General features: G+C 44.4%; 1 protein-coding gene and 3 long non-coding RNA genes across 7 annotated transcripts; 1 reads left to right on the top strand and 3 right to left on the bottom strand.

The window, feature by feature from the left end:
* Positions 1 to 12,658: 12,658 nt before the first annotated feature.
* Positions 12,659 to 21,692, bottom strand: LOC310678186. The gene is made up of 3 exons (XR_014511680.1): positions 21,557 to 21,692; positions 17,794 to 17,854; positions 12,659 to 13,725 (listed from the first exon to the last, which is right to left on the bottom strand). It is a non-coding gene; the product is annotated as an uncharacterized lncRNA (long non-coding RNA).
* A 2,044-nt stretch (positions 21,693 to 23,736) lies between these two features.
* LOC310678188 lies at positions 23,737 to 41,661 on the bottom strand. Its single transcript, XR_014511682.1, has 3 exons — positions 41,103 to 41,661; positions 38,178 to 38,260; positions 23,737 to 23,847 (listed from the first exon to the last, which is right to left on the bottom strand). It is a non-coding gene; the product is annotated as an uncharacterized lncRNA (long non-coding RNA).
* SEMA4G (semaphorin 4G) lies at positions 28,814 to 131,184 on the top strand. 4 transcript variants are annotated; one of them, XM_083441533.1, is made up of 18 exons: positions 29,315 to 29,599; positions 30,422 to 30,510; positions 42,411 to 42,518; positions 42,755 to 42,817; positions 77,284 to 77,530; positions 105,942 to 106,090; positions 107,231 to 107,293; positions 107,424 to 107,522; positions 113,628 to 113,721; positions 114,360 to 114,473; positions 114,803 to 114,969; positions 118,893 to 119,062; positions 123,049 to 123,193; positions 123,982 to 124,204; positions 125,135 to 125,250; positions 127,579 to 127,733; positions 129,326 to 129,387; positions 130,033 to 131,184. In XM_083441533.1, the coding sequence occupies exons 5-18, from the start codon at positions 77,410 to 77,412 to the stop codon at positions 130,884 to 130,886; spliced, it is 2,532 nt and encodes an 843-aa protein (XP_083297659.1). In that variant the 5' UTR covers positions 29,315 to 29,599; positions 30,422 to 30,510; positions 42,411 to 42,518; positions 42,755 to 42,817; positions 77,284 to 77,409; the 3' UTR covers positions 130,887 to 131,184. The 4 variants fall into 4 exon arrangements, with proteins under 4 accessions (XP_083297658.1, XP_083297660.1, XP_083297659.1 ...); XM_083441532.1 differs by lacking the exons at positions 29,315 to 29,599; positions 30,422 to 30,510 and adding an exon at positions 28,814 to 29,021; XM_083441531.1 differs by lacking the exon at positions 30,422 to 30,510 and having other exon boundaries at positions 29,524 to 29,599.
* Positions 98,534 to 100,746, bottom strand: LOC310677603. The gene is made up of 2 exons (XR_014511326.1): positions 100,478 to 100,746; positions 98,534 to 99,308 (listed from the first exon to the last, which is right to left on the bottom strand). It is a non-coding gene; the product is annotated as an uncharacterized lncRNA (long non-coding RNA).
* Positions 131,185 to 132,710: the final 1,526 nt, after the last annotated feature.

Below are 132,710 nucleotides of genomic sequence, written 5' to 3'. Positions count from 1 at the left end.
CCCCCATCTCCTTGGGTGGGGGGGGGGTAGGAAGACTGCATACTTCCCATAGCAGCCTCTTAATTACCTTGTATGTGTCAGAGAGATGTTATTGTCGCTCATCTTCCAATGCGCCACCTGGTGGCCCCTCGAGAACACTGTCCAACCATCTCGTCCTCTGTCGTCCCCTTCTCCTTGTGCCCTCATTCTTTCCCAGCATCAGGGGATTTTTGCAGGGAGTCTTCTCTTCTCATGAGGTGGCCTCAGCCTCAGGATCTGTCCTTCCAGTGAGCACTTAGGGCTGATTTCCTTAAGAATGGATACGTTTGATCTTCTTGCAGTCCATGGGACTCTCAAGAGTCTCCTCCAGCACCATAATTCAAAAGCATCAATTCTTCGGCGATCAGCCTTCTTTATGGTCCAGCTCTCACTTCCATACATCACTACTGGGAAAACCATGGCTTTAACTATACGGACCTTTGTCGGCAAGGTGATGTCTCTGCTTTTTAAGATGCTGTCTAGGTTTGCCATTGCCTTTCTCCCAAGGAGCAGGCGTCTTTTAATTTTGTGACTGCTGTCACCATCTTCAGTGATCATGGAGCCCAAGAAAGTAAAATCTCTCACTGCCTCCATTTCTTCCCCTTCTATTTGCCAGGAGGTGATGGGCCCCTTCATGGATCACTGCCTTGCTGTGGCAAAGGGGCTTGAATAACTCAGAGAAGCTATGAGCTATGCCGTGCAGGGCCACCCAAGATGGACAGGTCATAGTGGAGAGTTTTGACCAAACGTGATCCACCTGGAGCAGGAACCGACAAGCCACTCCAGTATCCCTGCCAAGAAAACTCCATGGACAAAGGCAACAGGATGGGTGTTAGGGCAACATTAATCAAACCCTTTGCCCCAAGTATGTTAACATCTAGATTTAGACAGGTGAGACCTTGGTGGAGGCAGGAGTCAACAGCTACTAGCTACGAAGGCCATTTCCCACATCTGCTGTCAGAGGCAGTATGCCTCTGAATACCAGTTGCCGGGAATCTCAAGTGGGCAGAGTGCTGTTGGACTCGTGTCCTGCTTGTGTGTTTCCCATAGGCATCTGACTGGCCACTGTGAGAACAGGATGCTGGACTAGACGGGTCTTTGGCCTGAGCCAGCAGGCTCTTTGTAAAGGCAAAAGTGAACAGATACAGTTAAGCTTTGTTTAGGCAAGCTGAAGACTTCACGGAAAAGTGACTTTGCAGAGAAATTGTCTGTTGCCTCCAGTATCGGAGGTGGTAGGCCTCTGAATATTTGCTGGCGGCAGAAGTGGGGAGTGTGCTGTTGCACTCTTGCAGACTTCCCATAGGCATCTGGTTGGCTGCTGTGAACAAGATGCTAGAACAGGTGTTCTTATGAAGGAAAGAGTTTGTTCAGTGAGGAAATGGCAGGCACAGGGAGGATGGGTCTAAGACAGGTGCCGCAGATCTTTGAGTAGATGAGCGGCCAAGTGGGCTCATTCTCGGAGCGGGTCCGTTCAACCTTCACAAAGCTTCAAGGAAAACATGGACAAATGTTTCACGAAATAATCTGTAGTTATTGGTGTTTGGCACAGAGCGAAGGGTAGTTATGCACACTTTAGCTGCAGTGGAATAGTGGTGGACTCCTCATGTTGTAAATGTTGCACAACTCCGATTTTTAAATAAATTCCATGAAAAGTGAGTGCTTTTTACTTCTTTGCAGTCTTTTGTCAGAGTTCCAATACTGTATGTCCTATATACCAGACATTATGGCCTATTACCTATAAAATATTGCCAAATCACTGGAGTAGGACTTCCTTGGAGAGGGAGGTTCACACTCAGAAGTCTCCTGGCTGTTTGTAGAAGCTGCTGCTGGTATTGCCCCTCTACCACTGGTGCTCTAATGGAGAGGGCAAAAGTAGGGAGGCTGTGGATCTGCTGGATCCAAAACTCCCTGCCCCAGTATGGCCCTGAGGCAGGGAGCCAGTGCAAGACCAGTGAGATATGATGGTTCTGCTGTCAGACAGTCTCCCACCCCTGCCATCATTGGATTGCTTGATCTGGCTCTTCATTTGTATGGTTCTTGGGTATCTACCAAGATTTTATACAGTGAGAGAGGTCCATGCACAAGAAACTCCAGTTGACCTTGTTCTACAAAGCATAGAAATGTCATTAGTTGGCTTCTCAGCCAACCCCCCCCCCCCCCGAATTAGTCTTTGCTTGAAAAACATGTTAATCAACATTGTATTTTCCTGCCCCCCACTTCCCTGCTGGATTTGAAGATGAAATGTGGTAATTATTAGAGTTCCAGCAGCTCAGCAAAGACTGCTGCTATTCAGAATTGCAGAGGCAGTTAAGCCTCATCAAGGCAATTAGTGATGCCAGACAGAGAATGATTAATGGGATTAAAAGTAGTATCAGATTTTCTATAAATAACTCTCCTTTCCATTATCCTGTATGCTGATGAGTCGCTCCATTGTTTAAACTTGGTGGCAGAGCTTTCTCTAATTGTGAGAGATTACTCTAGCAAAGAAATGATGCCAAGAGATTGTATTTGTAAAGGTGACAAGCTTGCAAGGGCGGAACCTCACTGAGCAGATCTACCTCTGGCTGATGGCAATCCTGGGAAAGGAATACGATGGCCAAATACTGATTCGCTAAGCTTTGCACAGACCTCTTTCTGGCTGTGGTGTGAAAGTTGGAGAATGCGTAGCCACACACATGATTCATCTGTGGGGAATATGAAGACAAATGGCTTCATCTAATGCTGAAGGCAAAATGGCTATGAGACCCCTTTGGAGAAGCAACAACTCAGTTCTAGAGTTCAAGCAGTTTCGGGCACCATGCTTTGTGGGTGCTGACTCACAAGACCTGTCACCCTTGAAAAGTATTTCCTATGTGCCTTGTAACTTGTCTTTTATGAAGCAGTAATCTTCATGAAGCAGCAGGTGGTGCTGTTGCTCATGATCTCAAATTTGCTTCCCTCCTATAAGGAAGAATCAAGGTTGAATTGAAAACTATTTAGTTTTCTTTCATTTTATGCAGAAGAAAGAGCATTTAGGCAGGGTAAGGAGGTTTGTCATCTCTATCCCTGGTGTGCTCAGTATTTGAAACAAGGCATCTTGTTATCTGAAACGAGAGCCCGTTGTGGTTGTAAATGGGAACAAACTGGAGGATGCTGTCCAGAGTATGTTCCTGCTAGTAATACTTAGCCACACAGAAGTTACGGATAATATGATATAGATGAAAGGCAGGGCAGGCAGTGCATTATTTGCTTCATCCAGTTTATATACTGCTTGATTGTAAACACAAAAAACAAAGTGGTTTACAAAAAATGAAACAATGACATTACCAATAAAGGTAAAGGTACCCCTGCCTGTATGGGCCAGTCTTGCCAGACTCTAGGGTTGTGCGCTCATCTCACTCTATAGGCCGGGAGCCAGCGCTGTCCAAAGATACTTCCGGATCACGTGGCCAGCGTGACAACGCTGCTCTGGCGAGCCAGCGCAGCACACGGAACGCCGTTTACCTTCCCACTGGTAAGCGGTCCCTATTTATCTACTTGCACCCGGGGGTGCTTTCAAACTGCTAGGTTGGCAGACGCTGGGACCGAACGACAGGAGCGCACCCCGCCGCGGGGATTCGAACCGCCGACCTTTCGATCGGCAAGTCCTAGGTGCTGAGGCTTTAACCCACAGCGCCACCCGCGTCACTGCAACATTACCAATAAAAACAGTTTAATTTTCTTAAAAAAAAGAATGAGTATCGACAATAAGTTGAAGACCTCATTAAAATGCATATCAGAATTCTACATATCTGAGTAGGCTTGCTTAAAAATGTTGTTAGCAAGTGCTGAAAAGAGTATAGCGAATACGCCTGTCTGATAGAATGCAGTCGGAAGGCACATCATGAGGAAATGGGTGGCGTTGCCAGCGCAAATGGTGGAGCAGGCACCAGGTCAGTGATAGAGCATGTGCTCTGTATGGAAAAGGTTCCAGGAGGTTCGGTCCTTGGCACTGCCAATTGAAAGGATCAGTTAGCCAGTAACAGGGAAAGGCCTTTACCTGTGACTGTTGCAAGTTGCAACAGACAATTCTACCCTAAATGGGCAAATAGTCTAACCTGGTACAGATCAGCTTCCTATGATGACGAGGCCCTATATTTTAACAGCTGTGAAACAAGCTGATTTTCAGCAGAACTAGGGAAATGTGCACCTGCTATCATTCCCTCTTTGATTATGATGATGATGATTTGTATACCGCCCTATACCCACAGGAATAGCTCATGGTCGTCTTATTACTGGGTGAGTAGGAAAACAAAGACCAAAGTACTGCCTGTGTACCACCATCCTAACTTCCCAATCACTTCCATTTCCTGTGTTGTCTATATACCTATGTGAGCTTTTTGTTTACATGTGACATTTATAGACACATACATGCACACCTGCGGTAGGCAACAGGCAGTGAGATATTAAATGTTATAAATCTAAACTGTACCACCGCATCATATACTCGTGCAATGCTGAATGCATTTTAGATCTGTTTCATTATTCCAAACCCTCTGAACATCCATTAATCTAAACCTTCATCACCAGAGGAAGCCTATCCCTTGGCAAGCTCTTGGTAGCCAATACTTCTTGAAAGCATCAAACTGAAACGGTGTGTTTTGCTTTCCGAAGTACCTTCTCCTAACCTTTATTGGAGGTTTGCAAAACCTGCTCAGAGCCCACACCTCTGCTTTTAGAAATAATTTGCTTTTTAACAGCATTGAACAGCATATTTAAATGGCTTTCTGTGAAGACGGAAGCTATTGTCTCCCCATGTCAGCCAGCCGGTGCTCTTCGAAATCTATAAAAAAAGAAGTACCCAATAGCTGAGTGAGGTTCTGACTCCACTCTGCATAGCTGCTAATTATCTCATTACAGGGTGAGTAGATAATGCAGTTGGAGCCAAGAGCAATTTGGCCTCTCAAGCAGCTCTCGTGAACAAGAAAGGCTCGCTGTAGTAGACCAAGACTGCTTTTACACAGGAGGCTAACGCTGGCCGGACTTCTGATTCCTGCTGTGAATGTATAACACATGAGCTGGGCCATTCCTTTTTCATTCAGAATTCTCTCCTGCCTTCTCTATGTATTGACCACCCTTCACCAAAAGGCCACAGGGCAATTTACAATGTGATAAAAATGTAAATAAACACAGAGCACAATTAACTTGAACACCAGTTATGGGCAGCAACCTACAGGCCTTTCAGCTGACACCATATTTAATGATGGGCCTAGGCAGGTAAAGATGCTGCTGCAAAGGAACAGTCAGGAGATTAAACGGCACTCATAAAGCATCAGTGCCTTCAAAAGGTTGTGGATGAAGAGTTTACTATTTAAAGCTCAAGTGTTGGTAGAAGGAACTGGGAATCTCATAATCTTGCTCTGTTTAATAAGTTGCAAGCATTTGAGCTTCCCTTCCATTGTGGTAGTCAGTAACATTAACAGAATCCTATTTTCTTGAACCTATTAATGTGTTTTGATCTACTCCTTGGTGAATGAATCCCATCCCAGCTAAATCAGCGAGTGCTGTCCTGCGAAAAAGAACCCGGCTAGCCTTTCCATTGGCTTGGATTGGAAAAGAGTTGATTTATCCCAGAGAAAACATGAGTGAGTGTGCCTGATTAAGAGCTTTTGCCTGCACGTTCTCTGAAATGGATTGTTTTTGAGCAGATTGTAAGGAAACTTTGATAAGCCAGTTGAGCTGAAATGTGTTGAGCTCATTTAATAATAAACAATTATATTTTCCAGCGTATTTGAGATGCATCTCTCTCTCTCTTTTGTTTACTGCTTCATTTGAAAACAAGGGCTGTGGCTCTGTCATTTCACTTTACATTCAGGTGCAGAGGATGTTTTTGTTAAAAGGACTCCTTTGTATGCTTTTTTTTATCGATTTTCTTTATTCAGTATTTTTTATGTAACCATCTGGCAAATTATTAACAATAATCAACAAAATTGCTCCAAGAAAAAATAGCTTCGGATCATAATGTTCCGCAAGAAAATATAGCTTAGCATAAAACTACAAAACTCCTCTAAACCCCCCATCCCCCACTGCTGCAAAACCAACTTCGCTTTGCTTTCATTCGGACTCTTTCAATATTTTCCTATATTGTGGCCACCAGGAAATAAATCACAATGGGGTCAGTGTGGAGCCTGTTCCCAAGTAAGTGGGTATAGGATGGCAGTCCTAGGCACTATATAGGAGGGACAAAAAGGAAAGGCAGTCCAGGTGGTTGAGTGCTGTCTTTGCTTGGGAGAAACAGGCCTTATCACTCTGACCTTATTACAGTCTCGGTATGCCCAACTTCTACATTGTTACTCCACAAAACTGGAAGCAAGCACCTACATTTTGCCTTCAACACAAGGACGGGATGAACCAAAGTGTCTGAATGCTTTGACTGAAAAAGATTTAAAGGATTCCTGTATTGCTAATAATATTTTTTTTATTATTTACACCCCGCCCATCTGGCTGGGCTTCCCCAGCCACTCTGGGCGGCTTCCAACAAAACATTAAAATACAGTAATGCATCAAACATTAAAAGCTTCCCTAAACAGGGCTTCCTTCAGATGTCTTCTAAAAGTCTGGTAGTTGTTGTTCTCTTTGACATCTGGTGGGAGGGCATTCCATAGGGCATATATATATATATATATATGCTTTCGTAGATTTTCACGGGTACAGGAATGCAGGTTTTGGTGTCCTCGGGTGTCTTCCCGTGTAAAAGTTGGGGTGTCTAGGCGACGTTAAGGCACACTAGCCTGGGAACCTCCTCTCTGCCCAGAACATTGGAGGCTATACACCACACCTCCTCAACAGTATTTATAGGAACTCAAACACTGAGATCCTGCTCTGTTCCAGTAACAAGAAGCCGAAAGCACCAGCCTGAAGATGACGAGTGAGACCTCGTCGAAACGTCGCCTAGACACCCCAACTTTTACACGGGAAGACACCCGAGGACACCAAAACCTGCATATATATATATATATATATATCCATAGGGCATATATATATATATATGCGCCTTTCATTTCCTTCACATTCTTCCTTCACATTCCTATCCTGGGATTTGCTTTCTGGATCAAGCTCCTAGATTAGGGGTCAGCAACCTTTTTCAGCCGTGGGCTGGTCCACCGTCCCTCAGACCATGTGATGGGCCAGGCTATATTGGCGGGGGGGGGGGGGGGATGAACGAATTCCTATGCCCCACAAATAACCCAGAGATGCATTTTAAATAAAAGGACACATTCTACTCATGTTAAAACATACTGATTCCCAGACTGTCTGCGGGCCGGATTTAGAAGGCTGTTGGGCCGCATCCTGCCCACGGGCCTTAGGTTGCCTACCCCTGTCCTAGATAAAAGTTCATGAGCGGGACATGATGTCTCCAGAAGAGCTCCCCTTGGCTTCCTTCCCTTCACACCTGTGTTAGATATAGCAATACAAGTGCCTGCAGTGAAATGAACACATGCAGCTCCTGCGAACCGGGGGGAAAATGTCTCGGTATTTTTGCAAAAGCATATATTTAATAAGCAAGCCACACTAAGCAATGGTGCCAATTCCCCCGATAATACTTTTTGAATTATTCTTAAAAAGGATTAAGTTAATGGAGGGCAGGTTACCTTTTCTAACATGGAGATGTTATTGACTGGAAAACGTTTGAACCAAATTCCCCTTCTCCTTTTCCCAGATACTGCCCAGATAACTATTTTAACAATCCTTATCTTGGTGTAGTGGAGACATCTGTAGAACAGTTGATCCCCAGCCAGGTATTAAGCAGAGAGACACACAAACACCAAGCGGAAAGCAACCTCAACAGGGAGAAGGCCACTTTACATTGACTTACATGGAAGCCACCTGCCTTAAACAATCCGAAGCCAAAATCCGCCCCATCCAGATTTCTATGTCAAAGATGCCTCCCTAAAACAGTTGCCATCAAAATTAGTGCTGGCTGAGTAAGTCTGAATTCTCCAGCTCTACAATTTTGTGATTCTTGTACCTTGTAAAGAAACCTTTGGCTCTGCTATATCTATGAGAATTCTTGCACACCTGGAAACAATCCTTTTGGGGGGAATCCAGCTTTGTCTGCTGAGCAGAAGTTATGCTGAGAACCCTCCTATTGTCTCCAATCTGTACCCAGCAGCTGTTGCCTAGTAATAAATGTTCATGGCCCTTTGACTACCAGTGCGGAGTGGACCAGAGTGCAGACGCAGGGTAAGTTTGGTTCAGTTAAAATTTCAATATGAAATCACCAAATTTGCGCTTCCCCAAACAAGATGTGATGCAGCCAGCCATCAAAATGCACACTGTTCTGAGTTCTGCAGTGCTATTCTTCAACCAGAAAATGTATACAGAAATGTGTGTACTAGAGGAAGCAAGCATAAACATGCATTTATTTGCAGAAAGAATAACAAATGCATTATATGAGGGGGAACTGATTGCAAAAAAATGGATTGTTTTGAGTTTGTGGGGAAGGGGGGGTCCCTTCCCATTCTTGGGATCCTGTATCTGAGGGTAAAATGCATAAGAGGAAGCTGGTGAAACGTGTTCCTTTTCGAAGACAATGGCTTTGGCAAGCTAGTTAAGTACCATGATTTAGTATACCCAAAGAAGTTGCTCTGTGCCATTGAACAACTGGGTAGACAGTTTCCCCACCCCAGTCTTTGAGGAGAACAATAGTGACAGTTGTTGAGTGTATGAACTGAAAACTGGATGCTGGAAGCTGCAGACAGATACATGTGTTGTTCTATGCAACTGAAAACCTGAAGGGGAGATAAGGTCTCTGGGAGTGTAAATGCTGTGAGTCCCCACATCCTATGCTCAGGTTGTATACAGTGGTACCTCAGGTTACATACGCTTCAGGTTACAGACTCCGCTAACCCAGAAATAGTGCTTCAGGTTAAGAACTTTGCTTCAGGATGAGAACAGAAATCGTGCTCCGGCGGCGCGGAGTGGTGCTTCAGGTTAAGAACAGTTTCAAGTTAAGTATGGACCTCTGGAACAAATTAAGTACTTAACCTGAGGTACCACTGTATATGCATAAATAAAACCATATATCTGAAAGGCACCACAGTCTCTGCTGACTTTCATTCTGAAGAAGCTGGACATCAGTTGCAAACTGATATAGAAATGTGGCAAACAATTTAATATAGAAAATTAAACTAAAATTGGCAGATGCCTCCATCCCTAGACCAGAGCCAGTGTTTCCACTGTGTGGCTGTTAAGTCCTTTAACACAGCCTTGAAAGTAGAGATCTGCTTAATCCCTTTTATGGTTGTTTCTCTATGTAGATGGTTCCTTCATGCAACCTGTTACGGGCAAATAAGATTTGGTTTCAACTGAAGTTACAATTAAAGTTTCTCTCCCCCCCGTCCTTTCCATGTGTCTAATATAACTTTCCCAATATCTCTTTTTCACTTTTAAGGAGCTGCGGAAGGCTGCTGACTGGATTGAAACAAATGCAATGGGTTAGGGGCTTAATTCTTCCCCCTGCTCTGTTTTCACCAATCAAAATTGCCCCCATGACACATCTAGCTTGGACCCAGAGAACACGAAGCATTTGTAGAGTTTGAAGGTGGACTGATAAAGCAGGAGAGTGGGGAGGATTTTTCGGTATATATTATTGCATAAATCTCTGCCCTAGTTTGGGGGTGGTGAGACTCACCCTTGCTGTGTTGGATTGTTACCAGCTGGGAGAAAATCAAATGCTTTCAGTCTCCAGCTCTCACACAAGCAGGTGAGAACATCTGGAGGAGTGATCCTAACAGTGTACATATTTTACATAATAAAATAAGTAAAATCTCAGTCTGGACATGTCTAGCTCTTCTTCTGCAACAACATTTGCAACCCAAAAAGAGCAATCCATTTCTTGATTAGAAAAAGAAAGGAAGGAGTTAGGGCAATCAGTCAACAAGAGAAAGAAGAGCAGGTGTTAATCGCAACAGGTTATGCTTGAGGTGTCTTTTTCTTTCTGCTAAAATAATTAACACCTATATATAGTTCTGAGTATGTCTTCTCATTTGTGATCTTGAAATGCAGAGAATAGCTACTTTTCAACCTGTAAGATGGGGAGGCTTTGCCCCCTGAAAGCCACCTTTGTGGGCGGGTCAGGGAATGGTCAAGGCTTTCCTACATGTGGTAGGCAGGACCAAGTTCTGTAGAGGGCAGATAAACCTTCACGCATTACACACCACATTCACACGATTTGACACCCTTAACAGTAACCCTACACACAAAACCCTTGCTTTGTTCCCCCAGCCCTCTGCCAATTCCGGGCAGGTCAGCTGAGAGGATAGTTCCACCCCTATAGGACTAGTTTCAGCATTCTCAAGAGCACAGATTTTTAACCTCAGCAAGGCTGTAACCCCTTCTACATTCTCAGCCTCCATCAAGTTACTACCAAAAGGCCTTCTCAAACTTTCACATGCTTTAGATCTCTGCTGGGGTTCTCTCACCAAAGAGTACTTGCTCCAAACTTGGATCGTGGCATCGTGGCATTCTCCTTTTTATATACCTGTTTTTTCCTTGAACCAACCTTTTCTACAACGGTACTGCCTAAGACACAGGGCTTGCTCCAGGTTTGAATGTACTCTTAGGGCACTCAGGCACTTGGTCTGGGAACTGGGTGTCATTTGGATTTCCCAGAATGCTTTAGAATAACACAACATTGGCTGCAGCAGAGGGAGGAAGAGAAGAGATGCTGGACCATCACCTGCTCAGCTGAGAAGCCAGGCTCCTTCCTCCATCAATTGTCACTAGGCAGCAGTCATTCCTTCAGGATATAGCAGCTGGGAAGAGAGGGGATGCAAGGTCCTCCCACAGTGGAGAAACCAGCAGCATTTGGCACCTTCATTCGTTCAACTGTTTCCATCCCAGCTGGTCATTAGAAGAGCTTGCAACTAAGAGCTGGCATGGTGACAACAGGCCTACTTGGAAATGTCCAATTTAACTCAGCAGGATTTAGTTCTGAGTAAAAATGAATGGAATCATGCGGCATGTCTTATTTTCCAATGATTTAAATTGAGAATAAGGTATGCTACTAAAAGGGAAGCATACTGTGGTTTGTGTTCTTCTTTATACAAACAATATTAGGAATAGTAGAAACAGGAAATAGATGTACAGTAAATAAAGCACCATCTTTTGATGGCTGCATTTGGAACTGCTCCTTGCTCTGTGCACCAAGATCTGTAATTAGGGCCTACATTATTACTGAATTGGGAAGCAATGGTGCTGTCAGGGCTAATCTTTGAGCCAGGAGTCCAGGCACCTATGCAGCAGAACAACACAGAGTATGTAATCTGCAGCCAGGATCACTGCCATTCTAACACAGAGAAATCCCCTAATGCTGGCAACAAATATGGCACTTTCCAAATATGGAAAATTCTGACTTTTGCACATACACCAAACCATCAAGTCTTACCTATGGGCATTTGTAGGAACACAGGAAGCTGTTGTATACTGGTACACACCCAGCCTTTCTTTGAGATGCTGGTGATTGAAACGTGGACCTTCTGCATACAAAGCAGATGTCCTACCATTGAGCTGTGGCCCTTCCTTACGATGATTTGTACTCCTGTTGTGGTCATATGCAATCCGTTTTCAGTAATTTGTGCCTGCAAAGGTTTTGAGGCAACCATGCTGCTTCATTTCCAGTCAGTGTATATCCTGTAGCTTCCTGTTGAAATCCTGTAACTTTTCATGCCACATATGTTCTGGTTTCTTTTTTCTTTTCTTTTCTTTATGCCCTGCCTTTGTTATGCTATAGCCACTCTAGACAGCAGTAATATGGCAGATGGAGGAAGCATCACAGAGCAACTAATAAAGCAGAATAAACTCACAACTAATGCACTATTATAATGTCAAGAGCATGTTGCAGAATACACCTGTCTGGATGGTCCTGAAAGGTTCACCTATACTGTACATTCAGCTATACTGTACAAATGCTCTAGTCTCCGAATCTTTTGACATTTCAGCAAATACTGTATTTGGCATGTAAGTAAGGATCACTAGCAGATTTCAGTGAGGTGCTAGGTGGTGTTGTTGTTTAGTCGTTCAGTTGTGTCCGACTCTTCGTGACCCCATGGACCAGAGCACGCCAGGCACTTCTGTCTTCCACTGCCACCCGCAGTTTGGTCAGATTCATGTTTGTAGCTTCGAGAACACTGTCTAACCATCTCGTCCTCTGTCGTCCCCTTCTCCTTGTGCCCTCCATCTTTCCCAACATCCGGGTCTTTTCCAGTGAGTCTTCTCTTCTCATGAGGTGGCCAAAGTATTGGAGCCTCAGCTTCACGATCTGTCCTTCCAGTGAGCACTCAGGGCTGATATCCTTAAGAATGGATGCGTTTGATCTTCTTGCAGTCCATGGGACTCTCAAGAGTCTCCTCCAGCACCATAATTCAATAATTCCCTTCATGGATCACTGCCTTGCCGTGGCGAAGGGGCTTGAGGAACTCAGAGAAGCTATGAACTATGCCGAGCAGGGCACCCAAGATGAACAGGTCATAGTGGAGAGTTTTGACCAAACGTGATCCACCTGGAGCAGGAATCGGCAAGCCACTCCAGTATCCCTGCCAAGAAAACTCCATGAACAAAGGTGGTGTAGGCTCCTGTTTTATTTGCTGTTGGACATAAGGCTTGTTAAAACATTGGATAGGCTGTGCTGCTGAGTCTCTCATTAGAGCACTTCTTCTGTAGCAACTGCCTTGCCATCATGGAGCAAGGGTAAAAATTGCTGTGTGAAAAACTGCGACACCTGCCTGCTCCCTGCACCCAGAATCCATTCCACCACTGAAATTATACTGCTGATCTGATTGCAAAACTTATTCCTTGAACACTTGCTTATCTAGCATAGGGCCGTTTTTGTTTCAAACACGGCGCCTGCCCTGCCAAGGCAGCTGATGTTTCAAACGTACGTATTTTCTTTTGCCTCAAGCATATCATGTGGTCACCAGGTCACTTCAAAATCTCTCTAGCTAGGCTAAGGTTGCAGGGGGAGTTTGCTGCCGCAGTAATTGCTAAGAGGGAGCCTTCCTCCTCATTAAATTAATAAGCTTGGTTGGGAAGCAGGCGAAAGCTCCCCCAACGCTGCAGGATGTGGAACGCTTTGGCGACTGAAGCAAAATGCACACCTTACTGAGGAGTGGAAGTGCAGAGGTGTGGGCTACATCAGAGGGAAACACATTCCCTGCTTCCCCTGGGGCTTTTGCAGTGTGGAAGGTCTTGGACAGCAAAACAGGCTGTTCCCAATTACCATCCAGACCTCTAATGAGGCCAGGAGCATCTGAGCCAAACACAAGCCTGCTGCAGTGCAGGAGGAAATGGACCAAAATAACCCACGTGGCTGGCGTGAGCAAAGCTGTGTCAGGCAGTTTTGCACAGTGGAGTTTGACCCAGAGACGGAGCCAGAATGCTGAATCCAGGGGGAACAGCAAGAGAAGCTTCCAAGGCAATTGACTCAGAGATCCTATTGTCCAAAGGTTTGTCAATTCAGAAGTGCTCTCCCGTATTCAGGACTCTTCTTGGCCTTGTTTTCACTGTGATTTATAAGCCCACATTTATCTACTAATCACTGAAATGCAGCCACCTCTGAGATGGCGAAAGAGCTCCCTTTGCTTTGAGCAGCTTACGGAAAGGGCATTAGTATTGCATTTCAGTTCTTTGCTGACTTAGTACAATCTCTTTTTGTGTCAAGCTCCAATCACATGTCACGGACAGGCAGGCCTAGGAGAGAGCAGCAGAAATGCACCTTAAACATTAAGGGAATTCATTCAGCCTGAAAAGATGGCACCACATAGATTTCCTATTTCATGATGACATTTACTATGGCTGTGTCCACCACAGGGCACTAATGGATATGTGGATCGCTGTTTCCATGAGTAGCTTTGCCTGTGAGCATTTTCAATTTTAGGCCTCTCACATCTGTCTTGGTGAACACATAGGCAATTTGGGGAGATGGTACACAGTGTGGGAAACATCAAGCAAACACCCCTCAAATTTGTAACCATATACTAATGCCTCTTAGTGGCTATGCACAACCCAAATGTTGGTGGCGCTCAGTAGCATCACTTGTATTTTGACTGTACTCAAAGGAGCTTGAGATTGGTTTGCCCTCTTGCGTGGGGTAAACTTGCAATCCAGCCAAATGAAAAAAAGACTGATTATTTGAGTTGGAGGTACTTATCCTTGTGTTGTGCCATGGGCCCTCTTTGGCTGGAGGTGGATCTTACTCACAGTCCTCCATTGTCTGCTGAGACAGACGGATGCCAACCAGCTCATCCTTGCCTCAGGTCTGGGAGCAGCCTAACAAGCAGAAGGCCTTTTGGCTGAGATCAAGTATGAGATGGTAAGAAATGGAGCCATATGTTTACTTTGCGCAACTTTAGGTCTCAGAGGCAGTGACACCAGAATCTGTGGGAATATAAGGGGTTCTGTTTTGTTCTGGATATGCCAGTTGTAGTGCCCATCTCACCACAAATGCCCTGTGATGGAGACCAGTCATGCCAACATTGTTCATTAGTCTGCCACACCACCTTCCTTATTCCCCTGATTCTGGCCAAGAAAGGAGGCCAGAGCTATGAGCCAGTTCTCTACCTGGGTGAGGTGGCCTGCTATTAACACACTCCTGCCTCCACAGGACCAGAGAAAATTGTGTTCCTTGTGCTTCTCCTTAGGCGCAAGTCCACATGGAGCCAGTGAGCTGAGGCACACATTTTCTTGTTACCAATACAGTCACAGCCTCAAAGCCAAATTACAGATAGATTTTATTAAGAATAAGACTAGGAGAGGAGAGGAGAGGAGAGGAGAGCGGAACAATACTTTAAAATAAACGAGACATTAAAGAACTGGCTAACCTATAAAGACTATTGGTTGTAGTCCCAACTGCACAGATTGGATCCTCTGCTGGAGATTTAGCAAACAGCATCCTTGGATAAACAAAGGATTATGGGCATAATATTTCATCTTTATGGGTGTGCACCCAGGTGGCCCTGGCTGACAGGCTGCTTGGCCCAGCCAATGGGCTGAGTTGCTTATAACAAATAAAGCACTCTTCACGCCATTTGGGAGCCAGAACAATGGGTGGCCGGGGTGTTAAATAACAAGGAGACTGACTGATCTGCTCCTGATAGATTATATCAAAGGACTGCTCAGATTGTACACACAGAAGTGGTGAGAGTTATGTGACTTGGGCTGTGTACACATCACCAGCAAGGTCATTCTTTTTCTCAATGTGGACTGGAGCTCGCCTTTCGAAAAACACATTGAAACAGGGTTTCCTAAGAAATGACAGAATATATATAGTGAAGATATGGATTGTGGCTAATGCCATGTGTACACTGCTTCCCAAACCAGCTGTGGGAGCACACTGGATGTGGAATAAGTGGGAGTGGGTTCACAGCCCTGGTTGCTTAGAAGGAAAGGAGGGAGGACTAGAGAGAATGAGACTTACCGTGAACAAGTTGCACTTCTTTTTGTTTGAGCGTTGGCTTTGTTATGGAAAATGGTGGCTTTTCCTAATCTCTGGCACTGCATGGCACAGCTGGTGCTTTTATGGCTACCATTTTTTTTTAATCTGTTCACTCTGATCTTGGCTAAATGCTGTGTGGCTCTGCCTTTGATGGTTTTTTGTTTTTGTTTCCTTAAGTGAAGTGGGTGGAAGGAACAGGATATTTTGGCTCAGAAATGCTTAACTTTACCTCTTGAGAAATAAAGGGAGGGAGATATAGTTAATCAAACTGGAGGTTCAGCTGTGGAAAAGAATTCTCCCACCTCTGAAAAGTTAATTTATTGGAGACAGTATATTGTGTAAGGTAGGCTTTTGCTGACGTATGGTAAGAAAACAGGAGGAGGCTAAGAAAATGAAATGAGGTTCCTGGCTCTATCTATTGGTCACTATGTTTGGCTGGAGAAAGGAATCTCCCTTCTTTCCCTGTTAGAGTGGTGTATCTTTTGAGGCTGACGCTGTGTTGTATTCTCTCTCTCTCTCTCTCTCTCTCTCTCTCTCTCTCTCTCTCTCTCTCTCCACACACACTCCTGTGACATGTGACACAATTTGCCTGTTCTGTCTGGATCTGCTTTACTAAATGTGTCCAACACAAGGCATGGGCAGAAATTTGCATAAAATTAGCATGTACTTATTTATATGTATAGATGCCTCTGGGCAAATTAAGAAGGTGGGTGGATGGGTTCTCACCAGCACTGCAGTTTGGGAAAAGGAGCAGGAGATCAGGCCCTGGTGCAAAAGATCGGGGGCTCAGCTCAGGCCCCCTAGGCTACCTGCTAACCATCTCCATACCTGGTATCCTATTTATTTTCTCTAGAGATGCCAGAAAGCGAAGTTGGAGATTTCTGTATGCAAAGCATGCGCTCTGTCACTGAGCTATGGCCCTTCTATTACTGAGATAATGAATAATGATTTGAAAAGATAATGAAAAGCAAGAACCACAGAATGACAAGATGCTGATTTGGCAATTGGCAGACTAGGCAAGACTGTCAGGGCCCATCAGGATTCAGACCTCAGCCCCAACAAAGCCTTCTCTATTGAGGAAGGGAGAGCAGGACCCTATGGGAAACCTGCATACTCAGTACCTCCTGACTCACAAGCAGAGGCTGCATTCCCAGAGAGAGGCTCCAATACTGTGATCCCACTGTTCCTTGTTGCGACATCCATCCCATCTCTGAACACTCCCACCCACCATCTGGGACTACAGGAATGTCGGCAGTGCTCAGGCCTGTCGATACAGAGCTTGAGGTCTCCCATCTCTCAGGCCAACATGGCAGAAGAGGCAAGCCCTATGCATGCTCTGGATCTCAGCTTTGAGAAGCTCTAGGCAAAGGAGGAACTGTTAGGTCTTTTATAGACATTTAAAAAACAGTTCCTAGCTACTAAGTGCTGATATCATAGCTCCTTGGTCTCTGAGTTTAGCTCCTTGGTCTCTGAGTTCCAGAGCATACCCTCCAACATTTGTCTGATGGAAATAGGGATGTCCTATTCTATTATTATTATTATTATTATTAGCCTGCCCATCTGACTGGAAAGTGGGACATTCCGGGATCAAATCAGAAATTAGGACATTTTCTGGAAGACACAAGAACTACCCACTCTGGAAGAATGGCAGATGAAAGTAATCGACTATATGGAACTGGCTGAAATGACTGGCAGAATCAGAGACCAGGGAGAAGAGACGGTGAAAGAAGATTGGAAGAAGTTCAAAGATTATTTACAGAAATATTATAAGATTAATGAATGTTAGAAGACATCAGATTGAATGTAACAAGGTTATTAATTAAAAATTTTAAAGATTAAAAGACCCAACATTTTAAGATGTAAGAATTGAATAAGCTAAATTAGGATATTCAAATTAAGATAAAAATTTATTTAAGACAGAGGGAAGGGATTTGCTGTCTGATGGTATGACTTGGAATACAGGGAAGGGAGGCTTGGGGAAGTCGGAGAAACAAGTTAATGCAAGGAACAGTATGAAGATAAAACTGTTTTTATTCTTGTCATTTTTATTCTTTTTTCCCCCTTCCTTTTTCTTTTTGTAATTGTGTATTTTTGTTGTTCTGTTTGTTGTTTATTGTATGCTTTTTTATTTTTTCCTATGTTAAACTTAATAAAAACATTTATAAAAAAAAAAACAGAAATTAGGACATTTTCTGTAAATCTGGAACTGTCTCTGGAAAATAGGAACACTTGGAGGGTCTGCCAGCTCCTTGCTTGGCTCAAAAGGGGACAAGGGCTGATTCTCATGCATCCCTTTTAGCACGACAGAACAGAGGCTAACATACCTGACAAAACAGTTGTTTGATCCTAGTTTGCTGCACAGTTCTGTCACACCTCTGCTGGCTCCTGTGTGGATCAGACTCTCATTAACAACATTAGACAAATATCAGGCAGGAAAGGCAGATTAAGAAGTAGGCGAATACACGTTTCAACAATTTACATTCCAGAGACAAACCACAGCAGAAGGTAGAACCCTGGCAGGCTTTCTAGCAAGCTGGGGGAGACAGCATTAACAAAAACGTGATACAATTTAGGATGGTGAAGGAAATGGAAGGAAATGATGTGCCATGTGAGCTGGGCCTTTTCAAGTGCCCAAGGCAATCTCTCAAAAGAAGATTAAGTTCACACAGGATTTCAGGGATTTCTGGAGACTATATTGGAACATTATAGCTTTCATACGGAGGCTGCCGAAAAATCTTCCCTGTAGCAGCACTGTCCACACCGCAGTGCTTTTTAAAACTTAGTACATTTTGCATCTGTTTTAGTATGATGTTTATTTGTATTCATTTGTGAAATGTCTATTTCATCCTTCCTCCCAAAGGAGCCCAGTGCAGCAAACACAACAACAATAAAACAATACAAATAAAAACATGTTAAAAATAATATTGATATAAAACATCTACAAACGTATTAAAATGATCTAAGAACCATCACATACTCTCACAGTGAATCTTTTAAACATTGCTGGAAATGGCATATTTCAGCCATCAGATGCCTGGGTAAAACAGAAATGGTTTTACTTCAAGGACTGCCTCTCCCCCTATAAACCGACCTGGACTCTGCAATCATCATCTGAGGCCCTTCTTCATGTGTCTCCTTCACAAGAGGTTTGGAGGGTGGCAGTATGAGAATGGGCCTTTTCTGTAGTGGCTCCCCGTGATAGATAGATAAGTAAAATAAATTGCTCCTAAATGGAGAGCCACCACTGGGAAGACCCTGTGCAATATGTGCCATGTATCCACATCAGTGCAGTCTGTCATCAGGGATGTGTGTCATGCTGCCTTAAAGATTATGGGCTTATGCAGATGGGGTAAATGGCTTTCAAAATATTATACCTGCCATGTGGAATAGAGTTGTGAGAAAATACTTTTCAGTGGTTCATTGTGTGTTAAGTCTTCCACATGGTTACTAGGAACTGGCTGACCAGGATGCATTTTTTGCGTAGTGCTCTCTTGAATTGGGAGTGTTGGGGTTTCTTTACCTTTTGCAGGGTGATACATTCCAAACAGTTAAGTTCACAATATTTCATTTTGAAACACCAAATTCCACTCCTTGGCAGCATACGAAAGAACACGCAGAACAGAGATAGGCCAGACCCTTGGAGCCATTCCAGAACAAAGTTCTCTCCTCCACTTGTTCTACAGTACAGCTGAAAAGCAGGTGGGTGGGTAACTGTACTACAGTTGCGTGAGGCAAGAGGTGACTTAGAGAAATAATGAATGAGCCTAGCTAAGTGTTTCCTACAAAAGGAGTCTGCTGAACTTAATTGCTGCCAATGCAGAGAGAGGAGGGAGAGAGCTCCTCCTCTGATTCTAAATAAGAGGATGTTGTAAGTCTGATATCACAGGGCAAACGTGGGTCATCCCTCTGGGGCAGGTACTGTTGACAAGCCGAGGGATTTGGGACCAAGCTGCTGTTGCATTGTTCCAAACTCGGGAGGCAGCCAGGATGAAAGGCTTTCTGGGTATTGTCTTCAAGCAGTGAAGTGGGTCTGAACAAATAAAGTTCTGATCCTTTCCCATGCATCTACCTTTGCATCACACCTGGAAAGCAATTACTGAGCAATGGGAGGAGAAAGAGAGGTGGGGAAAAAATAAGATATGAGTTTAGAAGGCTCATTTGGAGCACTTTGGACAAGCTGGATCCCTCCTGATGTAATCTGCTGGACCTGAGGAAGATAGGGACCAGGCAGTGGTGTAGCTGGATTTGTGTAAAGCTTTCTGTATCCTTGGATGAGATTGAATCAAACATTTGAGACTGTCTTTGGGGGAAGGGTCATGGCTCAGCATGTGCTTTGCATTCAAAAGATCTCAGGTTCAGTCTGTAGCATCTCCAGATGTAGCATCTGTAGCTGTAGCATCTCTGGGAGACAGGAGTGTAGACTTCAATTCCTTCATCCACATCACTTATAAAGATGTTGAATAACATGGGTCTTTTAGGATGGTCACTTTAAGATCATCAAATGTGCACACATGGACCTAGGATAAACTGTTACTGTCTTTTTTACAGCTCTGCATACCGTCTTTTAGGCCCAGCTGAGGCATTGCCATCTGTTGCTCCAAAGAAAGTGTGTGACCTTCCTGCTAGGATCTTAATACAGTGGTACCTTGGAACTCGAATGGCTCCATTCTCGAAGGTTTCGGCTCCCGAATGCCGAAAACCCGGAAGTAAGCGCTCCAGTTTTTGAACGTTCCTCGGAACACGAATGTCTGATGTGACTTCCACTGTGCAAAAACCTAGCTGTTGGCCAATTGGAAGCCACACCTCAGAACTCGAACGTTTCAGAAGTCGAACAGTCTTCCGGAACGGATTATATTCAAGTTCCAAGGTACAGCTGAATTGGCTTCCCCTCTTTGACCATGAGGGCTCACAGGCTCATAGGGACGTGCACACCTCCCCCCTTTTGTGCCATTCCTTTTGCCATCTCCCATTTCCTTTCAGTCTTGGAAATAGCTGTGCTCAGAGCTGTGCATGCACCAGTCTTAATGCTGCCCATAGTTAGAGATTAACAAGAGCCGATTCTTTTCTAGCAAGAATCATAATATGCCGTGTTGTTCTTGTGATAGGGCTGCCTGATTACTGTGGATGGAACCATCAGTTTGAGTTTTTCCTCTTTCGGTGGCGCCTGATCACAGCTGAAATCTGACAAAAGAATGTTAATGGTCCAGGGTGGCTGAATGTCTTTTTACAGGAGCTAATTGTAAGAAGATGGTTTACTTTACTGAGACAGAGAGATCTCTGGAATGTTTGAAACACAAGAGTTGTCAGAGTTTGGAGAAGATGTGTGTTTGATGTATGTTTGTCAAGGAATCCAAGAAGCAGATTGGGGGCAAAGCAGTGACAGGAGCAGGGAGCAGAGAGCTGTGGGATGAAAGCTTCCTTGTGGGTGCAGAATCTCTCCGGTGATCTGATATTGGTTACCAGATCCGCTGCCTTGGAGAAATGCACGTGTTTCCCATGCTCACTGAGTGTATATGAAATGTCACAAGTTTCCAGTGCTTTCTGTCCCCAAAGAAGAAGCATCTTAACTTGGTGGTGGTGGGTGTTATGTACTGAAGTTCTCACCCTGGGCCAGCAGGGGGATACTGTAGATAGTTATGCAAATGAAGGATCGAAAAGTGACGTTCAGTGATTTGATAGTTTTGTATGCAAATGAAGGATTGAAAAGTGACGTTCAGTGATTGGATAGTTTTAGAACGTTGCAACAGTTACAATTGTTCTGTAGCTCTATATAAGCAGGCTGACTGAGCTCCTCAGTTTAGTTCTGTTCCAGCTTACAAAATAAAGAGCTGCTTTGGAGAAATCGCTGTGTCGTCTGCTATGTCAACCCACAACTCAACAGTGGGGAAGTAACAATATGGTATGTTACTCTTGCCTGTGCTCACAGATATTCATCTAAATGTGTTCTATAAAACCAGTGTGCATGTATGTATGGCATGCTTACCAGTTATATACACTCACAAAAGGCTCACTCCACTAGCCAACTGCACCTGTCCACCAATCTTCCTCTTAGGCAACCCCACCTTCACACCTGATCCACCTGCTCACCTTTCCCTTCACAGATTGCCCCAAGCCTCACCCCTTTTCAAGGAGGGGAGGTTCTTCAGCGTTCTGAAGTGGCTCACCCCCTCCATTAATCCTCACTGCAGCTGCACTTATTGGAGCAGGGAGGCACTTCAGAGAGCGGTTTGCCAAACCACTCTCTGAAACGCCTCCCCTCCTCGGTTAATTAACTTGCCTGGGCTGCCATCCTGTTGTCACAGTGGAGTTGGCATGGTCACTTACTGATGGCCGTGTGAACAGCAGCCTGATGGCAGCCTTACATTTATATGTGTATAGGAAGACGTACACAGAGACACTCTATTTGTACACCGAACACTTTTAAACAGCAACCTAATCTCCTTCTCCCAAAGAAGAGTTTACATTCAAAATGTTGCCCTGGAGTGTAAAAAGAGGAGCTGGCTAACTGTTTTAAATGGTTTAATAAAATTGAAGCTGCAATCTTATGTGCCCTTACTTGAGAGCAAGTCACAATGAACTCACTGATCTTACTTCTGACGTGTATGGGAATGTTTAGGAGTGTCTGAACAAGTTTATTTGTTTTCTATTAAATTTTATTTGTCATGTGGCACAATCTGTCTGGATTCCTTCATGTGAAATAGTGGCTCAGTTTGCGTGACTCATTGAACCATAGTTGAAAACAAGCACTGCTTTAATGTGAACGTGCAGCATGCGGGTGCAATTTCCACTCCTGCAGGGAAGTAAAGCCAGAGTCTGACTTGTCACTATAGCCAAACTCAGAGACCTGGTTTGTTTCCCTCAGCCCACAATCTACTCAAGCTATAACTAGTGGCTCTTTCATATTGTTACAAGACCAAACCTTGGCTACTGCACATGGTTTTGGAGAAAAACTAACCATGAGCTTGGGTTCAGATGTCACAACAAACCAGGATGGGGTCACCTCCAGAATGTCAGCATGCTGTGGGAAGGATTCAAGTACATATCACAACTTTAGGTTTGTGTAATTAAAGTGGATTAAAGTGCTTTGTCACCCAAGCCCAACAAATCCACTTAAAGACAGCAACAACAAACCTTTTGTGGCTTAGGAAGGCATATAAATACCAAACAAGCAAATCAGGATTAATGCTTACTGTCATACAAAACAAATCAGAATGAATGTACAATAAAGGCCAGATATAATCTAACCTCTGCATAAGCAAATCTGCATGAATGCTTAATAAATAGGTTCTCTGGCAGCAGCAGCAGCAGCAGCAGGAGTCAGGAAGGAGCAAAGGAAGATTCCGCCCCCCAGGAAATTGTGTGTTCACATTAAATAATAAACTATGGATTTTTAGCTGTGGTTAATGTGATGGGTAAACTGGGCCACTGATTGTTCTTTGGCCCACTCTCTTTCACATATCACATTGTGAATCATTAGAAGGACCAGGGCATAATACCAGCTTGCAGCAAAGAGGATGCTGAAGTGCCTTGCAGTCACAGTGGTGCAGCTACAATTAGCCCAGACTCAATTCAATGCCATCTCATAGAGTGGAGATTGTTCTGCATGTGTGAATGTTTGATTTGTGGAGGCCCAAAGGGCATTGTGGGGTGTGAACCCACAATTCTGCATTTGCTATTTGGATAAAATAACTGTGGATTTTGAAGGAGGTAATCCTCCAGTCATGGAGATATATGACATGGGATATACTCAAGATTTTTCTGGGGTTCATAGACACATACCTGTAAACGTTAGCGCTTTTAAATGTTTTCTGATTAAGCTGTGTTTGGATCTTCTGTGCAAACAAGGAACTGGAGAATCGGAAACTAGTAACCCAAGGAAGCACTGTGCAGCAGTTGGGGAAGTGATATGAGACTGTGACACGGGGGCTGACTGTGCTGTGATTTTGGTCTGTCAAGTCCAGTGGACTTGATTTTGTTACTGTCAGTCAAAGGTTAAGAAGAGCACGTGGTGCATATTCCTTTGACAATCTTGACAAACAGCCTTTGACAAGCCGAGCTGTTGTGTTTACCCGCCTTGCATTTATCTAATTGCCTTTGAATCTAGTTATACTGGCCTTTCTTTGTCATTAAGGTCTTGTTTACAAGTCTTGGGTGACAATGATTTTTTTAGAGGCTTGGTTTGGAATAGCAACTCTGAATAGGCAGCCTTGTCTTACATGTGCTGTGTTCACTGACGCCATTGTCTTAGAATCTAATACTTACATCCTGAAGCAAATCCAGCGTATCAGGCTGAAGTAGTCACACCAGTATCCCCCCTCTGGGCGATAGGTTCTCTTTTCCTTCCTTTGTATGGTGCACGGGTGCTAGCTGCTGTAAGGCTAATAACAGATAATAAGATAAGGCTATCAATGGCTACTAGGCACAATGACTTTGTTCCACTGCCACTGTTCAGTAAGCCTCTGAATATTAGTTGCTGGGAATCACAAATGGGGAGAGTACTCAGGTCCTGTTTGTGGACTTCCTACAGATATCTGGTTGGCCACTGTGAGACAGCATGCCTGACTGATCCAGCAGGGCTTTCCTTAATGTTCTTATGAGTTAAGCCAGCCCTTAACTGTTAAGGACTCAAATCAATTTAGACTTCAACAAACATGAGGTTGAAATGGAAGAAGAAGAGTTTGGATTTGATATCCCACTTTATCACTACCCTAAGGAGTCTCAAAGCAGCTAACAATTTCCTTTCCCTTCCTCCTCCACAACAAACACTCTGTGAGGTGAGTGAGGCTGAGAGACTTCAGAGAAGTGTGACTAGCCCAAGGTCACCCAGCAACTACATGTGGAGGAGCGGAGACGCGAACCCAGTTCACCAGATTACAAGACTACCGCTCTTAACCACACCACACCACACTGGTTCTTGACTGGACTGAGAGTAGCTCAGATTAGTTATGACATCAGTCTTTCCTTTCACAACTGAGTGGTGCCCCATGTAAAAAGTTTTGTTTTAAATTTGGTTCCTATAAATGTTAGTTGGAAAGTTAATTTTGAGAGGGAATCTTTCTTGAGTTATGCCACCTGGGCAGGATAGGACCAATGTTAAAAACTCTCTCACACACTTGGAGCACAACGTGACATTGGTTGTGGGGGAGGAAATAGTGGAAAAAACTATAGGTGCAGTAGTGGTAACCTTGTATTTGGGGTGAAACTATCACTGGCAGAACACCAGCAGCGCAAAATTTGAAGAATGGAAGGGAAATGTGAAAAATCCTACGCCCACTCCTGTCTCTTGCAATGGGATAACCTTCTGTTTACAATCAAGATGATGAAAGTTTTCACGTTCCATTGAAATTAATGGGAGTAGTCCCAGCCTTAACAACACCTTTCTTCACTTCCACAGCTACAAGGATTTTGATTAACCCTGCACTTTATCATAGCATCCTCATGCAAGGCATTCAGCTGGTGTAATGCCAGGAAAATATGCAATGGGAAATCCACATGATTCTATTAGAGAAAGTCTGTTCTTCTGAAATGAAGATTCCGTCTTCTGTGACTCTCTCATAAGTTGTTCCTGGAGGTAGATTCTGGGCCAATCATTAATGTTGCATAGATATAGCCCTGTCTCAACATGCCACCAGAAGAGGTACTTCTGGGAAATCCCAAAATTGATTGCAGTATGCTATTTGAGGAATTTCCAGGTTAGAAGAACTGTGGTGAACTCTACTATTTGGTTTTTAAAGGATGAGTAGGATTGGGTTTCCCACATTGTGTTTCCAAAGTTTGAGAATTCCATTAAGTTATCATATATAACTAAGACAGTGAGCTATGAATCAATGAGTCTTTGTTTGTGTCTTGTCTCTACTGTTAACTCACTAGGTGCCCTTAGTCAGGGTAATCAACATGGTTCCCTCCAGATGTTGATGGACTCCAATTCTCATCAGCTCCAGCTAGTATGTCCAATGTTAAGGGATGATAGAGCTGTAGTCCAGCAACATCTGGAAGACCACAGACTTTCCACCTGTGCCTTAGGCGTATCACTCTCTCTTTATCAACTTGTTTTTCTCTCCACAACCAGTATCCTCTTCAATATGGGGGATAATAATACTGATTTAATATAAAGGTTGAAAGAATTGCAACTAGATAATGCATGCACAGTGTTTTGAATGCTTGAATGCAATATACCAGTGTTAAGTATTATTATTAATGGCATCGAGTTTAATAGTACAGATATGATCTAGTTAAATCCTGAAAAATGAATCTCCAAGTAAAAAACATCTAACTTGTCCAATGGTCCAGTAATCAGTCTTCCACAAGTAATTCCTTGATGTACCAAAGACAACAAATAACCTTGGTCTTACTATAATGTATAGATAACTGATCTTTCCTGCAATAATTTCCCAAAGCTGTCAGATAGTGTCTTGTCAAAATTGCCTGGGCAAATGAAAGTTGAATTCATGTCATCCCTAAGGAATATATCTTGTAAGTATATAGAAACAAACAGTTACTATTCAGAGAGAACATTGTTGCAGCTCAGTCTTAGAGAACATGCTTTGGGGGGCAGAAATTTTTTCCAAAATGGTACATTTTTCACAAGACATTTTCTGCATCGTAGGTTCATTAGTACCAACAAATGGCTGCAAACTGCAATTACCATATTAGTCAAGCTTTGAAGTTTCAATATTTTTAGCTGTTACTAAATTGATAGAGCATTGGATCCCACCCCTTGCAAACATCCTCCCCCCGATGCACAATATGTTCTTCATGCAGAGGGTCTAAGGCTCAATCCCAAGCTACTCCAGGCAGGGCTGGGAAAGACTTCTGCCTGAAACCTTAGAGATGGTGCCAGTGTCAACAGTGCTGTGCTGGATGCACCAATGGCTTGATACAATACGATAGCTTTATTGTCATTGTCCCATACAGAACAATGAAATTGAAAATCTACATAAGACATTCAAAAACCCCTAAAAACTCTGAAACCCCATTTTAAAATACAATATACTATAGAGACTCCTTATGCTGCGTTTAGAACCAGAATTGCATTTGCGTAGACGTAGAAACTGTTTCTCAGGTGGCTAGTCCAGGTCTTTATACACCTATACCTTCTTCCAGAAGGCAGAAGCTGAATGAGATCATACTTGAGCAAGTATGGCAGCTCCCTATGTTTCTGTGTAGTTCAGAAGTTGTTATTATTATCATTATTGTAATTCAATCTTTATTGGTGTAAAATCAACATAGACACACAAGGAAAATTTAGAAAAAGAAAAAAAGGAAGGAAACAGAACGTAAAAACCACAGTACATCTCTTACAAATAAAAAATAAAATAGAACAGTACATCACGAATATACAATTTTAAAAAATATTTTTGTGTTGTTCAGAGTTTTATGGGAATGCCATCTTCCCCAGGCAAGGGAAATTATTTTATTCTGTGAACCGCCCTGAAACCTCCGGGTATAGGTCGGTATATAAATTTAATAAAATAAATACTGTACTCTTCTGTGTATAAGACTAGGTTTTTTAACCAGAAAATTAGGTTTAAAATTGGGGCTCGTCTTATACACGGGTAGTGCTGAGGGGTGTTTTCTTAATTTGGAGTCCCCAAAAATAGGGGGTATCTTATACATGGGGGGGGTCTTAGACACAGTAAAATACGGTAAATAAAAATTAAGGATTTAAATACCTCTTTATCTATTACAGGTAGTGCATTTCTAATCATGTCAGCTCAGAAGGAAGTTGTATTGAATTCAATAGGTCTTACCCTCAGGTAATTGGGCTTTGGATTACAACTTGAATCCTTTATAATGTCCTGGTTATCAGTGGCACTAGCTGAAGAGTTTAAAGCTTAGAAACCATTTTCTCAGGCCAAATTAGAAGTGTTTGCCACAAGTCAATTCTTGTTATCACAGTTGTGATCAACTAGCTTCCAAGATGCTTAAGCGTCATTTCATCTAGCTGAGTGCTTGACTTCTTCACAAAATTGTTTCTGAAAATGGCAATTCTTAATTTTTGCTACCATCTTATATCCTTACTTCCTAGCTCTCAAATTGTTCAGCACAGTCTCTGAGTTAGATCATTTAAGCCCCCTAGCTGATTGTTCCATTGCTTTTTCGAGCTCATTCTATTAAAATCAATACAAATTGTTTGGCACCTTTTCCAAATCCCCCAAGAGCAGTGTGATTAAGTTTTGATGTTGGTGCTCACCTGCTTCTATCACTCATTCTGGATCATACCACATTGATTTTGGGGTGGGTGTAACATACAGTAATTGTTAATAATAGTAAAAATAAACATTTATAATAATAAAGCTGCTTTTATTAACATTTTTTTGAAGTGGGAAGAGAGGGAAGAGATGGATCAGAATTGCCCACATATAAAAAATCAGAGAAAGCTCTCCTGGAATGGTTCAAAATGTGGTTGTATAAGAGGTGCACATTTATTTTTGGATTTTCTGAGCACTAGGTAATTTTGGGTTTACAGAGGGGGAAAGTGTGAGGTAGAAGTTGTATACAGTGAAGAACTGTGGGACACAGGGGAATTAATTGGCACACAAGGGGTAGACAATCCACAATTAACTGAGGTGTGAACAGGTCCTAAGTGGACCCATAGGATCATCCTGTTTGAGGGTTAAGTAGTTGAGGGAGAGAATGGAAGGACATGTTTCTGTTCAGATTTATAACCTGGAAGAGAGACTCCTCAGTGGGGTCATATGGAGTCTATATCTAGGCATATCCTCTAGCCTCCAGGGGCAAAGTCGACAAATTCCTCTCTCATGCAAAGATGCTCTGCAAAGACGTGGGTGGATGGAAATTGCCCTTCTATCATCGCTTCATCATCTTAACACAAAATGCGTTAAAATATGCTAAGTGGAGGAACTAATCTGCTTTAAGTGGTTTTAGATCTGCAACTCTGAATCATTGGCTGGATTAGATAATATACTGGTAAATTGTTCACACTAAACATGCCTCTTGGAAGCTTCTCCTGAAGCCTCTCTAGGACCTGTTATGGGGTCACAAATCCTTTTCTCTTGGGATCCTGGATACCCAGGGTTGGCATTACTGCCCGCTCCCCAACCTGGACAGGAGGCGGGTGTGTTTCTCTTTTTTTTTCTTTTTTTCTTGGGGGTTTTGGATTATGTGCACTCTGCACGTGCCCAGAGGGCTGCCGCCTTATTTTTGTTCTCAATTACATCACACCTTTCCGGGCCGAATCTTGGCCCTCAAGACCGGTTCCGGTGTTCTTTTTAAAATTCCAATTATTTTTGAACCCAGCCCCTGCCCCCAACCCGGCAAGCCCCCTCCTTTCCCCTGGCCTGGCTGGCTGAGGGTTTCAGGGTAAGCCGCGCTGGCCGTGCTGAGGGAGCCCGCTAGATGGCGGCGCAGAGAGCCTCGCGCGGGTTTCCTCGCTCGCTTCCCAGCTGCGGCTTCTCGCCTCGGTGGCGGCGGCCGCTCATTCGGCACCGGCTCGGACCGCGAGCGGGAAGGCGAATCCGGGCCGGGGGTGTCTGGCGGGCGTGCGAGCGAGCGAGCCGTGTGGAACCCGCGGGCAGCGGCCGGAGCGCAGGTGAGAGACGGAGGGGGGCGGCTGCGCGTGGAGGGGGAGACGAGGCCGTGTGGTGTGTGTATATACGTGTGTGACAGAGTGCGCGTGAGAATGGGCGTCTAATTGGGGGGCATTCTGGGGTAGGAGGCGGTGGACAAAGAGGGCTCCTCGGAATATGCGGCTGCGGGAGGCTTGGAGGGCTACGGTCGTCTGAAGGCTGAGGGAAGGCGCGTTGCTGCCTGCAAGCCCAGGAGGGGTGTGTGTGCGTGTGAGAGAGAGAGAGCTTGGGTTTACGGCGAGGCGGAATATAATGTGGGGGGGGGGGGGCTCTGCGCTGGTCACGTATCTGGACCAGGCTTTGGGGTACGTGGGGGGGCGTTCTGAGGAGTTAGGATATGGCGGGCAATTGGGGTATCGTGAGAGAAAAGGGGCTGGGGCATTCTGGAGGTCAGGGCATGGGGGGAGAGGATAGGGACGTGGAGGGGAGCAGGCTCAGGTGTGGGGAGCGGGCGAGAGGATCTGGGCCAGCCTGGAGCGGTGGGAGCTGCTGCTGGAGAGATGGTAGCTGCGAGGTGTGCCTCGAGGGCAATCTGCAAGAGGTGGGCTCCGTGCTGCGGGCTTGCAACCTCTGCTGGGGCTTTAGGGAGGCGGGATTGTTTAGTTGTGGAAGCATCTGGTAAGGAAATCGGGAGCGGGGGGGGCAGTTGTAGAATACGGAGGCTGGGCTAGAGGGGTAAGGTAAGTGGCCCACCGTGGTGGAGCAATCCGTGGGGCAGGATGTGGGATGCTGGCTTTAGCGCCCACCCAGGGGCTCATCTAGGTCAGGCACTGGAAATGGTGCAGGGTAGGCTGAAGAAGTCTTGGGGTCTGCAGCCATACTCTTCTAGACTCTGGGACTTAATGGACTTACACTTCTCCTCACCTTAAGATGTGATTGATATCCTTGTGGCAAGTCAACCCTGCTGCATTTCTGGCCCTCCTGCTCATCTGCTGAGTGGGGCACCAAACAGCTCCCTCAAAGTCCTGCCCTGAGAGCGCAACTCTTTGTGTGTGTGGAGATGGGGGGGCAAGAACAACATTATACAATCTCTGGGGCAATGATTTTGTGTAGTAGGGGTGGGATTTAAAGGCACAACTATGGAATAGTGGACAGGAATACTAGACTGAGAAGGCTATTCTGGAGTGGAGCGGGTTGCTGAGTTTCCTGACTACAGTACTGGATATATGGGAGGAGTGGGCTGAGGAAGAGGCCAATTAAGCCTCGATTAAGGGCTGGGGAATATGTGGTGTGAAGTGGAGTGTGCATAGCAATGGGCAGAGGGATCAGATGACCCAAATGTCAAATATAAGGAGCAGCGTGGGGTGTCTGTTGTGAAGTTGTCTTACAAAATCAATGATGTCCCTAATGGTGTTCTGTGCAGCTGTCACCCTGTGGAATAAGTCACAGTCTTGTGCCCCATTGAAATACAAGGGATCTGGAAGCCTGATCAACTTGTTCAGGTGATAGAAGGTATGTCAGCCAAAGGGACTGTGTGTCAATAAATGGGATGTGTACATATGGCTATGAGGGACACTTGATAAATGTAATTTCCCCTATAAAGCTGAACATGTGTAAAAAATCATGTGTGTAATTTAAGTGGGAAGCTGCAGTGGATTCCCAGTGAAAGCAAACTAGTGTGTAATTGTCACATTTCTCTTTCCGCCACACTGGTGTAATGTAATAAGGAAAAACACTGAACTGGCTCTCGGGTACCTTAAGAGTGGAGCAAGTTGTTTTGTATGTGCAAAATATCTTATGAAGACTCTGATATTGAAGTCACCAGCTTCTCAGTTAGTGACATGGCCCTAAACGTTTCCAATGAAGTTCACAGATCAAATTGTCCTTCTCACTAGCTCAGTTGGTCGAGCATGAGACTCAATTTCAAGGTTGTGGGTTTGAGCCACACATTGGCAAAAGATTCCTGCATTGCAGGGAGTTGGTCACTTCCAACTCTACAATTCTATGATTTCTATGAAACCTTCTTCAGCACCATCTTAGGCATGTCTGCTCAGTAGTGAGTTCTATTAAATTCAATGGGACTTACTCCCAGGTTAAATGTATTTAAGGTGGATCAAGTTTTATTTTGAATGACAGCTAGCAGTCTGTGTCTTTCTCTGTATTTGTAGCCTTTGACCTGCTGGGTTCCAGGAGGTTTTTGTCAGTTCAAATGGCTTGGTGAGCTAGACTTAGCCAGTCCTTTAGTTCTATCAATTGGGTCTTCAAAGTCATTTTTTGTCTTAGCTCAGAAGGTTCTGTATGTCATTGCTGCTTTTGAGGAGGGGGTAGTGAACTAGACATTCAGAGTGCTGCAGTCCTTTCATCAACACCAGCATAAAACTTGCAAAGTAGCCGAGGAGGAAGGAAAAGTGTAGATTTGTCTGAAAGATTGAGAGATAATAATACTTAATGAAGCTACTCTATTATGGCCAACAGTATGAAGGGCTGCTACATGTGTGCTGATTCCCTTCTTCCTCAACCTGTTCCTATTTTTAATGTAAGGTCTCTAGAACTGATGTATTAAATTAGGATTTGAACTTTATGCTGATTTCTTTCTCTTTTTTTACCCAAATGCATTGTTAAATAGATCCTACATTTTGCCAAGTTCACTGCAGGTTCTGGCCTGTGTAGATTTTTAAAAATGCCGTACAGTATATCTCTTTTCTTTTTAATTTCTTTAGTCTGGGGAGGGGTGAAAGTACCCCTTTTCGTTGCAGAATCTGTTTGTCTTAACAGCTTGCAAAATGCACAGCGAGTCCCTTGTGCTGCACTATTTAATTTTTATATTATTTCTTCTTACAAATCCACCTGAATGTTCCCTTTTGGAAATGTAATGGGTTCTAGTAGTAGTGTGATTTATTTAGTGGCTTTTGGCTGGCTGGCTGTAGTAAGAAGAAACCACCAGAAGCACTCAAAATAATTGATGCCCATCTACTCTGGGCTATGGAAGTGAAAAGCTATGTTACTCACAGGGCTTTCTTTGGGAACCAGGCACTGCAAGTCTGTCTTAGCATCTCAGCAAGTAAGACTTCTGGCAGCTGCAGGAATGGCTTTAATGCAGTCTTTAAAATCCTGCTTCTAAGAGATCTGCCTGAAAATGGACAGTTCTGTGTGATGACTGATGAATTTATAGTAGCAAGGCATGGTTTCGCTTTGTCCTGTTGGGATAAAAGGTGCCATTTTGAAAAGGTGACTTCAGATTGATAGTTGCAAAGAATAAAAGATTGACAATCCTGGCACTGCAGTACCTGCTTTGCAATTGGAGCCATGCCACATCCTTTGACATGGGAATCCTTGCAACAACTGTGGAAAGAAGGATTGGAGGACCTCAGGCCCAGGGGCCAAATGCAGCCCTCCAGGTTTCTCTATTAGGCCCCTGGGACTCCTCCCAGTCCCCAGAACTCTTCTGAACTACCCCACCCTTTGCAACCTCCTTGTGGGTTTTTGCCTGGCTAGAAGGTGTAATGAACTGATTATGCTTTTTGCTAATGGAGGTTAGAGAGAGAAGTGAGTGTGAAGAAATTAGCTTACTATACAAAGGTAAAACTGCTCTGTCAACCTCTAACTCAGGCACCACCCATCTCTGGTACATGGCCCCCAAAAGGCCAGCCAGAAGGGACTGTGGCCCTAAGACTGAAAAAGGGGCCACATCCAAGCTGTAAAGTAAGCCTGTGTTGTTTCCCTCTATTACTGAAATGGAGATGCTGAAACTGAGAGACAAAGGCTTACTTCCTGGGGAATGAGTGGCTATTTGAACCAGTGGACTACCAGCCATGCCCCTAACACATCTGTAACAACAGATTTGGAAGAGCCATCTTGCCCATTTGGGGAAATGCTAATCATAGAATTATAGAGTTGGAAGGGACCCCAAGAGTAATCTAGTCCAACTCCCTGCATTACATAAATCTCAGTTAAAGCATCCATGACAGATGGCCACCCAACCTCTGCTTAGAAACCTCCATTGAAGGAGGAGAGTCCACAAGCTCCTGAGGGAGACTGTTCCACTGTCAAACGGCTGTTACCTTCAGAAAGTTCTTCCCAGTGTTTACTCAGAATCTCCTTTCCTGTAACTTGAAGATAATGGTTTGGGTCCTATCCTCCAGAGCAGGAGAAAACAAGCTTCTTCCATGTGACAGCCCTTTAGATATTTGAAGATGGCTATCATATCTCCTCTCAAGTGTCCTCTTTTCCAGGGTAAACATACCCAACTCCCTCAACCTAAATAATATCCTCTTATTATTTGGCTACTGATACTGGGATAAAAGCACTGCACAGTTTGCTCCCTCTAAGATCACTGACCAACCTTTTCACCCAAACAACAGAATAAGAGAGAAGCTATAGGAGAACCAAAGAATGGATAATTTTCATTGGTAAAATAGTAGCTGGGTGGGAGTGAGGGAATAATTTTCACGGGTAAATTGGACTGGTGGGGGGGGGCAACAGCTGCTTTCCTAAAATACATGGTCCCAGCTGAGATGGGGCTCCCCCCATGGCTGCTTTTGGCTAAAATACAGATAGGTGAACCAAAGATGGATCTCTTTTATCTTGTCTAGTTTGGCCCTGAGGCTCTATTTATAACTGCACAGTACTTTATTGTTTACCCAGTCACACTAAGTTCAATGACACTTATAAGTGTACATGGTATTGCAGTCTGAAAAGCCCTGTGTCAGACTAGAAGGTTTCTTTCTGAAGAAGGTCAGTAGCACCTAAAGGATTTCGACACATAATAGAGGTTTACCCAACCTGTGTTTAGAAACCTCTAATGAGATGGATAAATCAGTCTGCATCCAATTTGTGCAATTGTCCACCAATTATTTTGTTTCTTTATTATATTTAACCTAAATCTATCTTCCTGTAATTTAAGCCCATTAATTCTGGTTACCTGCAGTTGCTGTGGAGACCAACTGGTTTTCAAGGTGTTTAAAGCACCTATTTTTATCTTAAACTGCTGTTCTATTGCTTTGCCCTTCCTCTCACACCCCTTCATCTTTTTGTCATCCCCTCTTTCTCCAGCCTAAATATGCTGAGTTCTTGTGACTGCTCACCCCTTTTCCTTTCTACCACCTCTCTCTTAAGTCCACATGCAATTAAGTTCCACTGGCACTATGGCGTGTCTTTCCAGACAAAATTGGTTTATATAGCACAATAAATGCATAATTATTGTAAATGTGCAACTGATATTCATCGGTTCTGCTGGTTTCCTTGTCTTTCAAGGTACTGTCTTTGTTGTGGATTGAGTGAATATTGGAGAAAATGGCAAATACTGTATCAGTATTTAGATACGGGGGAAATGCAATTCATTCCCTGCTAATTATGTTATAAACTTGCCCAGTGGCATTAGGCAAGATGCTTTTTCAAACCCCTAATGTATCTGGATTATGCTATGTGTGTGTGTGGTAATATTGAGCAACCTGCTTCCTCTTTAACCAGGCCTTTGGCTGATTGACACCTGATGCCCTTTTAAAATGTGTTGTGGAAGGGAGGAGTATTGCTTAGGCTTTGTTTTTGTTTTTATTATGTATTTTCTGTTTTTCATATTGTGACTTTATGTTATTGAACTGCCCTAAGATCTACGGGTATAGGGGCAGTATACAAATTTAATAAATAAACAAACATAAATAAATACAGGGTTGTATGGAATATTCCAAGCTAGTACAGTGTTACCTTGGTTCCCAAACTTAATCTGTTCCAGAAATCTGTTCCAAAACCAAAGTGTTCTAAAACCAAGGCATGCTTTCTTATAGAAAGTAATGCAAAATGGATTAATCTGTTCCAGACTTTTAAAAACAACCCCTAAAACAGCAATTTTGCAAGGTTTTTTTGTTTTCTTAACCCTATCCAAATTACCGTAGGTTCTTTGAGCTTTAGCTGCAAGCCCCTGACACTAGTAATACAGTCATGTCCCGGGTTGAAGTAGCTTCACGTTGAGCATTTTCGGGTTGCGCTCTGCGGTGACCCAGAAGTAACAGAGCCTGTTACTTCCGGGTTTCGCCGCTTGTGCATGCACTCAAAATGATGCCACGTGCATGTGCGGAAGCGGCGAATCATGACCCGCGCACTCACAGAAGCACAGGCGTGGGTTGCGTTCACTTCAGGATGTGAACGGGGTTCTGGAACGGATCCCGTTCGCATCCAGAGGTACCACTGTATGGTACCAGGTGTATCTCACATTTAAACTGTATTCCTATGTACACACTCTTTCTTACCTATGTGTAAGTCCCATTGAATTTAGTGGAACATATTTCTGAGTGCATATGTGTGGAACTGTGCTGCTGGTTGCTAACCATGAACAAATCAAAATCAAAATGGTGAATCAGTGGAGGGAATGATTTTTGAAGTGGTTGCTCTGCAGAAATCCGAAATGTGCACATGTAGGGGAAGTGGTTTCAGTAGAAGTGTGGGGAGGGAATTGTGGAAAAAAAGATATACACATTTTAAGAATAAGGGTTTTGATTACTTTTCTACTTTGCAGTAAACAGAAATGTAGGTGGTCCTGAGATAGGTTGGGTGTATGTTGCTCTCCCCAATGGTACCCCTTGTAAAAATGCCTTAGTCAGCTCTTGAGAGCATATAACTGCAAAACTGGGTACTGTGTAAACTTGCAGCTTTGGCTTAATGGGATTATTGGTAGTGTGAGCCAAATGGAACAGAGCTTGATTTCCAAGTGTAGATTCTGTTTGCTTGGTTGCTTTTTTGTGTTTTTTGTATAAGTAAAATTAATGAGAGAGTGCATTAATCAGGGAGAGAATGATAGGGTCTCTTCTGCACTCCTCGTCTGAAAACTTCAATATGTACCGTACATTGAAAATGTCCCCAGTGTTAAGCTGAAATGAACAGAGACCTTAGCTCACAGATAGTTCAGATTTTAACATTACTGAAAATAGAGGGGTAATGTATTATTCCCCTTCCCATTTGGGGATGCAGAATCCTTCATGCCAGCCTTCTCCGACATGGCTCTGATGGCTGGGACTGATGGGCATTTTATTCCAAAAAATTAGGATACCAGGATGAGGAAAGATGCTCTTACATTCTCTATGAATATGGCCTTGGATCAAGTTTAGATGCTTCACATCCATTCTTACTGACTGGGTATGGAATTGTAGGTGTTTGTATCTGCTTTGAACCAAATGGTTATTGGAATCTGGCTTTTATAAGCATATGAAGCTAGCCTTGATGGAACAATGCTACCTTTGAAGCTTTAGGCGCTGCTTTAGTCTTGGGGGGAGATAATAGGAATAAGTGACCTGACTTTAAAAGAGACAGTGACAGTTAAAACCTACGGCACTGTATTGCATGCTGCTACAGTCAAGTTATTGCATAAGACTTCTCAAGCGTAGTTCTTTTTCTGAAATGTCGCTGGGAACTTCAAAGTAATCTTACTGCTTCAAGATTTTGTGTGGAGTGCTGCAGTCACAAAGGCTGTATGGCTCAAACACTGTACAGAGTGTCATGTGCTGCCATACTTGGAAGGCAGAGAGGGCTGTCTTTATACTGCAGGGCATTGACCCAACTCCTGCGTGGAGAACCTTAGCCACTTCTGCCACAAAGAGTTCTGCATTGTCAAATATAGCCCTGCAAACTCTGATTGCAAGAGAGGCTTTCAAGCATCCGTTTTTCTCCTTCTGGAATGCGTTGGCATCAAAGTGCTCAGGTTGGCCTTGAGTGGAAAAGTATGCTCCCAGCAGGAAGGGCTGGGTGCTGATTGCCTTAGAACTAGAGCTGTCAACTAATTAAATACTTTTTCATTGATTAATTGTACAACTAAATTAACATACCATAGAAGGATCAATATAATTGTATTTGTGCATTATTAAAGAAACTATGATAATGTACATTTTAATAAACAAAAACTGCCAATTATAGTTCAAAGAGGCCATCTCTAATACATCATTTTTCATTCTCTGACTGTAAACAGTAACTCAACAGATCAAAAATTAACTTCCAGAAATAAAGTGTTCCCATAATTGTAGCTTCTATTGATTAAAATTTGCCCTGTATCTTAAAATGGATCTATACCAAGTAATCAACTAAAATGTCAGTTGATCTACTAAGCAAACCAATGTTAAAGCCTGGAGTCATACTTTGAACTGATCCACACAATTGTTTGGAAGGGAGAGAGATGTATATACAGTACAGCCAGCAGAAAATATACCTGGCTTGCGAGCCATAATTTGATTTCCTGCACTTTTGGCTTAGCATCCATACATGCTGCCTGAACACCTGACAGAGTGCTATCCGCTTGCCTACATCTAACACAGCTATCCTGATCTTTTAGTTAGGCAGTAGAATCATGGCTACATGTACAGCAAGCAGGAGCCCATATGGTTGAGCAAGATGTGCCATTAGGCATGTGTATTCTGCAAAAGTGTACACAGTAGCACAAATCTCAATGAGTGGTATGTTCATTTGGCTGCCACCTTCCAAAATGCCAAGTCCTCGGGGCTAACTTGCTTCACTGTGTTCTTGTATAGTACCTGATTGTACTGAATCTAACAGCTAGAGCTGCTGCTGCAAGCTGCAAGCTTAAAACATTGCACAAAGGATTGATTAAGGTCCAAATAGTCTCTGCTTCTTCAGGATCACTTTTGTTAAACCTGTTCCCTCTTTTTTTGGATTGAAGACTTAAGATTTTCTAATTTATCCAGTACTCTGCAAGTGTTAATCTATATTGGAAAGTGATTGGAGTTTGTAGTTCAAACCTATTACATGGTATATACGGTGATGGAAATAATTGACAAATGCATGCCATTGTAGGGCTTTAACCTTTATTCGATTTAATTGGATAGGTTAACTGATCAAACATTTTAATCAATTGGAAACATGCCTTTGGTTGATTGGGCAGCAGACTCTTTTTAAAAAAAAAAAAATCTTTTAAGGCAAGTATTTATAAAAACTGCAGGGCACTATTGCCATCTTAAAGGGTTATTCCCCACTTTCTCTCATATAGAACACCTTTTCTAAGATAATGCCTGCAGCTGCAAAGAAAGTGTGCTTGTGTTGTAGATTTAATCGATTAATTAATTGCAACTAGTGCAGCTCAGGGTTTACAATTTTCTAAATTTGGTGACAGCTCTACTAAATTGTATCTAAACAAACAGGAATAAGTTGTTGAGCTTTGGACAAACATAGTAACGATATACCTGTTATGTACGAAGGCATTGTAGGTTGTACGTATGCAATGCAGGCCTAGGCCTTCAGGCCTCCTGTAGCTCAGGAGCTTCATCTGCATAACAAAAGACAGAGAGGATTAAAAAACCCTCCAATGACATTGTTTGTAGCTGGCAGGCTGCCAGTCCCTGCTGAGATTGGGCCAGTGTTGTGATTCGCTAATTGCAGTGTTAAAGTGACCTATCACAGGTGGTGTGTGTGTTTTGCCTGGGCCGGCTTAAGGTTTATATACTGGACCAAGTGTCCATGTTTGTCATTCTTCTTCTTCATCTACTTGATGTTCCAATAAATCCTTTTTGAGCTGAATCTCGGTTTTGGGTCATGCCTGAACCCGCCTACACTTCAATACCTATTGAACTGTGTTATATTTTTGTTTATTATTAATTACTTGCCCTTCATCTTAAAGTCCCAGGGCGGGTTACAACAATTAAAACAATATTAAAAACAGTTTTAAACAACTTAGGGAGCACCCCTAAGCTGCAAACCTGCTCCTTTCAGGGAAGTGCAACCTTGACCAGCGCAGGCCATCTTCCCACCTCACAGATTTGGAGAATTACGCCTCAGTTTATTGGCCCACATCCAGCCCATCATTGCATCCAAGCATTGGTCTTAACACCTCAGCTGCCTCTCCTGATTCTGTTGGAATAGAGAGAAAGAGCTGGGTGTCATCCTTGGATGTTCACGGCACTTCACTCCAGATCTCCTGATGTCAGGAATCAGACCATCAGTCTGTTTAGCCCAGTACTGTTGACCAGATGTGGTAGCAGCTGTCCAGGGTCTCAGGTAGAGATCTTCCCCAACCACATAACCTGTGATGGTGATACTCATCTGTACAGCTTAGGTACTACTTTTCTGAACTGTGGATTCTCTCAGTAGAGAAACACCTCACCCCCATCTCCTTAGCCAAACTTTTAGAGTTACACTTTTATGGGAAATGCAGGGTCAATTCACAGTTCACCACCATCACAAGCCCACATGTTAAAAGTCGAAAGAATATTGGAGGGGTGGTGAGCTGATCTTCTAGCTCAGAAGTAGGGGACCAGTGCCCCCCCCCCCCAGTCCTGACAATTGGCCATTTTGGCTGATGAGAGCTGGAGTCCAAAAGCGTCTAGAGGGCCACAGATTCCTCACTACTGCTCTAGCTAGTCAGTTGACCCCATTCAGATCCACAGTTTAGCAGCTGTCAAGCACCATTAGGTCTGTTGCAAACACACAGTCAGAAAGAGGTCTAGAGAAACTCTGCCCGAAGTATTCGTTTGTGTTTTTTATTTAGCTAGTTATATCTTTACCTAGTTGAAAGGAGGAATCTAGATAGGTGAAGTACAGTGGCACCCCAGGTTACAGACGCTTCAGGTTACAGATTCCGCTAACCCAGAAATAGTACCTGGGGTTAAGAACTTTGCTTCAGGATGAGAACAAAAATTGTGCAGTGGCAGCGTGGCAGCAGCGGGAGGCCCCATTAGCTAAAGTGGAATCTCGGGTTAAGAACAGTTTCAGGTTAAGAACGGACCTCCAGAACAAATTAAGTTCTTAACCCGATGTACTACTGTAATTAATGTACAGGATGACATCTCTGTATCCAAGTGTAGCACGTTTTAAGGGGTCCACAATCTGGCTCCCTTAGGTGCTGCAAGCTTCTGCTTTTCCAAACTTTTATTACTTTTTAAAATGAGGGGGTTTGGGACCTTTTTTTGTTGCTGTGAGGGAGTTGCCTGATTTTCTAAATTTTTTGGTCTGGTTTTCATTTGTTATGGGGTAGGGTGGGGAAACGGGTTCTGAGCAGTGCCCAATTTTCTTTTCTGTAATGGGTATTTCATGGTGCCCACATCAGTTCCTTAGATTTCCAAATGTGCCTGCAGGCCCACAATTGTTGATTCCACAAAATACAAATCACTCAAGATGCAAATCACAGTATTTGTGTTCTGGAATTGCAAACAACTGATTATGAAAACTGAATATCTATTGTAATTGGGCGTGACTCCATCTGAAGTCGGACTGTAAATGAGATCCTGATTACGCTATTACACTCTCTCTTATGTTGTTTGCTCACTGTCTTTCATGCGTTTCGGTTTCTGAGACTTCAGTGCCAACAGCAGTGTTGGTCTCTCTGCAGCCCTCTCTGAAAAAGAGAAGCTTTTATGTGCAAGTCTCCCCACCTCCCAGCGTCCTATCAATGTCCAATTCTCTGAGTGGTTGATCTGACAGCAGTGACTTCAGCTAGTGGTACAGATTACTGGTAGTCCTTTGAACCACAATGTTGTCGTGTTAGGGTTTCCAATGGTTAAAGGGTAACCTCTTGATAAATAGAAGAGAAAACATAATATATACATCTTTCTGGGTGAGTTTTCACAAAATGAAATAGTGTTTGATATTCTCTGAACTTTGGACCTGAATGAAGTCCACTGTCTAGCTTAAATGAAGTCCACGGTCTAGCTCTTACTGCAACTCTGTTTGTCATGTGATAACTGCAGTCATCACATGGTTATTTGCTTGCGTGTAATGGTGTATTTACCGTTTTATCACCTCTGCACCATACATAACAGTGGCTATATCCTTCTTGATCCCGTGATTAATGGATCCATTCCACTCATTCTCTCAGACTTTGGTATCTGCTGGTCCAAATTAAGCCCTGACATGAATACTAAAGCCAACCGTTTGGGGAAGAAAAAAAGATTGCCACGGTACTTCAGGTCAGGGGAAGCTAACATGATGCCTTCCAGATGTTGTTGGATTCCCAGTACCCATTAACCTCAGCCAGTATGACCAGTGATCAGGAATTATGGAAGGTGTAGTCCAACAAGTATGTAACCAAGCATGTAGATAGGGCCAGGGCCAGTCTGAGTGTGTGGTTGCAAAGCCTCTGTGTGGAGGATTTGCGTAGTGGTCCATCACTCTACCTGATGTTGCAAATTACAGATCAGCAAGCAGCGGTTCCATGTGGTAGCAACCTTTTTGGTGAAGGACCTTCCCAACTGACTTAAAACACCTGTGTACCCCACCCCCTGCCCTGATTGGCTGCCCATTGGATCCTCCGGAGCAGGAAGGTGCATAAAGTGCTTCCTGTTCCCTCTGAGGTCTTCCTGTGATCTGGAGTGCTCCTTTATTCTGTTGTTTCCTCTGACCCTGACTCACTCATTGGTTCTGACCACTGACTCATCTCATAGCTCCTGAGTCATCTCAGGGTTGGGCCGTGAACAGCAACAGGCTGACACATGTTCATGTACCAATGGATAGTTGGAAGGGATGAGTGACATTAGTTCTCTGCTTACAGGTGCCATGCCTTACTTGGACTAAATTGGGGGCATTAGTATGTAGCTGATCTTAAAAAGAGGATTTTCCATCCAGGAGTGTGCGGTCCTTAAACTAACTGAAGAGTGTATTGTTAATCTTTTCCTCCCTCCCTGCAGGTCTGAGCTTTTAAGCAGACAGAAATTCAACATGTGAAGTATTTCTCATTATGACCCTAATACACTGGGAAGAGCTTCACCTTTTAAATTTCAGTTTTGTAGGCTGCTGTTCAAAGCCTCAGTCATGGTGGAGGGGAGGTGGCAACCCTGTTTTGCACACTTCATTGTGGCGAGCCCACGTTCTTATTTAATTATGTCACGATTTCCGGTGCTTACCAACTTTCTGACAGCTTCCTGCTTGTGTGTTAGACTGAGTGGAGATACAGCATTTAGAGTTAAGGGGGAATTGGGAAAACACCCTGAATAAATGTTGAAGAAGCACCTGAGTTTCACTGGTCAATGTTCTGCACCAGGAAGCAACAGGTCTTGGTGTTGCTTATAGGATTCCCTCTCACTCTCCTCCTTGCCAGAATTTTTTGCTGTTTTTTTTCATATGAACCTTCACAAGTGCTGCAGGCTGCTGATTTTCTCCATATTCAGCGTTCCTGTGAATTAAGAATTGCTGGAGGGTGGAGTGGGGCTTTTTTCAGTGGAAGAAACCCAGTTGCAGAATGCTCTCCATGAGAGGCCCATTAAACATAATGTTGTCAGGTTTTGACTTGCCTTCAGGAAAAAAAAACCCTTCATCAGTTTACACAGGCATTTCTAGGCTATTAGTGGTTGGGCCTCTTTTTGTTTTATCCTTGTTTCGTATTCCTAAATGGTTTTATTTTTAAAAAAGAGAGAAATCATGTTGCCATGTAAAGTATACACAAACAGAACTCCAGAGTCGTCTCAGATCATTATTTCTTTTAATAGGAAATACATATAACAATCTGAAACACAAATTGGTAACAACAAAGAAAAACATCAGAGCAACAAGGAGTGTAATACAAGCCTGAGCCTGGACTGGAAAAGGAGTGAAAGGTAAATATTTTCAGTACATTTTTAAAGAGATTCTCTATTTAAGATGGGGTGAGGAACTTCAGGTCTTGTGGTCCAGAAGTGAATGAGACCCTCTGGCTGAAAAAGGGTTTTCATCCCTAAATTAGAGGATGTTGTCTGATGATTATAAAAATAAGGTTCTGTGCTTTGGTTTAATAGGTCTTAAAAGAACCTCTTCTCTTTGATAGTTGCACTAATAATCTGGTTTCCTTATACAGGAACAATTTAGAAGCATTGAAAAATTTGCATCTGTCCATTGAGAAGTCTGCTCTGGTTTGTTGGTAAGTTTTTATGCCTCTACCAAACTGTTCTCCAACAGATCTCCAAACTGTTTGTTACTGTTTCCCCCCCAAATCTCCAATGTTCATTTTACCCACTTACGGTTATGTTATGAAACATTGACTTTTGCAGATAAGAAACTCCCAGATTTGTAATGTCATTTTAAAATCATATTCTCAATCCAGATCAGTGCACTTGTTTTAAAGAATTTTCTGTACTTCATATTGTTATTCATGAATTTGTTTATTTACTGTTTTACTAGTGGATATGATCCAGTCCAAAATAGTTCTGTAATAATAATAGTTATGTAATAGTTCTGCTGCTCAGAGTGCTTCAACTGAATCTGTTAGCTGCTTTGATTTCCATTTTGTTGGGAAAAGTTCTGCCTGTAATGTTAGATTCACAATTTAGGCTTTTTTTATAGTTAGGTATGTTAAAACAGATTGTAATTGAAATTTGGAGGTAAAGGAGTCCTTGAAATGCTCAGTGGTTCGAGATAATGATGAGATCCTTTGCAGAAACAGCCTGTTATCCAAAAGAGCATTGGTATGCATCTTGGTGTAAAGTATTTTATAAGTATTTGGTGTGAGAAAAAAACCTGATGGCAAAGTATCTTTATTGAGTAGGAGAACAAGTATCCTTGATGTCAACTTTATATAATTGGCTCTTGGTACCTTATATAAACATTAATTATAAATCTGAAATTAAGTAAGTTTTTTTTTAAAAAAAACTATTTGTTTTCAATTTTAGATGCTCTAATGACTTCTGAATGTTGCTATTATAGTCAAGCTCATGCTGAGATGTAAGACTTATTTTGCTTCACCTCACTAACGCAGTGCCAAAGGTTGACCTACTTTCTGATGACTGTGTCATTGTGCCCTTGCAGGTTCCACTTCCTAAGTCTCAATAATGTATATTATTAAACAAGCCTCTGCCTTGCTGGTATCCTTTTATCTCCCATACCTTGTCATTATGTTCTAGGCTGGAGCATACCCATCAGCTATGCCCCTGGAACTCTTGGGATTTTGTGTAGAATCTGGCACAGAACTTGGGTTTCTTGATACTGACTTTTATGCATTTTAAATAAAAATGGTTTTCTAGTTCTCATGGTTAAAAGCAACTAAGCCCACAAAGTGTTCGGGTAGTGTCAAAAGGCAGCCTAGGAAATCGACCAGAGGACTGATTCTTCCAGGCTTGAATCTGTGACCTATACTGCCAAGCTCCCTTACACACCTATGGATCTTAGCACCTGTATGTCATCCTTATGCTACATTATCACAGTCTCCCCTGCCTCTCTGGGATAATGTGACAATAAATAGGATAATCCTATGTCTACTTCACTGAGCTCCTTGAAGGAAGGGAGGGATGCCTATATGATGAAAAAAATCATAACGTCCTTATGGCTAAATGAGCCTTGAAGCCTAATGCATTTCTAGCTTGATATTTGTTAGAAGTCAAATCACTGGGGCTTCCTTCCAAGTAAATGTGTGTTTTTGATTTAGAATCACATATGTAATTCAGCAGTCAGGGCTGTCATGCCAGCTTATTTGCTGGTGGATATAAAGGGTTCAGATATTGGAATACAGTATTCAGGGAAAGCTGTCTGTGGCCAAGAGACAGCAAGTGCTGTTGTGCGGTCCTTTGTAAGGAGCTACAATTGCATATGTTGGATGCATAGAAGTCTGCCCAAAGAAAACTTTGGACAGTTTATACTCATACTTCCACTCTGACTCAGAGATCATTGATACATGGAAATGTCAACTATCAGACTCTGTGATACTTCCCTGGTACAAAAGGCAGTGCTAATGGTTCCCAGTGCTACTATGCTGCCTCTTGGCAAGCATACAGATTAACCTTCCATGTGACACCATTGAGCAGGAGTAAGAGGTTATGAAAGTACAGAAATGTTAGTCTTTGGGAACCCAAATTCAGTGGCCCTTTTCTTTCAGTTAACATTATGCAGGGTTTTAATTTTGTTGTAATTTTAAATGGGGTTTTGATTGTGATTATTGTAATTAGGGTTGTTAACTGGTCTGGGCTCCCATGGTGGGCTATGGGGAAGAACGGAATGGAAATGTATGGGAATAAATAACTATTTTTGGGATGCTTTGAAGCAAGGCTACTGCATCATGATGTTCTTTGGGTGGGACTGAGTAAGGTCAATTATAATGGAAGTGTCCTTCCTGGGCTTAATAACACTTGGGGAAAGGGAGCATCAGGATCATGACTGGAGGGTTAAAAACTCTTCTTGTGAATCTGAGTCCTGATCTTGATTTTCCCCCATTCTCCTGCTGCAGCTTTTATTGGAATGAAAAAAACTAGTTAAAGGCAAATCATACATTTAACGTTTCAGCTAGTTTCAGTCTTGTCTTCTGGCTGTCCACATATGCAGGGTATTATGCAGTAAAAAAAGAGAGCTGAATTCATTAATCAGGATAAAATATGCAAATTAAGAAATGTGCACAAAATACAGAGTATCTGCAAGAAAGGGCAAACAAGGGAAGCAGGCCATTAATATCTTGCTGTCTGACAGCTAGAAATTCTACTTAGCCCCACTCTAGCTTTGGAAATTTCACCCCACAGTGCCTAGCCATAAGGACTAGAAACTTGTTTTGTGTTTTTAAATGAAAGCTGGAACTCTTTGGTGTTGGGTGATTCTGTGCCTTCTGCTTTGTGGGTGGGTGTGCATCAGTGATCTCCCAAGGCGGGTTTTGCGTTGACTTTATTCGATTCCAGTTTCCTTAATATTTCTGTTGTTTCTGCTTTCCTTATGAACTTTTTCTCATTCTGTATGTTTCATGGTTAAACTTTCCCTCTGGCAACATTTGATAGAGAATTGTCCTTTTTTTGCCATGGTTGGCAGTTCTTCCCTTTAAAATAAATATCTAACCTAGATGTCCTTCCACTTTTGCATACTGGGGTTGGTATGCAAAATCACTTTTGGCCTTCTTTCAATAGGAGTTTTGTATAGCAATTCCAGATTCCAACTTAACAACAGCACTATCTGGAAACCTGGACTTGGCATGGTACAAATCAGGACCTGCTATCCTGCTCCAGTGCTTGGACTTTTCAGTGTGCATATGCTTAATCTAAGCTGTCCATAAGAGGGGAAAAAACTGTTGCAGATTAAATTTGTGTCTAAAACACAGCTGTGTGAGGCTGGCCTTAACTTATTCTGGCATACTTCTGTTGCTTATACTATTTGAGAATGGAAAATTTGTTAGTGTGTAATCAAGCCCCCCGAACCTTATCATGTCAATAGTTAATACTGGTGTTGGTATGCTTTTTGGCCATGGCAAGCGTTCCCCCCCCCACCCCATTTCTGATTTTGCTTAATGGTCTTTGCCTAACAACTGCTCCCAGCTACTGAAATTCGTGTTGCATCCCACTTGTCTTGGTGGAACTAAAGGAAACCATTCTGCTTCCCGCGAATGGCCAGAGAAAGTTATAGTAGCCTGAAGGGTTGTAGCTGATAGACATTAAGCAGCTCCCAGAACTGTTGTTGTTTTGGGGCACCGGTACTGCTTTGCTTTGCTTGTTACTGTGTTTTTCTCCCTTTGCTCAACTGGTACGCTCGGCAATAAAGCCTTGCCTCAGTACTCACAAGAGATCTGACAGTGTAAAAAGCAAATCCCGTCAGATGCTTGAAACAGTAAAAGCATTTGGCATTGCTTTGTCTCTAGCCTGCACTGCATTATTTGGTTTGTTTTTGAGCATTGATACGCTGCTTTTCCAACAAGTGTTTAAAGTGGCTTGCAAAAAGAAAGGAGAATAAAACATGAGTAGTATAATATGATACAACTAAGTAAGAACATTGAGAGTTTAATTAGCAAATAGCCTCTACCAGGAAAACATGGTCTCTTGACACAGCAGTTGACAGCATCCAGACTCTGCCTGTCTTGGAAGAGCTTGATGTCCCTGCTTCCCTTGACGAGCTGAAAAACTCCATCAAGTCTCAAACGTGTGGTAAAGACTCAGGACAGGGCAGAATCCCAACAGAAGTGCTGAAAGCCGGCTTCACTTCCTCCCTCATGATGCACATCCATGGTATTTACCTGCAGTGTTGGGAAGAAGGATCTGTGCCACAAGACATGCATCTCTCTGCTGAGTACTGTGGGGAAAGCCTTTGCCCAAGTAGTTCTCAACAGATTTATGCTCACTTGCTGACAGGGTCTATCTCAAGTCACAATTTGGCTTTAGAGCTTGGAGGTCAGTCGACATGATTTTCTCACTGAGCCAGCTGCAGGAGAAATGCTGAGAGCAGAGACACCCATTGCACATCCTTTTCATTGACCTTGTTCAACAAAAAAGGACTCTTCACACAGCTCAACAAGATGATCAGGTCTTTACAGGAGAACATGCATGTCACTGTCCAGTATAATGGTTCATCCTTGGACACCTTCCCTATGAAGAGTGGAATGAAACAGGACTGTGTTCTCACCCCAACTCTCTTTGGCATATTATTCTTCCTGTTGCTCTCCTATGCCTTCAGCTTCCATTCAAGGAGCAATGGTGTCTGTTCAACCTGGCACATCTCTGTGCCAAGACAAAAGTGTGGCGTGTTCTTATCTGAGAGACATTGATTGCACTTGGTGTAGCCTTGACAACGCACTCTGTGGGAGCTCTACAGAGATGCATCAACCATTTTGCCCAAGCCTCCATGGAGTTCGGCCTCACCATCAGCCTGACAAAGACCGGCAACCTGAATCAGGATGTTGCCAGCACTCCATGCATCAGCATTGGTGACCACACATGACATGAAGGCTGGCAACATTAACCCTGCCGTATGGGAATCCCTTGCGGACGATTGTAGGGCCTGGAGACAGACAGTCAAGTTGTGCATCCACAGCAGTGATCAGAGGAGGAATGACTGTCAGGAGCAGCGCAGAGAGAAGTCTGACTTCACTCCCAAAGATATACTCTTCCATTGTCTCCTGAGACAGATGGATGCTTACAACTCATGGTTTACAGCTTGAGGTGGGATATCTGGAGTGAAGTTGTACACTATGCCTATAATACCAAGCCTTTGGGACATGAGCTGGGATAGCTCAGTTGGCAGAGCATGAGACTCTTAATCTTCAGGTTGTGGGTTTGAGCCCCACATTGGATGAAATATTCCTACATTGCAGGGGGTTGGACTAGATGATCCTTGTGGTCCCTTACGACTCTGCAATTGTATGATTCTATGATTCTGCGGGTGGCGCTGTGGGTTAAAGCCTCAGCGCCTAGGACTTGCCGATCGAAAGGTCGGCGGTTCGAATCCCCGCGGCGGGGTGCGCTCCCGTTGTTCGGTCCCAGCGCCTGCCAACCTAGCAGTTCGAAAGCACTCTCGGGTGCAAGTAGATAAATAGGGACCGCTTACTAGCGGGAAGGTAAATGGCGTTTCCGTGTGCGGCTCTGGCTCGCCAGAGCAGCGATGTCACGCTGGCCACGTGACCCGGAAGTGTCTTCGGACAGCGCTGGCCCCCGGCCTCTTTGAGTGAGATGGGCGCACAACCCTAGAGTCTGTCAAGACTGGCCCGTACGGGCAGGGGTACCTTTACCTTTACCTTATGATTCTGCTTTGGGTCTTGACTTATTTTGCTTATGTGCCTGCTGGGATCGTTGTTGAATTCCAGAAGTCAGGCAGGTGTTTTGTGCAGGCTGCTGCTTTTGGGCTGAGTATGTTGGCCATTGAGATTATTTTCATCCATCCATTTTCATCCATCTTCCACCAATATCTGAATATAATAAATATAGTTGGCCAGCATAGATCTTGATTTTCTGCTTTTCATGGATTCCCAAAGATGAGGCAGGATAGTAGGTGAGGAAAATAAATTTGGAGCAGTTTTGGAAGATCTCAGAAATATAATTTTGTGCATATGTGTGTTTGCAGATTTGCATGTGTAATAAAACTGGAGTATGAAAAGACTAAAGTTGGCTAAATTGCTATGTGAACCTTATCCTTTTTCCTGCCCCTTAAATCTTACCAGGGAGCAACCCATATGTAACCTGCAGAGCAAATCCAATTTCCTGTGACTCTGATACTTATTGGGGGTGGGGTGGACAGTGGCTGTAAACGTCACTGCACCCTGGGCGATATTTTATAATCATAAGCTCAGCTTTTCCCTTGACTGAACTTTGATGGATGACTTATTCTAATCTTTTACGTAGTCAGATAATCTCCCCTCCACTCCCCTCTGCTGGCATTAAAATGAAAGATTTCTAAGGAGTAAGGACTGGTCTGCCAATCCAATCCAATCCTAGGATGAGTTAACTTCCCAAGATTGCAACAGTTCTGGGTAAAAATTTAACCAGACCTTTATAGCCAATTGCTTGATTGTCCAGACCAAAAGCTACGCACTGATCCCAAACAAATGAGAACCTTGGAAACTGCTGTAATTACAGCTTTACAAAAACACAGATTCTACCATCTGCCTTCTCGTAGACCCTAGATGAGGAAAAGGTAAGCGCAAGGGCTAGGGTGTCCACTGCTGATCTTGCCTGTGTTTCTCTTGGATACCTCTCACAGAAAAGGAGGTTGTTGACTCTGCCCTGCTGCGATGGTTAAATTTTAGTCAACGTTTGTGTTTGCTTTGCGATAAGGGAGGGCCTGCTCTGAGGTTTTTTCTCTACAGGCAAGAGCAGGCTGGGTGTTCTGTCTACAGCCAATCACTTTTTAGAGGAGTAAACACGAAAGGTAACAGAGTTCACTGCTTATTTGCTTTTTAGAAACCCAATGCTGCTTTTGCTTCATTTGTAACCAATAAGGTGGCATGATTTCCAACTATAGAATGTCTGGGTTGAAGTGCATTCTTTCATCATCCTAGTTTCTTTTTCATGTATGAAGCTAAGTTTTGCCCAACCTGTCTCAAGGCTCTTTAACATGAACATTAGGAACCTGTTTGTTATCAGATTTCTTCTTACTCAGGTTATATGCAGAGTTTGGAGTATAAATGCGGACAAATGAAGGAAAGGCATAATAGCAGCAGATTATGCTTTCTTAACATGGAAGAGAAAAGGGGTTAGTTTGTGAGTTTTGAGGAAAACAAATGGGAGTCACCCTAGAGTTCTTAAATTATTGGCATAGGAACTCAACAGAAGCTTGTTACAGCCATGCTGTCTGAGCTGCAGCAACCAGCTCAAACCTCCTCACATGGGAGCTGCTCTGTGGCTAACCCTGGCAGGACAGCTTACTCTAGCATTAACCCCTTCGTGCATGCTGGTTATATGATGTTGGTTATCCCATATGTATATTTGTGTATTAAAAAAACTAATGAAACACAAATATTTATTTGCCAGAGGGGTATAACACAACAGAAGATTTAAGCACACAGATAGGTGCAGACTGCTACTTGTCTCTGTTGACAGTACTGAGCTAGATGGGTCCAGTGATCTGATTCGGTATAAGGCTGCTTCACATGCTTAACCTAGTGGCAGTGAATGCCATAGTTTGTAAATACCTATTCTTTAATTGGTTAAACTATGCATATAGTTAAAGAATGGGTATTTACAAATGAGACCAGATTTAAGGCGTATTTCCCCCCCTTCACAGATGCATTTTATAATTAACCCCTGCCTCCCAAGTTATATAGGGCACATTCTGACTGATAATACTTTGTGTGATCATAATAGAAAATAGCCCAAGGAGGTGAGGTGATGGTTCACTTTATAGCTTATGATCTGTCAGTCTTTGTATCTCAACTCCTGGTGTGTTTACACAAATCCTTGCACCTTATTAAAGAGATACACAACTTGCACAAATGGTTTTGCATTGCCTTTGCTGGAAATCGCCTCCTCTTTCCACTTTCTTATCTGAAAGTGAAAAATAATATGCACCAAATTAGTACCATATGCAGCTAGCTGTTTTGTTGTTATTTAACAGGACCTTCACCCTCACTACTCCACTATCCTGTTATTTCACTGTCTCACTTCTGGTTTTGGTTGAAATTGCTGTTGATCAGTAGATTGCCACAAGTCCACAATTTTGGAAGCAGAAAGCAGGAGTATTTTAAACACTGTGGGATTAAACTGACACGGAATGCAGCAAGTGATGGTGTGAACACAGCCTTAATTTTTGGATGTTCTGTTCCTTTATATCTTTTATCACCATGAAACTTTCATGCTGAACCTTACTGCTCTCTCTTGTTCTGGGCAAGGTATGAGACAATGGAATCAAGTGAGCAGCACATATGGATGCCAGATGCTTGCAGCTTTTTCTAATAACTGGATTTCACAGTGTCAGATGATGAATGAGATAGATGTATAGAGTAGGAATGGGGAACCTGTGGCCCTCCAGATGTTGCTAGACTACAGCTCACATCGTCACTCTCATATTGGCTATGCTGGCTGGGGCCGCTGAAGTTTTAGTCCAACAGTGCAGTGGTACGTCAGATTACGAACCGTCCTACTTATGAACGCTTCGGGTTATGAACTCTGCAAACACAGAAGTAGGTGCCATGGGTTGCGAACTTTGCCCTGGGATACGAACATAATCCGCTTCCGGGGCTGCGGGAGGCCTATGTAGGGAATGCGTGCTTTGGGTTAAAAATGGACTTCTGGAACGAATTAAGTTCGTAACCCGAGGTACCACTGTATATTGGAGGGTCACAAGGGAAGGGCGGTAGTTCAGTGGTAGATTATCTGCTTTGCATTTAAAAGGTCCCACATTCAATCCTTGTCATCTGTAGGTAGGGCTGAAACTCTACGAAGCTGCTGCCAGCCATTGGCCTTCAAGTGGTGGGTTGGGTCCCTTAGTGGGCTACAGCTTGACCTATGGAGAGTTGTGGTAGCAACATTAATATATGATGCAAAATTGTGCATCTTGTGGGGCCCCAAATGCAGGTTTGAGTTAAAGGGGGTGTCCCCAGTCCGATAAGCTGAAGGACTATTGATGTGAAAAAATACTGAGCTAGATGGAGCAATGGCCTGACTGAATAATAACGATGTTCTCCACCTCTGGCAGAGACGTTTTGATTAAGTGCTCTGCAGAATCACAGTTCTGACAAATAGCAACCCAGGTAACATTTGAATTTGGAATCCCTGTTCTATGAGAGCGGGTGGGTTCATATAATACCTATACCAAGTACAAAAAGCTAGCTTGACTGTTCCAAAATGGAGTTTGGGAACTTTTAATACGGATGTGACATCCCTATTTTAGAAATCATGGTGTTGACAGGTCAGGATCCTCACATGTCACATCAAGTCAGAAAGAATAATTACATAGTTTTTCAGGTTCTCTCTGCTCTTCCATGACATTTGCACTAAAAATGATGAGCCCAGGAGGAAGCTTCAGGTGACGCTGTTGGATCTGCTTAATGTGCCGTTGGCTCAGAAATGCAAAGAGGATTTCTTGCTAAAACAAGTGCTTGGCTGACTCATCCAGGTCATCATCTCTATATGAAATATTTAAATTGCAGGCAGGAGCCATGTGGGTTACGAGTTCACTTTTGTTGCCTTTTTTTTGCAGTTGTGTGCTTGAGAAGGGACTGTTATTGTCTCTTGTAGGAGATTGTTCTGCCAATAAACATGTTCATCTTGTTTCTTGCATCGTAAATGGTTGAACAAAGGCTGGTTCATGTTGAGCTGTACATGTAAGAACTCAGAAGGTGGTTACTGTCTTGCTTTAAGAATTGCCTTTTGTTTCCTCACAAAAGTCTTTCATTTTTCACTCTGCACACATTGGCATGATTTGCAGAAACCAGACAAAATTTGGATCAGTGCGGCTGTGTGGGCTCCCAGAGAGGAACTCATAGCAACTTTGCTTCATCCTGGTCTACATTGACCTAAGCCCAAGGTTTGACTTAGTGTGTCATCTGAATTGGGGCTCAAAGCTAAACTGTCTTCTCACCATGAGCTGTAACCAAAACAAACCTTGGTTACAGTGTGTGTTCAGTGAGGAGAGAGCTTAACCACAAGTCCTTGGTTCAGACAACATACCTAGTCAAAACGTGGCTTAGTGTGGCACAGAAGCAAAAAGGACCAGAAAGCACAAAGCAGTAATGAGCTCCTCTTATGGAGCCTGCATACCCACACAGTTTCAGTAAGCTAAAGTTTGACTTAGCATGTTGAGTGAACCTGGCCATTGTGAGACCAAACCTTGCTGAGGATCCACTGTATACTATCACCCAGCTTGGATAGGTTGTTGTTTAATCATCTGGAGTGCCCAGATGTACTATGCACAGTGAACAATGACTGTAGGTTTTGCTTGAAGGTTGGATCTTGCTTTGACCATAGGCATACACAGGGAGAGGTGGGGAAATGGCCGCCTTGAGCCAGACGGTATTCTGCATTTTGTCCCTGGGCAAAGAGCTAAAGTTGAAGGAGACGGAAGTCCTGATGTTTTAAGAATATTTGTACTAGTATATTATAGTAGCATTTCTATATTATGTTCAGGGCATGCGGGGTGTTAGGAGGGAGGGGTTTTACCTCTGGTGGGGGACACATTGTGCTGCTTCTGGGGTAGTTTGTCCACCTTCGACCCCCATCCTGCACTCAGCAGGAACCTGTGGCTCTTAGAAGCTGTGATTCCTAGAAATGACAGCGGCCACACCATGTAAGAGAAGGAAACTCTGATCCTAAACCTTCACTACCTTGTGGGATATCTTTGGGAGAATAAAAGGCCAAGGAGTAAATCAGAGTGGAGTACCTAAGACAGTTGGATGGATGGCATCTTGTATGCCTCCTTCTGGCAACTCCTGCAGCCAAGCTGGTGCCAAACTTATTGCTCTGCTTATCTTTGGACCACATATGTGAGGCCAGGAGGTGGGTCTTATTGTCTGGGCAGCCCAGGACATCCATACACACTACCCAAGCTTGTGTCTCGGGGAGGTCACTGCTAACACCCTCAGAGGTGCACCCCATTGTCTCTCGAGACAAACAGATGCCAACAATATAGTACATTCTGAGCACTGAAAGCACTTCACATATCTCAGCAATGTGGGAAATTATTATTTCTGCAGGGTAGAGCAGCCTTTGCCAACTTGGTGTCCTCCATTGGACCGCCATTCCCTTGGGAAGCTGTAATCCAAAACACCTGGAGGTCACCAGGTTGGTGAAGACTGGTGTGGGCGGACGCTGGCACCAAGCGTACACCTGAGACACCGAGTGCATGCCAAGAGGAGATTTGGCCTGTGGACTTTTCAGCTGGCATTCTTAGCCACCATAGCACATATCCAAAATGTTGTGTATCAGATGATTTTTACCGAGTTGGATCTGCTGCACAGTTACTTGTTTGCCCTTAGACTACAGAGGAGTACTTTGGGATGGTCTCACGAAACATACATGAATATGATGGACTCCTGTAGTGCACTCTTGCCCATAGAGTGAGTGACCACCAGTACAAAACTAAATTGTGAGACAAGGCACCTGACCATTATGAAAGGCATGACATCTTTAGCAATATAGTAATGCCTGACTAAAATCCAGTGGAAAGGACGTTCATTACGGGACATTTCATTATTTCAGAACTCCTCCACCCTCCTAGGTTCCTTTTCTAAAACCTTTCAGCATCTTGTTTCTGTGTTCCTTTTCATAGTAGAAGAAATATTTGCCACTGGGTAGGCTGTTTGCAGCAAGCCTGTCTGAACAAGGCGTAGGTGTTTGGTTTACACATTGTTGTTTTTGTTTGTTGAAGGTAGCAACCCCCCAGAGTAAGCGAGAACCACGTTTAGTTTGCTAAATCGTGATCTCCTGTTCAGAATCTCTTTTCTCATTAGTTGCTTGAAATTAACCAACAGTTCTTCTGATGGCAATGGAGTTAAGCAACATGGAGGAGATAATATTTTTTTGGATCAAAGCCAAACCAAGCACATGGAAATGAGGCAACAGCATTATGTTCCAGTAAGTGGCATTTAATACCTGCTATACCAGCATAAGGGCTGTTCTGTTTAAAATCGGATGTTGGTGAGTGTGGTTGGACCTGCCTTGAATCAATATTTTCCTGTTTTGATCCATGCTAAAGGTTCTGTGTTTCAGTGAGCCTGCAACTGGGAATGGTTGACTAATGACATATTAGCCATGTGAGCCCTGAAAAGCACTGTGGTCTTGGATGGCAACCCTGCTCAAAGGCCCTGTTGGACAAGATCATACTCCTTCATCTTCAGTCCAGGGACCTTTAAAATTCTCAATATCAATATGTTCAGGCTGATTTATCTGCTGTATGTAACCCACTAGGCTTGCTGCTTCATGGTTCCAGTCTGCTGTTCCTGGTTATAGTTTGTGCGCTGGATATCACTTCCTCTCTGGTCTTGAGCCAAATCTCACCACAGCATCCACATTTACATTTGACTTTCACCTTACTCCCTATTTCCTGATCATCTGATCCAGACGCCCTATGTGCTTCACACACGACACACCATTAACCTGTCGATGCTTCAGTTACAGATGACGAATACACTCTGCTTGGGTATAATGGCTTCTCCTGTGTGGGAACAAGACTTGATATTCTAAGAAGCCGGTTAAAATGTAACCTCAGAACTTTCAGTTGCAGGAGAATGAGGGGTGTGGCAGAACATGCCTAAGGGCGTGCTTTAAATATGCTTTCGTTCTTTATTTGATATTTGATAATTGAAATGAATACAGGAAGAAAGAATTGGCAGTTTTGTGAAACGTTGTATATGCCATAGAGTTTTGGTAGCAGTGAAAGGACTTTTGGGTTAACGTTTCTGGAAATGCTGTTACTCAAGCATAGCCATATTGCACTGCTTCCTTATCCATTGTTTTCACCAGTGTCAAACTTTTTATATACAAGGAAGTTGGGTGATTATCCATTACAGGGTTTTGCCTGCTTTGGTTACAAAGGTGTGTCGTTGTGGATAGGTTAAAGTGCAGGCACTAGCAAGCTATATGTATAAGGGACAATCTCAATTTCATTACAGTTGTGCCCAGGGGGTTGCTTTAATTTTTTTGCTAGAGTGAATTGATAAAATAACCATTCTGTAAGTTTTGATGTTAAATCTCAGTATAGGGCAGCTGCAGTCTGATACTACTGACACATGCATACATGCCAACACTTAGGAGAAGTGTTAAACTCCATTTTACATGCTGCAGCTGTTAAGATGTGAAATGCTGATTATAGGGCAATTGTGGTATTATTGGAATAGCTTTTTAGCCAATGGAGAAACAGTACTCCCCCCCAACTTTTAAATTAGTTTGGGACAGGCTATTGCAGAATAAACAGGTACAGCAGGCAGGGAAGACCTTTCTGAAACATAAAATAGTGGAGGAGTTTTGGAAATTAGCTCCACTGAGATCTTTAGGGCCATGTATACTTGCAACACTCTTTTGTTTATCTGCAAAATGTTAGAAGACATGATTTTAAGCTGCTGAAAGACAGGATGTTGGATCCAGTAACCTACAGTTCCTCTTGAGAACCTTATAATGTTTGTTGTTTTGAAGTCTGGCAAAGTAGTAATACTGTGTTCTAGGGCTGATACATAGGTTCTGTTTTCCAGATGGGTGTTTGGTGGTGGGGAGAGGGATGGGAAAGAAGGAAGAGAAAGATTGAGATCAAGCGGCTTGCCTGAGGGCACCCAGTGTATTCACAGGTGAGCCAGCTTTTTCTTCAGCTTGTTTTCACAATTGCTTACTCAAGTTGAGTTATAAGCAGTAATGTGATACTACTGCAAACAAGGCAAAAGGGTCCTTTGTATGTAATATTGGGGGTGGGGTGGGTGCACAGTCATCTACATAAAATTGCCTGTTGAGATGACTCATTCCATGCTGTATCCTGTGATCAGTTGCTATTCGGCGGACTTCTTCCTGGATGCTGCTTTTTAGTTTCTTGTTTGCACCTTATTAACAAGGTAGAAATTTTTGAGCAATTTGTCTAGACAGAAGCGTCCCTCTTCCTGCCTATTGGTTTCCAGAGCTCCTGCATTCCTGCTACTTTCAAATTTCTAGTCCTGATGACCAGGCTCATTTCAAAACCAGAAGGCAGCAGTATTAAGGAAGGTGATTCTCCATCACTCCCAACTTCTGCTTTTGCTTCCCAAGAAGGGCATAGAAGCCTCCAGCCTGCTCTTCTCATATTTAGACCCTTCTTAGCATTCCGCCCCTGTAATGTGGTTGCTGACAGGCATGTGGCTTTCTGTGCTGCCATATGATAAGCCAGGATGACTTGGGGAACTGATAGATGGAGCCAGCCGGTAACCATGTTGTGAACCACATCCCCAAATGCTCGCTTCATTAAACTCTAGCTAGTAGAATAAACCTCCTAAATGTCCTCGGTCCTCAAACCAGCAAACTAGAGCAAGCAGAATTCCTGTGAGAGCATTCTCTCTAGCACACACCACACACAATACGCAAAGCAGCGTTTATATTTGATAGCTCTTTTCCTCTTCCTGCAAACCATGTGGGTGTAGCTTTGTTTCTGTGCAAAGACATTCATTCATTTGCATGCTTCCTTCACACTTAAAAAAAATATTGGCTGGCTGTCCTCTTTTTAAGACCTTAGGAACCACTGGGACCTGGCTGCTGACAGAACAGAATGGAAATGCAGGCAGCTGCTTTCAAAATCCAGTACATGGCATAGATGCTGTTATGCATTAACATCCTGTTCTACTTGCTGTGGTCCTATGCAGTATTTAGGTAGATTAAGCTCATGGTCAAATGCAAATCATCCTTCTTAATACTAGCTGGCCATGTGGGAAGTTCACATGTCTAAAGATGGGAAGGTAAACTGGAGGAGACTTAGAGCCCTTGCACCAAAGATTAGGGAACCTGTAGCTCAGCAGGTGATGTTGGACTACAACTCCCATCAGCCCCAGCCAGTGTGGCCAGTGATCAGGGACAATAGAAGTTGTAGTCCCAGCAAGGACAATAGAAGTTGTAGTCCCAGCAACATATGGAGGGCCACAGGTTACTTAGCTGTGTCTTTCCAGGAAGCAAAAATAGAGGTGGAGTCCCCAGCCACTGGGGAAAGAGGAAGGAGGAAGAATATACTTTTTTAAAAAAGTCAAAAGAAAGCAGACAAACAAAGAAGTCCACCTAAAGCTTTATTTTACAGAGCATTTGATTTCGATATCATGGCCTTGATGCCCCAGAGATGAGCTTTTGCAGCTTAGGGGCTTAGCATGTCTCTTGAACATTCCTTCAGTTTAATTTGATGTTTCTCCACATTTTCATGGTCAGTGTCTGGAAGGTCTAAATGACAGAAAATTCCTGGGCAGAGGTTGGGCTATATATAGAGGTAGCCATTGGACATCATGTGGGATTAAGGTAATGGGAATAATGCTTTAAAAACCACTTGCAAACATGCTCCAAGGGTAAGGAGGGAGGGTAAGGTGATGACAGGCAGTAATAGGTGCCTTCCACAGCCATCTGACCATCTTGGAAGCTTGCAGAACCAATTTTCTTCCAGAGCTTGCACAGGGAGAGAAAAAGGTGCGTAACAGGTGCCATGTTTGCTTTCAAACTGTCGCCACTGCTCAGAAAATGTTATACAGCCTTAAACTAATTGAGGTCAAGGAGGTTTGAAGATGGCCTGCTCTCATATGATCTTGTCTACTTGTTAAGATCTTCAGAGGAGGTTCTGCTCATCATCCCACTTCTATTTGGTGTTAGGTTGAGAGCTGACCCTGTTGGGCAACAGAATGATGCAACCTGCCTAAATGTACCACTGGGGATGAAGGCAGGGATTGGTGTCTGGTGCAACAAGTTAAAGGGTTGGCCTTGGGTTTGGAGGGGGGGATTTGAGCGCTGCTTCAGGCAGCAAAATGTCTTGAGCCAGCAGTAGCTAAGTTGATGGATGGTACAAGATGAGAGCTTTCACTGCTAGGTTGGCAGGCGCTGGGACCGAACGACGGGAGCGCACCCCGCCACGGGGATTCGAACTGCCAACCTTTCGATCTGCAAGTCCTAGGTGCTGAGGCTTTAACTCACAGCGCCACCCGCATCCTTTTTTACAAGATGAGAGCTTTCAGGCAGCAGCTTGGCTGAACAGGTTTTCTTGGTGGTGACTAGGCTGCAATACTTCCTTGGGATACCGGCATGTATGTTTGTTTTTCTGGCATTTTATAAACCATTGCATTTGGCAGGCTTTTTGTGACCCCCCCCCCCCAATTTTGGATTGTTGTACGTTAGTTCTTGGTGTTTGTGAGTTTTATCGTTTGTTGTTTTTTCGTTATTTTGTCATTTAAAATTTTCCTGTGAGCCACTTCAGGGGCCTTTAGACAACAAAGTGGCATAGAAATGCTATGATAAATAAAATTAATACCTGTCAACACCATGAGAGGGAGAGAGCAGATAATGGGGAAGCTTGCTGAAGGGAAGGCTTCAACTTAACTGCTTTAGGCAGGAAATCAGTTTGTACTGTTTATTGCTCACTGAACTGCAATGGAAAGCCATAGGTTATGATCCAGTTAAAGTGAAGCCCTTTTTCTGCCCCATTGATTCTAACCAGAGTGATTTCAGCATGTGTTTAACTCCTCCTGTTGAAGACAATGGGACAAACTTTGGCTGGATGATAACCATGGTGTTTACCCTTGGTTTTCAGTTTGGCTATTGATAAATCTCTACTGCCAGGCAAGTAGAGGGTCAAAAACAAAAGCTTCACTTTCCAATCTGTGGCTTGTTAAACACTTTTAAGATAAGGATAATTGGCCTTTTGCTGTAGAAGGTCACAAAATAAGTACCTTACCCTAATGTCTTACTGCGGAGAGCATTTGTTGACTGGTGTTGTGGGTTTACACCCTTCTTTCAGAGCTTAGGCACTGGTTAGGCTTGGGCCTTACCATTTTCAGGATAGTTCTGAAAACACATGTGCTATTGCCTTTGAGTAATGTTTAGTCCACCCATAATATAGGTGAGAGACCATAGCTCAGTGGTAGAGCATACACTGTACATCTCAAAGGTCCTAGGTTCAGTCCATGGCATCTCCAGTTAAAAGGTTCAGGTAGGAAATAATGGGGAAAGGGCTATGCCTCGGAACACAGAAAGCCACTGCTAGTCAGAGTACTGTTCCAGATGGAAAAATAAGCTTAAGAACATAGGAAGAGCCTGCTGGATCAAGCCGGAGGCCCATTTAGTCTAGCATCTCGTTCTCAAAGATGCTTATCAACCAGATACTTATGAGACATTTGAAAGCAAGATCTGAGCACAACAGCACTCTCCCCTTCTGCAGTTTCAACTGGTATTCAGAAGCACACCCTCCCAACAGTGAAGGGAGAACATAGCCACCAGGGTTAGCTGTCATGAGGCATGTGGTGACTTAAGAAGGTGAGACGGTCCTGGCAGGATCAGTCAGAAGGGGAGGAGGAATGGGTAGAAATGATTGAGTCTGTTGGTGGGAAGAGGTCTGGAGAGTCCAGCTGCTGCTGAACATCCCCACCCAGCTGCCGCCGAATGTCCCAGTGGAGGAGGGAGAGTAGCAAGCCAGCCATCACCCCACCTCCAGAGTTCAAGATTGCCCTGTTGAATGCATTGATGTGAGAGACCCAGCCCTTATTTTGTCTGTCCTGAAATTTACAATGACCTGCTTAATTGAATGCCCGCTGGATTCTAGTGTTAAGAAATAGGGAAAAGACCTTTGCTCTGTTTACGTTATCCATGCCATGAATAAATTTATACACGTCTGTCACTTCACCTCTCACTCACCTTTTCTTTAAACTAAAAAGCCTTAGATGCTGACTTCCTATGTTTCCTGATAGAGGTGGCCTTGGAGCAGGGGGTCCTCATGTCCTTCAGACCCATAAGTCTGGATAAGGTGTGTTCCAGTATACAAGGGACTGGGGGATGGGAGAGAGCATCTCTCAGGATCTGAAAATTACCTGTCCTCAAGGCAAAGTGTAGCAAGATCAGGCATCCAGCCAAGTCTCTTGCCTTGATAGGTGAAAATGATGGAGCTTCTCCACTGGCTAACTTGACATACTTAGTTTTGACTTTCCTGCAAATGCCGTCTTTGCTGACTGTGTGCTGGTGTTAAGGTCCATAACGTGTTGGAATAATTGCAAAGTTTGTCATTGGTAGTGCCATGGGCATTCTTCATTTCAGTAGATGCTCATGATGCTTCTGCAACCTCATTCCAGATGGCCCACTGAAATTTATAGCACCAACTAGCTGGGGAAAGAATAACACTTCCTCAGCGATAATATATTGTGTGTTGAATGTGAGGAAAAGGCAGCATCCTAAATGGAAGCGTTTCTTTGAATGATGTTATTTGGACGCCATCATCTGGATAGGTTAGTCTTGAACATTCATTTGTGGTTTTAGGCTGAACGTTCTTCTTTAGCCCTAGCTCGAGTTGGGGTCATGGTGGTACATGAGCTCTGAGGTATCTTTCCTGCAGCTACTTTTAGAAATCAGCTAACTTAAACCAGTACATGACTTGTTTGAAACAGGTGTCTGACTGTGGTGGAAAGAGAAGGTCGGGTAATAGATTTGGGAGGTAGATGAATGGAGTACTGAGCATCCGACAGACAATTGTGCTTGTCAGTATTCTAGTGCTAGTCTTGCTGCTTTGCAGAATTTGAGTGGATGAAAGGGAACGCCAGGAGAGGGATCTGTGAGGGCAGCCCCAACAATTGCTCTTGAGCATCATCCTTCTGTGTTCAAATGCTTCAAGTGGAAATGTAGCACTACATTGAATTCTCTCTTCTGAAGCTTATGGAGAACACACTGTCTGCCCTTTTACATGGATCCTGTTCTTAGATGTATGGATCAGCCTAGAGGGACTAGAAGAATCCACATGGATGAAAAACAGATCCTGTGAAAGGAAACCAGGTTTTGTTGATATTTCCTGCTGCTCCTCTTTCTCTTTTTGGGTTTAGAGCAGGGATGGAGAACATCAGAACTAGGGTCTGAATTATGGCCCTCCAGGTATCTCTGTCTGTCCCCCAGCCTCTTCTTGGTCCACGTCGCCTATCCTTAGGCTACAGCCCTCTGGCTCTGCTTTGTGCCCCCCATGAGTGCTTTTGCCTGGCTGGAATGTAACATTGAACTATGATAATGTCTCTTGTTTGTGTGGGTGGCAGTTAGAGAGATGTGTATAGGGTATTGGTGTATGTAGAAACTTCTGGTTTTTATTGTACAAAGATAAGTTTTGTTGCTCTACTCTCGTTTGCTTCTCCCCCTGCCCAACAGGTGAGATGTGGAAGGTTGTCCCCAGAAGGTTGCCCAGGTGGGAATGAGGCCCTGGGAATGAAAAGGTTCCCTCCACTCTGGTTAGAGAGTATTCGAGCCCTTTGCAGAAAGGATCCCAGCATCAGTCTTGGAATACTATTTTTGGACCTTGGTCTATATTTCCTCCTCCTCTTCCTAAAATGCACCCAGCTAGAACATTTTAAGGAGTTCAGAGGTCTCTTTGATGGACTTTTGAATCTTGAAGTGCACTGCCACCGCCTTTCTGTTCACTTTGGAGTGGGCCTTTTTATATCACAGAGGCATTTATTTATTTTCGGCAGAGATTTAAATCCTCCCCCCCCCCCCCGCATAGTGTCAGGGTTCAGGCTGGGCTGTGCTCAACCATCCTGCTTGTTCCCTCCTACTGCTGTGCTGCTCTCCAAGCTGCCAGTCTCACCCCTTGTAGAAGGAAGCATTGGATGGTTGGGTGACCCTGACTGCACTAAGAGGATAAAGCTATGGTGGTTACACTTGCTTTCTCTCTTCTAGCTGAGGACCTGTAAAGAACAAAAGAGACCCCAAATCCAGTAGTTCAGAGAGCTGTTGTATTGAGGTTTCAGGTGTTTCCTCCCTAAGCGATACAAGGTTGGCCATTTCTCCATCTCTCTCTCTCTCTATCCCCTGCACCTCCACACATTTCCTAACAAACACACAGGGAAATCTAGTGTCTGCATTGGCAACAACTGAAACACATGTTCAGATGTTCTCTTAAGTCTGTTATTTATATTAGCCATAAGCATTAGCATATGTTGCTTTCACCTTTGTACGTAGGAATGGAGTGCTTTATGATTTCTTAACATATTTGTAGAGGTCGTTTTTCTTGCAGGAGTGTTTGGGTTTGTTTGGTTTGTTTGTCTTTAATTGTAACATTTTAACATTAAAATAAAGCAGAATGAAAAGGTGCATTGGAGTGATCCATATATTCAATAATATTCATAATTACTTCTAACCTAATTAAAGCCTGCATGTCAACAAATTTTCAACGCCTTTCGGTGTTGTCTGCATTATAATAATGAACTGGCTAATTTGAGTCTCTGCTGTCTCTGGCTTCCTGAATCCTCCAATTCTAGTATGCCGGCTGGATGATGGCAGAAGCTCTGTGTAGAGTGTGTCATAATATAATTAAGAGGGCACAAGTAGTTGTTTTCAGCGTAGTAATGGATATTGTATATTTCCCTTCTTCCTTGCTCTGTGGTTTTCTGCACCTCTCTTGAAGGCCCCCATAGCTACAAATACACAGCTTCCTGGTTTGTGATCATATGAACGTGATCTTATGTGATCATAAGAAAATAGTAAGATCCTGCTGGATCAGACCAGTGACCCATCCAGTACATCATCCTGTTCTCATAGTGTCCAACCAGCTGCCTATGGGAAACTTGCAAGCAGGACATGAGTGTAACAGCACTCTGCCCACATGCAGTTCCCAGCAGCTGGTATTCAGAGACATACTGTCTCTGACAGTGGAGGCAGAACACAGCTATTGTGGCTAGTGGCCATTGATAGCTTTATCCTACATTGATTTATCTCATCCTCTTTTAAAGCAATCAAAGTTGGTGGCTAACTCTACTAACTGTGGGAGCGAATTCCATAATTTAAGTATGCACTGTGTGAGGAAGTACTTCCTTTGTCCGTCCTGAATCCTCTGTGCTGTAGGACTGCAGTTGGCAACCTCAGCAGAAAAATGGTTTTCCACCACGGTCCTACAGCATGTGTCTCTTGGAGCAAGCAGGGTACCTGAAAGACTGAGATAGGAAATGAAGTTTCTGATCTAGCTCTGTGGAATGGCAAACTCTGTGATCTCAACCAGTGTCTGTCCAAGCACCTCTGATTTTAAATGAAACAAACAAACAAACAAAAGCTTACATCATACAAACATGTTTACCTTATCATGCCCACATATCTAGCCTTGCAGATATTCCCCTGTTGTGAATGGCAGACAGCAGAGAAGCAAAAGCTGTTAGGAGCCCGTCCTACCCTGGCAGAGACACATGCCAGACTGGCATGTTCTCTCCCTCCTGGTCGATCGTTCGGGAGCTTCAAAAGCTTTCTTCTGCCCGAACATCACAGTGACTGATGCCAACAGACATCGGCACACTTAGGGATCCGCAGAGTGTTCGCTGTTTGCGTAACAGAACTCAGCAACTCAGCATTTTGGCTAATCTACTTTATTTACATATAAACATACATGGAGCACTGCAACATGGCTCCCTCTCTCTCTAGCATCAGACAGCAAAGAGAGAGAACAAAGAACAATAGTCCCACTTCATGGAACACAGCAACACAAACATCTTGTCTCCGTCACTTCCCACACTGTGGAGTCAAAACATGCACCGTCATGTGATAGACAACAATCCTATGACTGCAATCACGGAGCAGGAATCTTAACAAAAGCCTGGCTCTGTTTTTGTGCTGATTAATGATAATCTAGTAATGTTCATCACTCTGCAAACCCTAGCTTAATGAAAGCTGGTGGCATGAAGGGAGGCTATTTTTTGCTAACAGGCATGTGGGAGAGCATTTTTAGAGCTGGCAAAAAACAGCAAAACAGAAAGCAATGATTGTTATCTGATTTGAAATATATTCTGAGTTGTCAAATAGAAATGACTCTTCCTTCTTTGCGTGGGTTCCTTCCAGCATCTGTCGGACTTGCATAACTCATAGCTAAATGTGTGTGTAGCCTCCAACCAACAGTAATGAGGTTGTGGAAATCTCCTGGATAGATTCTTCTCCTTCCCCAGCCTCTGCTGCTTTTTGTTTTGTTTCTCCTCTTAGAAAACAGCTAAACCTCATAAATTGCTGTCTCTGAGGGTGGCCACCTGCAGCTTTCCTTCTCTCCTGGAGCCGAATTTGAGCCAAGGTGACTTGCACTAATTGGCATGGGTGGGGTGGAATCAGGGAGCAAGCAGGGAGCTTTGTCCTCATCCTTTCGCCTTTGGCAGGTACCCGTTTAAAATTAGAAACCTCCCATAAACAGTGCCATCTGCTGCCACCCCAACAGGCTTCCTTTTATAGCCTTTCAGTGGTGTTTGTACCTCCTACTTCAGATACAAAATCACAACAGTGTTGTGTTGGTAATGTGTAGCACTGTGGAAGTGGCTAAGGGGGTTTAAATCCACACACATTGATGCAATACAGGAGAAAAGTAGGTGTGTGCACTGTAGAATCCCATAGGCCTCATATTCCCAAGGAGAGAAGGTAGTTCAGGACTGAACTAAAGTACCGACTTTTTGTCCCCAACCACAAGCCCATCAAGAAAGAGGCAGCCCAGAGAACATATTCTTGACTATCATGAATTCACCGGAAATGGTTGGAAAGCAAACAGTTGCTTTCCAGCCATTTCCAGTGAATTCATGATAGTCAAGAATGTGTTCTCTGGGCTGCCTCTTCTTTTCTGGAAGCAGCTGCAACCACAAATACCCATCTTGGGTTCATATTAGCAGGCAGAGAGAAAACTGAACTCCCTGAGGGACTTCAGTCCCACCATTTAATTGGAAAAGCATTGACTGTTGGGCAAGTCTGAATGTCTCCATGCCACTGGTGATGTAGACCAGCCAGTTGGGGCAGCTGCCATGTTTGAGAGAATCCTAGGCAAGGTGCCTTCTGGCAGCCCCTGGAAGGGACAGGTGTTGGCAGACAGGCAGCACCAGGGACAGTGCTGTGAAGAAAAAGGCTGGGCGAGGCTGTTGAAGCCAGTTGCTGCACCTTCATTATCTCTCATGGCCCTGGGCCCTACCTGTGATGGGATAAGGTGCTGAGGATAATGAAGATGGCAGTAGCTGCCTCATCTGGTGGTTCTCTTCACAGCACTGGTGCATTAACTTTATTTCTTTTTAAAAGGGATACCAGTGTTGTTCATGGTGGCACTCCAGGGGCAGATGCATCTGCACCACGTAGTGCTGATGCCAGGATGGTGATTAGTCCTCAAAAGGTAGTATAAGAAATGGCTTGTGAAAAGCCAATTATGAGTAGACATTGTGCCCCTGAGCTTAGGGGGAACTTTTGCTTAGCAAAAGGCCAATGAGTCTCTCAAATGGGGAGTTTTAGGAAGTGGGTAGAAAGGGAGAGAAGTGAACTTTGGCTCCATCCTCAGTAAACTTTGGAACAAAAATGGAAAGTAGTAAAAGATAAGATGGCCAGAGCTATGATTCGGGGTGGCTATAAACCCAGTATTCCCCTGGGCTCCACTGGAAAGGAGGAAAAATTGTATTAGGGATTAATTCAGATTTTGTTTTTCATGTCAATTATTTACTGGATGACGGTCCTGTCTCTGACATGTTTTTCACCCTATTGTTTTATTTTCTTACGCCACAAATGCAAACAACACAATGAGCAAAATGACTCATAATAAGAACAAAGAAGCATAGAAAGCTGCCTTATAATGAATCGGGTTACTAGTTCATCCAGCTCCTTATTGTCTATACCAACTGGCAGCTGCTCTCCAATATTCCAAACAGATTCTCTTCCAGCCCTCCTTGGAGATGCTGGCAACTGAACATGGAACCTTCTGCATGCAAAGCAGGTGCTCTACCATTGACCTATGGTTTCTCTAAATGGGCAAACTTTGCACTCCCTGATCCATTTGTTCTGGGTATCCATGATATAAGGCAGCACCATGGTAAGCTCCAATCAAATAGCTTTTGGCAAAGTCTGGAGAACTGAGACCTTACAGGTGCCTCCAATTAGCCTGCTCCTTCAAAATTCTTCTCTGTCTGAAGAGTGTGAATTCTTAAATGGCTTGCCGCAGATGGTCTTTCTTGCCTGGCATACTTGTGCCAATGGGCAGGCATGTGTGGAGCAGGAGGTATTTGGTTCTTCAGGTGAATTGGGCTCAGGGAGAAGTGCCTGCTAAGCTCCTGACTTGGGTTCTGCATGCTCTTTTCCATTAGCCTCTGGTTCAGAATCCAGAGCCTGGTTCCATTCCTTTTTTATCGCCAGTGTTATTTACATGAAACCACTGGGTCCGATCATTAGTTGATTTGGGGTGAGGTGCTATCTGTATGCTGATGACACTCATTGCTACTTCTCCATAACATCTGAATCAGAAGAGGCTGTGCAGTCCCTGGGCCACTGCCTGGGCACAGTGGTGAGATGGATAAGGGAGAACAAGCTGAGCCTGAATCCTGGCAAGGCAGAGGCACTTTGGGTAAGCGTCTCGAACTTGATCATTTATTGTGGCAGTTCCAACACTTTGGAACTCCCTGCCTATTGATATTGAGTGCCTTCACTGTATTCCTTTTGGCACCTGTTGAAGACCTTCTTATTTAGTCAAGCCTACCCAGATGTTTTGGGACACGGGTGGCACTGTGGGTAAAAGCCTGAGCGCCTAGGGCTTGCCGATCGAAAGGTTGTTCGGTCCCAGCGCCTGCCAACCTAGCAGTTCGAAAGCACTCCCGGGTGCAAGTAGATAAATAGGGATTGCTTACTAGCGGGAAGGTAAACGGCGTTTCCGTGTGCGGCTCTGGCTCGCCAGAGCAGCGATGTCACGCTGGCCACGTGACCTGGAAGTGTCTCCGGACAGCGCTGGCCCCCGGCCTCTTGAGTGAGATGGGCGCACAACCCTAGAGTCTGTCAAGACTGGCCCATACGGGCAGGGGTACCTTTACTTTACCTTTTACCCAGATGTTTAGAAAGCTTGTGTGAGTTTTCATTTGTTTTAGTCTATTCTAGTGTGGTTTTAACTTTCTGAATGTTTTAAATTATGGTTGTAGTTTTTTTAGTGATAATTTTATTATTTTCTCTTTTTTGTAAACCAGTTTCTACAAATAAATGGTCTATACATTTTACAAAATAAATAAGTCCTCTTCTTCTGACTCAGTGCAGGACTTGGGCTGATATCCATGGCAGATTTTATCTAGCTCCTTAAATTCCTCAGTCTTACAAACTATTGACAATCGTGTGCTTCTTGTTTTAGAGCAATGATACAGTTCCCATGTCTTGCTTATGGATGTATGCAAACATTTGAAACAAGCCCAATAGTAAAAAGGCAATCTGCTTTTCTTGTGAGGTTCCTTGCCTGTATGCATAAAATTTATTAGATTCTGCAAAACAGCTGTGTCATAGTATTTGCAAGCCTATTATGTAATCGTAAAACTTGCACATTCTTCCAGTTCTGAGCTATTCACAATTTCTCACCTTTCAGCTTGTGAATTATAAATGCTTTATTGTTGGAAAAACTCCACTTTGTTCCATGTGTCATTTAATTCCATGGCACAACCGGCACAGTTAGTATTACACCCCACCTCCATATGGGTTCAGTGGGATATTCTGGCCTAACATTACTATTTCTGATGAAATTTAAACCCTGGCACAGACTGTGCAGTTATGCATATCAGAGTGTCTCTGCTTCTATCTCCATCCGACTCCATTCCAATTCACCTGCATAAAGAAGCACATTGAGGTTCTCTGTTGAGAGGCTGCATGTATTCCTGCATATGAAGCATATTCCTCTTTCTGTAGAAGCTCCATATTTCCTGTGGATATGATAATATAACTCTGCTGAAAAGGAGTACTGAACACAGCTGATAGCTACAATGCTATTATGTTCACTGCACATTGTGTGATTATAGCTAGCATGTCTGCCCTCCATACTAGAGGCTTTCCATAGTGTGTAGGTTCAAAATGAAAGATCTTTGTATGTGGTAAAGGGAAGTTTGCAAAAGCTTATGGAAACTCTTTTCTTTTATGGAAACTCAATTTTCAATGTAGCCCTTTTCACTTATGGGTGTTGAAGATTTCTTCCCAGTGGAAATCTGTTCGGCTTCCTCCTAAAAATGTCTAGGGCAGAGGTGGGAGACTTGTGAGCTGGTGTAGTAAATGGTACTTTTTCAGACTCCTGGAAGTGAACTGCATGTTAGAATGCCACCCCAGACTTTTGAAAACGACAACACCTCCCTGTGAACCCCCCCAAAAAAGCTCAACAACTTTTGGCCATTTCCCCCACCCCCAATTTTTTTTGTTGCAATCCAAAAAAATAGGGGTCGTCTTATACATGGGGGCATGTTATGCACTGAAAAATACGGTACATACTACTTTTAGAGAAGCCTTTGTCTATCTTTCTGGTGTCCTAGCACTGTAGCTGCTTGGTGAGGAAAGGGTAGGTGAGAAATCTGAGGTTTCTTTCTATCTGAAAAGACAGATTTATAGCATTGGAAGGGACTCAGAGTCCCTGTAATCCAACCGTAAGCTGCAAGGTAGAAAAATCCATATAACCATCATGAGTCCCTCTGATCCAGATCATCAAAACACTGCAAGCAACATTTATTGAAAAGTTCTGTATTTTTTGCATGCAGAACTTTAAATTATTTTGGCACAGATATATGAACATGAATTGAGAGTACTGATAACAAAGAAAATGAACTGAACAGAACACATCCTTGTCTTGCACTTTCTCTTTTAGCAAGAGTGTTCACCTACTAAACTTGTGACTTTCTTTTTAACCAGTAAAAGGAGGCATTTGCTGACTACTCCACAGCTTGCCTTGTTCTTCAACACATTGCTGTAACACATTTTAATTAATACAGCATATGTCTCTGAACAACTGCTGTCGAGAAACACTCTTGCGTGTGATTTATTCTAGTGATTGTGTGCCTGAGATGATGTGCTTGCGTGCCTATGTGTTGATTATGTTAGCTGACATCATGCTGATATTGGGGTATTGGCACGCTCTGCAAAGATCACATGAGGATGGTTCTGGATTATTGCCACATTCCGTAAGGAAATTTTCTGTCTCTTATATACAGAATCAACATTTAGCCTTGGAGAGGTCAGATTTCATTAGTGGATGTACACATTTGGTGTTTGAATGTTGCAGATATCGTGTTTGATAGTGCCTCCAATGAGCTTGCATGGAAAGAAGGCAGAATTGTGTTGGCCATATTGATAATGTGGATAGTATAGATGGTTTTCCTCTGCTACAAGTCTTATGGGGTTACAATGTATTTGTTGATTTTGATTTGAGAAATAATGTAGTATTCTGAAACAGCATGTTAAAATCTTGCTTGCTATTTTTTGTGCATAATTAAATGTTTAAAAACAAAAGTAAAATATTTAAAATTCCAAAATCTTCTGAATGCTTTTTTTTTTTTTAATTGTTAGAAGACAAAGAAGAAGTAAACACGGGGAATAACTATTCCAGTTCTTAGGCATGCTTCAACCTTTTGGTCTTCAGTGGCATATAAATATCAATTATCTGATTAGCTGTTCCAGGATTGTCTAAATTGGAAGTCACGTTCTTGAAACAAAAGTATCACATCCTCATTCTTCTGGGTATGGATCTTAATTGCATTCCTCCCTCAGGTAAACATACCGTGGCTGGGATGCATATGGTTTCTTGCCATAGTTCTAATCAGGTGTTCAGAACCCGCAGGAACTCATGAAGCTAGCAACATCCCATTTATGATGATTCATGATCTGCTCAGTCTTAATGTGGCGGCGGGAGGCACCCTCTATGCAGGTAGGGTTTCCAGCATGGGTCTGGGAACATTAATTTAGCAAATCTTTGCTGTTTCCTACTTAAGCTCGGTAAGTTAGTCAGTACCTGCAGGGATCAGGCTATAGCTTATTGCAGAAGTGACTACTGTCGATCCAGTACATTGTACTGTACATGCTGAGATTGGAGCTAATTTTTAATTTATATTTTTGAACTTTTTGAACTTCTTTCTGAGAGGAAGAAGCTGTGTTATTGAATATATGTGTTGGACAAGGAGTGCAAGTGGAAATGTGTTTGTTATATTTATATCTTGCCTTTCCTCTGAACTCAGGACTATTATTTGCACCCAAAGCAACCTTGTTTCATATCCAAAGCCAACTAGTGAGGTTGACAGCTAGCAGAGATTTCATATTGGGAGCCCTGCATTCAAACCTAACACTCTCTAGCCATTGTACAACACAGCTTTAGAATTCTTTTGCAGCCTCAGTTGAATCACGCCATGGAACGATCTCCAGTCTCCACAGCTGCTATGACATAATAGTTAAGATGGAGAATCCAAAACTTGCCATAAGCTCTCTCTGAGTGCAGTCCTCTCCTCCAAGGTTAAGCGTGTAGAGGATTGAAGCCTGTCTCAAAGGATAATATCTGTTGTGTATTGAGTCAAAGGATTTTATATCTGTATTATTATTGTCTATATTTGCATTAGGGTAAAGTAACTGCCTTTTGGTTTCAGGGGGTACAGCTACTATTGGTTCATTTAAACTGCTGTAATTGGATCCTCTGTCTTATTGGTTTCCTCCAAAAGGCAGGACTGTGATTGCCTGATATTGTTCCCTCCAAAATGTATCCTTTCTAGCTAGTCCCCTGTCCCTATAAATGTAGCTTTCCCCTCCTCAGTCTTCAGTCTTGTTTGCTGTAATAAAGAAGTGTTACTAGAGAACTGTCTCCAGCAGATTATGTCAAGAGAGCTGAAATCACAAACCCCACGTCACAACAACTGGCGACGAAGGTGGGATCCGGAATGCTGAGGAGCGGTTAAACGCAGCCCTGCCTCAGAGTCCGGATTGCAGCTAAGAACAAGACTCACTGGCCAGCTGAGAAGACGACCCTGCCACAGGACAATGGAGAGTCCAAGGGTATTGGAGCCCTTCCAGCCATCAGAGCCCCACACGTGGGAAGACTACGTCGAACGCTTCGAGTTCTTCGCAGTGGCTCAAGGGATCACCGATGCCAGCAAAAGAAGGGCCACATTCCTGAGCTACTGTGGGCCTGAGACCTTCAAGCTGGCCAAGGCATTGCTTGCTCCAGCGAAGCTAAGTGAGACATCTCTCAAAGATATTCTTGCCTGCCTAACAAGCCATTTGGCGCCTACTGAGACCAAGATGGCCCGGCGGATGGAGTTTCATGAGAGGCAGCAGCGTGCTGGGGAGTCTGTATCTGCATTTCTAGCTGAACTGCGGAAGCTCGCTCAGCACTGCGACTTCCAAAATCTGGAAGAGACTCTCCTGGATCGGTTTATCGGTGGTCTGAGCAGCAAGAAAGCCAGAAGACGCATCGTGGCTAAAGAAGAGGTTACCCTTGCTTCAGCCTTGAAGGAGGCCACCGCCACGGAGAATTATGAAAGAGAGGAGCTTGATGCCAGTCGCAAGGCCCCTAAGCCACAGATAGAAGTTGCGCATGCCATGGACGAGCTAGAGGCTACTCCGAGCCAGAGCCCAGTCCGTGGGGTCGAGTCAGTGCGTCAGGCCTGCACAGTGCACAAAGATCACCGAGGCAGGTGTCCAGGTTGTGGCGGAAACCATGAGCGGAAGAGTTGTCGTTTCCGGGATGCTATGTGCCGGACGTGCGGGAAGACAGGTCACATCGCCAGGGTCTGTAGATCGGCGGCGTTGGGAGCGACAGGAACACCTAGACTGGAGCATCGCAGACCGCCCACAGCAACCCATTTTCTAAAGGACTGCCACTATGTAACGGAGATCAACGGGAGGGTCGTGCAGTTCCCAGCGCAAGGCAAGGCACACGTCAAGGTGAAGATTGAGGGTCAGCAGTGCGACATGGAGGTGGACTCCGGATCTGGATTCACTATCGTGTCGGACCAGACCGCGAGGACATTCTTCCCCAGGGGTAAGTTGCCCCCTCTGGAGCCCTTCCCGGCAACCTTGCAGTCATACTCAGCGGGCCGCATCCATGTTATGGGAATGTGTGCCGTGAGAGTTCAGTTCCGGGACAAACAGGCTGTACTCAAACTGGTGATTGCGAAGGGCAGTCGCCCCAGTCTCCTGGGCACTGACTGGTTCCCCGCCCTGGGACTGAGTATATCAGGGCTTAATTCAATCCAAACCTGCCCTGAGATGAGCGAGGCATTATGCAAAGAGTTTGCTGGTCTCTTTAATGGAAAACTGGGTTGTTATAAAGGGCCCCCAGTTGACTTCGAGTTGGACCCTGGGGTGGCCCCAATCCGACTCAAACCAAGGCGAGTGCCATTTGCACTGCAACCCAAGATCGAAGCAGAGCTGGATAAATTGGTCAAGCAGGGAGTTCTCTCACCCGTGGACTCTGCTAAGTGGGAGACTCCAATCGTCACGCCCCTTAAAGCAAATGGGGAAGTCAGGATCTGTGCAGATTACAAATGTACTATCAATAAGGCACTCAGGGGAAACTCATACCCCATTCCAGTCGTATCACATCTGTTGGCTAAACTGGCTGGGGGCAAGGTGTTTGCCAAAATTGACCTGGCACAAGCCTACCAACAGCTGCCAGTAACCCCACAATCAGCGGAAGCACAGACTATTGTCACACATAAAGGGGCGTTCAGAGTTAACAGATTACAATTTGGAGTTTGTGTGGCCCCAGGGATTTTTCAAGGGCTCATGGAACGCCTGTTAAGAGGTCTGCCGGGGGTCTTGCCATTTTTTGATGACGTTTTGATTGCTGGAAAAGACCCACAGGAACTGGTTGCGCGTGTCCGTGCAGTGTTGCTCAAGTTCAAGGAGGTGGGGTTGCAACTGAAAAAGGAAAAATGCAGTTTTGGGGTGCCAGCTGTGGATTTCTTGGGGTTTAAAATTGATGCATCAGGCATCCACCCCACAGATGCTAAGATTAAGGCCATCATCGAGGCACCACGACCACAGAACAAGACGGAGTTGCAGTCATTCCTGGGACTTATTAACTTTTATCATTCGTTCTTACCCCATAAAGCTTCGGTAGCTGAACCATTACATAGACTGTTGCAGAAAAAGAATGTGTGGCGATGGGGGCAGGGGCAGCAGAAGGCTTTTGACTCCTTGCGAAGAATGCTGAGTAGCGGGAGCGTCCTTGCTCATTATGATGAGTCAAAGCCGCTGGTCCTGGCATGTGATGCCTCTCAATACGGCCTGGGGGCGGTGCTGAGTCATAGGGAACTGGATGGGTCGGAAAAGCCCATCTCTTTCTATTCCCGTACGTTGTCGCCCACGGAGCGCAACTATGCTCAAATTGACAAAGAGGCGCTTGCAATTGTGGCAGGAATCAAAAAGTTCCATGATTATGTGTACGGTCGCCATTTCTCCATTGAAACGGACCACAAACCACTGTTAGGGTTGTTCAACCCGAACAAACAAACGCCACAAATTCTCTCCCCCAGAATGTTGCGTTGGTCTATATTCCTGAACGGGTTCCAGTACACCTTGACCCATGTGCCGGGGAAACGGTTGTGCCACGCTGATGCGCTGAGTCGATTGCCCCTTCCTGGCGGGAGCAATGAGGATCCCGCTCCAGCGGAGCACATAATGATGCTGGAAACACTTCCGGGGGCTCCTGTAACGGCTACTGATATAGCTGAGAAAACGAGGAAAGATGCTGTTCTCTCCCGTGTGCTCACTTGGGTGGGGAGGGGGTGGCCAGGTGGTCCGCATGAAGACAAATTCAGGCCTTATGCGACAAGGCAGCACGAGTTGTCCATGCATAAGGGTTGTCTCCTGTGGGGAGATAGGGTGATCATCCCAGCACCACTGAGAAACAGGGTGCTTGAGACGCTTCACATGGGACACCCGGGAATGGTCAGGATGAAGTCGCTAGCCCGATGTTATGTGTGGTGGCCTGGAATGGACCAGAACATAGAACAATGGGTACGAACATGTAAGGCATGCCAAGAGGTGCGGCCAGAAGTGGCCAGAGCACCAGTTCACTGGTGGGAGCAGTCCAGATCTCCCTGGAGCCGGCTGCACTTAGATTTTGCTGGGCCATTCCAGGGGAAGGTCTTTTTGGTTGTCGTCGATGCATATTCCAAATGGTTAGAAGTGGCGATGGTCCCTAGCATGGCATCAGCTGCCGTAATCAAGGTGTTGAGGCAGCTGTTTGCAACCCACGGGTTACCTGAGACCATTGTATCAGATAATGGGGCAGCTTTTGTATCCCAAGAATTCAGGGCATTCTTGGCTGATAACTTCATAAGAGGGGTCACATCCGCGCCCTTTCACCCATCCTCCAATGGGCAGGCTGAGCGCATGGTAAGAACAGCCAAAGAATCCATTGCGCGCTTAATGGAGGGTAACTGGTCAGCTCGCATCGCGCGAATGTTATTTTTGCAGCATGCGACGCCGTGTACTGCGACGGGCAAGTCGCCAGCTGAGCTGCTCTTGGGTAGAAGACTGGTAACGGTGCTGGATTATGTCCACCCGGATAAAATGCCAAACCATAATTCAAGAGCAACCCCCCAGGCTGAGACTGACACAACAAGGTATCTCGCCCCTGAAGATCTGGTCTGGGTGAGGAACTATTCACGAGGTTCGCGGTGGGTGGCTGGTGTGGTCACCCGGGCTAGTGGACCTGTGTCCTATTATGTAACCTTGGAAAATGGGCAAGTTTGGAAGAGACATATAGATCAGCTGAGGCGCCGGGCGCTCAGCAGGGAGGAGTCAGATAATTCATCCCTGGCTAACGACGCAGAGCTGCAAGACCAGAGTGAAAATGGCCCAGAGGTGCAGTCACCAGGGGCTTCAGCAAATGAACCAGGGTCTGCTAGTCCTCATGATGACGAGGTACAGGTAGGGAACCCTGAGATGTCTGGGACTCCATCTGTTCCTGAGGAAACCCCTATAGCAGCCCCTCTACCACAGGTAACACCCAATCCAGAACCGGCAACGCCTGTTGTCAGGAGATCAAGTAGAAGTTGTAGGACCCCACAGTACCTGAGAGATTACGTCTGCTGTGCTCACTAGGGGGGGAGGGGTGTTGTGTATTGAGTCAAAGGATTTTATATCTGTATTATTATTGTCTATATTTGCATTAGGGTAAAGTAACTGCCTTTTGGTTTCAGGGGGTACAGCTACTATTGGTTCATTTAAACTGCTGTAATTGGATCCTCTGTCTTATTGGTTTCCTCCAAAAGGCAGGACTGTGATTGCCTGATATTGTTCCCTCCAAAATGTATCCTTTCTAGCTAGTCCCCTGTCCCTATAAATGTAGCTTTCCCCTCCTCAGTCTTCAGTCTTGTTTGCTGTAATAAAGAAGTGTTACTAGAGAACTGTCTCCAGCAGATTATGTCAAGAGAGCTGAAATCACAAACCCCACGTCACAACAATATCAACCTACCTTACAAAGTGATTGTAATGCTTATTGAGATAATGTATGCCAAGAGCTTTGCTATATCAGTTCTAAATACTGTACTAAAAATGCCAATTATTAAAAGAGGATTAGTAACTAGTATAGAATATTGAGCTACATGGTAATTTTTAACAGGAGTTTGCAGATCAAGCCTTGCCCTGAAATTGATCTTTGATGAAATAAACAACTGTTACTTATGTGAGTTTGAATTAAACCACTGATGTTGCAAGGCATAAAAATGCAAAATATCCTCATTTAAGCACTTTGCTTGTTGTGTTTAGGAGTTTTAGTGCCTTGCATAAAATGTAGGAAGATGGAGAATAAATCACAAATAGCATCTTGTTCTCTCCACGAAACATTTCGGCCCGAATGTTTAATACATGGTATTTAATGATGCAGAAGGAATTGCTAACCTAAGTAGCAATGCTGCGCCTGCTGTAGCAGAGCAATGTCCAGAGTGTGAACGCATCCCTGGAGAATCCAGTTGTGTGAATGTTTAGCCAGTTGTTAGTAGCCCTGGGATTTAATGAGAGCAACTTTCGAAGCTTGGGAAGGGAAAACAGTCTTTGCCTTTTAAAGGATCTTGTCACGACTCTGATGTGAATGACTATGCAGAGGCCCAAGACAATTTCCCATATGCGACACATTAGCTGGCAATTGGCGGTTGATTGCCTGAAATGAAGCAGAAGGGAAATCTGAAATATAGACTGAAAAAAAAAGAGTACAACAGAGTTCTGTGGCGAATATTAAAGGTGCAGGATTGGGAATGGTAGAGCTAAAAAGGAGTGGAAGGATGAAGAGGGGATATAGAGCTCAGTGGGAGGCTTGGGGCACAAGTCAACATGCAGTAATGGTGGGCAGTAGAAACCAAACTTAAGGCATGGTGGGTAACCAAGCAAAAGCAACCAGCCTTATTTTGTATCTTCCAAGTTCTGGGAATGCTTAAAAACCAAAACCAGAGAACCTAGACTGTTGTGGTTAAGCAGATTCTGATACATCTACATGCTTCGTTTGTCTTTATCGTTTTGGATAGTTGAGGTTATTTTTTTTTTAATGTAACAACAATAGCATCTAAAGGAAGAAGCATACACAATATATATACTAGCTTGGTAAATGGCAGATCCATATGCTCAGCATAGCACCAGAGACTGTGGAAGCAGGAGGAGCAATGTGATTTTGAGGGCTTTGCAGACCTTTTTGCCACACTTTCCATTTACAAGTGAGCAACACATGAAGAAGGCTTGAGTTAGTGGTAAATCTTGGGGATAAATTTTATGAGCTATGAATTCTTTTACACTATTAAGAAGTAATTGATTATTACAATTATTGTTTTTTAAAAGCTTTTATTTTGCATTTCAGAAATCCCTCTGTGGCCTCCAGTGACACTCACCAACTCAGCAGGAAGGTTCTCCAACCATCTCAAGGTTTTCTCGTAGAAAAGGGCTGTGTTGCCCAGTGGGCAGCAGCCTTTGTCAACCAGGAAGAATGAGAAGGAATGTACCCCTTTATCAGATGGCTCTCTTTGTGGTTGCTACAATGGGATATCCCTCCAGACGCTCTGCTGTAGATTTGGATGCCACACCCCGAATGACAATTGTCTATAACGGTAAAGAAGCTCTCCAGGTTTGCCTTATTTATCATGAACCACTTAGCTGGGCAAGTTTGCAATGTTTATGAAGAAGAGAGATCTATGTGCCTAAATGGTGATGCTTCTTAGCTGCATACATCTTGGTATGCAAATCCCATTCTCTCTCCCTTTGTTATCTCAATGTTTGAATTTTGAGCACTTATTTACATGATTTCAGCTTTCCACAGTTACTAATGTATGTATTGACAACCTCCTCTGGTGTATATTTGCACAAGAAGGCAATTACACCGACTGTTTTGGGTAACCTATACTTGCTATGAATGGTAAAGCCCACATAGTTTTACCTATTCAAAATGTTTTTCTTTGAAATTGTTTTCATGGCCAGTTATACTGAAAGTGGAGGCGGGGAGCCCTTGTTAATCCAGAGCCTCTTGATCTAGTAAACAAATCTTAGTGTGAAGCAAGTTAGCAGAGACTTTCTCCGTAAACAGGCCTTCAAATATTGCTGTGAAAGATCCCTCAACTGCACTGATGCAGCCTGTAATGTGCAGGAAAAATTGCTTTGATGTTAGGGGTGGATGCCCGTGACATACAAAGGAATCTGTGGCAAAGATTTTGCAGTCTGCTGTCTGGTATCCTTATGTAGTCTCCTCTTATATGGGAATGGGATGAAAGTTGGCCATTTAGGAGTTGACAGGGCCAGTGCTTATCTAGTCCATAACCAAACACAATTGGGAAAAGGCAGAGAAAACCTGTTGCGGGCATATAAAGGGAATTTATTGATCGGTTCTTGATTCTTTGACAGCTTTCTGAATGTTGCAGACTGGGAATTGCTGGTGGAGCTTCTTGGAGATATTTGGCTTACGTATGATTTAATACTCAAGTGATGAGGGCTTTGTAGTTTTGCACATTTTCTGTCAGTTGTGCTGTCACAAAATGAAGATTGTAGGAAGCTAAGCTATTGGCTTTAAAGACTTGCAGAAGATGATGTAACCCTTTACAAGAGAGATGGAGAGGAGGAAGGAATGCTCTGTTATATAAACTTCTTTCAAGTTCATTTGAAAAAGTTGTTTGTGTGTAATAATCCAGGCATTACCTCTCCTTTTTTTATTTTCCATTTGATGATTTTTATTTTTATTTTTAAAAAAGCTGCTTCCAAATATTGCAATAATGCAGCTCTCTCTCTCTTACTTTTTGTATCAGATTTGAGATGTCTCATCTCACATTCAGGTGACAAAATTGTGAGTTGCTGCTAGGGTTGCCTGCAGTGTTAGAATCAGAAGTTGGCATCATTGGGCACCTGCCAAAACCCACATCCCAGCATGAGGTCCACTACTGTCCTATGGTCTTGCTCCATTTCCTCTTTGATACCGTACCGATTGACCTGTCCTCTATGTATGAAGAATGACAGGATCAAGGGGAAGGAGCAGTAGGTTCCATTTGCCTTTCCATCTCCTGGGTAGTGGTGCAAATTGATCCCCAGGGAAGAGGACACTTGTAGTGCTGAAGAGAAAGGTCCACTCAGGGAGGAGTCTTCATGATGGCCTCTTTCCCAAGGACCCTGCAAAACCTGGAACTGGCACTGGATGCCTCTCTCTCCAGACCTCCATGGTTTTACAACTGTTCAGTCCTTCAATGCAAATAGAGAGGAGATTGGAAATGACTTTGTGTTGTGCTTTAGTCTATTACTTTATGATTGGCTAGAAGGCTGAAGATGGAAGGCAAATATAGGTAGATGTACATGCCATGGGTGGTTAACATCAGGTGGAATTAAAACCATGACAAGACTGCTGATACTCTGTAGAACAAGGGATGCCAAAGTGGTGCCCTCTTGATTTTGTTGGATTACAACTCCATCAAATTTCAGCCAGCACAGACTGTGGTTAGGGATGATGGGAGCTGTAGTCCAACAACATCTGCAGGGAACCATCTTGGCTACCTAATGTAGAAAGAGCACAGCTTGGTGTCATAATGACAGTGGCATACAGGCAATTTTCGCATTGTGGTATGCTTGGAACAACAAAGGAAATAATCACTTTTGAGAGGCTTCCGCCGGGCTCCTGCCCTTTCGTCCCACCTTTCTTTCCTTGCCTTCCTATTATGGAAGAGGGAGAGAGGGAAAACCTGTTTTGAAAGCCGTGTGGGAGCTGCCACTGATTATTATATGCCAGATTGGTGCTGTCAGCACTGCTGTCTTTCGCCTCAACATGCATGTCTGGTTACATCAGCATCTTGGAGCAATCTCCTCTGCTCCAGTTTCCCGGGGACCCTGAGGCACTACGAACACATGATCACAAGCGTTTCTGAGAGTGCAGGAGAAGGGGGTCAAGAATTTCCTTCTGTTTGCCTTTGTTACCTTGTGCTCAAATCCCCTGTCTTGGGTAGCTTATCAGTTCTACAGTGGTATTCATCAATCCCACCACCAGAGTTGCTTAGTAAAGCTAAGGCTTTGTATAATCTGTGCTCCCTCCTTAATGGGAAGGGGTGTGTGAATCAGATTTAAGGGAAGCACAAATTCATGTACTTGGAATAAAAACATTATGTAATTTATTCCGATTTCTGTGAACACTCACAGAAGCCTGATCAGGAAGCAGGCTGATGGCTCTGCCTATAGGTGCTGAATAAGAGACTTACCGTAGTTTATGGACTGCATATTTTTGGACCATTTGTCTACGGTTCTTGCAGTCCTCATTATCTTTAGCGTTCTTCCCCTCCTTTAGCACCTCCAAGATGGTACTGGCATGCAGTGTCCTAGAGATTAAACGATGCCAAGATATTGGAAACATTTTCATGTTGTTGCCAGAGATGGGCAGACGGGTTGTGTTGGGATGGTAATGTTTGGGCTTTGAAATTCTTGGCAAGGGCTTAAAATAGTGGAGGAACTGAAGATCATATCTAAGGTCCCTGGAGAAGGGTAAGGAAAAGCGAAAGAACAGAGTTCCACCTATTCCATGACCACTGAGGTGTCCACTTTCTTAGTGTTCAGCAGACTATTTCCTCTGCACTTATATGCATCTGTGCTGGTTTGTAGAAACAGTGAATGCAAAATGTTATTCTTAAGATTTCAGATTCTGAATGTGTGTGTGTGTGTGTGTGTGAGAGAGAGAGAGAGAGAGAGAGAGCACTATAATATGTAGCTTGATTTGAACTATTAAATTTGTCAGCTCAGAGAGTGCTGGTTTGCAGAAATTGCTGCTTTTCAGTTGTTGGCTAGCTACCCATAAAACATTTTTTAAAGGTTTTGACGTAAGATCCATGGGTAAATTATAACAATTCAGTTAGCTATTAGTCTGGGAAGACATAGTTAAACATATGACAGGGTCCAAACGGTTGGAAGTTCAAACTAGAAGAGATCTGAATATTGAAAAACACGGATTTAGTGCAGTGAACCATCAGGCAATCCTGCTAGTGAGTTCCCGATTTTCTAATGGCTTTTAGTTAGAATCGGATGCCTCTCTAAGGAGCTGCTCTGGATGATTAACAGCCTCTTTCCCCCAAAACAGCATGTTATTAATCTAGGATTGCTACACTGAAGATTTTTTAAAAATTGTTGCCCTATCCCTCCTCTGAGCTGTTAGGGTTCCTTTGGCCCTTATCAGAGGATGTGGCACTTAAGGAAACAATGAGTCCTTTTTCCTGTTAAATTTTCTAATAAAATAATTGGGGGGGGGGCGGATTTTAAAAGATATTTGAAACATTCCCAATGAAACGCTTCCCAATGATACAGTTGGTGATACAGGAAATGTAACATTAAGCATCCATTTCTCATGGTTTCCTTCCTTCCACCCTCCACTTTCAGCCCACTGGTGTGGTAAGTTCTATGCCTTACTTATTAAACAATTTACAGTTATCATTCTTCATCAGAGATGAGCAATTGACTCTTAAAGTTGTAATGGCGTTCCTGGCTATTGGCTATTCTTTGTCATTATTGTAACTACATGTGGCAATGGTAGTCACAATGTTGGTCATCCATCAAGTGGCTGTTTAGGATAGTTATTGTACTCCAGGAGATGACAGGGATCCATCCATCCTAGTACTGCTTGGAAACTTGTGCTTCTGCTGCTTAGGAACAAGAGGAGAAGGAAATGAAGGCTTGAAGCTCTGTGGAATGAAGGAAGCACCAGGCCACAAATAATCTATGGAAACAGAATCCAGTGAACACTGGGTTCTGTATTGTTAGGAGTTGCTGACCACTGCTCCAGATGGTGAGCTGCATGAGTGCAGTTTTTCAAGGGCTTCCTGTCTCAGTGGCTCTTAGCTTAAATAACAAGACAACCCGAGTTCTGTTGTGCTTATGTGTTCCCTTTGATCTTGACTCTTGGCTTGTTCTCTGGCTCTTTATTATTAGGCTTGAGCTGCTAGTTTCTCGCCCAGCCCTGACAAGATTTGCAGAATGGTACAGAAGATTTGATGAGTATCAACTAGGGGTATTAGTGGTGGGGCTGATTTGCTCAGCTCATAGAGGAGGTGGGAACTCTGTTGTGGCTCCAGATTGAACCACCAGCTCTAGGAGCTCCGTGGCCAGCATGGGGGTGGAGTAGTGTGACTATGTTAATATTTTGCTTAGGGGTGCCCTCAGTAATGGTCAAGATATTAGAATGGGCCTTCTTACCACACTACTACCTGCTGTGATAGATTGGGACAACTAAAATATGAACTGTGTTCTACTATCCGTAGTGTCCAGAGAGCATTTGGAATTTCTGTGGAATGAAGTGCTGTCTAAAGGAAATACCGTATTTTTCGCCCTATAGGACGCACTTTTTCCCCTCCAAAAATGAAGGGGAAATCTGGGTGCGTCCTATGGGGCGAATGCAGGCTTCGCGGACCTCTCCGCAAACAGCAGGAGCGCTCCCGCTGCTGGCGGAGAGGTGCCTGCATGCCGAAGCCTGCGCGCGCTGAGCTCAGCGCGCCCAGGCTTCGCGGACCTCTCCGCTAGCAGCGGGAACGCTCCCGCTGCTGGCGGAGAGGTGCCTGCATGCGGAAGCCTGCGCGCGCTGAGCTCAGCGCGCCCAGGCTTCGCGGACCTCTCCGCTAGCAGCGGGAGCGCTCCCGCTGCTGGCGGAGACATGCCTGCATGCCGAAGCCTGCGCGCGCTGAGCTCAGCGCGCCCAGGCTTCGCGGACCTCTCCGCTAGCAGCGGGAACGCTCCCGCTGCTGGCGGAGAGGTGCCTGCATGCGGAAGCCTGCGCGCGCTGAGCTCAGCGCGCCCAGGCTTTGCGGACCTCTCCGCTAGCAGCGGGAGCGCTCCCGCTGCTGGCGGAGACGTGCCTGCATGCCGAAGCCTGCGCGCGCTGAGCTCAGCGCGCCCAGGCTTCGCGGACCTCTCCGCTAGCAGCGGGAACGCTCCCGCTGCTGGCGGAGAGGAGCCTGCATGCGGAAGCCTGCGCGCGCTGAGCTCAGCGCGCCCAGGCTTCGCGGACCTCTCCGCTAGCAGCGGGAACGCTCCCGCTGCTGGCGGAGAGGTGCCTGCATGCGGAAGCCTGCGCGCGCTGAGCTCAGCGCGCCCAGGCTTCGCGGACCTCTCCGCTAGCAGCGGGAGCGCTCCCGCTGCTGGCGGAGACGTGCCTGCATGCCGAAGCCTGCGCGCGCTGAGCTCAGCGCGCCCAGGCTTCGCGGACCTCTCCGCTAGCAGCGGGAACGCTCCCGCTGCTGGCGGAGAGGTGCCTGCATGCCGAAGCCTGCGCGCGCTGAGCTCAGCGCGCCCAGGCTTCGCGGACCTCTCCGCTAGCAGCGGGAACGCTCCCGCTGCTGGCGGAGAGGTGCCTGCATGCGGAAGCCTGCGCGCGCTGAGCTCAGCGCGCCCAGGCTTCGCGGACCTCTCCGCTAGCAGCGGGAACGCTCCCGCTGCTGGCGGAGAGGTGCCTGCATGCCGAAGCCTGCGCGCGCTGAGCTCAGCGCGCCCAGGCTTCGCGGACCTCTCCGCTAGCAGCGGGAACGCTCCCGCTGCTGGTGGAGAGGTGCCTGCATGCGGAAGCCTGCGCGCGCTGAGCTCAGCGCGCCCAGGCTTCGCGGACCTCTCCGCTAGCAGCGGGAACGCTCCCGCTGCTGGCGGAGAGGTGCCTGCATGCCGAAGCCTGCGCGCGCTGAGCTCAGCGCGCCCAGGCTTCGCGGACCTCTCCGCTAGCAGCGGGAACGCTCCCGCTGCTGGCGGAGAGGTGCCTGCATGCGGAAGCCTGCGCGCGCTGAGCTCAGCGCGCCCAGGCTTCGCGGACCTCTCCGCTAGCAGCGGGAGCGCTCCCGCTGCTGGCGGAGAGGTGCCTGCATGCGGAAGCCTGCGCGCGCTGAGCTCAGCGCGCCCAGGCTTCGCGGACCTCTCCGCTAGCAGCGGGAACGCTCCCGCTGCTGGCGGAGAGGTGCCTGCATGCGGAAGCCTGCGCGCGCTGAGCTCAGCGCGCCCAGGCTTCGCGGACCTCTCCGCTAGCAGCGGGAGCCAGCACTGGGCTCCCACGGCTTGCAGAGAGCTGCCTGTTTGGGGGCTGGGGTCGGGGGAAGCTCGGGCTTCCCCAACCCCGCGCCTGGGGGGGAAATAATTTTTTTCCTTTATTTCCCCCCCAAAAAACTAGGTGCGCCTTATGGGACGGTGCGTCCTATAGGGCGAAAAATACGGTACTTATCAATGGAACAGCAAGGCATTCTGTGCCAGTACTTGGATAAATGCAGCTCTGAAAGCCTGTTAACATATTTCATGTGGGAGGGTGTTAGCTGATTAATGGCTTTTAAGTTCATTGTTTTTATTTAATTCAGTCTGTTAGACAAATTAAATAAATAGCTTAGCATATTAAAGCAGACTACTCTCCCAAGCAGCCTTGCTTCACTGTATTTCCTCTGTTTGTATCAGAGGAGCAAGACCTACTGAACGAGGTGCTCAGTATATGCCATTGATTCACTTCTACCCATTGTCTGACTCATGGGACTGTAGATTATTGATAGCAAGGTTACTGTTGATTAACATCTTTGACTGGAAGTTGCTACATTTGAAATATGATTTAAAAAATTAAGCTACAAATAATTCATTGCACCTCAATTATGGCCTATGACAGAGGTCTCATTTAAGATCTTATTCTCCATTCCCCCCAAAGAAGTCACATCTCCCTTTGAATATACAAAGCACAGAATCGGTTCTGTCTGGCAGGTAGCTAGTTAATGCTGCAATAGCCCATCTCCAAACTTCCAAAAGTAGTGTGGCTGACTTTTGATTGGTTAGCCACAGCCATCAGTCAGTCAATGTCCACCTGGGCCAGAACTGTTTTAAAAGATGACTAATGCCAAACAGTTCTTAGTCCCTCAACCTTACCATCTATGCTGCTATGTTAGATGAGAGGCCTGTTTGGAAGTAGCTACAATAGGACAGACTTTCCTTTCCTTTTAAAGTACTGTTCTGTTTTTACCTTTGCCTTTCTCTGTTTTTTAATTCTTCATAAAGTTCATAAGATTTGGCTGTTGGGAGTTTTGGGAGCCAAAATGTGAAGGTTCTCTTGCATGACTGGCCTACCTTGATGGGCAATTGGAATGAAGTACCCTCTTCCACCAAAGTGTCCACCTTATCCCAATAATTCAAATGGGAAATGGTCATTTTGCTGTAAACTGCACCAGAGCTTTCTGGGAACAGCAGAACGTACCTACACATTTCACACAAATGTGTATATCTAAGTTGTGTGTGTGTGTGTAATGAAAAACACCCTGGGGAAGCTGGTCTTCAGCAGCCTGTTTGGTATAGAGGTCCAGCAATTTCAAGCCCTCATTTTAAGTGGTGTGTAGTCATACCCACTGCCTGATTTTCAGCCTTCCTTCCTTTGTGTAACTAGGGCTCCTCAGTTTCTCTGCAGATTCCCTGGTGCAGTGTGGGGGGTCTTGCAGCTGGCGCAGGAGCCATGAGTAGGAACTGGCACTCAGCCTGCAGGCTTTTCTCTGAGACTTTTCCCACAAAGCATCGCTAATTGCATTATGGCTATCTGGCAGCCAAACTGAGAAGACCACAGTCCTTACCTTGTAGAGGTGGCATTTGGATTAGCGAGTTTAACATTTTGCAAATGTTACCTAATGCCAAATGGAACAGGCGTAACCGAGTCTGTTTATGGAAATATTTTTTTACATGTAGAAACAGCTAAACCTTCCCTGACACAGGCATTATTTGTACAATCAAAATACCAACCTGGGTGCAGCTTAGTTTTTGTTGAGAACAAGTTGGTTTGATCTAAAATGCCTTGTTATGGCAGAAATGTGTAGTTGCTGCTGCTGCTGCTGCTGCTGTGTGATTCTGCTAGTTTATAAAGCTAGTTTGCTGGGATTGTATGCCCCATCATGCATATAGCTGTCTGAGACATCTTGATAACTTTAGTAGATTTCTGTCAACCTCTTCTCCCCTCCCTCCTCTTTAAGGTATTCTACCACTCGTGTGTGGAGGGAGGGTTTAATATCAAATCCTTGCATATAGATCATACCATCTAAATCATGGATGATTGACCTGTGGCCCTATAGGTTATGTTGAATTCCTACCCCCATCAGCTCCAGTCAGCATGGCGATTGGTCACGGATAATAAGAGCTGTAGTTCAGCAACATTTGGAAGGCCACAGATTCTCCACTTCAATCTAAAGACTGAGATCTTGCTGAGGTTTCCCCTGGTTAGAGAGTGTGCTTTTCTCTGCAACCATAAAAAGAAGGAGGTTCTCCTCTTCATTTCCCCCAGCTGAAGACTGTAGTTTTCAGTGTTCTAACATATTTTTATGGCCTGGACAACATTTTCAGTAAGCTAGCCTGATTAGGGTATTTGCATACGTTACCAATTTGCATAAAGAGCTGGATTTTGTTACTTGCAGTGTCAAGAATAACTGATGAAGCATTAACACATCACTTTGGAGATTTGGCTTTGGTTCTTTGGTCTGCCACTCACTTCACTCTGTAAACTGCTTGCTCTGTCAGCTCTTTGCATTTCTTTTGAAACAATTCTATGTACTGTACGTATATTCAGAAGCAGGTCTTCTGAGTGAGGCTTACTCTCAAGTAAGTGTTTGTAGGATTGCAGCTGATAATTCAGTATCTGCACATACGAGCTGAGGATTTTGGAAGTGCTCAGCACCGAAAAATATGAATGCCTCATAGCTGAACTTTAGAGAAGCAAAGAGCAGAGCTGTTCCTGAAATCAGCTCACTGCAGAACAAGTAATGAAGTTAACCTTGGGGTTAGCATACTTTAGAAGTGGCATAAATATAATGGGGAAGAAGTGAACTGATGTAACATAATGGTGCCGTTTGTGTCTTTTTTTTTACACCAATGTTGACACGGGTGTATGAGTTGATAATGCTATTTTCTTTTCTTTTTAAGCCCTAAAAGACTCTGGACCAGTTAAGGACTGTCTTGCTCCTTATGTCCCTTCCTGAACACTCTGATCATTGGGAGATATACTCTTGGTGGCAACTCTTACGCCTCCTGTCTGCTTCACAGTTGTTAGGAGCAGGGTGTATAGCACTGTAGCACCTGCTTGGTAGAACTTTCTCCTGATTAGTGTCAGGCAAGCATTTACTCCCTGCCCCCTGGCAAAAACTTATTTTATAGAGGCAAGCATTTACAATGCCAACTTTTAAACACGTGCTCAAAACTTTTTTTGTTCACTTGGACATTCCCTGAAGTGTGACAGATTACTGACCATGGCAAATACTATTGTTCAGTAGTTTGTTGTGTTTTTATATTGGATTGTATAACATTTTCTTACTCCATGTTAGCTGATATTTACATCTGTTAAGTAACTAACTAACTAGTTTCTGATGGCCAGTCCAAAGAGAAAAGAGCCCTTTTTTAAAGGACTTCCAACAGGGGTGGACTGCTATGGGTTAAATGTTTCATGTAGGGCCTTGCATTTGAATAGTTGCATGTTTCAGGTCCAGCTTGATTTGTAAAAGTTTGGTGCAGTGGATGATGTGTTAACTTTAGATGTGTGGAGGCCCAGTCTCAAAATCTTGCTTTATGGAGCACACACTGTAGCTTTCTTTGCTAATTACTTCACAATGTACTTGTTGGGATTTAGAAAGAATTATAAATTGCATCATGCTTGAATTTCAGTGTTGCTGAAATTCCTTTGGCCACCAAAACCCACGTTTTGCTACTGTAGATTCAGACATTTTAAAGTGACCTCAGTTCTCAGAAGCATTTAGATTAAAATAAAATAAAATAAATGGTCAGTATGCAGGGAGGCATTTGATGAATTCAGGTAAAAATTTCCTGAGGTAATAGTAGATCATGAACTTTTAAGGACTTGATGGTGAGGGAGAGTGGCCTCATGCTGTTATAGGATGTATTTTTGTATTTTTAAAAGTTATATTTCAGCGGAGTTGTTTATTGAACATTAGTATATCTACAAATTACAAAATACTATTCCAGATTTTCATGATTTTTCTTCAAGTTATTACCTGAAAGGGCTGTAGTACTTTTGATTTCTGACTTCTTACTTCTCATACTGACAAAGCTGGTTCCTTCCGGTTGTTGTTGTTGTTGTTGCTATTTTTGACTACACATCCACTGTGACAAGAGGACTGCTCTCTTCATTTGAGTTTTTGGAAGCAATGGAGAGTTGAGCCTGTTCCCTTTCCAAGTCTGATGTGGTTTGACAGCTCCTTTGTGGGTCTTTGCCTTTCAGATCTCGTAGGAGGATAAATGGCTGTAGCTGGTCACTGAATGATGAATTTTAGCAGCTGGAACTGCATCCATCCATGAAATAGACACGATGCAGACTCCCCTGAGAGCTAAAAGGAGTGATTGAAAATTAATATTGTTTGAATTGAACTCCTTAGGCCTTTCAGTTAAACTCATAATGCAGGCAGCAATTACAATCGGATCTGCTACAGCGTGTCACCACAGCAGAAAGCCTCTTGTTATTGTTTCACAGTGGTATTGGCAGGCATGCAATGTGTGGGGTAACACCTCTGAGTAGTGCATGTCTGTTGGTATGTGACTGGGAGGAAAGCATTGGAAGACAAAATGTACAGTGGCACCTTGGGTTAAGTACGTAATTCGTTCCGGAGGTCCATACTTAACTTGAAACTGTTCTTAACCTGAAGTACCACTTTAGCTAATGGGGCCTCCTGCTGCCGCCGCGCTGCCGGAGCACGATTTCTGTTCTCATCCTGAAGCAAAGTTCTTAACCCGAGGTAATATTTCTGGGTTAGCAGAGTCGGTAACCTGAGGCGTATGTAACCTGAAGCGTATGTAGCCCGAGGTACCACTGTACTTTACCAGAGGACTCACTGCTTGGCTCATCCAGATCTGTACACATCCATTTTCTATTCAAAACAAGCATTAAATACAATATCAAGAAAAATGACGGCCTAAATATCAAACTGTCCTTAGCATACGAGGTATTCACTAGAGGCGTGTGCAGAGGGGCAAGTCTTCCGGATATTTGCTATAAGAAGGAAGGTGCTTGTAAACATTACGTGTCCTTGGGTGATGTACGCAACCATGCCATAGGAACAGTTTGAAAAGGTAATTGTAGGAACATGTTGGAGTGTTTGCAGTCATTCTTGTAAAAAGAAGGAGGGCTCTTGAGAAATTCTTGTGGCAGGCAGCTCTTGCCTGAAGCTTATGTTTCTGATGGAGCTTATAAAAGGTTCTAAAACAACCTGTTTTATGGCTTCTTAACCCAGAGTTTATCACCCTTTCCCCCCACCCTGCTACTTTGAAACTCCTGCGAGAGAGAGCAAGAGAGAGTGAGAAATGTTTTTCTTTGAAGGACATCCTCCCATTATAGAGCTTAAATGTGGTAGTTTTGCTTTTCAATCTCTTAGAACCTTCAAATTAAGTTTCTACAGCATCAAACTGCAGCAGCAAAGAGGGATTAGGACCATGGTGGTGCAAAGGAGAAAACAGCTCTGATTACTCAAAATAATAATTCTAATTCGTAAGGAGAGACTTGCAGTGGATTTACACGTGTTGAATCACTCTAGTTAATGACTCAACGCAATCCAAATAGTGACAGTTTTTATTACATTTATGCAGTATTCTGCCCTTTCCCCACAGTTTTTGTTTCTCAAAAAGAAAAGAAAAGAAAAAAGCAGAAGATCAGCACTTCTGTGAGATTGGCAGAGGTGAACTTCCACCTAGCCTCCATAACTGAGTGCCTAAGGCCAAATCACTGCAGTGCATCGTCTAAAGTCTGGAAAAGTCTTTTTTAAATGGGCTGAATTCAGATATGCTACTTTATGTATAATCTGAGCATCTGGATTTTTTGGTAAAGTTTATTATTATTATTATTATTATTCCTCCATGTTATAATTTATATTAAAAAGTGATAACAATGACAGGATCAGACAAAAATTAAAAGATGAAAAACAGCACATGACTCCGACCATATGGTGAACCATTCAAAAGATGGGCAAATATATTGGAAAAATCAACTTGCTTTAACATCAGCTTGTGAAAATGATCTGTGAATATGTGCTTAATTTGGCTAGGCAGGAAGGGCTCTATTCCCTGGCAGGTGGGATTTCATTGGTAAACAATCCTGCATTGTGGTATGAGATTGAATTCTGGTGCTCAGGATTCTAGAAACTGCCTCCCACCCAGTCTCGGGCAAACTGATTCTTTTATTATTGAGAGCAATGGGGTTTTTGCTGCTCAAGGGGCCATGAATTGTAACACCAGCGATGGAAGGAATTGTCTGAGCCTTATAAGAAGCTGTGTGAATGAAGTTCTGTGTTGTACTATTATTGATGTTTTAGATGTTTGTGTACAGTATCATTTAATGCTTTTACAAGCTCCCCCAGGAGTGCCAGTTGGCACTGAAAGCTGGGATATGCATCAGAACAAGGTAGTTGCCATAGTGCTCTCCAGATGTTGTGGTCTACAACTCCCATTAACCTCTGGCCAGCATGGCCAATGGGTAGGGGTCATAGGAGCTGTAGATCACAACATTTGGAGGGCACCATGTTGTCTACCCCTGCATTGGAACAAAGATGAAACAGCTGGGGGTATTCTCATCTCAAAACTGTGAAATCATGCATATTTTACGGGATGATATATCAGTTCAGTCCATAACCGGTTGCCTTATCTTAATAAAATCTGAGAAAACTGCCCACCACATTATCTTAGTGTGGCTGAAATTTGAGGAGGGATTTGTGGTCATAAGAATAAATTACTTAAGGGGCCCCTAAGAGAGCTAATCCACGTTGGTACTACTGAGTGGTCTGGTAAGGAGAGGCAGCTGTTAATACAATCTTGTTCCCTCTCAGTGACTTGAATAGTGCATGAAGTATGTATTCCTGCAATCCTATATTATAAAATACCATGCTGCTTTAAACCTCCCCAGCATGATTACTGGGCATAGCTATGGAGGCATCCTCCAGATCTAGTAAATAACGTTTCATTTTTCAACAGGAGTGATGGATGAATGCGGCATCCTTGCTGAGGATAAACTGAGAAACAGCTGTCATTGTACAGAGCGTTTAGCTGTTGCTTATTGTTAAAGCCTTGGTGCTTGGGAAAACTACTCTGATAAAACTCCTGGCCAAGACTGGAGCCTTCAGGACAGACAGCTGCATTGTGAGACGTGTTTGCTGGCTTCCTCCCTGGGATTCAGGGCAGACCTTGATTTCTTTTGGTTTCTCTGTGATCTTTTTGGAAACAGTTATGATAGCATTGTAAACAAGCCCACAAAAGTTCCTCTCCTGGTTTTTTCTTTTGTTTTTGTAAACTGATTTGTGGTTTTTAAATAATCAAGCGGTATATAAATTTCATGAAATAAATAAATAAAAATAACACAGCCAGCAAGGCTGATGGAGCCTTGTTATGGCGGGTGAGTTCTAAACCATTAGTGCTGAGATGTTCCTCCTTCAGGGAGTACATTTTTTCATGCTGTTTCTAAAGAAGCGGCAACAGGAAAATCTCTCCACAGGCCATGCTTTTCAATGCATCTCTCTTCCATTTGTCAAAGCCATGTTCCTATAAACATAAACAGTGAATGGAAGCTAAGTAGCTGGCTCAGAAGTACAGAGGGTGAATTCTGCCATAATCTTTTGTTGTTTGATCTCTGTGGGAAATAGAAGCAGGAAGAGAGGCTGACAGGCTGCTTTCTGTGTGTGTATTTATTCTGACATACCTTGATGGAGCTTCTGGTTGTGTTGTTCCATTGTCTCTCTGGTGTCCATGTATCTAGGCTGACCTAAGCCCTTGAATCCCCAGACGCTATGGATGCACCCCGCTATGGGATGATGTATTTGGCACTTGCCCCTGGAGGTGCTCATGTGTGAACATGCCCATATTTATAGACAGGTTTTAATCTGGAAGAGCAGGTGTTGTGTACAACATATAAGAAGTGGACTAAAACATTCTGGACGTTTTGCAATGGCATGTAGATTTTTTTTTGCTCTAATTTTGTTTTAGCACTTCAAATAAAAACCAAAGCCAAGTGAACCTAGTGCATAAAATCCAAATTGGGGAGAACTGTCCAGCAGTGTGAAGCAGTTGTTTCTGGCTCCTAAATGTTGATCTCATTCCCATAAAAGGAAGGTCTCTTTGAGACCTAAGCATCCTCTGTCATTGTTTTTTCAAGAAAATAAAGCCACTTTCTCCCTTTTGAAAGCACCCCGTCTTTTCCCCCTGCAAAACAAACAAAAACGGTTGTTCTGGCTGGGACTTACTCCATTGCACAATCATTTATCCTTTTATGCTGTCTTTCAAAGCAGCCTTCATTGGACACCAAACTGTTTCCCTTGAAATGGAAGCATCAGGAGGCTGTGCAAGCAAACAACATTCAGAGCTGCTTCAAAGCAGACACTAGGCTTATAAGGCTCTGGAATCTAGTCTGTCATCCACATTCTAGTTTCCTATTTTGTGCAGTACAAGGGGTGCTGACTGTAATTGTATTATTAGAGCATAAACTAGCATCTAAGGTTTGTAGAAATCAATGGGACATACGTACTAGGCAAATGGAGGTAAGCACACAGGACTCCAAAGTGCATGTTCTTACAGATGCAGACTTCCACTTGCTTCACTGAGCATTTTAACTTGTACAGATTCACACAGTTGTCTGAAATGCTAAGTAGAAGCTGACACCCTGAGGGCTCAGTAGCACATATTTCCTGGAATTGGCAGGGTTTGGAGGAAGGCAGCACAACCCAAAGGAGACAGAGAGTGGAGCTGAAGGCAATGGAGCTGTGCAAAACAGCAAAGCAAAACAACTGTACCCACCAACCCAGAGCAGAAGGGTATTCTCTGGTCTACAGAGGCTAGAACCCAATGTGGCTAAAGACACTTCCCAGTTAAAAGGGGCAAGAATAATATCCAAACGCTGTCCTCTTCTACTGTGTAGCACAGGAGAATTTATATTGGTCAGATGTTCTACACCTTTGACCTTACCCAAATATAAGGCTGATCTTATTTCACGAGGAGAGAAGCAAAGGCTGAGAAGGATTAATTGAAAAACTGGTCCAAGGTGAACGGCTGGAACATAATGTATAGAATTGCTGTCACATCAGAATGCTTCCTCACATTAAGATGTGTAAAACACATTGTGAGATTCCCATTTGGTGCAAAGATGGTGCTTTGAAGCTGAAGGTTGCCAACAGAGAAAGCTCTTGGCAGAGAAAGCAGATTTTTCTTTCAGTCTCTACTGTTGTGATTGTAGAAACCGAGAGGCCATGAAACCAGTTTGACTGGAGATTGCTGTGGGTAATCGCTCTTTCCTCTAATCACACAAAAATGAGGAAGTACTAGAAAGATTTTGGCTCAAAAACATGCAGTGTTGGACATGGCTCCACAGTGGAAAGTATTTAGTAGAGAGTGGTCCTCTGGATGTTGTTGGACTACAAGTCCCATTATTCTTGGCCATTGCCCATGTTGCCTGGGACTGATGGGAGGGCCACAGGTTCCCCATCTCTAATTTAATGGAAACTGTGCTTAATATGAACAATGCAGTGGATAGGGTTGCCATATTTCAAAAAGTGAAAATCCAGACAGCTTTTTTGGGGCCAAAGAAGTTTTGCCGAAAGAGTTGATGAACTTTTGGGCACTGCCAACATTGGTTGCCATACATCGGGAATTTCCTGGACATTTCACCGATTTCCGCCCAGACACTGCTTCTGGCTGCAGTCATTCCAGGTATGTCCTAGAAATTCCAGACGTATGGCAACCCTGCAATGGATCAGAAATGGACAATGATAAGTATTGATAATAGAATCCTATTCCACTGGCACAGCTGGGTCATATTTACAATTCAAGCTGCACCTCTTAGTCATTGGTTCCCATATGGAATCTCTCTCACTTACCTAGATGGAGGGCAGAGGGAGTGTAGCATGGAAGGTGCTTATTGTACATGGGTAAAAGTCTCATCTGGTGCTCCACCCACTTTTGTTTTGGGCTCCACCCATCACTGGCAGGTGGCCCCTGAATTGCTGCTCATGAGTTAGTGCAGCCTTTGGCCTGAGAAAGGTTCCCCATTTCTGATCTAGACAGAACAAATTTGATAGGTGCCAGTGCTAAAATGTTTGTGGTAAATGAGGGGTAGGGACTCCTTTTGGCCTGGAGGAGCAGAACTTTATTTCCCTCGACTGCATGGGCCAATGTTTGCAGGTGGGCAGGGTCGCTCTTGCTGATCAGATGACTGACAGGTAGGCAGGACCACTCATCTCTCCATTGAGTGGGGAGAGGGGGGTTCAGCTAGTTGGGGTTCAGTCCTGCTGTCTGCAAGGCTCTACACCCAATGTGACTTACATGTAACAGGATCCCACTCATAACTCTGGCTATGCATCTAAAAAATACAGTTTCTATTTCAGAAGGGTATTGAGGGGCTTATTTAAATTTCAAGAAAACCTTCAAGCTGTTTTCTTTGAGCTAGTTCCACTGTGAAATTTCGGCTTTACCAGTAAGCTTCAGAAACTCACCCCATGTGTTCAGGTATGTAAAAAAAATATTCTGCCCAAGTGACACAGCATGCATCTGGGTTATCTCGTGAGCTGAGGTTGGATATGTGGATAGTTCTAATGCATAGGATTATTTACCAGCAACTTGTGCATGGGCACAAATCTAACAAATATTTTGCATTAGTTAATGTACCTATAGGATTCATTTTCCAAGCCATTTTGTGGTTGCTTAATATTGCATCAAACCTGGCTTTAGCTTCAGCATCTCACTTCCATAAGTGATAGATTTTGTTCAAACAGTTAAATGAAGGACCAAGCCTCTGTTCTACTGTACTGGAGAAAGCAGCTCTCTTAACCTCCTTTCAAGTCCTGGGATTGTTCTCTTAAAAGCTTCCTTTTCCAACAGCACTGCATCATCCTCAGTAATTTCTGATTCACTTTGTTCTTGCTTCCCAGTATGGCAGGAGCTTTTAACTTGCCCTGCAGCCATTTTCCTCCTTTGCTGCAGGCAGAGGGCAGAGCATTTTGCTCTTTTGCAAGTTTTAACTGAGCCTCAGATAGAAGGTGCTCTCTCTCTCTCCCCCCTCTCCTCCTCCCACCCCCTCTCTGTGTCTTTCCATCCATCCCTGTGTTTCCAGAGCATCTGATTTCTTGGATCAGACAGATAATACCAAAAAATCTTCATTGATCAAATAGTTACACTATGGTGCTAAATACTTTATGCGGAAGTTAAATATGTTTGGAGCTTACTCTCACACCAGAATTTTGGCTTCTCAGAGTTAATATGTTAAGGTTCCACCCTAGCACTGAACCGGAAACAAATAACCTTTCATATTTATTCCACACATGTGCAAAGTTGCCTTATGAAGTAGTAGTAGTTCATTTTTCCTGTTTACACTTGAGAAAACCAAGTTGGGCCTGCTCAAGGTTATTTGCAAAAGGATAGATAAACTGGGATTTCACTTCTGCTGCAGGCTGAATGCTTTATGCACCAAGACATCTTTTTAACAGCAAATGACTGTTTCTCGTGGTCCTTATGCACATATGAGGACAGGTAGCACTTGGTTTCCTGATATTTACACATTATCTGTTGCATGTTACTTGTTATCTGTACAGAGGCGTACCTAGGCTTCCCACCTCTCCGTTTTGCCCCTTGGCAAGAGACCATGTACCAGAAACTCAAAAAACTTTATTTTTGTTGCCTTTCGTGCTCTGCCAATGACTTCCTCTGCAGGCATCGGGATCGGGTCTGCTCTGCTCCACCTCTCCTCCTCCTCCTCCTTCTCCATTGGTTCGTCCGTCCATCTGCTTGCCTGCCTCCCTTGGCTCACCGCTTTCCCTTCTGGCTTCTTCCTTCTTTCTTTTTTCCTCCTCTTGCAACTCATGCCTGCTCCCTCCCTCTTTCTTCCCTCTGAGCCCTGCTGGGTGCCTCACTCACACTTCTAATAGCACCACCAGTCAGCTGTGGAGGGGCCCCTGCAGGACCCATGCCTGTGACCAGATTCCTCTGCCAAGGTGCCCGGAAGAGCCTGTGCACCTCACCTGGCTGCCCAGAACAGCAGAGGAGTGGTCCGGGGAGTATGCAAGCAGGTGGAGTTCTCCTAACCGCTCTGAGCCAGAGTGGAGAGAGGTGATTTTTGCATCCCTCTGGGTCTGTGCCCTTGGTGGCGGCCAACCTATCTAACCCTTAGGCATGCCTCTGTATCTGTATGCATGCAGAAGAGGCCTCAGCCCTATTTGAGTTGAAGCAGTTCTCAAATTGGCAAGAGTGACATCATTTGAATAGCACAATGCAGAGGTTGGGGGCAGGAAGGTATCCTTTTTTGGAGTAGTGGAGATGTTGTGCTTACCTGCTATACTTTCGTTTGTAAATCCACAAAATTCACAGTTTCCCTTCTCAACGTCTCTTGCCTATACACATTTATTTTTACTGACAACTGGACTGCTTGCATGCTTTGGTGTTGTTTTGTCACACACTGTTGCATTCTTTCAGTCTACAGCTGCTAGCAGCCATCTTCCCCTGCCCCCAATATCTCACCCAGAATCAAGGAGGTGGATGAGAGCCATTTGTTTAGATGGCTACTCCCACTACCGGTCTGGCTTATTCCATGCCACTTCCATTCCATCTTGGACAGCAGAATAAAGTAAGCTTGCATTCAGGGCATGGGAAAGAGAGATTCTATGGTAGGCAAGACTCTCCTTTGTGTTTTGATGCCAGTACTGAGAACAGAGCTCTCTGCTCATAAATTTTACCAGCATTTGTCTGTTTAAGGAGATCTCATCCGCTTGACATTTGGATTAGTTTCACCCTTCCCTATCCTCATGCTGATGAATAGGTTAGCTGTGCAGTGTGGAATAAACATTGATTAGGATAAGTGGACTGTTCAGCTGAATTACGGATTCAACCAGCCACTTCTCATACTTTGCTGTTTCTGCCTGTCCTTTCTTACAGAGGAGGTTGGTTCAACTGGAGCTCTGCACATGTCCAGAATTGTGTGTATGGTTTTGCTTTGTTCTAATAATGAGAGAATACCATGTGATCATCACAGGAAGCCCCTATTGTGTGAGGCTGCGCTGGTATAAACTGGAGGTACATCTAGTCACAAGGAGGTGGTTACACTGTGACCCAATTAATTCTAAATCCAGTCCAATAGCTAATACATCTAACGCCTTTTTGCATTCCCTAAGAAGTCCCATTTCAGCAAGGATGAGAGCACCTTGCCATAAATATCTGTATTGGCAGAGATATCCCTGTGTCTCCTATGTTTCAACCTTTGGCACGACACCAAATTAACTGAACTTGGGATGCACCATGAAGTCTCCACCAATGTCCTTTGTTATGTAATGTCATTTATGTCTGAGCTTGGACCCTTTGTAAAAAATCAGAATCAGGGCAAAGGAATTGGATCATTTTTTCCTAAAACTGGGTACATAAAAAAATCCCAGTTTGTTCAGCTTTTGGGGAGATGCTTCAAGAGACAGGAAAACCACCACTTTTCATGTGACCATTTGCCTTTCATCATTCTCTTCTCTCCTTAAAATAAAGCTGGATCTTTTAAGAGTGCTTCTGTAGTGACATTTTAGTAAGACACATAGCTCTTCTGCTGTTTATAAATAATTTCATATTAGCAATTTAAATCTTTATCCATTCATAAATAAATATTACAGTTGCAGCAACAGTGTGGCTGTTCCTGGTTCTCTGTAGGAAAGATGTTGTTGTTGTTTAGTCGTTTAGTCGTGTCTGACTCTTCGTGACCCCATGGACCAGAGCACGCCAGGCACTTCTGTCCTCCACTGCCTCCCGCAGTTTGGTCAGACTCATGTTTGTAGCTTCGAGAACACTGTCCAACCATCTCGTCCTCTGTCATCCCCTTCTCCTTGTGCCCTCCATCTTTCCCAACATCAGGGTTTTTTCCAGGGAGTCTTCTCTTCTCATGAGTAGGAAAGATACTAATATGCAAAATCCCACAAATTGACCAAGGTTATCAAAGCAAATGCAATTCTCTCTGTGTACATGCGTAGTGTTATTCATTATGCTTCCAGGCATGTATATTCTGGACAGATTTTCTGATGCCCATACAAACGTTGCCTGTCAAATGCTCATTGTGGGGCAGATCCTGACATTCAGCTGTGAACTCTAATCGGCACTGACCCCATGCAGTCTGTGCGGTTTTCTGTTCTCCCTAGAAGTGGGAGATTATTTTCCTAGAAAACCTTGCTATTCTTGCGAGGGGCTCCTTTATGTACATACAAAGTCCTTCAAAGAATATTAACAACCTGAATGTCTTGCAGAGGCCTGGAACTGATGATCCGGAGCTACAGATTTGATCAGTTCAGGCAACCTTGGAAAGGAGAACTGTGTGAAATGACTGAGAAACAGGCTGGAAAGGGCATCCAGCAGAACGCTTCCCACTTGCAAAGCGATTTGAGTGTCACCTTTCCTCGTGGCAGCACAGGTGGGGGGGGGGAAATCACATTCTCCCTCAAAGCTGAAGCTAACTCTCTCTCAGAGGTAGGGAGGCTGTGGCTCCGCCCATTGAGGCTCACCCTGCAGTTCTGCATTTTGGCACAGCAATGACACTTCAAAGGCAGGTACCTGCCATCTGTCACTGATCAGATCCCCCTCAAGGTAGGGCTGCCGCAACACCAAGAAGGTGACTCCAACATTTAAGCTTTGCTCAGGGAATTTATTTGCTCTACGTAGGCAGGTTTAGTCATTAAGGCTTATAACTCTGCAAACACCTTACAATTTGAAGTGATTGGTCTGCCTTCCCTGTCTTGTGCCTCATTCATGTACAATGTCACTGCCATTGTTCATGCACATCAACAGAGCTGGTGTTTTCATAAGTTGTATACCATTTGAATAAAATGATTGTTTGCATAAAGTTCCAGGATGAGCTCAGAGTGTTCTGAATCTCTCTCTCCCCCACCCCCCCAATCATCTACAGTGGTACCTCGGGTTAAGAACTTAATTCGTTCCAGAGGTCCGTTCTTAACCTGAAACTGTTCTTAACCTGAGCTACCACTTTAGCTAATGGGCCTCCCGCTGCTGCCGCGCTGCCAGAACACCATTTCTGTTCTCATCCTGAAGCAAAGTTCTTAACCCGAGGTACTATTTCTGGGTTAGTGGAGTCTGTAACCTGAAGTGCATGGAACCTGAAGCATCTGTAACCCAGGGTACCACTGTACCTTTTGGAAAAATTGCCCATTCTGTTGATGGGACAAACTAGAGACATGTCCATACATCTCAAGCTCCATTTTTCTTTCTGCAAAATCATCTTTTCCCAAGAAGAGATGAAGTATTTATAAATATACTTTCTACGGCAGTTTAGGTTATGCCTGCACTTGCTGTATAGTTGAGGTCATTGCTTGGTGTGTATATGATTCATGTCAAGCTGGCCAGGTCCACATTGCACACACATTCATCCCTTCATCTACTGAGTATTACCTGTAATAAGGGAAATCGTGTCAGTGTATGGTCTATGATGCAGCACAAAGGGTACATATCAATCAGGATCTGTGGTCCTCCAGATGTTATTGGATTCCAACTCCCATCAGCCGCAGCCAGCATAATCTGTGATCATGGATGATAGAAGATATAGTTCAACAACAGGACCATAGGTTCTGCAATCCTAATTTATATGGTTTAAATAAATTACAGGTGCGGGCTACCTTTTGAGGCATCGTGTGTGTCAGTGAAATCGTGTATATTTGAAACACCATAGAGAAAGCCTCAAACACCCTGCCCCTTTTTGTGAATTTTCGGGTCATTTCTGGATTTGGCATGATGTGGCTGTGCACATTCACGCACATATTGAACTCATAAATGGGGGGGGGGGTTGTCTGTATGGTCTTTTAAACTGGATGGGTGTATTTTTTTATGCTATATATTTTTGTGTTTTTATATTGTAAACTACCCTATTATCAGATGAATGGCAATCTAGAATTCAAATCAACCAATCAATCAATCAATCAATCAACCTTGCCCCTGAACACTTCCCATGCTGATAACAATAAGTGTTCAAAGCTGCTGTATCTGATGAACTCTGGTCATGTTTTTCTTTTCCAATATCCCCTTTTTTATTTGTGAAATGCTAAACTTCAGGTGGTACAGTTATACACAGAGAAAAGTATGGGCGTGTACAATTGTACAAATCTGTACATAAGCCAGAGTCACACTAACACTGCTAAGACACTGGTGCAATCTTATCTATTGTGAATTTCTTTTGTGGTAAACACCTGACTCATCAGATAAGAGTGGGTCAGCTGCAGTTACATGGCCCTGAACTGCTTTAGGATTACATGGCAGAAACATCACACAGTTTGAATAATTGGGAGCACTGTTGCATTTCAGTCCACGCTGGGAGTGGCAAACCTGTTGCTGGACTACAGCTCCCATCATTCCTGCTTATTGGCTATGTTGACTGGGGCTGCTGGGAGTTGAGACCTAACAACATCTGGAGGGTCAGTGAACTCCACCCCTGGAATGGGATGGAATAACACGGCAAAACAAAAACATACAAAATACCACATTTCAATACTATCAATATAACAAGATTGTTTAAACAGCATGCTGCATCCAATAGAAAAAGTAAGAAGGGAGTTTCACAGGTTCACCTTAGTCCTAGAAGCACTCCTCTCATAATGTTACTCACAGTCCCTCTCCTGCAGCAACTTCTGATAAGGCTTCCAAAGCCAAAGGGTGGGGTGGGTTCAAGTTAGAGGTTCCAGATAGCAGTTGCAGGCACAGATTGACAAAGTTTGCCGACTAACAGAAGAAACTAGAATATAGTATATAGAATGCAAATGCGAATATTGCAGTGGTATCTGCTACAATTTTTCTATTTTTTGCTCAAATACTCATCCGCTCCTCCTGTTGCTTTCAGTTTCCAGCATATGCTAAGGATTCTTTCTACCAATGCTGAAATAGTTCAGCAAAATGTATTGGAGCGGGGTGAGGCATACCCTTTGTTAACATATTGGCAAATAGAAGAATAATGCTAAGAAGTGGAGCTCACAAGCTCATGCTTTGCATCAAGATGGCTTTTTGGAAGACATTGTTTTCTCCTGCTGAGCTCCCTTCCCTCCCAGGTTATGAATCAGATCACACAAAAAGTAAAGTTTGTGTAATAAACCAACCAGTATCAAAGGGCCAGTTCACATGTGTCATTTGATGATGACGCTATGTGAATGAGCCATCCCAGATAGTACTTCAATATGGAAGTTTTCAAAGGGAATCAGTTCACATGTTTGGTTGCAAGTCATCAAGTGATAGAAAAGAATTAAATTATGTCTATGCAGATGGGAACCAGCAAATAAGATTCTTTGGCTCCTTGTTATTGCATGATAATTGAGTTTCATTTTTTTTAAATAAAAATGCTCAATTTCTGTCACTTCTCGCAGATCTTGCATTCTAACAGCATTGTCATTGTCACGCTCCTGTGATCCCTCGCAGATTTTTACTACCCTCGCATCATAAACAACAATAAACACAATTTTCCAGCTGCACCTCTCCAACTGAGCTGAATTTTGTGTGGTGGTATTCTTATTTTGACATGGTACCTTCTAACCTCCAAACAGCTGTGACTTCTTTTTACAGCAGCCTAGTTAATAATCAGGAGCAAACACTGGCATTTTGCAAGGGAGAGAAAACACTGATAAGCCAGAAGTGCCTTTCACCTCCTTCTGCCACAGGCATTTAAATGACCAGGAGTGGGGAGGGGAAATGATGGTTTTGAAAGCGGGAGGGCTCAGGACTCGATGCCTGACCTCAAACTGTCTCCCAGCCTGCCATCCCTGCTCAGAACTGGCCTTCTGGTGACTCAGCCTGAGCAATTCTAGGTAAGGGATATAAATAGCACTTACTATCAAGGCAGCTATCTGCCTCAGGCATTTGTGTCCCAATCAAGATTGTTGGTTTGTCCCTGACTTCCCTCAAGGGACTGTGGTTTGGAAAGCAAGTCTTACCTCCTTTAGCTCAGTGTGATTGTGTGGAAGAAGACATGACTGGATATGGCTGTATGAATGTATGGAAGCATTTTCTTACATGTTACGAGGCAAAGTATATAACACTATTTGCTCACAGTTTCTGCTTGCGTCCACACCAGACATTTACAGCTCATGGCTTCCTCCAAAGACTCCCTGAGAACTGTAATGCAGGGTGCAGGGGGCTGGAGCTCTGTGAGGTGTAAACTACAATTCCCAAGATGCTTTGGGGAAGCCATGTGCTGTGAATGTATAGTGTGGATGTGCCCCTTTCTCATTTTCACTTAATAGCAGGCTATATATGAAGGGTTGGAACACAATATTGATCAGTTTTCAGTAGGAGTTTAGGCACTTGTCTGAAAGGGGTGCTTTTGCTATAAAAACGTGGTGCTCTAATAACAACTGGAGGAAATTCAATTGGTTTTTCACTGCAGCTTGGACAAGGCTAGGGTTAAATTCCTCTGGGTGTATTACGGTTTGCCTCAGTATATTTATATATGGTTTTCTGCTTCCTTCAGTGCTCCCATAGGGAATGAGGACTCGCATTCTCAAGCAGTCAGATACTGATTCAGTTTATCCACCTTCCCTTTCATTCACTCGCCCACACACGTCGGCTCCTGAAAACATGCATTTCCATGGTATACTTGAAATTCCCCTTGAAAAATATGGGCTTTGTAAGTTGGAAGGAATCTTCCATAATCAGTTTTCACTGTTACACAGAGCATAACTTCTGATTGCATTTCTTCTGCATGCCCTGTTCAAACTCTTGATTGATACCCACAACAGAAGAGTTTGGGACATGAGGTAGCCAGAGAGAGAGACGAAAAATAGGTCATGGTGTGCAAGCATTAAGGCTGAAGTCCAGGGGTGTGTGTGTGTGTGTGTGTGTGTGTGTGTGTGTGTGTCAAACCAGGGCTTCCAGCTTACCTCCTGCTCCCCATTGCTCAATTCCTTTAATGAGCCTGGCAGACTCTGGAGTTCAAGGCTGCAGCGCTAATTTGGACATCCAGTCAGCTGACTCTATGGGTCAGTCTCAGAGCACCAGGCCTTTTAATACCCTATCCTCAGAACTAGCTCCTTAGTTTAGCCACTTGACTCTAGTGTAAAGACTCTGCCTTACCTGGACTATATAGTTGCCTCTTTGGTAGGGTTGCCATACGTCAACAACGTTCCTGTCCGGATCTTCACTTTTTGAAATATGGCAACCCTATCTTTGGTTCTTGCTTGCTGCTCTGAACCTTGGTTCTCGCCTGCTTTAGACTACACTTGGGGTATTTGGGTGGACGGCCAGCTCCCGGGATCCCAGAACATGACAGCTTGATGCTTGTGCTTTCTGGGGTCTAAACTAAGGGACCAGATAGTGTGGGCTAAGACATCTAGGCTGCAATGCTGTGCCTACTCACCTAGAAGTAAATCCCACAGAACTCAACTGGACTGTGTAGATAGGCATAGGATATGCTGCCACTTAGGGATAGCTGTGCTGCTATTTTGTGGGTTGCTTTGGCTGTGAAGGCTAGAGAGAGACCTCTCAGGATTGACCTTAGAATTTGTAGTCCACCTTCAAGGGAGAAAATATACTTATGCAAAAGGGAGCAGCTTCAGGGGTCCAGTGAGTGGCCTGGGAACACCTGAGGCTGCAGAATTGCTAGTGTCCTTCGGATGGGAAACCAGTAGAAGCTGTTCGTAAGAACTGGATATATAAGCATAATCAATCTTTCAAATGAAAAGCAGTTTCAGATGTCATCACACTCACACTAAAACAGTTTTAATGGGAACTTGAGATGCAGCAGATACTGGATCAATGATGACAAAAAGCCAGCAGTCGGCTTTTTTTTTTTTTAAAAAAAAAAGATTCATGTTGAAGGCATTGAGATCTAGTAAGGATGCCCATAATCAACATGGAGGAAAATTAGAGTTTAGTTTTTGAGCAAAGGTCCCTATACTTAGAAGGTGCAGCTTCTCTCCCCCCCTCCACCCCCCTCCGGTGTCCTCTGATCTGGGCTGTTATTGGTGTCCAAAGATTACACATGCACACACACACACACGGTAGATGGTTGATGGAAGGCTACATAGTGAGAGGCAGGGAAGTGAAGACTTCCTCAGGTGAAAGACTGGGAGAAGAAAGGAAAGCTCCCAGGTGAGAGGTGAGAGGGTCCACCACTTCCTGGGTGAGACAAGGATTAACTTCCTTTGAGAGAGGACTCTGCATTTTCTTTTTTCTTTCTCCTTTCTCTGTTTTTGTTTTTGTTTCCCTTCGTTTCTTCTATCTTACTATATTATGAAAAAGCTTTAATAAAATAGTATTTTTTAAAAAGAAAGCTAGTACTGTAAATAGGTTTGGGTCAGTATACTTCCAATTTAAGCAAGGTGAACTCGTACTCAAAATATTTACAGCCCAATTTGCAGTTTTATCCATTAATTTATAATGTTGATCCAGGGAATAGCCATTCAGTAATTTTTGACCCAGCCAAAGGAATGACTACCGCATAGGCAACATTGAGAGCTGTGCAGTTTTGGGCAGCTTGATTTACAACTTGAAACTTATGAGGGATTTATATTAAGCAGCTAGCTAGAACCTCTGTTTAATTTGTTTTTGTGGTTAATGGCATGATCCTAGTCAAGCTTATCCTAATGTAAGGGTCATGGAGTTGATTAGGACTGACTCCAAAGTAAGCTCAAGGCGCCAACCCTAAATACACTCACAGGGGAGTAAGCACCATTAAACACAATGGGACTTCTGAGTCAGCATGCGTGGGAATGAGCTGTTAAGTCTGTAAAAACACCTCAAACCTGACATCTTTTTGGTAGTTATGTTTGTTTCTTTAAATGTTGTTTTAAGATTTTGGGCCCCCCACAATATCCCTTTGTCATAATCATGTATGTGTATATATATATTTCTTTGTAATAATCCATTTAAAATTTCAAACCATTGCATTATAAAAATTCTGTTTGGCTTATTTTGAAATGCATTGGGTTTGAGAAATGTAACATTCTGCTAACAAAATTCACCCTCTCTATGAAGAGAAGAGGAAACACCGAGTAGCAGGTCATGCCTCCCTTATCTTCCAGTATGCTTCTGAATACCAGTTGCTAGAAACCACGGGCAGTGGGTGGAGGAGGAATGCTGATGCCTTCAGGCATCTGTTCAGCCACTGTGAGACTGGGATGTTGTACTAGATGGGTCATTGGCCTGATCCAGCAGGCTTTTCTTATGTTCTTATGGCAACCTCAGGATCTGTGGGAAAACTGAGAACTGCCTTATCTGACAAGGAACTCCTGGGGGAAGCTTGCAATGCTAATAGGGGACTGGTTCTTAACAGTACCTATCTTTTCAATATGTATACTGTCTAGAGATATTTTTAAAAAGTGTACTGCCTGTTGGGGTGCCTTGCAGGTCTGCATCCTCCTAAAGCAACAGCTCAGAGCCATATCAGACAGCTTCACTATTTCAAATAATTACTATGTGTTCTCCACCCATGCTTTCAATTGAATTGCCTACATGACAAGAGGCTTCACAATATCTTTTCCTTTCTGGCCCAATGAAGAATATTATCAACCTGGTGCACAAACAAGTTAAGTTAGAACATATGGGCTGATCCCTCTACATGCCCCTCTTGACGTCAGTAGTGGGACTAAGGCTACAAACCTTCACATTCTTACTTGGGGATAAGCCCCAGTGTATGCAGCGAGTCTTTCCACCAATTAAGCACGCAGTAGGCTCTGTCTGCACTTCATTTTAAGATCCAAGTGCTCTGATTTACTGTAATTGAGCTGAAGAGCAGGCTCTGTATTTTTTGAATCTCTGGGTTAAATGTTGATCCATGGAAAGGTTTAAAGGCTTTCCCCCCTTCCAAAGTTGCTGCATATATTGGATAATATTTGAAAATCATTTTTGGAGGCCCTTGAAAGTGATCAGCTTCCATACTCTGTCCTGATTCACATTTTGGTTTACTTTTGCATTTTTCTGTTCCAATCTTTCAGATGTCGGACAGCACAATAGTGAGCCTTCAGCTCAGCTGCCTCTTCCAGGGTATCTGGAGTGCCCAAGAAACCTCTGTGGTCTTGCTTTTTAAACAGCCTGTGTTTCTTTCCGCAGATTTGACCACTGCAAGACGTTTTAGCAGCCATGCCCAGAACTACACTACCCTCCTGCTAGAGGATGAGAAGGGAATTCTTTATGTTGGGGCCAGGGGGGCCATATTCTCCTTAAATTCCAGCAACGTTTCTGATGGCTCCCATCGGACAGTAAGTGCAGCTTTATCCCACTGGCATGTTCACAGTTAATTCCCTTTGCAAATTTTGGTTTCCAAAGCCATTTAGGGCTACGCTACATATGTACCTTCAAGGAAGAACAAGTACAGCTTTCTCTTTATTTAAACTTTAGAATCTGCTTTGATTGGGGAGGGACCATGGCTTCATGACTGAGTCAGCAAATGGCCAATCAGTGCTGTGCATATCAAAATTCTGCTCTAAAGTAGAAGACTAGATTTCACCCCGAATCTTATTGCATATGTGTAAAATATGTGATGAGTGCATTTCCACAGCAGACTCACTGCTGGAATAATGTATGCCTGCATGCAGCCTTTGTTACATTAGAGTCACCAAGAGATACACTGAAAACAATCTGTTCTGAAAAACTGATAAATGCCTCCTCATTAAAAATGGATGCATCTGTCATCAAATCTAGTTTCCACAACAGATATAGACAGATATGGACCCTTTTGTCTGCCTCCCATGTTACTGGAATGGGCTGGGGCCAACCCTCACTGGTAGCCAATGGGTTCCTGAACTACAGTTCCCACTATCCTTGACCTTTGGTCATACTGGCTGGGGCTGCTGGGAGTTAGAGTCTAACAACACCTTAAGGGCACCATATTGGTTGCCCTTGCTGAAGTACACAAAGGTCCTTTAAAGTACCTGGAAGTCTCTGGTGCCTCTTACCAGGTATAACATTTGTTCACTCTCCTTTGAGGCCCTTTATCTCAGTACAGTTTCTTTTCTGTGCCCTTGTTTTTTATGCAAAATGGGAAGGGAGCTCTCGAGCCATGTAAAAATGAAAACAGCAGCCACCCTCTACTGAAAACCACTTGCTTTTTGGGTCTCCTTCTCTCTCCCTTTCTCCCTGCTGCTTCCTTATGGTATTTGTAACAGCCAGGTTCTCATTTCAGCCAAGGACCTTTAAAAGCAAATGGACTACAAAAATCTGCAGCGCTCCCCCGCTTTGCACTTAAATAAATCCACTTATTCTGGGGGTAGGCGAAGTGTGAACTTTGAAGAGCTCTTGTGAGTTTCATGGGGCTTGCTTCTTAATGTCACGCTCCACCACTATTTCCTGGGCTGGGATGCCCCAGTGAATAATGATCCTGCTTTGTGTTTAACTTGTAGATTGATTGGGAAGCCTCTCCTGAGAAGCGGGGAGACTGCCTGAAAAAGGGCAAAAACAACAAGGTATGTGCTCCATAAGTCTCTGCCTTTTTGTCTCTGTTCCTTCGCTTCTGACCTGTTTGTGCCTGTAGCTGATGAACAGGCCATTGTCAGGACTCTTGTGCAAATGACACCCTCCCTTCCTCTTTTGCAGACAGAGTGTTACAACCATGTCAAGCTTTTGCAACGGCTGAACACAACCCACCTGTATGCCTGTGGCACATATGCCTTCCACCCGCTCTGCACATACATTGTGAGTAAAAGAAGCAAAAGAATCTCCTCCACTGCCTTGTTGGGAGTCCCTCTTTGCACTGAAACCGACTGACAGGCAGATGCCAGCCATGCCCTTTGGTTCCAGATGCCAGCCATGCCCTTTGGTGCAATATTATTAGCCAGTCAGAAACCAACTGAAAATCACTCAGATTAACTTTTCTGCACATGGAACTGGTTGTAGATGAACTCTATAGGCAGGTATCCAGGACAACAAACCAATCCCAAATCCTGGCTCCTGTGTCAGTAATTCCTGCCAAGGAACGGAAAGGTCATGAAGACCAGAACTAATTTTTACTGCCTGCCAGAAGGAGGGAGGTCTGTGGGGAGGCTCTCTCTTCCTGGTGTTTTATTCTCCAAGGCTGGCTGTTGATTTCTGGGAAGCCTAAGAACCTGGACTGATCCTTTAAGGTGCCTTGCCCATGGGTTTGCTAACATACTATCTGCATAAAGAACCAAAGGAAATGGCCATCCCTACCATTAGCAAGGAGACAACCATCTCAGGTGGCCTAGTGTGTGGGCACTGATTATTTATTTATTAATTAAATTTCTATATTAGTTTTTAATATATAATCATACAAATTTCTATGACAGCAGCCCCTTCCCCCTGTTCCCCTCTGTGGAGGGCAGAACTGTGTGTGCCCTGTGCCAGTCTGGAAATAAGATTCAACTATCATTCGACTCTGCTTCTCTACATGGGAAGGGGGTGGCAACTTGTCTTTCATCATAGGCAGACCCTGAGAAGCATAAGCATGCCTTTCTTTCATTCCTTTAAATTCACATTCAGTGTGTTAACATTGGGATGCTTTCCTGCTGCTTGGCATAGTGGATAGAATATTGGACTGGAACCTGGGAAATTGGGTGGAATTCTGCATTGCACTCTTCCAGTTGTTTCATCTGTGCAAGCTTTGCCAATGACATCCGCCCCACCCCCTGCGTGCTGCTGTGGGGGTTCTCCTGACCCAGAGTCAATTGGGGGCACATGGAGGGAGGTGGGGGAGAAAGCCCTGTTGTGCAAGCAGAAGTCCTTGTGCAGGGCTTCCACTTATAGTGCTGGTTAGGTGACTCCTGCCCCAGGGTTAAAATCCCTACTCAGCCATGTGGTTCATGAATGATCTCGTGGCATTGTTGTGAGGGGTTAAAGGTCACCCTGGGCTCCTTGTATACACCATCCTGAGCTCCTTGGTGGGAGGGTAAGAATATACACTTGTACTAGATACATATTCATACTAGAGATATAATAGAAAATCATCATCAATGTAAGCTAGCGGCTGGATACGCAAAGGAGCTTTGATAAGCAAGCCATTTAAAGAGGGGTGATAATGGAGGTGTTATTATGAAGCTGTTTCTCAGTTAGCAGAACCCATCTTTCCTGAAACATTTGTTTTTGTTGCAATGTAATGGTTTTTTGGTTTGGGGACGCGGGTGGGTAAAACCTCAGTGCCTAGGACTTGCCGATCGTATGGTCAGCGGTTCGAATCCCCACGGCGGGGTGAGCTCCCATCGTTCGGTCCCAGCTCCTGCCCACCTAGCAGTTCGAAAGCACTTTTAAGTGCAAGTAGATAAATAGGGACCGCTTTATAGCGGGAAGGTAAACAGGGTTTCCGTGTGCTGTGCTGGTGCTGGCTCGCCAGCTGCAGCTTCGTCACGCTGGCCACGTGACCCGGAAGTGTCTTCGGACGGCGCCGGCTCACGGCCTCTAGAGCGGGATGAGCACGCAACCCTAGAGTCGGACATGACTGGCCCGTACGGGCAGGGGTACCTTTACCTTTACCTTAATGGTTCTTTAGGGACACGGGTAGCGCTGTGATCTAAACCACTGAGCCTTGGGAGCACCGCAACCCCAGAGTCGTTTGTGACTGGACTTAACTGTCAGGGATCCTTTAGCTTTTTTAAATGGTTCTTTATGTATGTTCAGACCCAAAAGCACACAGCTTTGGAGCTGTATGACGGACCTCCTCCTTCTGCCTCCCTTTTTTTGGATTTGGGGCAAGAATGGACTTTAGTAAAAAGTGTCTGCAGTTTGTTAATTTGTGTACAAGCATTTGCCTCTCATTTTATGAAGACAGACATTAATAAAAGGAAAGCAATAAAAAAGAACAGAGGGGCAAACTGTACCCTTTCAGTGATGGCAAGGCCTCCTACCTGAGGCACATCGCCCTACTAGTGATGCATGTGGGGAGAACCTTGTCAGTTTAGGCAACTCACCAGAACACTTTATTCTGATGATCGAGGACTTTAAACTCATACCTCTGCTCTGTTGCCAGTACTGCAAGTGACTTATTTGAACTTTCCTCTACCACCCAGTAGTGTTTCCTGCATCATGATTAAAGCAGCAGAGTCAAAAAGCTAAGGCTTACTATTTTGTTCCAAAACTAATTGTTGGAGCCTAGTGAAATTTCACTTTCCAGGGCTGGACCACCAATAGGAGAATGTCCAGGTTTGGCTTTGCCAATGATTGTTTTTCACCCAGAGTTTATTTTTTATTTAATTATTGATTCACGTCCCACACTTAACAATGCAATCCTTTGTAAGTTTACTCAGAACAAAGTCTCGTACAGATCAATGCTGCTCACTCCTAAGTAAATTTATTTAAGGATGCAGCCTTAGAATTCCAATAATGCAGCAGGTAGCTATTATTGTGATGTTTTGAGTGTTAGGGTCAAAGATCAGAAAGCAAGTATGTAGTCTTTTGTCATTGACACCAACACATGATATTTTAGATAAATTTGTCAAATGATAATTGAACATCTCTCTGGGAAATAAAGTGTTAGCTCTTCCAGAGTTAAAGAGTGGCCATATTTTCAGGAAGAGAGATTATAAAACCAATGGCATCAACTATTGGTCATGCTGGACAAAGAACATTGTGATTGATTCTGTAATCTAATTTGGCCGTTCTGCAGAGAGCATTCCACCTTTAGATTGATCACATTGGCTAGAGAATCTCTCTGTACTAGTTCCTCAGCATGTTTATGCAGGATGTCAGAGTCCCACCAGCCCTCATTCTTCGAAACATGTTGCTCCCCAGAGTCGCAGCAGTCATAGAAACAAGGAGGTAACATCCTTCATTGAACTAATCGTCTATACTGGCTAACAAAGATGCTGTTCCCCCTCCCCCCTCAATTTGCAGCCTCTAGGTACCTGCCACCTGTTCAAACAGTCATTTAGATGGATCATCTTCTATTTTAATAACACTTTCTATAATCCAGAGCTTGCCCTGGACAGCCTCATCTATCTTGTGCTCATTTTTGTGCCTTGCCACATTTCTGCATGCCATTTTTAGCTTCACTGCCCAATTGCCTCTCTTCCTGCATCTCTGTGTAAAAGACACTTGGGTTAGAACCAGTTACAGTGGCGCTACCCCAGCCTCAGCTTAAACTGTGATACATGTGTGACCTTTGAATAGCTTCTTCAAAGTAGCTGGGCTTTGTGAAGCTTGTCCCAGAGGTCTCCTTTCCAAAGCAAGCCGGGCAGCTTGAAAGAGAACACATTGATAGCATTAGCCTCATCTCTGCCTAACTGATGGCTTAAATCCATCAGTTAGGCTTGAAAATCTGCTCTGGCCAAGACATTTTCCACACAAGCTGCCTCCTTTTTATATCCATTATCTCTGAATCATACCCAAAGCCTACCTGTTATGATACTGATTGGGCCATAAGGATAGCTACCCTCACAGACTTTGCTGTTTAGCAGCCCCTTCACCCACCTCTTCTTTCTTGTTCTTTGCTTTACCAGTAGAGTTGTTCACTTTTTAAAAAACCACCAGTACCATACATCACTGATGGTTTCATAATTTCCTCTGTTCTGCCCCCCCCCCCCAGCACGGGTTTTCTTTATAATACCTGTTCTCAAAACTGTTAAAGAATTCTCTGCATTCCTGTTCTTTTCTTTACAAACAAACCCTCCACAAGTGCCTTGGTGCTCTCATCTGAGCACCCTCCAATGCATTAGTCTCCTGCTGGAAATAAGTTGTTTGGAAAAGAGCCCAGCATTTTTGAGTGATCTATGGATTCTATGAACAGCAGGAAAAGGTGCCATTTGTTAGCCAGCAGCAGGTTCTGCTACTCTCTGCTGTTGGAATGCTACAATCAACCACAATCCTCTTTTGCTATCTACCTTGCTTTTCAAAAAATATCAAATGGTGACCAACAGAGAAGCAAAAATAAAATAAAGATTAACTCTAACAAGAAAACAACGTAAGAGAAAACCAAAACAGCAGCAAAATGTAAAGCCAGTGGGAAGACCAAAAAGAAAGAAAACCCAGTAATAACATTAGATTCAGACTGATGCTAAAACACACACAAACACAGTCTCTCAAAACCCGGAGGTCTTCATGGACTGGTGAAAGGCAAGAAGTTCTATGTGCTCACCTGCCTTATCTTGGGTCAGCGCTAAGCTGAGGCTCAGAGTTCAGCATTTATATATTGGGATCCATGTTTGTATAGACTGCTCTCCCAGGTTAGTTTGCACTTTGAACTGCACACCACACCCAGAGCCAAGAATTATGGTATAATCAGAATCCTATCCAAGAAATGGTCCTGCTTCTTTTAGCTAAAAGTTCAGATCCAACTGACTGAAGCTCCCGAATCACTAAAAAATGAAATAAGAAGATTTGGACCTGATCCCTGGCTTGTTTTGTACAACAGAGGGCTACCCTACAAATGGAAAATTGAACAGGATCTCCTCCAAAGACTGGTGAAATTGAGCAGGTTCAGGTGGGAGGCGGCAGTGCTTAAGTTATCTTGGTCCCATCTATTTAGGGCTTTATGGTGAAAACCAGTGCCTTGAATTGCTCCTGGCAGCCAGTTGGCGATTCAGTAATTGGAGTTGTCTGACATGCACACTTAACTTGCTCCATTGGTCACGTAGATATCAAGACTTTAAATCTGAACAAGCATACCTAGGATCAGGCTTCTTCTTTGGCGCTTGGTATTTGGATTCCTTTTATAATCAGAGGGAGTTACTGGAGTTATTTTAGGAAAGTTAGGAAAGGCAGACATCAGTGAAAACATTTCCATGAAGTTGGAATAAAGCTATGATGCATTCCCATCAGTGTATGCGTTTCAGTGTAAATACACTTCCTTCACTGACACCAGCTTAAATGGGATGGGGTGGGGGGAGGAATCAAACATGAAAGAAGCACACATAAAACAAAGGACTGTTTATATTCTCAGTGGAGAATTGGATGGTTTGATTGCCCAAAATAGAAACTGAAGCAACTGGACACAGTTTATCACCACCTCAGTGCTTTGAATTAAGATAAGTGTGTATTTGTGGTAAGCTACTTTAGACACAGCTCACTGTGGAAAGGTGGCATATAAATAAATATTTCACCAAACATCCAGATTCTGTTGTGTACATTGTGATGGTACTCATGCAGGTTTCTAAATCAGTGTGATGCAGAGCACAGCGTTAAGTTTTGGAAGTGGCAGATGTTGGTTTTAGATCTGTGCTAAGCCTTGAACTTCCATGCCTGTGGCAGTCCAGTGGGTGATCTCAAGAGATTGTTGTGAAGATAATGATATAAAAATGGCAACAAGTTGTAATGCCCAGAGCATGAGTTACGAGCTGGCAGTCCCTGATTCACATCTCAGCTCATCCTTGAGTTTGTTGGCTCATCTGAGCTAAGCCGTTGTTCTCAGAACCTTGACCTCTCGTCTGAACATTGGGCATAATACCACCAACCTATATGACAAGCTGCTGAAGATTACTGCGGAATCGTCAACTAAGTGCTGAGAAAAAACAACTGTGCTTTTAAATGTACAGTGTGGATGTGGCCTAGACCTAGCAATCAGCACTACTGGAACTTCAGCTCAGTGGGAGACCCTTGGGCAATGAGGGTTGTGAAGGAATGAGAGTCTTTGCCACAAAAAGCATCCCATTGTTACCTTTGGAGAGCAGGATCTGACGGGCCCTGAAGACCTGTCTCTTCTCTTCCCTCTGAAAGAACTGTCCTACTTGTTTGTTTCCAAGTGGAGGCCTTTGGTCTATAGGATCATCAGAGGTATTGATTACTTTAATGGATGCAAGCAAATCCTGTGATCCCCTGCCCAGAGGTTGATCTGTTTCTTCTCTTTGTGTTCTGCAGGATACCAACAAGTTCACACTGCCCTCTCACTTTGAGGAAGGGAAGGAAAAATGCCCTTACGACCCTGCCCGGGGCTACACAGGTCTCATTGTGGGTATGTATGTGCTTTCTCCTCCATATAACAGTTCGGCTTGGAATCCAGCTGGAGTGGGAAGAGCAGGCAGTGCCTCCTTTGAGTGGGGGTGTGGTGCTCCAGACGAAGGCCATGCTCGCTCGTCATCCATCACCTGAGGGCCCACTTCATCTCCATCTCCCCCATCCCTTCCAGCACTTAAGTTTCCTTGCTCTTTTTGATGTCAGAGCAGCTGTAATCTCCCTGCCTGTGCAGCACCTCGGCCTCTCTAGCCACATGGTGCGGCTGCTTCTCTTCCACTCTAAATGTGGCCGGAGTCATAAACCAACCAGGTGCTGCTGCATGACAAAATGACAGGGAAGTCATGGGTAGGTGATGCTCTGGTTATTCCTCAATGCTTTCTTGGTGCCTAGCTCTGTAAGGGAGTTATTATGCACCGGCACACACAATGGCCAAAGTCAATAAATCTTGGGAGTGGGTGTGGTTGTTATCAAGGGTGTGCTCTTCCTGCTTAGAGCAAGTGCAGAAGGGTTAGCTTAACAAGGAAAGAAGCCTTTCGGGCCAAGCTTTGTTAGAGGGATATTGATCAGACACATCCGTAAGCAAAAGCATTCAGAAAACTGGCCTTTCCTTACTACTTTTGCTGCATTGTCCCGCAGATGGCAGTTTATATACGGCGACGCGCTACGAATTCCGCAGCCTGCCAGACATCCGACGCAACAGGCACCAGAGGATTCTGAAGACTGAAGAATCCCCCTTGCACTGGTTGAATGGTAAGCCCCACTAATCCCAGAGCAGTACCTCTGGGATCTCTTGTCTCTTCCCACACTGGAGGTGGAGGGAGTCTTGTGTTTGTAAGGCCCTAGGTAGTGGTAGTACTCTTCCCAACTCTAAAGCCAGAGTGTGTCCTATTCCACTGCAGAAAGGAGCCTAACTGACTCCAGTTTGTTCCTAGTTCCCCTCTCTGTTGCCTATCCCATAGCCATGACACCCAGGCTTGAGATCATTTAGAGTTGCTGTGTGAACACCATCTAGTGCCTCCTTTGGTAGCTCTCCCCTAAATATTGTGCCAACCCTTTCCCTCTCTCCTTGGTGTTTTCAGATGCTGAGTTTGTGGCCTCCGTGCTGGTCAGGGAGAGTGTGCGCAACCCTGTGGGCGATGATGACAAGATCTACTACTTCTTCACCGAGAGAGCAGGAGAGGAGAGCACTTCTGTATTTGACAAGGCACAAGTGCCCAGAGTAGCCAGGGTGGCTCGAGTGTGCAAGGTAAAGAGACTGGTGTGTTGGAAAAAGCTTGAGTGTGCTGAAGGGCACCAGGAGGATTAATTCAGAATTTTATCTAGGAGTGCTTGGCGGTAGTGGGGAGACTCTTTCTCCTCATTTAAAAATGCCCCTCTAAGCCCTATAGTTACGGTGTCATTAATTTAAAAGGGAGCTTGGGATCAAATGAGATGTGTCATGGAAGATCTCTTGCAGGACATCCTGATATCTTGGGTTAAAAGGAATTGTGGGGGTAAGCTTTGCATCAAGGATGTAGTCCTAGGCAAGGGTCCCCCCCCCAGCTGTTTCTCCCTGTTCTATTTTGACAGCTTTATCCCTTGCAAAACTATATGTAGGTTCCCCCCCTCCCGTCTTTTCTTTTTCTTCTCTCCCATGGCTTGGCAATATAGAAATCTAAACAATTTTTGAACAAGTCATTTCCAGTCTTTTAAAAAAATAACAGTTCAGAAAGGTCAAACAAAAACATTACTCTTGAAGTGGTGTTTATACACTGGACCTTTAGGGACACATGGCTGACTTTCTACATTCAAAGAAAAAGAACTAGGCTATGCAGATAAGTATCATCAAGCAACACTAGAAAAATCCCAGGTGCTTGGCTGCCCAAGTGCCCAAACATTGGATAATGGCACCTGGGGATCTTGAGCATAGAGCCAGCCTTGCATGGGACAGACTACCTCAAATGTTAAAAATTTAAAATCTGAATTACGCACACACACCCATCTCTGACATTATGTATAAAGAGGCTCAGGCAACTCATATATATGAATCAGTCACCCCAAGAAAGGCTATAGGGAGAGGTAGTAACTCATCCAAGTTATGAATGAATGAATGAATGAATGAAGACCCAAAGGCCCTTTTTCCTGGTAGGGTGACCAGATGGCTCCTGCACATTTAATAGTTGTGCACAAGAGAGAAATTCAGCAGATGCAGCTTGCTTTTGCACCTGAATGCTGCCTGTGCTGGCAGGTGATGCTCAGGCCTGATGTGTATCTTCAGTTAAAACTAGAGTTGAATATTTGACTGAAGGGAGCAGGGCCACTTCTTAAGCAAGATCCTGATGGGGTGCAGTGCACAGAGCAACTTGAGAGGTGCAGGCTGAAGTACAGTTTGGTCAGCCCAGTATGTAGCTGTGGAGGCTTGAGCCTCAGCTTTAGCCCTGCATGGACCTGGTGCTTTGCTTCAGCCACCTGTAGATTCCCTTTGCACGCTGCCAAGCCCTTTATTGCTCAAGTTCTAGATTGCAAAGCCTTATTCACAAGTTTTATCTGTGGCAAATATAACCATGATTATCCCTGTTAGCCTATTACTGTTCTATCCTGATTACCCTGTTGCGTCTCTTGAGATGGGTAGTGTCCATGGCTAAAACCCCTTTACAGCCCCTTTGTGTTGTTCACTGCTGTAGCAAAACTAGCTACTGGTGCTTAGGTGCCACAAAGCATCCAAAATGAAAGGAAGAGACAGTGTTGTACAGAGGGCTGAGTTTGGACCAGGGAGATTTGCAGTATGATCCTAACTAGGGTTGCCATATGTCCTCTTTTTCCAGGACATGTCCTCTTTTTCATGGGTAGAGTGGTCATAGAGATCCATAGTTAAAAGCAGATGTCTCTCTCCCCCCCCCTTCAAAATACAGCAACCCCAACATGTTTACCCAGAAATAAGCCTCACCAAGTTCAGTGGGACGTAGGAGGAAATACATGTGCTTGGGATAGAAAACCTAGGTTTCCTGCTCAGCCAGAAAACTTTAGAGTCCCTGACTCTGAACCTGGTCTATCTCACAGGGCTGTTGCAAGGATAATGTCAAATAGTCCCTTGGGCACTCCTTGAGAAGAGCTATAGCTCCAGTGCGGGGGAAGCTACCTAGATTTTTTTTATCTTGGGTGAAACCTCCAGAGGGGCACCATTGAGGATCTCAGCATGTGTGTTTGTTTGTTTGTGTGTGTGTGTGTATACACAAATGCACATGGGGAGTGCCAAACTGGGTCTTAAACCTGGGTGAAAGAAAACCTAGTTTTGCCCTTGCCTTGAGGGTGGTGGCAGGCTGGGGGGGGGGAGGGATGCAAATGTGATAAATGAAAAGGGCTAACCAAACCAACTGCAGTATACTGCAAGGACGAGCACTGAATCTCTTCTGCATGTGATGCCAGAGCACAAATAGCTCAGATAGAGGTGATACAGGCTTCTGTCTGTGCTCATGGCAAGGTGCCCTTGGCCCCAGAATGAGCCCTATCACTCTAGTGACTGCGGCAGTTAGCACTGGAGTTGGTGCTCACAAGGTTTTTGAGAGAGAGGCTTGTCAAAGCAGAAGTCCTTCCACTGGTTCTCCTCTGGGTGCTGCCAGCTCTGCCCAGGGCGTTGCAGTGAAACCCACGTTCCCACGGAGGCAATGCTGCCCACCCCCAACCTCTTATGAATGCAAGCCTCGGTGGCTTGAAAGCCAGAGTATTCCAAGTGCATCTAAGTGAGGGCAGGGCAGAGTCAACAAGGCTGCATGGGATCCATCTTTCAGCTGTTCTGACAGATGGTTCTGGGCCCTGGGAGCATCCAGGACTCTGCTTGTGGCTCTGAATTTATGCATCAGTCACCTTGGCTGGTTATACCTCAGTCCTTGTAACCAGGGCAGCAGCAGCAGCAAATTGGAGCAGGCAGGGAGAGAGAGAGAGAGGAATGGGAGAGTGAGCTTGGCCACGAGAGATTTAAGGAGCTTGAGATGTGTGCCTGATCACAAGGTTAAGAGGCTATTTGATTACTGCACATAAGTATGTTCCCAGGGAGAAAGCGCTGGGAGGGAGGCAGAAACAAGAGTCAGCAGCAGGATGTTAAAGCTATGTACAATCAAATTGGAAACCAGGTTCTTACGAACAGAAACAAAGCAACAAGGGAGATTAGCGCCAACCGTTTGTGAAAGGGATGTGCGCCATTACACCCAGAGCCCTGTGTCTTTGGCATCAGGTGTTGCTTGTTTTCTCCAGGGCCTGAGGCTTCAGTTGCATCTTGGAATGAGAACGGTCTTATCCGGAATACACAAGCTCCCTTGGCATTGTGCTCTGATCGCTGGGTTTTGTCACTACGGGGTGGGGGGGGGGAGGGGTGATCAAGCCTCTCTCAATCCTCCTCCAAACACTGGTCTTGCTGTGTTTGACTCACAGGGAGGCAGAAACACTTGCTTTCAGAAAGATCAGCCCAGATTAGTTACCCTGTTATAGCACTGAGAGATGTTCAGGGGGCTCGTTTTACACTAATTTTGAAAAAGTATTGAGCCTTTCCTAGAGTGAACTAAGTTGTTAATCCTGGTTTGTTAATAGGCGGTTGTTTTCAGATGCCATAAGCAGACCCATGTAGTTTCCCAAGTGATGTCCATTTAGATGATTTTGATGTAAATGTTTAGAAGCTGCTGATCTGTTTCAGTAAAGCTCCAACTGAAGATGAGTTGGAGCCATCCTAGAAGACCTTGGTCCCAGCTTGGAGCAAACCAACATTAGTGCAGAACGTTCTGTTCACATATAGAATTCCCTTTGTTTATGACCACAGTTTCCACAGGGGTAGACCTCTTGCAGCAAAACCAACAAAGAGCCTTGAGGCACATCAAAGACAAACACATTTATTATGACATAAGCTTTTGTGGACCTATAGTCCGCTTCATAAAATATATGAAGCAGAACATAGTCCATGAAAACTTGTGCCATAATAAAATAGTTGGTCTTCAAGGAGCCACAAAACTATTGATTGCTCATTTGTGCTTCCCTCCCCCACTGTCCTTGGGCTTTTCATGCATGGTGAAACTGTTCAAATGGGACCTTTCCATTGTATTGGAATCAGAGTTGGCCTTGTGCTTGGCTTTGCCTAACAGATATAAACTGAATTGGGACTTGGCTTTAGCCTCTGCCTCTCTTTCTTTTTCTGCATTCCAGAATGATATTGGTGGCAAGAAGATTCTCCAGAGGAAATGGACATCCTTCATGAAAGCAAGGCTGGCCTGCTATGTTCCTTACTATGAGGTACTGAAGGATGTTTTCAGTCTGGATGGTGGCGACTGGAGGAGCACCGTCTTCTATGCAACATTCACTTTATCAGCACAGTGGTAAGCCAAGCATGCTAACTGTGTGTTGGGTACTCAAGTAACTGTAACCGTTCCGAAAAGATACATGGAGTCCGTTGAATTACACAAGTTCCATGTGCTGCCACCAGCAAAAAAGACAAACTAAATGCTAGGGATTATTAGGTAATGGGACAGAACACAGCGCAGGACGTGTCATGGTACCCTTGAGTACTGAATGTGGTTCTCAATCTCCTGCCTGCTGCATTGCAGAGCTTGACTTGCAGTCTGGTGCAGGACACAAACAGAGCAGATAGGCTGTTCAAGCAAGGGAACCTGGCCTTGCGCATTTCAGCATTCCAGGGAGCATCTGCATTCACTTGGGCAAATTGGTTCAGTCTCTGTATTCCAAGGCAACAGGTATGGATTCACCCCACCTCTGAAAGGTTTTCAGTGCCTGTTGCGGCACAATGCAAACATACGCCACACTGTTCAAAGCCTCATAAAAGACACCAAAGGAAAATCAACTTGCATTGAATGGAAAGAAGGCCATTGTCAGTTGGTCCTCAGAGTAAAGAGGCTTTCAGCTGCTAAGACTGCGCTGGCTCTGCCAGTACCACTTGTTATATTCTCAGATACTTTTGCCCTCTGCTTCTGAGTGAGGCAGGAGGCTCACTCCTCTGTTTCCAAGGCTGGCCTGCCTGTGCTTTTAAGCTGGACGGGGTCCACTGATGCTTTCATCCCACCTGAGCTCCAGTCAGTGGTGTGATGGTGGATGGAGGCTTTCAGTTTGGTTGCCAGCAAAATCCTCCTTGCCCTTGTAAGTATTTTGGCACTTGTGACTGATTCCGTTTGCCTGAGTGTTTCTTGCTGAGGGCAAGGAACAGATGGGACACTCTGTGCACTTTGTGAGACAAAAGTCCTATTGGTGAGCATCCGTAGAATAGATTAATAATAGCTGCATATGCAGGAGGTGGTGTGGGATGGGAAGGGGAGTCAGCTTAGCATTCTGGAAGGGCTCACTTTGGCTTAATTGGGAGCAAGGGCCAAACTGTTCGCCATATGGATTTTAACCACAGCAATAGGTGCTGTGCAACTTCACTGTTTGTGGACTGAGCCCAGTCTGAAGTCATAGCCAGCCTTTTGCATTTCCTGTTAGTTTTTAATGGTAGTATGAATTTTAACAAGTTGTCCTCGGCTAATTAGTAGCTTTGCGCTTGTAACATTTATCAAGTGGAAGGTTCACACTGGCAGCAAGATGGCACCCACTGAGCTACCATCCTCATGAGAGGGGAGCTGAACATCAGAGGCATTTATTAATGAGCACTGGCCGTTACATCTCAAAGGCTATTGAGAACGTACAGGGTATTTTGCACGTGGCCTTTTCGGGGATGTCAGGGGAATGGTTAAAGAGACAGAACTGGGGCAGAAGTGGCAGCTGGTTGTTGTTATTATGTGACGGTGAAGGAAAACCAGGGGGCTTTGCAGGGCTGACAGTCTTCCCCACAGAATGACAGGAAATGAGGAAACCTCCAGGATTACACAGGAATATCCTGCTTGTGACAGAAAGTCATTTGACTCATTTGTCAGAGAAGCAAAAGCTACCACTTACTTGGAATCTATTCTCTTGATCTGGCTTTGCACTGAGAAGAATTTCAGAGAGCAGGGTGCGTAAAGGAGACCACTACCAAATCCTGGGAGGAGTGCAAAACTAAGAACTCACCATACAGCACAAAGTCCAGCAGGAGAAGCAAGCATTTGCAAGCATCAGCATGAATTAACACGACAGGGATAAAGGAGTCCAGTTGGAGATGGCCCAAAATATTTTGGTGTTTGAGAATGAAGATAAAAATGTTGCTACTGTGACAGCAATTTGCTGTTGTTTAATGGTACCTCCAAAATCTGCTGCCTGGGGCAGGCGGACTTCCCCTGTCTAATGGTGAATCCAGACTCCCCAAGTCCAGTATCTCTTGTGCAGAAAGGCCACTCAGGTGCAAGGTAACATTTTCCAAATACTGGCTGGAAGTTCATGGAGGGATAGCAGGAAGACAGATGCAATGATAGCCAGTAAGTGGTAGCAAGGACAGGTGTGAATTATTTGTATGTATACATCACTAGATTGTTTTTAAAAAAATACTCAAAGTGGTTTATAGAGAGGATAAAACAATGCTGGGTATACAGCTGCAGAGAGAGGGCAGGGACCCTGAGAGAGAGAGTCTTGTTCAGATACAGAATCAGGCAGAATACCAGAACTGGCTCCAGGTTTTAAAGGCCAGAGTGCCAGCTGGCAGGCCCCAGCAGACCTACCCGGCAGTGGCAATGGGGTAGCAAGTACCAGGCAGCACCACTGCAATGCAGTGCTGAGCAGCTGGGCCCATAATGATTCAGAGCAGTACTGCATTGGGGGGCATTGCAGAAAATTTCAAATAGGAGCTCAGATACAGCCTCCCAACAAAGGGGTGAGCTGCACAAGCCTTCTGCATAGGGAACTCAAGTGAGCCATTTCATCTTGGTGCAGGGACTGATTACTCTTCCAAGCTCCGCCTGGCAGCAGAGAGTGAAAGGGATTAAAGGTGTTGCCCTGTCACTCAGACCTTTGCACAGTTTATGGCACCAGAGCTTTTGGCTGCCTCAAGCAAAGGTTCTCAGAGGCAAGTGGAGTCTTGGGTAGCGGATGACAGTGCCTTGCATATCAGCTGGCCAGATGCACAGGAGGACAGAGCAACTGCGCTTTTAACTGTTGAGCAGAAGAGGGAAATTCAGGAGGTGTAGCTGCTGAAACTCCCTCTTCCATACAACCATTAAACTTACAGGAGCCCCATCCTCTTGTGCATCTGGACACTCCAGATCTATAGTGAGGTATATAAGAACTCTTTGCACCAGCAGCTGCTCCTGCTTTTTAAAATAACTTGTTCAATTACTTTTAATATAAACGTGTAAAACATTTTAAAACTTTTACATATGCATGTTTCTCTATCTCCATTCCAGTCGCCTAGCAGCTACTGGATTGTTTCTTTTGTTCTCCTTTACCAAAGTCTGCTAGTCTGGCTCCACCCACATTCTGCCAAAACATTAGAGCAGGGGTCAGCATCATTTTTCAGCAGTGGTCCGGTCCACCGTCCCTCAGACCATGTGGGGGGCCAGACTATATTTTGAAAAATATATATGAATGAATTCCTATGCCCCACAAATAACCCAGAGATGCATTTTAAATAAAAGCACACATTCTACTCATGTAAAAACACGCTGATTCCTGGACCGTCCGCGGGACGGATTGAGAAGGCGATTGGGCCGCATCCAGCCCACGGGCCTTAGGTTGTCTACCCCTGCATTAGAAAGTTCTAGGTATAGTCCCTATAAAGAGGCAGTGCCTGGGCAGCCAACTGCTCGAGAAAAAGGTTGCTAGAATGCTGCCTTACTGGTAGAAACAACTGCTGCTAACTGCTAGACTTAAGAACCCTGTAGTCATGACCTAACTCTCCACAGCCAAGATAGATTTTGCAGCTGATCTTGTGGCCTTTTCTTTTTTTTCCAAGGCTACTGCCAGTCCCTGAAACAAGAAATGTTTCCTGCAGAGAAGGGCAGGGGTGCTTCATTCATGCGCCAGGTTTTATCCAATCTTAGGCTCTAATCCGTTTATCTGAAATGGGAGAATAATTTTCCTGTAAGTCAAGTGGGCTGGTGACAATACCCAGGAAAGATGACTTTGTTGAGACATCTGGGTTTAGTTCATGAAACCTGCTCCCTGTTGGTCAAACCAGATGATCTTCAGATTCCTTGCGGCCCTATAGTGCTACAAGGATCGTTTTATGTCGAGGGTGGGGAGCATGTGGCTCTCCAGACTATAACTCCCATCATCTCTGCCCACTGGCTATGCTGCTTGGGGCTGATTTTTTATATCTGAGTTAAAGAGTACAGCAATATCTGGAGCACCACAGGTTTCCCATGCCTGGTTTCTGTGGACCCAGAGGAATTAGCAAGAAGTGGAAGGCTCTGGTCCTGTGCTATGACCATGTCACCATGTCTTTCAGGAGGAGCATGGAGGTGTCTGCCATCTGCAGATACAACATCTCTGAAGTGCGGGCAGCCTTTGAAGGGACTTACATGGAATACCAGGACTCCTCCCGCAAGTGGTCCCAGTACACTGGGGAGGTGCCAGTGCCCCGGCCAGGATCAGTAAGTTACTTACCAACTTAATAGCTCTTAAAAATCATTGATAATATTCTATTTAAGTCAGTTCGGAATAATGGCTGGCTTTTAGTTTTTGAACCTGAGTTTTGTTGGGTTGGTGCTGGAGGTTTTAATCAGTGTCAGACTTTATGGCTGGATTTTATCTACTGCTGTGTTGGTTTTTCTGATTTATAGTTTTACTGTTCATTTTAATTTTATCTATTTGTCTGGGTGCATGTCACCTAGAGAACAGTTTTTTATTAGGTGACTCATGCACAGAATAGCATAAATAAATAACATCTTATTTTGCCTCTCGTCTCAGATAAAGGAGGCGGGAGGTACTCTCTTCCTCCCAAGGAACACAAGAGTGCTCATAACTAAAACAGACAAGTAGAATCCCTAATATGCACCATTTCATACTGCGGGTGAAGGTTGAGGGCTCCCCTACCCAAAATAATCCATACCAGCAGAAAAGTAGAAGATGCTCCAATTAGGCTTTTCCCTGGCATTCTAGGTTTGAGTGAATGGGGTATATTGCATGTAGGGTTGTGTTCAGTCTCTTACCTGCAGAGTGAAATACAACAAGCCTGTCAACTGGTGTATCAGAAGGGGTATTTGTTTGTATGCTTTAGCTGTTAGAGCAGGGGTGGAGAACCTGTGGTCCTCCAGCTGTTGTTGGACCCCAGCTTCCATCAGTCTCAGTTAGCATGGCCAAAGGTCAAGGATAATGGGAGCTGAAGACCAGAAGCATCTTGAAGCTAGGTGTGCAAATAATGCCCATTTCTGCTCTGCAGTGCATCACCAGTCGGGCTCGCAAGAATGGCTACAACACCTCCCAGGACCTACCCAATGGTGTGCTGGATTTTATCAAGCTCCATCCACTGATGTATGAAGAGGTGAAGCCTGCGGATGGAGTCCCCCTGTTGGTGAAGAAAAATGCGGTTTATACCCAAGTAGCTGTAGACAGAGTCCGAGCCTTGGATGGGCGAGTGTATGACATGCTCTTCTTGGGAACAGGTAGGTGTGTTTGCATTCCCCGTGCATATCTAAGTGTCTGTGTGTCCTCATCTGTTAGGACAGAACACACATCTAGGGAGGTTACTCGTTGTTCTCACCCCTCTCAGCCTTGTATCGGAATGTAGAGGAGACAAAGAGTGCAACCCTGTTATGCTTTCTAAGCCTTCCAAACCTGTGTAGCTGTATCTGTGTTTTTTTTAAAGGAGAAACAGCTGGGGTTTCTGTATGCTGCAGAGCCTCCCTTTCCCTAAGCTGTTCCAGTGCCACTCAGTTCTAATTGACAGCTACTATGCTGTGCCTAACACTACTAAGCTGCAAACAGGCATACCTGTAAACAGGTATGGTTGCTTTCCTCCCTGCCCCCCAAGGTGAGCCTTGCTTTTTCTGGCTTTTGCTCTTCAAAGGACACAGAGAATCAAAGATTGATTATCTCTTCTTCTTCGCCCCTTTTCCATCACTTAGGCAGGCTTTGTGGGTTTTTGTCTCTCTTGCGAACATAAAAGGTTATATTCCTCTTAAGTTCTACTCCAAGTGATGCTTTTTTGATGACAAAACCGCAGCATCAAATCAGTTCTGGAAAATTGCTCTGAGAAAGGAAGAGGTGGCTTCATGATTGCCAGTGAGGTTCCACTATGGAACTTGGGCAGTTACAACTTTGTGCCTGTTTAGAATTCAGTTGAACTCCTCTCAGAACTACAAATCCCATTATTCTGGGGAGAGGAAAAGAGCAGGGAAAAAAGTGACAAAACTGTTGGCTCTACAGTGTTCAGGCACACTTCTGCTTCTTGAAAATCTGGAATTAGACAGATCCTCTCACTTGCCAACCAGACCCTACACAGGGCTAGCACCTTGAATTTTGCCTGCATGACTGATGTCAAGAATGAGACTGTGCGGGAAATTGCCTTTTTAATGTTTACTCCCGTTTAACAGGTAATGGCTGGATTCACAAGGCTGTGGTCATTGGTTCCATGGTCCACATCATTGAGGAGATCCAGGTCTTCAAAACCCCCCAGCCTGTGGAGAACCTTGTCATCTCTAAAAAGCAGGTACATGTGGCTTCGGACCCCACTCAAATGCTTTTGGTGAAGGCACACATGCACTGTAAAAAAGCAAAGCACCAACAAGGGTGCAGTAAACAAATGTTGGGAACAGGCCTATGTCAGTTGGAGAACCAATTCAGGAAGGTCTGGACTTCATTGCTAACCTGTGTCCTGCACACTTCTCTCTACCAAAGTTGTAAGATAGTCACATTTTCTTCGCACCACTGTAACAGGAAAGAACTATCCATATTAGCAAATGCTCTGTCAAGGTGTGGCTCCCCTTTGCACCTTTCACCTTGGAAGGGAAAAAAAAAATCATCAGCTTGTGGAACGTGGGTGGTGTTTTTCTTATGTATTCTGACTCTGTGCTGTCTCTGCCAATAGGCAGCACTCAATAAAACTGTGCCTCGAGGGTGTTTATTTGGCTTTGCCTGTAGCTAAGGTGGTTCCCACCCAGTGTCCAAAGGCCCTGTCATGCGCTGTCCTGCCTCGTTGGAGCCCTTTGCTCAGCAGTCTGGAGCTTGTTCCTCCACATTCCTTGCAAAGCTGCTCAAGTTTAAAAGTTTCCCTTTCCAGCTCCCAAGAAGGACTGCCATTTTTTGTGACTTAACAGATTCAATTCTGTATGCATGCCGCTTTTTCACCGTCCAAACCATGCTCAAGGTGGCTTACAACATAAATTCAGCATAACAAAAGGAGTCATAAATAAACAAAACATCAAAAAATACACAACCAAACTGGACAATTTCCACACAAATCACAAGGTCTAAAATAAAGATACACAAAAACCAACAGCAACAACCCACCCCCCACCAAGGCAACAAAACACCCCAGCCCAAGAGTCTGTTCAGCAGCCTCAGCTTTTGTCAGTGGAGTCAGTCCAGACCCCACCCTCACAGGCCAGGTGGGAAAAGGCTTGCAAGGCAGGGAGCAGGTCTTCCAGCCAAGATGCTTTGTGCCTCTATGACGACAGGCAGGAGGGGGGGGGGAATTACTAGATAAGAACCTCCATCCTAGCAAATGCTGCATCTGTTGAATTCTTCAGTTCCCATCAGGCAAAACAGCAACAGCCCTATTTGCAGCTCAGTCCCTAGTTCCTTTCTCAGTGTGACAGTGAAGGTTTATGCCTCCCTGGTACAGCTGTCAGGGGAACTTGTGTGATGTACTGCAGGTGGGATGATATTTTAGTACTATAATATGTGCTGTCAAGTGTGGTTCCGCAGGCTCCTCCGGATCTTGTTAAGACTACAATTCCCATCATCCTTGACCACTGACTGCTGGAGGTCATAGGAGTTGCAGTGCAGCTACATATGGAGGGTACCACATGGGCTAACACCCTTCCTGCTTTCTCTTTGGGCTCTTTTTCTAGGGCTGCCACTTTCTTGTTTTTTACTGGCTCTGCCCCAGTTCCTTGCATTAACCATCAGCCAGACATGCAAATATTTAGTTGGTTGTGTTTTTCTTGGCTTGGAGATAAAAAGGGTGGGGAAAGCTTAGCCAGGCAAACGCCTGCATGTCATGCTGCTGTTAAAGGGAAATAATGTAGATGGGACTCAAGGAGGGACTTTTCCTGGCCTTTGTTCTTTCTCTTTCATTTCAAGCATCTCCCTCCGAGTGGTCAGCAGGGAATGCAACTCTGCCCTCAGACTTTTTTTGATGTTAGGGTGGCTTTGGAGAGGCAGCTAATCTACGCACCAGGTGATGAACATGTACAGCAGTAGGATAGCCTTGAGCTGGGAAGGATAAATGGCTTCAGGGTGACCCCAGTGACTTACTCTGGTTCCCTGCTTCCCTCTGCTGGTCAAACACTGGTGCTGAAGCTACCTGTTACCAACACATGATATTGAATGTACCAGCTATAGCTGAGCCCAGCGTCTATAAAAATCCTGGCTTCCAGTTCTGCCTTTTAAGTCATTCCAAGGTATGGTCTGAAAGCCACCGCCTTGCTGAAGTGAAGCAGGTCTAGTCAGCGCCTGGAAGAGTGGCTACCTGGGAACAATGTATTTGCCACCTTAGGTTCCATGGCAGAAGAAAGGCAAGATATGAATGTAAGAAAAATAATACAGGGTTTTTCTGTGTATAAGATGCTCCCTATTTTTGGGAACTCCAAATTAAGAAAACACCCCTCAGCACTACCCGTGTATAAGACAAGCCCCAATTTTAAACCTCATTTTTTGGTTAAAAAACCTAGTCTTCTACATGGAAAAATACAGTAATTAACCTGGGCCTTGAAGCATTGCACCTTACATTGCCTTTCAACAGTTAATTGGATGTTTCAGTTCCCTGCCTTTGCATCTCTGCTGAGTGCATGTCCTGTCTTTTCTCTCTTTGCAGAGGAGTCTGTATGTGGGGGCTCAGAGTGGAATCCTGCAGTTACCATTTTCCTCCTGCAAGCGCTATGTCTCCTGCTTTGATTGTATCCTGGCCCGAGACCCATACTGTGGCTGGGATGGCGAGACCTGCAGAGAAGTAGCCGAGATGCTGGACAGGTAATTGAAAACTGACTACAGAGACCTGGAAGTGTATATAACACTGTGTACCTGTTACGGTGGTACCTTGGGTTAAGAACTTAATTCGTTCTGGAGGTCTGTTCTTAACCTGAAACTGTTCTTAACCTGAGGTACCACTTTAGCTAATGGGGCCTCTCGCTGCTGCTGCGCCGCCGGAGCACGATTTCTGTTCTCATCCTGAAGCAAAGTTCTTAATCCGAGGTACTATTTCTGGGTTAGCAGAGTCTGTAACCTGAAGCGTCTGTAACCTGAGGTACCACTGTACTTGCATGTGGAGTATACTTGTGCACAAACTGGAGCAGGGCGATACTTTTAAACCTACCCTGCTCTTTCCCCAAATGCTGGATATTTGGTTGTTGTTTTTAAACAACTGCCCATTGGGTGTGTTTGTCTGACTAAGGCAGCCAGTGTGTGAGCTCCTGCTGGCACTCCACATGACTGGGACACCAAGTTGCCTGGATGTCCCAGTCAGGTAGGTGCCCTGCATGCAAGGAGGAGCTCATACGTTGATCATGCTCAATGCAGCTATTAAAGAAAAGAAGACTTGAGGTGGGTTAAACATGTGCTCTCCACTCTGGTCTGCACTCAGGCATGTCCTACATATGAGTAATGCATGCATACAGCTTGCATCCAAGACCAATGTTTGCCAACACTTGGTGAAGCCAGGGCTCTGTTAAGGCACCACTAATGTGCTTCTGCATTGAGACCTATCCTACATTGAGGTTTATTGGATCAATGGAGTATTAGTTTGTGCTTGTTTGAGACTTAACAACATTCCTTCACTCTATCCCTCCCTATTGAAAGTGGGCATTTGACAGGACACCCCTGTTATTTGGCTTGAAACATATCAGGGCATCTCTCTGTCTCATACAAAACGGGTTAGGTTTAGTGGATTCTGATTTTGCAGGATATCTAAGAAGCTGTAGTCAGAAGACAGTAATAAGAATATATTCCAGAAAATATACATGCTTTACAACAATGAAAGTTTTGAGTGTGTGCACGCTAAAATATAAATCCATTACAAGAATCACAGCATAAATGTATAGATAGGGGAGGCAGTTAAATCCTATAGGTTGCTAAATCCCATAGGAACTCACTGAAAGCCTATTTAAATAAACATGCTTTACATTGTCCCCCCCCAAAAAAAAAAAACCCCTGCAAGCTTGGACTCAGATTGGGTCTTCCTTAGTAATACCTTCTCTTTAAGTCCTGGACTACAGCTGAGCAGCCATAGCTCCATACTCTAATTAAAGGGATCATGCTGAAGAGCTCTGTATTTTGTCGCTGGAATTGTCTGCTGGCTGTGCACGTGCCCTTGTGTGAGGTGACATATGCAGGTGACTCGGGAGGTTTCAGCAAAGCCTGCAGTTTGTGTATTGGATATTGTGCAGCTGTGCATATTGGGGTGCTTATGCTGGGGAGGCGTGCCTGCTGGAGCATGTAAGATTCTGCCCACAAGTGTATTAATGCCCACAAATTCCATCAGGCGTGTGCTGCATGCCGGTGAGATTGAATATCTTTGCGCTGCTACCTTTTCCCAGCTGATCAAGGTTTTGCTTATATTGGCTTAGGAGTCTGCTGATCCAGGACATTGTGCATGGCAATGTGGGCTGCTCGAACGACTCTGCCCAGGGTAAGATTCTGATACTGCCCCTTCTGGAAGCCTTGCCTCTGCTACCTTGGTCTGGTGCTCCGGGTTGAGAGAATGGATAATGATTCCTTCCTAAGGGGAATTGTTCATCTGTTTCCAACCTTTGCTTGCAAGAGGAGCAAGCTTCCCACCCAGACTCAAAGTTTATTTTCCTTAATTAATAGAATATTTCCAGCACAGGGTTATGTAAAACAACAACAGAAAAATCACAAGATTATGGACACAAAGTAGTGTAAATTAAGTAGAACATACATTTCTTTGCATTGTGGGTTTTTCTTTCATCAAAATTAAATGGGGGAAGAGAGAGCCATGAATGAGGGATGTTTTATGGGACAGTTTTGAATACTAACCTCTCACTATAGGGGCTGTGCCTATCCCAACTAAAGGATCTAAGCTTTCTAGAGGCTGCCCTCAGATTCCCTTTATTATCTGTACTTTTAAGGAGCGCTTCGCTTTTAAAAATAAAACAACCCTCCCCAAACCTTTGGGTGTCCCATCCCCCTCAGCTGGAGAGCCCAGAGTGCCTCTTCCAAGTATTAACTGGCACTCCAGTCTGACACCTGAATTGTTGCGGCTCAGGTAGGGCAGCACGTCGGTGCTTACTACGTGTGTTTGTGTCTCCTGCAGCCACACCCATGCAGAAGAACCGGACAGTGCTGTGTGGTGATGACGTTCTCCTGCCTTGCGAGCAGACGTCCAACCTGGCCCGGGCGACCTGGCTGGTGAACGGCACCAGAGTGCTGGCGGAGGACGGACAGGACCGCTTCCGCCTCGGGGTGGACGGGCTGCTGGTGACGGACACCCAGCCGGAGCACAGCGGGGAATACCGCTGCTACGCGGAGGAGAACGGCCTCCAGGCCCTGGTGGCTGCTTACACCCTGAACGTGCTCCCTGAGCGGCGAGTGCCACAGCAGGCATCCACCGTGTCGCACCCGTACTGGCACGCCGCCAGTGCCACTTACGGGGACGTGAGGTTCATCTACATTGCCGTCATCACGCTGCTGGGGGGGCTGTGCCTGGTGCTTAGCGTCGTGCTGCTCTATGTCTCCTGCCTGCAGAAGCGCAGGGGCAAGTACAGCCTGGGGGTCCCCCAGGCGCCCAGCGTGGAGCTGCAGACGGTCTCTTCCAATTGCCTGGGCAAAGGAGGGGAGGAGGACGAGGAGGAGGACCCGGGCACCTACCTGGACGGCTGCCTGCAAATCATCCCTGGGGAAGCCCCCACCGTGCCGTCGCCCTCCAAGGAAACGCTCCCCATCCCACCGCCGCCCCCTCCTCCGCTCCCTGCCGAGTTCACCAACGGCATCACCACTTTGCCCAGCATGCTGCGCAAGATGAACGGGAACAGCTACATGCTCCTGCGGCAGAATGAGGAGCCGTGCACCTCTCCGCTCTACAACTCCTTCACAGAGGAGCTGAGCAAGATCCTGGAGAAGCGGAAACACACGCAGCTGGTAGAAAAGCTGGACGAGAGCTCCGTGTAGGGCAGGGTGGAGGGCACAGGGAGCCCACTTTGCTGTGAACTAAACCCCCTAACTGCCCTCTGTGATTCCTCCTCCCCAGCCCAGCAGAGAAACAGTGTTACGACTCAGCAACTACCTCCGGCCGGCCCTCCGGAGCAGCCACAGGCTCCATGCTCATTTCCTTCTCTCTCTCTATCTCTCTCTCTTTTTTTGGTTGTTGTTTTTTCCGTTGGCGTTGATGGTTTGTTTTCCAATTGCTGTAAAAAAAGATCTTATTTAAATGGAATTATATTTATATATAAAAACAATGATCGATAAACAGGAGCCACAGCGATCTGTTGGGTTTGTCTGGGTGGGGTATATCAGAATGTGCCCTTGGCTTGTGTGGGGAATGATGCTGTCGGGCTGGACAGTGGGGTGATTAGAGGGTGGTTTCCTACCAATAGTTGCAACGGCCAGAAGGGCATCAGCAGTCATGACGAGGGGACAGGACGTGCAGCTGCCATTTCAAGAGGTAGGTAACAAAACTTCTTTGTTACACCCAAATTACGTCAAATTCAAATCACGTTTCAAATACAGCTATATAAATAGAATTAAGGGTATTTTTTTCTGAGCATCAGATATAAATGATGGCTATTGGTTAATTCTTCAGAGGTTGGGTTTTCCTTAGATGACATTAGGAGATGCTTTCAGTTCCTTTGGGGGTTTTTTGGGCACTATCACAGTCCACAACTTGTCAGTGTTGGCCCATAGCAAATAGTCTCTCTGCTATGGTATTAGAGGGGCTAGGCAGCTGAATGGAGAAACCTTGGTATATCACAACTAATGCCCAATAGCTTCTTTAAAAACAATTTAAACTATGGCTTACAGCCATAGCTTAAACTATGGCTTACAGCCATACAGCTTTTGAATGACACCTTGCTGGTGCAAAATAACTGAGCTGTTTCATCCAAACTTTGCTGTTTGCTTATGTGAACTTGCAGGGAAACAGTGCCCTCTGCTGAAGTTGAATTGCAATTTGTTCATACTCTCTCCCTGAGAGCAAAGTGTTTGTCTCACTGTCATTTCACCTGTCTGGCAACAGGCCTCCTGCAAGAGTAGTGGGTGAGAGGACAGGTTTCAGTACAACCTTAATAGTCTTTAGAAAGTTTAGTCTTGGCTTCTCCAATGTACAAGAATAGTTGTTTTGCTCCTGGTCTGAACTAGCACGGGTTTCTTGCTAAATCTAGATCATGGTTTCTCCCATCTGAAATTATTATTGCTTTGTCGAACTGGGGTAAGGGGTAAGAGTGACATCCCCTAATACAGTGGTACCTCAGTTTTCAAATGTCTCCGTTGACAAACATTTCAGTTTACGAACACAATAAACCCAGAAGCATGCGGCTTCTGCTGAGTGCAAGATCTGGAGGCCTAGCTGTCGGAAACCATGCCTTGGTTTTTGAACGTTTCAGAGGTCGATTGGTCTCCTGGAATGGATTACGTTCAAATCCCGAGGTACCACTGTATTCACAGTTGTGTAAGGCAGCCCCATTCCTAATGGGTGACTAGAGAAATCTCTTTCATAGAGCTCATAATGGTACCCTAAGGACTAATCAAAAGAACCAGCAATGTCTGGCTGTGCACTGCCATGGGCAAGCACTGGTGTCTGAGTGACCTGTGGGTGAGAAATGACAGGGAAGCAGGAGTAGAATCTCTTAGCCCAATCCATCTGCAATACAGGGCAAAAAACCCACTAGTCTACATACCGCAGAGTTTAGTCTTGTAAGGATATATTTGTGGTGCACTTAAGGAAGTTCTTGTCACTGTCATTGTCTCTCATGATCTTCTATGAGCCTTTAGGAAATC

The sequence above is a fragment of the Podarcis tiliguerta genome (assembly GCF_965153285.1).
Source record: "Podarcis tiliguerta genome assembly, chromosome: 5".
NCBI lineage: Eukaryota > Metazoa > Chordata > Lepidosauria > Squamata > Lacertidae > Podarcis > Podarcis tiliguerta.
This window is presented reverse-complemented; position numbering and strand designations above follow the sequence as displayed.

What these genes read in the sequence shown, in the direction of transcription:
- SEMA4G (XM_083441532.1), top strand. Translation starts at nt 77,410, where the DNA reads ATGAGAAGGAATGTACCCCTTTATCAGATGGCTCTCTTTGTGGTTGCT. An exon ending in GGGTGGCTCGAGTGTGCAAG is followed by an intron (nt 114,970 to 118,892) that starts GTAAAGAGACTG and finishes TCTGCATTCCAG; the next exon opens with AATGATATTGGTGGCAAGAA. An exon ending in TTGTCATCTCTAAAAAGCAG is followed by an intron (nt 125,251 to 127,578) that starts GTACATGTGGCT and finishes CTCTCTTTGCAG; the next exon opens with AGGAGTCTGTATGTGGGGGC.